Here is a 136,367-nt window from a genome sequence, read left to right as displayed (position 1 = left end):
TAATTTTTTTTAATTTTTTTTTAATAATTTTTAATAATTTTTAATAATTTTTATTTTCTTTCTTTCTACCAACCATCATTAAATCTTCATCAACTTTATCATCTTTATAATTTTCAACATATATTCTCACTATAAAAATCCAAAAAAAAAAAAAAAGACTCTCTTCTTCTTTTTTTAATGTCTTCCGAACCAAAGCTTTCATTATCATCATCATCATCTTCTTCTAAAAGAATGCCTGCACAATCATCATCTGAACAAAAGGTGGTCTCATCTAAACAGTGCTATCGATGCCTAAAAATGGGTCATTTCCAAGCTGATTGTCCCGCACAAACCCTTTGCTATACTTGTGGCCACGCCGGCCATATCGCAGCCCAATGCACTGCTCCAATTAGAACAACTCCATACCAACCATTTAGACCATATCTTGGAGCTCCTTCTTCTTCTTCTTCTTCTTCTTCTTCTTCTTCAGCATCTCCAGCATCTCCAGCACCATTCATTCCATCCTCTTCACCATCATCATCATCTTCATCTTCTTCATCATCATCATCTTCATCCTCATCATCATCATCTTCTACTCTGGCTGAACCTGTATCAGCCCTTACATCACCATCAGTATCATCAGCAGCTCTTTATGATCCATCCATATCACAACACCTTCCTCCATCCCAACAGCAGCTGCTACAACAACAACAACAACAACAAGGCTCTTATGCTCCAGCTTACTTTAATCCATACGGATTCTCGTACCCACAATATATGCTACCCCGTCAAACTCAACAATACTCTTCTCCTTTGTTTGTTCCAGGAGACCCTTCTTACTATGCACCATTTCCTTACTTGGCGGCAACCACCCCACCTGAACATATTTTTTTCCAACAAGGCGACGAGGTTCAAGAAGAAGAAGAAGAAGAAGAAAAAGAAGATGATGATGAAGATAAAGATAAAGAAGAAGATAAAGGAGAAGAAATAGCATCGGAATTGACATCCCCAAGTACTCCTACTGCAACAACTCCAAGACCCTCCACTCAAGTATCTGCAGATGAACCTCTTGGACTGGATTCTAACCAAGAACTGGCTGACCCTGATAAGGACCCTTCAGCCAGCCGTCTATCACCGTCCTCCACCACCTTTCCTGATAAGCAATCACTACCACCACCATCCACCAAACGCATTGTTGTCGTTGAATCTGCCCGTCGTCCCCGTCCTCCAGATGGCGGAACTTCACCTCCTCCAGCTAGTACCGCCGGGTATTATCCTTCATTACCCAATGCATATGGCCCATACTATTACTATTATCCTGGTGGTGGTAATAGTGGTAGTGGTGGTGGCACAGGCGGTACAGGTGGCACAGGTGGCCTTCCTTTCTTTAACCCTCCTCATGGATACATTCCTCAACCCACGCCATCAACATCATCCTCCCGTACCGGGTCACTTGCCGGGTCTCCTGTCCCAACTTCTGCTTCACTCCTAGGCCGTGGACGTCCTTCCGAAAATGTCCCGCGTAAATGTTTTTCTTGTGGCGAACCTGGCCATACGGTAAGTCTACAAAACAACTAATTAACTAATTAACCAACTAACATTGACACTTGACTAAATTTAATAGAACCGAACATGTCCAACAGTCCCCTATGTTCCAGGGAACCACCACTACCAGAACTTTAAGCAGCCTTACCGGTGCACTTATTGTAATCGTCAGGGCCATTTGGTATGTCTTTTATTTTATTTTTTATTTTTTCTTTAAAACTCGCTATTGACACTTTCTAGTACCGATTCTGTTACGAAAGAGCAAAAGATCATGCTAATGGCGGGTACGCACATGCTCCGCTCATGGACTATTACCCGCCGCAACTACAAGCTTCAACCACTCCTCTGGGCCCGGCTGGGTACGCAGTGCCCAGCTTAACACCCGTGACCAGTGATAATGATGAATCGGCGGGACTTGAAAAGAAGGCGTAGAATATGGTATAATTAAAACAAATATAAATATATATACAAAAAAAAAAAAAAAAAAAAAAAAAAAAAAACTAGTTAAAAAATCAATCAGGTTAAAAATCAAATACTCATGTTCGGGACTTGTATAAATAAAGATTGAAATCCGCACTCTTTATACTTATTTTTATTTTATTTTTATTCATTCGTTTATTTATTTTTTTCTATCTTCATTCCAAATGGCTCCTAAAAGAACTACTAATTCTACAAATCCAACTGAATCTCTCGATGGAGACTCTGGTGATGATACCGGAATTGACTTGACAATTGAAATAATTGGAATTGAAGAGCTCCAAAACTATGGAGTCAATGTTGCCGATATTCAAAAGCTCCGAGCAGCTGGCATCCACTCCATCTCGGTAAACTCCTTACAATTTAATTAATTAATTAATTTAATTTAATTTAATTTAATTTAATTTAATTTAATTTAATTTATTTTATTTTATTCTAACCAAATAGACGGTCTTATCTACTACCCGGCGCAATCTCGCCAAAATCAAAGGGTTTAGTGAAATCAAGGTTGAAAAGGTCAAAGAAGCAGCTGCCAAAATCATTTCTGTAGGATTTGTAACAGGCACTGAACAAGCCCAGTTGAGGAAAAAGGTACTTTGGCTCTCGACCGGTTCCAAAGCCCTAGATGGTATGCTTGGCGGCGGAGTCCAAACAATGTCACTCACCGAAGTGTTTGGCGAGTTCCGGTGCGGTAAAACTCAACTTGCACACACTCTCTGCGTCTGTGCTCAATTACCACGATCTATGGGAGGTGCTGAGGGTAAAGCGGCATACATCGATACCGAGGGAACGTTCCGGCCAGACCGGATTGGCAAGATTGCTGAAAGGTTTGGTGTTGATCCAGGTATTTGTCTCGATAACATTTCCTATGCTCGTGCTCTTAATAGCGAGCACCAAATGGAACTTATTGAAGAAATCGGAGCTAACTTTGCCGATGGCTCTTACCGCTTACTTGTTATTGATTCCATCATGGCTCTCTTCCGAGTCGACTACTCGGGTCGTGGTGAACTCAACGAACGTCAACAGAAACTTAACCAAATGTTGGGGAGACTCACACGACTTGCAGAGGAATATAACGTTGCAGTGTTTCTTACAAACCAAGTCCAATCGGATCCTGGAGCTTCCGCACTCTTTGCCTCTGCAGATGGCCGTAAACCTGTTGGCGGTCATGTTTTGGCACACGCTTCAGCTACCCGCATTTTGCTACGCAAGGGCCGTGGCGAGGAGCGAGTTGCAAAGCTCCAGGATTCCCCCGATATGCCAGAAAACGAGTGCACTTATATTATTGGAGACGGCGGTATCACCGACGTAGCTTAAATAATTAATTAAATAATTAAATATAATTAAATAATTAAATAAATAAATATAAATAAAAAAAAAATAATCTCTTCTAGTAAACATCCCGATAAATAGCATCTGAAACACGCGCAACTCCAACCATGGCAGCCACATCGTGTACACGAACAATATCTGCTCCTTGTTCAATGGCAGCACTGACTGTTGCTGCAGTCCCAAACACCCGTGCAGACTCATCGTCGCCCGTCAGCTTTGAAATAAAACGTTTACGGCTAGTGCCCACCAGCCACGGGTACCCGGCTAACACACCTCCACGGGCCTTTCTGAGAGCATCAAATTTGCGCAACAGCAGCACGTTATGGCGCAAAGTTTTGGCAAACCCAATTCCAGGGTCTAGAATAATTTGCCATCTACAAAGTCCACTTTCCAAAGCGCACGCGACTCGGTCTTCCAACTCTTCTGCTACACTCTCCACAACCGCCCGAGCAGTATCCACCTCAACAGCACCAGACTCCGCGTCAACATACTCGTAGCGAGCAAGAGAGGCCATTGTGGCTGGAGTACCTCGGGTATGATTTAAAATAATGGGCACAGAAAGATCGCGTGCAGTTGCAAACATGTCTGGATCCAAACTGCCAGCTCCAATATCGTTAATCATATCTGCGCCAGCCTCAACGGCGGCCCGTGCCACAGCGGCCCGGTACGTATCGATCGAAATAACAACGTCCTGGTACTTTGGAATTCCGGCAAACCGTGCGCGGATGGCTGCAATGGGGCCCACGACACGGGCAATTTCCTCGTCTACAGTGACGTCATCCTCAGAGGTGCCTGGGCGAGTGGACATGCCGCCAATATCCAAAATGGTTGCTCCTGCATCTACAGCTTCGACAGCTGCTTGGACAATCTTGTCGACATTGATTCCATCACTTTCAACAAACCGACCGCCATCAGAAAATGAATCTGGAGTCGTGTTGAGAATCGCCATGACATGGGTGGCCACTCTATGAGTGTCTGGGTCAAAAATAATGCTACGGTCACGTTCAGGAGAATCCTTAAGTGCAGGTAGAGGCACGACTGATCGCAATACAGAAGATGCTTGGACAGTAGTGTCTGGTGCCGTAGCTAGAAGTTGTTCGAGATGGGAATGGTAAGGCTCGGCGGTAAGCGGGTGGACTTGATCGGGCCCGACAAGGTCCTTAAGTGGACGGAGCACAAAGTTGCGCTCCAGCATTCGGAGATGGGGGATAGTGAGGGTAGGTGGAAGATTGATTGCCCAATCGTCGTAGAGTAAAATGTCGAGATCCAAGGAACGTGGGCCATTATCCTGGATTTTCACACGTTTCCCAAAGTCACCGTACTCGAGTTCCTTGAGAGTTTGCAACAGTTTTAAGGGCGCCAGCGAGGTGCGAGCTTTAAAGACGCCATTATAGAACTTTGGTTGGTCCGTGACATACATTGGATCGCTTTCGTAAATGGCTGAAGTTTCCAGTACTGCAATGTCACGGGCCTTGAGTTGATCAATGGCGGCCTTGATAACACTGAGTGAGTTTCCAACATTGGATCCAAATGCAATAAAGACAATGTGTTCGACACCGTCGTCATCATTGACTGAGTCTGGGAACAATGGCTTTTCGGCAGACTCATTTACAGAAACAACGGTAACGGCGCCTTTCTCTTCATCATCAAAGTATTCCTTTGTACGAGTGACTTCAACTCCGGCCGCATCAGCAAAAGTCAATGCGCTGGGTTTTTCTGCACGTACTGTGACCTTGGCCACACCAGCCTGGCAAATGACCTGGGCCACAGACGTGACAAAGGCTTCGACAGTTTTGTAACTAGAGTCTTCAACATGGTCTGTAACCACTTGGACGACCTTACGGAAATCATATGCCTTATCGAAAAGCCCAGGGGCAATTCCAAAGGACTTGTTTGTCTTGTATAGTGTCAGATCCAAAATGACGTTTTGCTTATGCATACGTTCAATTGTATTGACTCCAATGATGGTGACCAGACGTAAATTATGGATCCGCACCGTGTCAATGGACCCGGGCACTTTGACCACATCAAAAGTTTCTGCAGGAGACTTGACAGAGGAAGTCTCATGATCAATCCCCAGAAGGTTCTGACGTGCATCTGAGACCGTCTTGAACTTGGAGGGAGGAATATCGAGCTTTGATTTCTGATCCAAACGCATACGGGTAATGACAATTTCCGAAGCATCAGCACGGAGTAGTGCACGGGGCTTTCGGACCTGGATTTTGGCCCATTGACCACCGACTGAATCTGAAAGAACAGTAGATGCAACACGCTCGGCAATATCTTCGAGCGATTTGAAGCGTGAGGTTTCAACCATTTTGGTGACTTTGCGTGTAATGACTGCATAGTTGAGCGAGTACGTGAGATGGTCTGTAGACCCAGCCTGTGCGACCGAGGTGCGTAGCCACACAGAAATGGTCACAGGCTGAGGTTCCGGCCGGTGCCAGGCATCGACACCGGTCAACGCTTTGACGGAAAGATCCCGCACAAAAACAAGATCTGGGGTCTGCTCAGCTGTCAGAATGGCCACTGAGGGCTGTTGAATGGAGCCAGTAGTTGCCGGGCGAGGAGCTAAAGAAGATGACATCATGCGAATAGGACCAGAGGTTCGAGGTAGTGACAAGGCACGGAGGGAAGAGCGACGGAAAAGAGTAGCGAACGACACTTTTGCGAATGTTGAAACTTTTAGAAGAAGAAGAAGGGTTTTTTATTTTTATTTTTATTTTTATTTTACTTTTTTTTTTTTTTTTTTAGAGGGGAATTTTTTAGGAAGAGAAAGTGTAAAGCCAAAAAAAATTTTTTTTTTTTTTTCTACTTTAAATAAATAGATACATAAATAAATAGAACAAAAACTACATCAGAACCGGTCAGGTAGTAGCACTGGCGCCAGCAATGTCCAAGTATAAAGTGCATAGCAGATCCATGCAGAGACAATCTTGACCCAGGACGAAAAGTATGTTCTACCCACAGGTGCAAAGTCACCCAGATCGTCCTTCTGGACATTTGTGGTCAGTAGGGTGGCAGTCCACTGAGTAGCCAGCAGGAAAATTAAATGGAAAAAAACGTAATTGTACTTGGTGGCTCCACGTTCATCGTCACCATAAGCTCCGCCGGGACCTTCACTTTCACTATCGCTATCTTCGGACCACTGCTCGTCAAGAGCAGATGGTGGGAGCGATCCACTCTCGACAGCTGCACGAATGGCCTGGATCCGCATTTCGCGACGCGAGGGCTGGGTTGTGACCAAGCCGTGCTCTGACTGAATAGGTTCGTAGCCACTATAATTACGACCACCAGGAGATGTGGACGTGGAGGTCTGGTAGGCCGCACGTGTGGTGGTATATGCAATGGCCAAAAAGGTGAATATGGCACCAAGGACAATGCTGGCTGTGCGAGTGCCCTTGGACCTAATAAGAGGGTTGCAAGACTTGTCGTCAGGTTCAGAGGCAACAGCACTCATTGTAAGGTATGTGCAATATACGGCGACCATTGAAGCTTGGGCAAGACCAGCCTGCGGGTTTGCTTCTTGGACTTTGGGGTTGACGGAAAATAGGGAAACAATGATGGCAAAGACCATGTTGATAGAGATTGCAGCCTGGTTCATGGAGCACCCAGAGGAGGCAAAGAAAATGTACATGAGAATGGTCAAGGCCAAAGCACCAATATACATGCTAAGAGTGGATCCGACAAGGACGACTTTCCAAACACGGGACTCTGAATCTTCAATGTGTTCGAGACAAGTTTCAGCCCATGAGTGAGCAAAGTCGACCAGCAGTACAAGACCGATAAAGATAAAGAGCATGGCGCCAAAAGTGGCAAAGTAGTTCCCCCAAATGACGAAAAAGGAATCTGGGATACAAAAGGAAATGACAATAAGGGCCATCCATGCCAGGATCTTAAGCCCCCAGAATCCATTTTGGATTTTTGCACGCGGGTTACGAGTAGAGTGGACGCCAATAAGAAGCAGGGCGAGGATAAGGTGGAAAAGTCCTAGAGCAAAGTTAATACGATGAACAGCAGCAAAGCCATAACACTGGGAGTCTTCGCTGGACCCGCAGCGCAGATGGACATAGTCAAAAGTTAGATGCTCGAGTTTTTTGACGGCCCAGTCAGTGAGCATGACCCATGAGAGAATGGAGTTTATACAAAAGAGAATGGTGTAGCCAACACGCGTGGCGATAGAGGAGGAGCACTTGCCGCACGCGGAACACAAGGCAGAGCATAAGGCTGCACCGCAACACGAGGCAATCCATGAGCCGATGATAGACACCGACGGGAGGGCCATGAATGGAATTGAAAGAACGCCGCCCATTGGGGATGTTTGAAGTTGATTTTGAAGTTGATTTTGAAGTTGATTTTGAAGTTGATTTTGAAGTTGATTTTTTTTGGAAAAAAAAAAAAAAAAAAAAAACAGAGAATTGGCAGGGCAGATGATTTTTTTTTTTTTTTTGTTTATGAGCATATAAATATATTACGTATATATTAGTCATAACTTACTAATTATATCATTAAACGCATGACAGGCCATTTTTTTTATTTTATTTTATTTTATTTTTTTTTTTTTTTCTGCTCAAAATAACCTTTTACACAACCTCACACCTCCACAAACAAACTTCAACCACTTGCAAAACACCCAACAATGAACTTCAACAACATCTCCCTTTGCGTACGCCGCAGGGCCACAGCTCGTAATGCTTACTCTCTTTTCCGCTATTACTCATCTTCTTCTTCTCCAGAACCTTACGATGTTGTCATCATTGGCGGTGGACCTGCTGGATTGACCCTTGCAACCGCACTCAAAAACTCTCCCTATACTCGCCGACTCAAAACCCTTTTGGTGGAAGGTGGGAGTCTTGCACATATCGAGAATTGGGCTCCTGGTCCAGATCACTACGAAAATAGAGTTAGCAGTTTGACACCACGATCTGCCGCTTTCTTGAAGCGTCTCGGGGCTTGGGACGGACACATCACTCAAGACCGTGTCAAGGCATACGACGAAATGAAGGTGTGGGATGGGCTCGATGATTCAGCAAGAATCGAGTTTTCACCTGACATTTTGGGCCAGAATGTGGATATCGCTTATATGATTGAAAACTTTAATTTGCAACATGGTCTGCTGTCGCGATTGGCAGAACTCAATTCCCAGGACGAAAACAAAACAATCATTAAAGACAAGGCTCGCGTCAAATCAATTGTGCGTGGAGCAGAGTGGCCTGTGGTGGAACTCGAATCCGGTGAAACATTTTCTGCTCGACTACTTGTGGGCGCTGATGGAGGCAATTCCCCCGCACGTGCCTTTGCACAGATTGAGGCTCGTGGTTGGGATTATAACCGTCATGGGCTTGTTGCCAGCGTAAAGCTTGAATGGGAAGATTTCCGGTCAGTTGCATTCCAGAGATTTTTGAAAACTGGACCTATTGCTTTATTACCTCTTCCAGATGGATTTGCATCACTTGTATGGTCATGTACACCTAAAATGGCTGCTCAACTCAAATCACTCCCCCCCGCTGCATTCTGCTCAATGGTCAATGCTGGATTCCGCCTGGGCCCTGTCGATATTGAATACATTCTAACCACAGCAGCTGAGCAAGTTGCTGCTGGTAAACCCGATGTTTCTGAATGGGTGCAAGATGAATTGGAATGGCGCTTGGAAAATGTGGAACTTGTAGACGAAGATAACAACCTACCGATCCAGATTGTGGACGTTTTACCCAAGTCACGGGCATCATTCCCTCTTAAAATGAAGCATGCAGATACCTATGTTGCCGAAAGGGTTGCACTTGTAGGAGACGCGGCTCACACAACGCACCCGCTGGCCGGGCAGGGTCTCAACATGGGACAACAAGATGTTGAAAGTCTTGTTGGGGCACTGGAAACTGCAACACGCCGCGGACTCGATATTGGATCTTTGCTTGCGATTGAGCCGTACTGGTCAGAACGGTACTTTGCTAACCACTTGAAGCTTGGGGTTGTGGACAAGTTGCACAAGCTTTACAGCTTTGACGCGGCGCCAATTGTAGCTCTACGATCTTGGGGGCTTTCGTTTGTTAATAGTCTCGACACTATTAAACGGGAGCTGATGCGCCAGGCTTCCAATTAAAAACAGTGGAAAAAGGAAAAGAAGAAAAAAAGAAGAAAAAATAATAATAAATTGTACATAGCATAGCATTAAAACACATTATAAACAAATACGGTAACTGGCATAACGACCGGCTGTAGGACTGAGACGGATAATTTTGACGACCTGGCCACGCTTGAGGCCTAAGTAACGAGCAATGGGGTCTTCACGCTGAACGCGCGGGAGCTGCGACTCCTTGAGCTTATAGCGCGTGAGGAGCTCCTTTTTCTCGTCGGCTGAAAGGACAAGGTGTTTAGGGACCAAGACATGGTGGGTAATATTAACAACCAGGTCATTTTCCTGAAAGGTATCAATGGAGGCCGGTTCGACCGATGAGATTTTGCGGACAGCACCTGGCGACAGTGACGTTTGATAGACAAAGATGGCGGTTTGGAAGTTTTTTTCCAGCACATGCAAGCACAGATTGTCCATGGTACGCACGCCAACTGTGGCCTCATCACAAAACTCGACCCATAATGTGCCCAGGGTCGGAAACTTGGCAAGAGTTTCATCTGTAGGAGTGGCTTGGTACGACATCATTTTGCGCGTCACGTTGCCCATCGAGTCGCAGAACTGTGCTCGAAACTCGTCCAGTGTAATGTCGATTTCTTTCTGTAAAATCAGGTACCCGCGGTCTCGCACCATTTCCTTAGTGGTCCGGTACACGCGCCACAGCCGGGATGCTACGCGTTCAGGGTCTTCCATTGGTAAAGGGATATGCTGAAGAGGTAGGAGTGGAGGTGAAGGTGGGGTTGGGTGTTGTTGTTGTTGTTGTTGTTGTTGAAGATGGTTCAAGAAAAGGTACAAGGGGAAAAATTTTAAAAAAAAAAAAAAAAAAAAAAAAAAAACTTGGTTGTGATGTGAAAAATTTCATGGTATGGAATTTACGCAGTATGGAATTTACGCACTTTGTAGCTGCTGCTGATGCTGCTGCTGTTCCCTCCGACGGTACTTGATAACCATGTCACCGCCGCTTCTCCAAATGCGTGTGCGTACCGTGCCAAGTGTCATTGCCGGTGGAATCACCTGACCTTGACACAGTAGCTCGATCCACGTATCTGCCGGCGCTTCAAGCTCCGTTTCGCGCACAGCCAGCCGCTCCACTTGAAACCGGGTCGCCACGTACTCAGCAATTTTATGTGGCCGGAACATGTGGTATGCATTTAGTTTTTCTGAACCTGTTGGTGGTTGAGTCTGGTTCGGAGCACCGCCTCCATTGACTGCTGTGGTGGGCCGCCCACCATTGGCATAGTAGTAATTGCCGTTTGGTGGGTCTGTGCATGAGACGCGAGGTAGTGGTTCAATTCCAGGTGCAACCTGTTCATCTTGAGAACATGGCACCAGAACTAAACCTACCTTGACTGCAGAGCGGCGCACAATGGTGTTGCGCAGAACCGCGTCGGCAATCCACTTGGGCAGCACGGCCTCAAGCTTGGAAATATCTGCAGCAGTAGATTGGACGCATCCACGGTAAAGATCGACGAGGCCTTCGGATCCTGGCATGAGTTGGGAAATCATAATCTTGGAGGCTCCTGGAATGCGTAGAATGGGTGTTTCCGTAGGTGGAGGTGGGGTAATAAGAGAAGGTGGTGGCGGAGTGGGCTCGACATCCAAAAACGGGTTATTTGATTCAAGCGCTGGAGGGATTTGCTCAAGATACTTTTGATGGATTTCTTCAAGAACGTCCTTAAGTACAATCTCCTCTTCGGGTTCAGCAGGTTGTGGTGGTGGTGCAGAGGCCGATGCAGATGTCACTTGTTGGGCTGATTGAGTTTCTTCTTCCTCATCCTCATCCTTCTTATCCTTTTTATTTTTTCCAAAAGAAGAACGCAGTCTCCCCATGAGCCCTGGGTGCTTGCTGCCTGACTTTGATGAGTTTGTTGCAGTTGTGTAAATGGCACTACTTGAGTTAGTGGTTGTGACTGTGGAGGAGTTTGTTGTGAGCTGTGCAATGGGCACTCCAACATTTGAATTTTTACGCTCGTGCACGTGATCCTGAAGATTTTGGCGGTAGTCTTGATCGGCGGCGATTTCCGCGTCGATTAGAGGTGCCAGTAGGTTGCGCAGGACCACAAGACCGAGGTTAAAGAGGTGATTTGAAGGAAGTTGAGCCAAAGTAGGATTGATTTCAGAGTGCTGGTGAAGGGCTGCATCGCCTCCAAAATCTGGCCAAAGTTCGTCAGCGTAGACTTCTGCGTCAAAACACGAATTCTCGTCGAGGGCTACAAAGAGCTCGCCGGAGCGGGTGGTGACTTGGCACCAGTTAGAAGTAGATGTGGAACCATTGTGGGGAGGGGCATTATTGAGATGGTCTGCGACTGAGTCCAGATCGAGTCCTGTGCCAAAGGACTGGATGCTCATACACCGAAGCAAGTCCCAGAGAACGATTTCACCAGCTGTGTCGATGGTGAGGACTCTTCTACGATCAGAAAGCATTTGGTGTTTAATGAGACCGATTTTGCCCTGCAGGGTTTCAGCTGGGTTAATAAAGACGGGCTCGAGAGAGATGGAGAAATCTGGCGGGGTATCGAGTTTGTTGAAACGGAGGGTGGGCGCTCCATCGGTACTGACAAAATGTGTTATTATAGAAGATGATGAAGAGGTTGAAGAAGATGAAGATTTTGGTGGGTCCTGGAAAAACTTTGAGTTAAAAGCATAGGGGGTTGTATCAAAGTCGTTCCAACGATGGATGCAAGAATTTGAAGTTGCAGCCCAGAGATAGGAACCAGCCTGGACGACTTTTGAGACACCGCTGTGCTCATTTGCAACAATGGTACAGACGGCTTCTTCGTCAATATCTGAGGCGACGTTGCGGACGTCAGTTTTGGCAATAACGCCGGAGCGGTCTGAGGAGTAAAAGACCTGGAGAGAGGGGTGAGTTGAAAAGAGAGACCAAACCGAATCCTGGTGCATATCAAAAGTGTGGAGAACTCGGCCTGCAGTTACAGACCAGAGACGGATGGTAGAGTCTGAAGAAGCGGAAAGGACCCAGTCGCCATAGTCTGAGACGAGTAGGGAGCGGATATTATCGGTATGGCCAGAGAAGGAGGCAAATGGTTGAGAGGAAGAAGAAGAGGCAGTTCTGGCATCCCAAAGACGTACAATGGCATCGGGGCCTCCAGCCGCAATGATGGAGGATTGACTTGCAGCGAGAGAATATACGGATCCCTTATCATTATTACCAACGTTTAAGGAAAAGACTTGTTGGGCCCGATTGAGGTCCCAGCAGGCGATTGTACGGTCGAGGCCTGCGGAGTAGACGGTAGTTGGGTTTGGTATGGATGCTGGGGCGGCAAGACACTTGACGTAATCTCGATGTTGGCCAATGGAGGTTTGTGAGTCTGTGTGTGGTGTCCAAAGCTTGACAGTTAGGTCTGAGGAACATGAAAGAACGGACTGGTTGTTGTTGACAAGTAGAATATCATTGACCCAGTTTGTATGGATTTGTCCTGCTGTTGCGTAGGAAGTAGATGGGGGTTGTGTTGATGAGGGAGAAGAAGAAGAAGAGGAAGTTGTTATTGTTGTTGTTGGTGGTGGTGATTGTGATTGTGGTGGTGGTGGGGAAGGTATGGGAATGGATTTGTTAGCTGCGAGGTAAGCTGCTAGAGAAGGTCTAAGGGCTCTTGAGGAAGGGTCTGAAGAGTCGATAGTGTTTGTGGAGGAGTTTATTGGAAGTAGGGTTGATGAGATTTGAGTATCTGGAGGATCAGAAGAAAGTTTACGGTAGTCAGTCGAATGGAGATCCATATTGTGAAGTTGCCATGCAACGATGGTTCCATCTCTTCCAGCTGAGTAGAGGGTTCCTGAGATTGATGATGGGTCTAAGTCATTGTGGGGGGATATGTAGGAGTTGGAGGGGTGTTGTAAGAGAAGAGAAGATGAAGGAGGAGGATTTGGATCAACTGCAAGGGCATTGACTCCTAAAGAATGTCCTTGAAGAGGTGTTGAATGAGAGGCCAGAGTGTAGACGAGTTTTCTTGAAGATTTTCTGGCCATTTTTATAAGAATTTTTTTTAATTTTTTTTTTGTTTTTTTTTTTGGGAGTTGGTGATGATGAAATTTGACAAAAGTTTGGAGGTTTTGAGTGTGTGTGCGTATGTGTGTGTATGTATGTGTGTGTGTGTGTGTGTGTGTGTGGAGGGGAGGGGAGGGGAAGGTGGAGTTAAAAGAGGTTAGGGTTAATATTAATATTAGGATTAGGGTAAATAAATGTGTAATATATATGTGTAATAATAAATCACGTGAAACTTATAAACAGTAGTGTGCGGCTTTTTTAATAAAAAAGAAATAAAGAAACAAGTATCGAGGAATAGAAATATTAAAATATATGAATAAATATATGAATTTTATATATTATATATGTATATTTTAAAACAAATATATATTTAAAGCCTTAAAAAAATTACTGTTTAGGGGTCTGTGCAAAATGCTTTTGTTTGTCAAAAAAAAAAAAAAAAAACGGTATGAGAGGGGTTCTTGTAATTAAAAAAATCTATTGAGGGAATTGAAATTCTTAAAATCTTTTTTAGAAATCCAATTTTTTTTTTTTTATTTAAATTTTTTTTATTCATTCATTCATTCATTCATTCATTCATTTATTTATTTTTATATATCTGTTTTTATAAATATTTAATTGTTATTTTATAAATATTTAATTTTAATTTTAATTTTTTTTTAATTTTTTTTTAATTTTTATTTTTGTCCAGCCTTTTTTTTTTTTTTTTTTTATTTTTTTCTCCTTTAAAATTTTTTTTTTTTTTTTACCTGCCTGATTTTAAAAAACCTTCAAACCCTTCAAAACCTTCAAACCCATCAAATCCATCAAAATTCATCAAATGGCTTTTTTCTGATAATTCAAACCAATAAAACTTTTTTTTTTAAAAAAAATTACTCTTTCAATAAAAAAAAAATACCCTTTTCATTCAATCTCCTTATTTATCCCATGCCTTCAAATTCAACCCCAGGCCACGTCGTCTTAAAGTACCGGGGCACTGAACACGACCCCCACAACCAAACAACAACAACAAACACGGCCCCTACCACACAGTTCCGCTCTAAACGCAAGCGCAATAGTGCTACAGTCATCATCTCTGCCTCAGTTTCACCTGCTTCTTCTCCACCTCCACCTTCAGAAAGACCCAAGCGTAGACGAAGAACTGCAGAATTGGCTGGTCCGGCTGATGGGTCTTGGACCGAAGACAATGATAACGCTAACACCAAACATTCTGGAAGAATAAGTACAATACAGATTCCTCCTAGTGAGGAAGAAGAAATACAAGAAGAAAGCCAACTTCAAACAGCAGCCCCAACTCCTTCTTCACAAACACCAGAGCCCAGTGGTTCCCAAGCTACAACAATAGTGGTACAAGTCCCACCTACTACTACAGGTAAAAAGGGCCGGCCCACTAAAAAACGCAAGGGCCGCAAGCCTGGATCAAAAAATTCAATTGTGGCAGCCAATGCAACGTCAGGAACAGCAACAGGAACAGCTGCAAACACACCAGTTCCTGAAGAAAATGAAGAACAGAATAGATTAGCATGTGAGGAGGAACCTGATTATGAACGGGTTCGGTATGAGGAGCAATCCAAGAGCGAAGAGTACCAATGGCTGGTCCAGGGTCGGTGGCGCAACAATGCTGGATGGTGGGGGGCTAAATTGAGCAACAAGGGTGAAGAAGAAGATAATGTTGAACAAAAAGAACAAGTAAATGAACAAAAACAAGAACAAGAACAAGAACAAGATGAAAAGACCACTTCAGTGATTGGTCCTGCAGCTGTGGTGGCAGAAGCCATTGAAGAGATGTTTGCTCAGAGTCTGGGTCAAGATAGTACATGGCAATCGCTGAGTTTACAGGCTGCTGGTGCATTGTGGGCGATGCGACGGCGGTGGCATGAGCTTGAGCGGATGCGGAAACAGGCGCAAAAGGAACAACGGCGGCAGCGGCAGCGGCAGCAAGAGAAGGAGAAAGAGGAGAAGGAAATGAAGAAGGAAGAGGATGACATTAAAGAAGAAGTTAAGCATGAGAAGACAGATGAAGGGGTTGTTGTTGTTGTTGTTGAAGAAAGAGGAGCAGAAGAGGAAGAAGGAGATGAAGAAAGAGAAGATGAAGAAGATGAAGAAGATGAGGAAGATGAAGGTGAAGAAGATGAAGGTGAAGAAGAAAAGCCAGTTGAAGATAAGAAGAAGAAGATGGATTTGGAAAAAGTTGATGAGACCAAATCTTGTGAAAGTACTACTAATACTACCCCCAGGAGAGCTCAACAGCAACAACGTCGTCAAAGCGCTAGTGCGGTTGTGGAGCGAGCAGATCCAGTGTCGGTTCCCAAACGGCTACGCAGCAGTAGTCTAAGCGGAGGTCTACTTCTTGGTTTGGGTGCAGAAGCGACCGGTCCTGTTTCGGAAGACGCGGTGGATGAGGCTGGAGGTAGTAGGAGGCTCCGATTACGACGGCGAGGGGGATGAATAGATAGAAAAGAAAAGGGATGATTTGAAAGAGATTTGAAAAAAAAAAAAGATCTTGAAAGAGATTTAAAAAAAAAGATCTTAAAAGAATTGAATCCAAATCAGTTGAATTTCAATAATTTTGAAAAATTTCATGAAAGATGCCAAAAATGGTTGCCTTTTCATCTCGTCACAACCACCAATTTCTTCTTTTGGTCATTGCTGCCAAAATGTTGGCTGCTTTGGGGGTGCCTCCAACCACAAGACGCATCTAACGTGCAGCTATAAAAAGTCCTTCCTCCCTAACCCTTTTTTTTTTCTTATTTTTTTTTTTTTTTAAAACCTCCAAAAAAAAAAAAAACTATCTTCATTACTTACCACCACAACAACAACAATAACAACAACATCTTACAAATAAACATCACAAACAATGCAGTCCAAAGAGGTCCGCATTATTGCCCTACTAACATTAGATACGGCCTTTTTCTTTCTTGAAATTATCATCGGATATGCCGTCCACTCTCTTGCTCTTGTTGCAGATGCATTCCACATGGTATGTCTCTCCTCTCTCTCTTTATCAACTTCATCCTTTTCACTCTTCTAACCTTCCTCCTCTTTCCCTCCCCTCCCCAACAAGCTCAATGACATTTTCTCTCTTTTAGTTGCCCTATGGGCAGTCCGTGTTGCTAAATCACGCGGTGTCGATTCAAAATATACTTATGGCTGGCAGCGTGCTGAAATTCTTGGTGCCCTCATTAACGCCGTCTTTCTTATTGCCCTTTGTATGACCATCTTCCTCGAAGCAATCCAGCGTCTCATTGAGGTCCCCGTAATTACAAACCCCCAGCTCATTCTTATTGTCGGTACAGCCGGTCTTGCTTCAAATATTATTGGCTTGTTTTTATTCCACGAACACGGTCACTCTCATGGTGGCAGCGGTCACTCCCATGGAGGCTCCTTTGACGAAGAAGCAGCTATCGACGAGCACGAACACGAGCACGAACATGAACATGAGCACGAACATTCCCACTCGCATTCTCACTCTCATTCGCACTCTCATTCGCACTCTCATTCGCACTCTCATGCCCACGGTGACATTACAGAAGCTGACGTTCTCGGTTTCAACGCCTCTAAAAAATCCGAAGCTGAAGACTTCCGTAAAGCCCTGGCTGATGACTCGCGCCCAATCTCTGAGGCTCTCCCCTCTTCCATCGTTTCTCGTCTTTCTGAAAACTCTCCCCTCTTGCGTCCATCTCAACAACCTTCAACTTCGTCTTCAGACGAAACTTATGGAGCTACACAACCTGAACATGACCATTCCGACGAAGAAGTCCACATCCATGAACCTCGCCCACGGTCTCTCTCACTCACTCACTCCAACCATTTCCATGCAAAACCAAAAGTCACAACTACAAAGTCTAAATCTCTCAACATGGAAGGTGTCTTTCTTCACGTTCTTGGCGATGCTATGGGCAATATTGGTGTCATGATTACCGCCTTGCTTATTTGGAAAACTGACTACTCATGGAAATACTACATGGACCCAATCATCTCTCTCGTTATCACTGCAATCATTTTCTCCTCTGCAATGCCCCTCTGTCGCAGAACCTCTGCAATCCTTCTTCAAGGTGTTCCTCAAACAGTCAATGCAAATGAAGTCAAGGAAGATATTGTGTCCCTTCCTGGAGTACTTGACATTCACGAGCTCCACATTTGGATTCTTCGCGAAGATCTTAACGTTGCCACACTGCATGTGTCTGTTTCCATTACTCCAGAAGAGTTTATGAAACTGGCCCAGCGTATTCGCACCTGCATGCGCGGACACGGTATTGCGTCCACCACCATTCAACCTGAGTTTATTAGCAAGAGCAAGGCAAACTCCATTTGTAGTTACTCCCATGCCGGCGAGGTATCCACTGGCGGTCTTCACGCATTGTCGGTGACGGCTGCAAACTCGGAGCACCACCACCATACTGGGGCCAATAGCAGCGGTGACACAACGCCGACTTGTGTGCTCCAGGGCAACAAGCCAACGGGTGGATTACAAGCCAACCACAGTAGTACTAGTTTGATTTGAGCCACTCATTCTTGAGTGTTTCTAAATGTATTTTTAATAATAACCCTAATAACAATAATAAATAAATATAATAGTAATAAAATAAATATAAATAAATGTAATTTATACTCTATTTCTCAATATTTAATTTCCTCTAATGAAAACTTTTATCAAATGTCCGCAGACGGTAATATTCCGGCGGATAACTAATTTCAACAAATAGTTGTTTTTTTTAATTGGTTTTTACAATTTAGAAGAAAAAAAAAAAGAGCTCCGACAATCGGAACAAGTATAATGATTTATTTAAAAGACAATCATTGGACGTTTAATTATATCATTTCGAGAGAGCCAGACATTCAAAGAACAAGAAAAAAAAATTTTTTTGCTTGTAAGGAACTTGATTTTATTTCAGAAAAGAAAAATTTTTTTTTAAAAAAAAAAAAAAAAAAAAGCGGGCAAGCAGACAGATATCGTCATAGATAAATTGCTTGAAAAGGCAATAAATATTCGAATCGAGAAAAAAATAAATAAAAATAAAAATAAAAAACCTCCAAGGTTCTCTCGTTCGTTTTAACGGTGAGATATGCGGCTAGTTCTTAACTAGAACCGTCAGGGTTCTTTTTTTTTTTTGGTCAAGAGGACCTTGAAGGATAGTCTAATAGCTATTGTTGAGAGAGAGAGAGAGAGAGAGGGAGAGATATAAAAAAAGAACCTTGGTGGCGATAGTTGAAATATATAGTACTTAATACTTAACTTTTAATATTATAAAGTTTTAAGTTTTAAATTTTAAACGTTAAATACTAAGTATTATTTTACCTTCACATGCAAATTCAAATCTATCACTTCTCTTCCCCCCCCCCCTCCCCTTTTTGTCCCGCCTATTTATTTATTTTTACCCCAGACTTTTATCTTACCAAATCTCCATTCATTAATTTATCATCACCAAACTCATCCCAAATGACCCCACCCTCAACATCCTCGCCTTCAACTATTTCTCTTCTTATCTTTTTCACTTTTCTTTCCACTCTTCTTTCTTACTACCTCGCTCTTACTTCCTTTCTTAGCTCTTTTTACCACCGGTTCTCCTCCCCAAAAACTTTCTCTACTGCAGCTCTCCAACTTGCCCTCAAAAATGCACCCTCCTACGCTCATTGGGAAGCTACCGCTTACGCCCTTGACGCAGCTCTCGGTAATGACCGCTGGAGAAACGCTCCAGAATCTTCTCTCTATGATCATAACCTTATAGCAGCCCGTAAAGCCCATCTTGCAGCAGCCCGTTTGTCTGGTCGGCCCAACGATCTCGCAACAGCCCTCCGTGCTGGTCTTCTCCGCAACATTGGCTCTATCGCTGCTCCCGCACTTTACACCCGTGCACACGCAGGAACTAAACTTCTAATTGAGGCCTATATTGCTGAAGTTATCCGCGGCCTCGAACATCTCAATGCACGGCCTATCCCCAAAGCCCAGGACGTTCCATTGGCTGCAAATTCAATGTTGGCTTCAAGCCAGCTTAAAAGAGACTTTTTCAGAAACACTCGCCAAGCATTTGGAAGAACAGCTCTTGTTCTGCGTGGTGGATCAATCTTTGGACTCGTCCATATAGGTGTCGCCCGATCCTTACTCCTCCATGGCTTGCTTCCTAAAATTGTCGCAGGTGCAGGCGCATCCGCCCTAGCAGCTGCATTTCTCTGCGCAGTCCCAGACGTTGACCTGCTTTCCACAATAGACTCTGTCGCATCTGTTAAATCAAACTATAACTCAGCCTTCCCATACTCTGGACAAATGGTGGCCTTTGCCCATCAAGTCTGCACCATGCTTGGCCAAACTACTTTCGAAGAAGCACACGCCCGTTCAGGAAGAGCCCTTAACATTGCCCTTGCACCTTCGACCCATGCAGTACCAAGGCTTCTAAACTATCTCTCAGCACCAACTGTCACCGTTGCCTCAGCCGTTGCAGCATCTCTCGGACCTTCCGGCCCTCTCGCAACTCCTGACTCCCCACCTCACCTCTACTGCAAAGATCATGCAGGTAATATAACAGAATATGCCGCCCTGTTTCTTCCAAAAGATGCCCCAAAACCCACTTATACCCGTGCATCACTCACCGAGGATGACGACAACGACTCATGGTCCGTACCTTCACGCTCTAGGGACTCACCCTACACTCGCATGACTGAACTTTTCAATGTCAATAACCTGCTTGTATCCATTGCCCCACCCCACTTTACCCTCCCAGGTACCGCAGACCCCCATCGCAGGTCCCGCCCAAGAAACGTGTCGTCATCTTCTACTACTCTTGCCTTCCCTAACAAATATTCCATCGTTCCACCAAGAGTCGTGCGTGCTGCCAGAATTATTTGTCTCCACCGTCTTCGTGCTGTCGCTCGCGTTGCTGGCATGTCGCCTGGTCTCCGCGCTGCATTGTTCCCTGACCCTGCGCCTCCGGACTCGCGTGCCGGAGGATGCACAGGGCTTGCGCTTACGATTGCAGCAGACGCACCAGGTGAGCACGGGTTGGTTGCCGCCGTAATTAATGCATTTGATCCAAGGAAGGAAGAAAAGGCAAAAGAAACAATCAAAGTGGGAGAAAAGGCTGTCTGGCCAGAACTCCAAATCATCTGGGCACGATGTGCAATAGAATTTGTCCTGGATGATTTGTATGCCATGGCCTGCAAAAAGTAAATTTTTTTTTTTTATCTTTTTATCTAATCAAACTTCTCACAGATAGAATATCTTGACCCCGTCGTGTGTCACCAAATATTGGTATGTCCCGGTTGCAACTTTTACTCCGCTGCCACCCCCACGACCAATCGTCACCGTCCCGGTCACATCTGCCGCCCGGCCTGTACCAAGCGCACGCACGCTGACCACAGCCTGTGCCACATGCGCCACTCCAGTAGCTGCACATTTCGCTGCTACTGCGTACCGGTCGTGTCCAGTCTCTGGGCTTATCCCACTTGACAAAGGTGCCCGCATGTGAACGTACACGGTGTGCGCAAGAACCCCGACTTTGCGCACAAACCATAGAAACCGCGCAACATCTGGGCCAGAGTTCTGTGTTACTGCCATCGGGATTAAAAAGTCGGCGTTTCGGAGCACCAAAACAGCCCCCTTAGCGACCGTGCTGATTTCTTTTAATGCACTTGCGTACACGTCTTCCTCACGGTTAGCTCCTAGTAAGACTTGGGAAAGAGAAACCCGAACCACATAAGAAGAAGGTACACCAAGTCGCTGGAGCACACGTGCATCGTGATCAGTACCCGAGCCACAACAGTCTACAATCACAATCCGGGTGTGTGTATTCTGTGCGGCACTGGCTACTAGCGCGTCGAGCCACACGGCCTCAGTGCCATCGCCAGCAGTCACCAACACCAGGGAATGATTGTTTGAAGAGTCTTCTGGTGCTTGTTGCAAAACTAGTCCGTTTCCGCCACCATGCTGTTCAAAAATCCCAAAATCAGGCACGAGTTTGCGCGTCAACATGGTTTCTTGTTTAATCTTGATTTTTTAATTTTGACAAGAAATTCTACATTTTAAAAAAAATTAAAATTAAAATTAAAATCAAAATCAAAATCAAAATCAATCTTGATATTCAGGGTTAGGGGATGATTACACCTTATTTATAATTACTACAAAGTTACCTTAAAAGTAACTTCAATACTTGCCCACATATGCACAATAACCCAGCGCCCATGTCCGCGACATGCCGCCGTCTAGATACGCCGCTGAAAATGTCGAATCGTCATTGAAAACCCCGTATGCTGTTGCATTGTCATACAGCGCCTTGTTTTGGTAGAGAATTCCCTTCCACCCAGACGTCAGGGTCGGCGCAAGTGTGGCCAGTTTGTTGTCCCACTCTTCCTGACAAAACCCAGGTTTACGAATGTACGACGACACCGACGTCACAGGAATCATATGGATCCCGTGCTTGTACTCGACATTGGTCCCAAAGTATGTCGTATAGTCTACCTTGTTTTCAAACAAGATCCCGCTCACCTTATTGCCCACAATTTTTGCTGGCATCACCGTGTTATTGTTTGCATACAACATGTAGCAATTCAGCGACCGCCGCAACACTGAAAGCATAATGTTACCACGCGCTTGCATTGCATCATCTCCAACAACTCGGCCCCATAGCTTCATCCCGTATGCAAAGTGCACATCTTCAGATGACGACTCCTCGTCCTTTCCGTCAGAGCTCAAAAACAAGCCCTTGGCCCATGAGTGACCCACAAACCAGTCAAACGACCTCCACCGCGGATAGTAGGGGTCTGTGCATGACGGATTTGCCACGTCCCGCACCAAGTTATTCACAAAATCTTTATTCTGTGCCACCCATGTATTGATTCCAAGATCCCGGTCCACAAGCCCAATCACAGCCGCCGCATGTATAAAGTATCCATAATGGAAATGATGGTCGTTGTAATAGGTATTGCCAAAATCAGCATCAGGATTCGTCAATCCAGCATTGGAAACAAGTCCCTTCCATGTGGTATCATAAACCAACGGGTTGATCTGCGCGTTATTTGCAAATCGCGCAAACGCAGTCTTCAACAAAGCCAATCCTTGAGCCGCCAATGTCCGGTTATTCACAATATACATGACAGTCATCAGTACATTGGCAAACTTGTCCAATCCCTTACCGCTAAAGTACATGGAATCCAAATTGGTCTGGGCTATAATATCCTCCTGAAGCTCTGCTGTAGCAATTGTCGTCAGCTTGGTCGCCACTGCATCAGAAACATATGGCGAGCTCATGGCCGAGCACTTCCGCAGCATGTAAAACTCATCATCTTCTTGCTGTTTCACATCCACCCCACACTCAACCTCTAACTCACTCTCTGTGTACTTTACTGGACTCGTCAACTGATTATAGGGCAAAAATCCAATCGTTGTGGGAATAGTATCCAAAAACTCCAAAACCGTGCTCACATACCCCTTCATCAACCCCAGCGTCGGAGAGTACATTTCTAGCGGTGTGACCTTCACTCCGCCCATATTGTACAGCATCTGTCGGTGGTGGGGCGCCGCATACACCAGCGGCATCCCTATGGTACTTTTCCCCTCAGCCACGTACTGAATCTTATAGTGGGCTTGGTTCCCAGAAACTGAGCCTGTTAGGTATGCATCTGTTTGATAACGACCCGCACATTTATCATAGTAATTGCCATACCCTACTGTAGCCTCAGTCACTTGAACAACGGCCCCATTGACCGAGCTAGAAGCAATCACCTTGGACTTGTCTGCGGAAAGTGAAAACGACGGAATGGTTCCTGATTCCAATGAAATATACAAATACCATCTTACCCCATTATTCAAGTATAATGCATACTTGCGCATAGTCGACTGTGGGGCTTGGACCTCTTCAATTGATGTAAACCCAACTGCCGAAGAAATCTGCGGCGTCAGGTTCGAATAAACCGCAGTCAAAAACCCCATTCCTTGGACAATTGGAAACCACACCTGTCCCGTGGAATTGTACAGGTATGCTTGAACGCTAAAATCCTTAAAGTTCTGTGCAAACAGTTTCATCGTCGAGCTGCCGTCGGTAAACTCAGTAGCTCCCACCACCAGTGACTTGATCCCCACCGGCGCGAAAAAGTATTGTGCCGTCGACGCATTTGCATCAGGACCATACGTGTATTGTGCTGGCTTAGTTGCATTCACTGCAAACCCAAACTGGTCTGTGCACGACCACCATATGCTGTACGGGTGCACGTACATGGTTTGCGTGCGGTCCCCCAGAAGTAGGTTTGCATAAAACTTATTGGTTGAGATGGGGGATGAAGATACTGACCATCCGTCTGGTGGGGTGAGCGGATGTGTCACACGCTCAAATTTCGAGGGCGGTTCTGTCGTCGCAATAGGAACCGAAAACGGGTCGCTGGCGTCGACAGGAACAGTATAGATGGCAGGGCGGCAGAGCGGTTTGAAGGACATTATTGAAAATGAAAAGTGGTTGGTTGCTTAAAGAAAAGGAAATATCGGGGATATTTATACTTGGGAGGGAAGGGGAGGGGAGGGATGGGCTTGAACCACCACAACAATCTCTTTGCCATATAAATAAAAATAACATACTTTATCAATTTTTTTTTTATCTTTTTATTACTTTTTTCTTTATATATAAAACTTTTTTTTTTCTTCTTCTTCTTTCATCACTGGAACGCCTCATGTAAAGCCTTCTGCGTATCCTGGGGGAACGCTTGGACAAGTGAAATCAGCTGGTCCTGCGGAAGCTTAGCCATAAACGTCTTGAATACATCAATCACACGTTGGCGAGTGCGACTGGCAATTGCATCGTGTTGCAGAGCCAACCCCACGCTCTCAAGCACTTTGGGGATCTGGCCCATCACAGAGTCGTGGCCCTGCTCGACCAAGTCGCACAGAAACATGTAAGCAAAAGGAGCAGCCTCCTCGTCATTGTAAACAGGCAATGTCTTAACCCATTCAACAAGGGCCTGATTCAAATCAGCACCAGTAATCCGCGAGCCACCGTACTTGCGAAGAATTTTGGCAATTGAAGCACATGCATTCTCAGCAGCCTCAACATTTTCTTCAGATCGAGCGTCCGGAGCATTTGCAATGTCAAACAAGCTCTGTAAGTTTTGCAGACACATATCTGCATACGAGTCACCACCGAATTGTGCAGCAACACCAATACCGTAAGCAGCCGCCAGGCGGATTGATGAAGAGCCATTGACAAGTGCATCGGCAAAGTGGTTGACAAAAAGGTCCTTGAGTGCCCATGAGGCAGGACCGGTAAACTCTATAAGATCGTCAACGGCATTCAGGGCCCAATCACGCTGGTCAAGAGTGCCACCCAAAAAGGTTTGAACCAGGGGGGCAATTTCTGTTTGGAAAACCGGCAGGAATGCAACGCCAGAGGACTTAAAGATGGAGTGGAGAGCCTTATTGACTTCACCAATCAATTCATTATCGACTTCCTCGGAATCATCCTCGTCAATGTCTTCAGTGTAAATGTTATCCTCCTCCTGACGTAAAACGGCACGCTCGCTGTACTTAGTCATGGTATCGCGAATCTTGGATCCAAGCATTTCCAGTTGCTTTTCAGTCAAAATGCCAGGGTACATCTTGTCAATGATAATATGAAGGCAAGTATAAGCTGCAACAAGAACCTCCATCAAAGGTTCAACGGAGAGAAGGTCAACAAGCTTTTCAAAAATGGGGTGCCAAATTTCATAAACAGATGCATCACGCTTGGCAACGTCAAGCGAAACATTCTTTCCGCTCATAACAGCCTTTTGGGCGCTGAGAAGCAAACTTGGAATGACAAAGAGAGTGGAGTATCGAACACTGTCATTATAAAAGAAGTGAAGGCCAGGGAGAACAATATCCTTGACAATTTCAGGAACATAGGAGTAAAAATCTTCTCCAAGAACTCCAGCGTAAATATTAATAATGTCAATGGCCTGAGCCTTTTCATCAAGCACAGCAGTGTGAAGACCAATGAACTTTCCCTGGAGAGGTAAAATCTCCCAACCCTCAGTATGCTCGAGTTGTTCCATTTCCTTTTCATCTTCAATGAGCTGGAGATCAGCACGTGCCTTTGCAGTTGCAAGAAGAGGAGGCATGACTCCACCGAGATAGGGCAAAAACTCCTTGCCAAAGACCTGGCAGAGACGGCCCCATGCTTGACCAAGGTATGAGAGACAAGGATCATCGTCGTCAACGCACGAGCTTTGAATTGCGGCAAAGATTTGGACCATTTCTTGAAACTGAGGGTGGGCCTTTTCCTTGCCAACTGCCACGACAATCAAGGTAGAGCACTCAATAGACTTAGCCTTTAAGGTACGAAGCTCGGCGTCGGTGTCAGACTTCATAAATTGGAAGAGCATGGGCATGAGAGTGTCGTAGTACTTCATAAACTTGGTTTGGGCAGCATCGGCAACAATAGAAATAGTGGTGATGACTTGCTCAATGACATATGTCTTAGGGCTTTGGAGCAGAGTAAGGAGGTTTGAAAGAAGCGAGTCAAGGTAATGTTCGAGAATCTCCTTGGTGGCATTTTCAGCAAAGTTAACCATAGCTGCGGCGGCGTGGACCTGGACTCTGGAGACCGAGTTAGGACCCATTTTGGAAATAAGGGCCGGGACGACTCTATCGGCATAGTTGAGCTGCATGTCGTCAGCAAAATCGGTTGACATTTGGCCCAAAGCATTAACAGCTGCCCATTGGACACGGGGGTGTGGGTCATCAATTAGGGGCAAGACCATGTCGAGAATACGGGAGATTTGAGTAATCATGATTTCGGCGCAACCTTCGGCAACGTTAGAAAAGGCCATGAGGGCAGCGTGACGGTCCTTCCAGTTGGAAGATTCAAGGAGTTGTGGGACCCAGAGAGAAAAGCTTGGGAGGATAACTTCACCGCCAAGTTTAAGAGCAAGACGATCCAAGCTGTGTTTGGCAGCAGAGTAAACCTCGTCATTGTTTTCACTTTGGTTGATGTCATTCTCTTCAATCCACTCGCTGGCTTGGTCATCATCATCTTCGCCAACCTCTGTCATGAGTTCAAGACAAAGTTGGACAACTTTTGGGGCAAAGTTAGGTTCGTTTCTGCACATATTGGGTGCCTCATCGGCAAGAGTTGAGAGCAGCTCAAGAGCGGAAAGACGAGCATTGGTATCAATCTCTTTATTTTTAGCAATGGAGATGCAAAATTCAAGAATGGTTTGAAGTGTAGGTTTGAACATTTTCGGGGCAAGCTCAGCAAGCTCTATGATGGACTCAAAAGTGGCAGCGAGCTCATGTTCCTTGGAACCATCCTGGAAATGCGAAAGAAGATTGAGGATGGAAGGCAAAAGATGGTGGAGAGAAGGCCATTGGTTCTTGGAAAGTTGGCGAAAGTAAGCGGTGAAGGCGCGGAGAGCAGCAATTTTGACCTCATCTGAGGGATCAGCAAGAGCTTGTTCAAAGATGGGAGCAATTTGACTTGCAATAGAGTTATCAATGACTTCCGGGACAGAGGCAAAGATACGGAAGCAGCACTCACGGATGGTATTGTCAGACTGATTTGTGCCGTGGATCAGGGCAGGGATAAGTTGGGGCCAAGTGGCAGAGGTAGAAAAGTTTGAAGAAGAGCCTGGTTTTGCCAAACCTGCCACGGCATCTGCAATTTTGTGTCTGACCTCTGGAGTTTGCTGGGAATTTATCAGGCCTTCGAGAAGAAGAGACTTTAGTTTTGTATTAACCTCTGCAGGGATAACGTCAATGGTTCTAAGGGTAACGTCGGTTGTGTTTTCAGGTTGTTTGCTGGCAACACGTCTGAAAATGACTGCAGAAAAGGCTCGAATCTGGGTATTTTATTAGAACATGTAAAAAAAAATAAAATAAAAAGAAGATAAAAAAGAAAACATACAGTTCCGTTATCATCAGAAAGAGAAGCTTCAGCAAGACCAACGAGAAGTTGAGAAAGTTGGTTTTCGCCTCCAGCTATCCAGTGTTCGTTGAGAAGAACCTCGGCTTGTGATCTGACCTCGTTGTCCGGAGACATGAGGTTATTGAGCATAGCAGTAAGGGCCAGCTTAGTTTCTTGTGGTAAAAGAGACATGGTTGTGTAAAAAAAGGTTGTTTAGTTGTTTTTAAAAGGGAAGAAGAAGTAGTTTGGGTTTGAATTTTTGGGGCTGATGGTTCAAATATTAACTAGGAGGTCCTAATAATAATAATAATAATAATAATAATAATAATAATAATAATAAAAAAAAAAAATTTTTGTATACACCGGCCAAAAAAAAAAAAATAAAGTCTAGATCAAAAGAGAACAACAGAACAATGAAAGGATTTGATTAAACCAAACAAACAAACAACAACAACAAAAAAAAAAAGCAGGAAAAAAAAAGGATGAAAAGAATTGGAGAATAAATAGAGTATCAAAAACTAAAGTTTATGATGATAATGAAGATGATTAAAAAGGCACAGAATGAAAAGTGAAGGGAACAAACTGAAAAGACCAAACTGTAAGGCTGACTAAACGGGGAAGGTTTATCAATGATTTTCTTTTTATTTTTTTATTAATTTTTTTTTTCTTTCTTCTTTTCTATTAATAAAAAAAAAAAAGAAGAAGAAGAAATAAAGAAATAAAAAAAAAACGTCTAAGAGTTGATTAACGTGTTGTTTTTTTATAAGGTTATGTGATGGTGGTGGTGGTGGTGGTGGTTGATGATGATGATGATGGTGGTAAATGTGTTGGTGATAAAAATGGTGATGGATGATTTAGAAGAGCTGCTGGCAGTTTGTGGTGGTGGTGGATATTCTTGTGGGTGTTAATTAAAGACTCTCTGGCTGTAAAAAAAAAATAAAATAAATAAATAAAAAAAAATTTTTTTGCTGGAGAAAAAAAAAAAAATAAAATATTTTATTGTAACAAAATGTTGTAATATAATATTATTGTAACAAAAATATATTTAAATATTTATAGATTTATATTTGCTACGGGGGGGAGATCACTAAAAAAAAAAATTAAGAAACTTTTTTTTTTTTTTTTTTGAAAACATTCATTCAAATACAATTCAGTTTTTTTTTTTTTATTTTTTTTTTTATTTGATATACATTTATTATAAAATTTACATTTAACAAATTCCCTTTTTTTTTTTTTTTTCAAGATTGTATTTCCCTCTTCACCCCTTTGTATTTTTTTTTTTTTTTTGAAAAAAGGGGGTGTGTGCTATGGAAAAAAAAAAAGAAGAAGAAGAAGAAGAAGAGACCATTTCAAAATGTAGTCAACAATCAATTATTACCTACTCTCATGGAAACATTCTATCTCCAAACTTGCCAGCTAATTAACTATTTATATTAATTAGTGCACAATTTAATTTATTTTAATTTAATTTAATTTAATTTAATTTATTTTATTTTAATTTATTTTAATTTATTTTATATATATATAGGGATTGTAAATAAAAAAAAGAGTAAAAGCAGCCATGAGGTTAAATATCCCACCATTGAAGAAAAGAAGCAGTCATGGAAGCAGCCAGCCAACTTGTATTTTATTTATTTATATATATATGAAGCTGCTGCGGCTCCACCATATTCAAATATATAATAATAATAAGAATAATAATAATAATAAAAAAATATATATATATATATATATTTTTTCCATGTTACATTTCGGGAATTTTAATTTGTCTTGAAAATGCAAGTACACTTTTCAACATGGTGGGTCAATACATTACATTAGATAAAAAGAAAGAAAGAAAAAAAAAAATAATAATTGAATTGATTAATTAATTATAATAACTTTTTCATGGTTGGTTGTCATAACATTCCAGTTCTTTTCAATCAAGATTTCATTCTCAGTATTAATAACAATTTTAATTTAATTTTAATTTTAATTTTATTTTATTTTAATTTAATTTTTTTTTTTTTATGTTCCAAAGTATTGTGTGCGTTTTGTATACATATATATATATATATATATATATATATATATATATATATAACAGATGAAGACAAAAGAAAAAGACAATATGCCCATTTTCATATAAAAGTCAAAAGTAAGAGAGAAGAAGAAGAAGAAGAAGAATTATACAATAAAAAGTGCCCTCCCCCCAAAAAAAAACAAAAAAAAGATAATAATCAACATTTTTAAAAGCAATATTAAAAAAAAAAATGAAAAAGTAAAGGTTCATGAAAGAAAGAAAGAAAAAGAAAAAAAAATTAAGCCGTGGAAATTGATTCAACCTTGGTTTCAGCCACCAACACTTCAACCTTAGTCTCAGTTACCAAAACTTTATCATTATTAACAGCTTCAACATCAGCTTCATCAGCTTCATCATCTTCATCATCTTTTTCCTTTTCAGACACCAAAACCTTATTTTCAATCTTTTGTTTTGCTAAAACTTTTGCCGCTAAACTCTCTTCATACCGATCATGCTCAATTTTCTCTTGAAGTGTGCTGTAATAACTCAACAGGTTCTGATAAACTTCTTGTTGATGCTGGTTTTGCTGAATCTGAATTTGAAGCTGCTGCAAATGCACTTGAACATGCGGATCATAGTATCCTCCTGGACTCATGGGTGATACTGGAATCGCTGCTGTTGTTGAGCTGGCAGTAGTAACACCAGAAGATGCACCAGTAGATGATGATGTAGCCAGAGATGCAGCTACTGCAGTCGCGGCAGTCGCTGCTGCATGAACTACTGGAGTGCCAATAGGCATCAGCCCGCTATAACCAGCATAGTTGGCGTATTGTGCATTGTAGAAATTGTGATGATAATGTTGTGGCAAGTGCTGATTTGGTTGAGAATGGTACTGATAATGCTGTGGTGAAAATTGTCTAATCCCTTTATTTTTGTAATTTCTGAAGCCCTTATTATTATTATTATTGCCGTTATTATTACCGTTATTATTATTTTTATTATTGTTATTGGGTTTGGAAGAACCATCTCGGTTATTTTGTGAGTTATTTCTCACTTTATAATTAATACTGTTATTATTATTGTTAAACCGCGGCCGTTGTGTTTGGTATTGATTGTTGGTATTTTGATTGTTAGGTTGATGCTTAGTATGCTGATGTTGTTGTTGTTGTTGTTGTTGTTGTTGTTGTTGTTGTGATTTTTGTGAATGTTGAAATTGTTGTGGTTTTTGTGATTGTTGTGGTTGCTGCTTTGGCTGATAATGACCATTGATGCCTAGTGGATAACAGTCCGGCTGCACTGGCGAGCATGGCACAGATTGCAGCAACCAACTCGGGGACTGAGCCAGTGGGTTTTGCAACAAGTGATGTAGAATCACACCTGTGCTATTGATGCTACTGCTCCTGCTCAGATTGTGTGGGGTTGAAGGAATGGATTTACCGCTCCCACTAGCATGAAGTTTAGATCCCTCATTACCACCACCACCATTCTCTCCCAACTCATTAAAAAATTCATTTTTGCGGTCTCGAATGGCTCGGTGATAATGATTGATTGTGTCCTTTGCTCGCTGCTTTGACTCATCATCTCCAAATAATCGAACAAGACCCCTGGAAAGTGTAACTTCATGCTTAAGGTATTGCAACTCCTCTGTCCACCAAAGCTTACTATTATTGCGTAGCTTCTTGTCAGGAGAAAGTCCAGTAGTAGTGCTATCTGCAACACCATCAATAATGCTATCTGCTGCAATGCTTTCTGCCGCAGTGCTATCTGCAGTACTACTACTACGATCCCGTTTTTCCTTGGTACCTTGATGTGATGGTGCTGAAGATATCTTGCTAGAAGAAAATGCTGAGGGACGAGGTTCTGAACCTTCCAAGCCAATGATTTCAATTTCATCTGCATGTTTGGATGGAATTTCTTCTTCACTTATGACAGCTGTTGTTGCTGAAGAAGTAGAAGAAATAGAGCTAGGGAAAAATGCTTCACCTGAAAATGAAAAAGATGATTGTTCCTTTTGAACTTGAGTAGCTTCGTCATCATCATCCTCATCATCTTCGTTATTATCTTCGTCATCGTCATCATCATCATCATCATCATCTTCTTCTTCTTCTTCTTCTACAAGAGTTTGTCTTTGATGATAAGTGGATGAAAAACTTTGTTGGTACTTGGCTCTTTCATTTTCAACGCATGTCTCGTCTTTGGGTGAAATAAGCTCAAGAGAGTCGTTATCATCTTCATGATGATCTGTTTCTTCTTCAAACTTTTTGCCATATAACTGTTTATCATTAAAAGAAGCATCAGTAGGAGAAGAATCTTTTTTGGAAATGGGTTGAATAGAATCACGGTTAAAGCCAGACGATTCGAGAATTCTTTTGCTGTCATTTAAACCTTTGCGGATGTTGACAAAGCGGGACTGCAAAAAACCTTCAAACTCACCAACCTTGTTTTCGAGATTGGTTACCACTTGTTTATAGCTTTGGATTTGCTGAACAATAGAAGGATTGGAAGGGAATTCTAAAGTAGATTCATCCTTTTCTGGTTCGTCTTGGTCAATGGTTGGAGGCCGGAGGAGATTTGCCGTGTGCTTGAGGCCACCAATGCCGAGATTTGTATGGCTGAGAAGAGTATCAAATTGGTAGAGAAGGGTGCTTGATAGTGAAACAAGAAGATCTTGTTGGAATTTACGGAATCTTGCCTCTTCAATATCTGAAGATGATGATTGTGAACAAGTATCTGTTGTCGGGGTAGTTGAGGTGATATTGGATGGTTGATTTTGGATAGATTCTGCTGGCAATGTAGTAGGTTGGTTTGATGAATTGGTTGAAAGAGGAATTTGAGGTGAAGATGATGATTGTGTAGAAGATGATTTTGAAGAATGGACTGGAGGTTCATCTTTGTTATTTTCAGAGAATGCAGTAGGAGTAGAATTAATAGAGGAGGCGGCGTTAGCGGCAGTGGTTGTGTTGTTGTTGGTTTTATTAATATTTTTGCTGTTATTTTTATTATTATTATTATTATTATTATTATTATTATTAGCACCTGTGTTACCACTTCTCCCACTAAGGATTCCAGAAGTGCAGCTGGGGTTAACAGCATCATTGATAAAGCCAACGTCGTATCCAGAAAGCATTACAACGGTGCCACAAGCGAGATTAATGCTGAAGAAAAAAGAGATGAAAAAGCGATGATTTAAAAGGGGATAAAAATAAAAAAAAAAAAAAAATGAAGGATGAAAAATTGAAATCAAAGTTTTTCGCTTTTAATATGTTTATAATGTATGTAAGAGAAAGAATCCACAGGTTTAAAATAGATCGTTCTCCAGGAAGGATCGACTGACCCTTTAAGACATACAAATAAGCGAAACTAGAGAAAAAGGATGATTATGGATACTGGGGAGTTTCCAAGTATTTTCTCAACAAAAAAGATGAATATTAAAACAAAATCTCTTTTTTTTTTTTTTATTTTAAAAAAGAAAAAAAAAATGGTTTAAGGTAAGGAAAGAAGTAAAGGAAAGAAGAAGAAAAAGAAGAAGAAAATAACAACAAATAGTAATAGTAAATAATAATAATAATAATAAAATGGACCGGTTATTTTTCTAAAATAAATAAAGAGAAAAAGGAAAAAAGAAAGAAAGGGAGAGAGGAGGGGATGAAGAAACATAAAAATGGTGCGGACCTAAAAAAAAAAAAAAAAAAAAAAAAAAAAAAAAAAAAGTGACACTACACACACACACACTCACACAAAAAAAAAGACAGCAGAGACAAAGTTCACCAAAAACCTCCTGAACAAACCAAAAAAAAAAAAGTCGGAAACTTCAAGGCAATTGACCGGGTTATGCGGTGATTTTGAATATATTAAGGAGACTTTATTTTATTTTATTTTTTAAAAAAAAAAAAAAATAATGTTTATGGATTTATTTATTATTTGATTTTTTTTTTATTAAAAGGTCTTGTAAAAAAAAAAAAAGTCAAGAAAGTTCAAGAATTTAAAAGTTAAAAGTAGATAATAAGAGGCACATTGAACATTCTGTACTTGCCATTTTTGATCTTACAAAGATCTCAAAGTTTAAGATTATCAGGAATTAACTAAAAAAAAAAAATAAACAAAAAGAAATACCTGCATTTACTCATTCCCTTTATGAATATATAGTTTATATATACAATTAGTCTTTTTATTATTATTATTATTCTTCTTTTTCAAGCACGTTCCAATCCCTTTATTTTCTTTCTTTCTTTCTTTTTTTTTCTATTCCAAAAAAAAAAAAATATATTTTTGAAATATTTATGAATTTCTTTTTGCACGGGATCAACATTTAAATGGAGCCTTTTGAAAATCTATACAACACCAACAATACGCGTTTAAGATGGAGACATCACTTTTTGAATATATATTTATTAAACAATTAAATGAATTTGAAAATGGTTTGATTGGGAATAACTTTTTCTTTATAATAGTGATATTTATTTTTATTTTTTTTTTTTTATCATTACATCACCTATTCCAAAATCTGTATTGTTTTAGTCACGTGAATAAAAACGGATTCATTTTTGATTTTATTTTTATTTTATTTTTATTTTTATTTTGGGTACAAACATAACACCAGCGGTAATAGTAGAAGCAACAGTAGAAGCAACAGTAGAAGCAGCAGTAGAAGCAGCAGTGGAAGCAGCAATGGCAATGATAGTGATTGTGATTGTGGAAGAAGGTAGAGACAACGGGAGTGGCACTTTAAAGAAGTCCAACTACTTCTAAGATTGCCCATTTTTATCTACAGAACATACGTATGACAATGATAATGATGATGACGACAAATTAAAATAAAACCCCGCTAGTTTGGCAGCTGCTGCCAGATATTACGGCTTAACACAAAGCCCTTTTGAATATATATATATATATATATATACATATATATGAAGATAATAACGAGGGTCTTAGTTTTAGTTATTTAGTAAAACGTTGAATTTGAGGAAATTTTTTTTTTTTTTTTAAAAAAATAACAATATACCACTTAACCTTTTTAAAGGTTCCACCGAACAAAACTTACACGCGCTTTTTCAAAAATAAATAAATAAATAAAAGTTTTTTCTGCCAATCACACTCGATTTCTTTTAAAATTTTTTTTAGTCTGCCACCCTGGAAACTAAAAAAAAAAAAAAAAAAAAAAAACAGACAGAAAGACAGACAGACAGACAGACAGACAGGCACGCTTTACTACTCGTAATAACAAACGAAAAAAATAAAAATAAAAATAAAAAAAAGTTTCTATAATTAGATTTGTTGTTGTTGTTGTTATTTTAAATTCTCATGCGTTTTCGTGTTGTATCTCTTTTTGGCTGGTGATTTACCTTAGTTGGGACATAATAGTTACATTTATGTTACATTTATGTTACATTTATATACATAATAAATACGGCTATCAACCATAAATTTTATTTTTTAAAAAACAAAAACAAAAAAATAAAGGCAAGGGTAAGGGTAAGGGTAAGGGGTATTTTATTTATAATATTATAATATTATGTAGAACTGACACATTGAATAGCAATAATATTGGATGTTAATGGTCTTTAGATCATGGAATGTAACTAATTATATAATTATTAGCTCCCATCCTCCATTCCCCTCCATGGAGTCTATTTTTATAAAAACCCTAACCCTATACGCGGCCCTGACGCGCACAAACTTCGTTTTTTTTTTTCTAACATCTTCCCCATACAGACAAATACACGTGCCGTAAAGCTTGGTTTTGTTAAAAAAAACCACGTGACTATACTATTTTGTTTCTTTGTTTCTTTGTTTCTTTTATTTTTTTTTTATTTTTTTTTTTTTTATATTCAAGGGTTATTATTATGGTTAATAATAAACAAAAAGAATGAAATAAGAATCAAAATCAAAATCAAAATCAAACTGTCATCTAATTTTGGTGACTTGCAGTCTTATTAATTTATTTATTTATGGGCAAAATCTCTGGCAAAATAAGGGTTTAAGAAATATACAGGAGTCCGTGAAGATAAATGGGAAGATAAGTCTTGTAGATTTGTTTGAGACCAACAAACTGGGGGTTTCTCTGTTTCTTTTATATTAAAATTATAATTATAATTATAATTATAATAATAAAAAACTGGTATTAGGGTCTTTATTCCCGGCTACCGGAGACGTACAGATCGAAACTTCCCGCATTAAAAAAAAAAAATTGTAAATAAACAAATAATTTTTTTGTTTTTGTCATTGCATTTCATAGTATTCTTCACAACTACAATCACAACCACCAAAAAAAAATACTATCTTCAACCAACACAACCTGCATTGTTTTCTTATCATCATTTATACAGCAACAACCAATGGATCTAGTTAAAAATTTTCAGTTTTCTAGAATTCTGTCCAACAGTATGTCCTTTATACTTTTATTCTTTCTCTTTTTCTCTTTTTTTTCTTTTTCTCTTTTTTTTCTTTTTTTCTTTTTTTCTTTTTTTCTTTTTTTTCTCTCTCTCTCTCCCTTAATTTTACAAGGACTTTCCATGGACATTTAATCCTCTAATTCTTGCTTCAAATCACTCTTCCAACAGGTACCGATTCAAAAAAAATCTACCTATTAGGTACTATCGATTCCCAAAATGCTATAGTGGCAATTGAAAAAGTAGCTTTCGATTTGGACCCCAAGTCTCTTTCAGATTATAAATCCCTTGGAATTGACCAGCTCCGTCTGCTCGACATTAATGACGTCTATTCTTGGAATATGGCTACCCTCATTCAAAACATTGATTCCAATCCAGCTGCAAAAGTTAACGTTATCTACCCGGCCTCTGATACCCATATTAAAAAATACCAAGAATCAAAACCTCGCTACATTGTCGAGACCCCTGAATTGTACCAGAAATATGTTGCCCCATATGTTGAGTCTATGCGGGGGGATCGAATCAAGTGGGTCCATCAGATTCTGTTTAAAGGCACAGAGGCCGAGCGTGTTTTAACTAGAGTAGATGAAGATCCCTCAGGCCGCAATGGTACTTTTGTTCTTTTACCTGACCTTAAGTGGGACCGCAAAACTTTAGAAACACTTTATCTTATTGCAATCTCTATAAAGGATATTGCTTCCATTCGAGATCTCACTGAGGCTCATATACCCATGTTGGAATCTATTCGTGACAAAATATATGCTACAGTTTATGAAAAATATGGTCTTGAGCCATCTCAATTGAAGATTTACGTTCATTGTAAGTTTATTTTTTTTATTTTTTTATTTTTTTTAAACTTTGAAAATTAATTATTTTAGATCAACCTTCTTATTATCACTTCCATATCCATGTCACTCATGTCCAACTACAGCAAAATGATTTTGGTCGCTCTATTTTCTTGGATTCTGTAATTGAACAACTACGTCATCTAGGACCAGAAGGCTTTTCTAAAGCTACGCTAACGTATCTCTTGAGCGACACCCATGATCTTTGGACCAATGGATTTTCCAAAGAATTACGTTAATATTTTATTTTATCTTTATTGTATATTAGTACGGTGTATCATCATGATAATAATAATGGGTGATATTAAAAATAAAAATAAATCATTTTAGTTATTATCCATTATACCCATTTATTTATTTTTATTTTTAATATAATAGATGAATAGCCTAGTTTTTTATTTATTTATTTTGTTTTATTTTATTTTTTGTCAAAATAACGATTTTTAATTTTTTTTTATTAATTATTCATATAAATATAAATAAATAAAAAAGAAGCAAACAACATTGCAGATTGCTGCCTTCCAGAAGCTTTTAGAGAGACCAAAAAAAGATGGTGGTGTTATATATATATATATTTATTATATGGTAAAAAAAAAAAAAAAAAGATTTGGTGGTGGAAAAAAAAAGAAAAAAGTAAAAAAAAAAAAAATTATCAATCTTGGCTTTTTTTTTTTTTTTTTTTTTCTTCACACAAATTATTCTTCTTACCCATTTACCCCAAAAAAAAAAAAAAAAATCCTCCATTTCAAATCCATTTTAATTCCTCTTCTCCCCCCCCTCCAATTTATTCTTCGCTCAAATGAAATTCGCTCTGTAAGTAATTTTATATAAATATCATATAACAAAATTAAAAAAAAAAACTAATATATTTCAAAAAAAAATTTTTTTCTTCTTCTTCTTTTTCCTTTAGTCTACTGAGTGAAAGTCTGGTATGACCATTTTTCTACTCTCCCCTCATCCTCTTACATTCTTTTATTGTCACACGTGAAATTCGAATACCTTTTTCAAAAACAACAAAAAAAAAAAAAAAACCAAATCTCATCAATAAATAAACACCCAAGATCTTGATCAATAAAAATCTCAAAAAATAAATTTTTTATCAATTATTTTAAACTAATAATATATATTTCTCAAAATTAGGTCCCTGAATGGCGAGCCCAGTACCTCGATTACAAGGTATGTATATAAACTTTGTACTAAACAAAGACTAGAAATAATGGGTTTAAAAAATCAAAAATGCAAAAATGCAAAAATGCAAAAAATTTTAACAAAATCAATCCCCCTCCTTTAGGCTGGAAAAAAACGTCTCAAGAAAATTGGGAAAAATATTTCAAATCCTCCTCTTGTTCAAGAATCTTCCTCTTTGCAAAGCTTCTCAGCTGGTGCCAGAGAACAAGCTGATGTTATTTCAAGACCTACCCCAGCTAAGGTACCTGCTCCAGCCGCAGAGCATTCTAGCGATGACAATGCTCCTCCACCCACCACAGCTCCAAATGTCGACCATAAAGCTGTCTTAGAAGGCTTCTCTTTAGGACCCCCAGCTGCTACTTCCTCTTCTTCAGAGCTCCCTCAACAGGAAATCTCCACTCAAGATGCTACGACTTCTTTCCATACACCCGCTACTCCGTTTTCTTCGCTAAACAAACCGAATACTCAGTATGGAACCATTGCAGAAACAGATCCTCTGACTCCCTTAGTCCCACCAGCAGGCATGTCAAAGCTTCCTACTCAAGATACCAACATTGTCACAGATCAATCGCCTTTGCTTGATCCTTCACACAATAGATACAATCCACGACCAGTCCAACAAGTAGGCCCTGAACCAGGAATTACTTCTACAATTAAAAAAAACGTGACTTTTAAAAATCTTGTTGACAAGATACCTGCACAAATCAAGGCCTTAGGTAATGGATCCCAACAATCCTCAATGGCTATTCGTTTTGATGAAATGTATACTTTGGAAGAACAAGACTTTATGGATTGGCTTGACAGCGAATTTTTAAAAATCCAAACATTTTACAAAAAAAAGGAAGATGAAGGCGTTGAACGGTATTTAATTCTTCAAGACCAACTTTTTAATTTGCGTGAGCAACGTTATAATCAAAAGGCAAAGCAAGAAAAGAAAACTGCTCGGTTAGTTTCTTCAAATTATCCTACTCTTGCGTCATCTCAAAAAATTTCAAAGGAAATTAAACATAAAATCACGCGCAAGTTTGATCTCCCATCTCTTCCAACTTCTCTCCATAATCTTTTCTTTACCCCAATACAAGACCACGATGAAGAGGAATTGCGAGAAGACTTTTATCGCTCTACCAAAAACAGAATTGATAAAGAAAGTCTCACAAATACCCCCGATAGATTGGAAGCTGCTTCCCGTAGAGCTTCTATACGACCCACTTCTAGCTATGGATCAGTTCACACCACAGGTGCAGAGGGTAACCAAGCTGCAAATGCTCGTCAACGCAGACACATTATTTCCCATGAAAATGATGATGAACAAGAAGAAGTGATAAACCCTATGACTGGTCACACTAGAGATTATACACGTCGTGTTCGTGATCAGAAAATTTCCTACTCTGTGGCTCGTCGTCAACTTAAAATGGCCGTTGTTGAACTCTACCGTGAACTTGAAATGCTCAAGTCTTACCGCTCACTTAATCTCACAGGTATGCGCAAGATTTTGAAAAAGTTTGACAAAACCAGCGGTCATCACTCGCTTCCAGGGTACATGGCAAAAGTCACCCAGAGCTACTTAAACAAGACTGAAATTTTGGACGATTTGATTGCGAAAACTGAGGATATGTTTGCCATCTACTTTGAAAATGGTAATCACAAAATGGCTGTTGAAAAACTCCGTGCAAATGCAGTTCATGAAGAACATTATACGGAAACCTTTCTTACTGGTCTTTTCATTGGTCTTTCAATTCCATTCATCATTCGTGCCACTTGGATGGGTCTTAAGAGTCTTCATGAAGGAGATCCCGACGCTTTATTTCTTTTCCAAATCTGGGGCGGGTTTTTCCTCATCATTATGATGCTTTGTCTTTTCGCTGTAAATTGCATTGTCTGGACTTTTTACAAAATTAATTACCCGTTTGTGTTTGAATTTAATCCATTGCATCATCTAAGTTCTAATCAAATTGGTTCTGTGCCGTCATTTTTGCTCTTCATCATGAGCATCCTTGGTTGGCTTTGTTTTGAAGATTTCTGGGAAAAGGATTTTCGCCAAATTTATTTCCCTCCAATTTTTTTGGTTTTCTCCGTTGTCATTTTACTTTGGCCCTTTGGAGTTTTCCACCTTAATGCTCGTAAGTGGCTTTCAATTGCATTTTGGCGTGTTTTCTTTTCGGGCTTTTACCCAGTTGAATTCCGAGATCTCATTGTTGGAGATATTTGCTGCTCTCTCACTTACTCTATCAGTAACGCTGCCTTTTTTTTCTGTCTCTATGCTACCCACTGGAGCGGCTTGGTTTCTGGGAATACCTCTGGTTCCTTGTGCGGCTCAAGCCATTCCCGTTGGATGGGCTTTTTGTCTGCCCTACCGGGTATTTGGCGTTTCCTACAATGCGGCAGGCGATACCTTGACTCTGGAGATGCTTTCCCGCACTTGGCAAACATGGGCAAGTACACTTTACTCATTTGTACCAATGCCTTTTTAAGCGCCTACCGTATCCGCCTAAACTCCAGTTCTCTTCGCACGTCTTACATAGTGTTTGCTAGTTTAAACACTCTAATGAGCTCCTTTTGGGACTTGTTTATGGATTGGTCTTTGATGCAAATTGGTTCCGCAAACTTTTTGCTACGAGATGAATTGGCCTTTAAGTCAACTTTGCCTTACTATTTGGCCATGGTTGTAGACCCTATTTTGCGATGCAATTGGATTTTTTACATCATCTATGCTAATCAAGTCCAACAATCTGCCAAAGTATCATTTTTTGTTGCTCTTTCAGAAGCTTTAAGAAGATTCATTTGGGTTTTTTTCCGTGTGGAAAATGAACATTGCTCCAACGTTACGCGCTTTAGAGCTTCAAGAGACATTACTTTGCCATACACCATTGTCAAACGCAAAGAGTCACCACTCATTAAAGGCCAACCTGGCACCAAACAAGAGCAAGAATCATTGCTTGGCGGTGTTCGTCCTGATGACGAGGAAAGTATGGTTGGCACCAGTGCCGATGCTGGGGCTGGGGCTGGTGATGGTGCTGGTGCTGGTGCTGGTGCTGGTTCTTCCGTTTCTGGTGCTGCCCAAACAACACCTGACCAGCAACAGTCCCAGCAACACGAACAGGCACCAACGCAACAAGAGCTTACAGAAGCACTACAACGCAAGGCAACGTTTGGTCAGCGGTTGTATCGTTTCATGGAGCCATTGCTTGAGACGATTGGTAAAACACTACAAACTGCGCACGTGCGAGACTTTGAACGCCGCAAAGATAAACCCAAAAATGGTGAAGAAGGATCTGGAAGCCCCGGAGATACGGATGACGAAGAAGAGGAAGACGAGGATATTGAGTTTGCAGAAGAACAATATTTGGAAGAACTTATTGATAGTGATGGTGGTTTAGCTTCACAATCAGATGCTCACGGGACTAGTCGTCTCCAGTCGCCGAGGTTAGCGGCTCGTCGGCGCCAGCGCCGTCACGCTGGTAGTATAGGCAGTACAGGCAGTGCAGGCAGTGGTGGTGGTGGGTCGAGCCACCACAATAGTCAACACAATAGTGTTTCTAGTCTTCGGAACCAATCTCAAATGGAGTCCGAATCAGCTCGTGATTGGCGTGACAAGTTTTTGTAAAATGGTGAAATTTTTTTTTTTTTTTTTTTCTTGACAGAAAGAGAAAGAATTGAAAGAAAGAAAAAAAGAAAAAAAGAAAAAAAAATTTCAAAAGAAATCCTTTTGCATTATATTGTCTATTATTATTATTTATATTATTATTATTATTATTATTATTATTATTATTATTAATGTTTTATTTGCTTAGTTTTTTTATTTATTTAAATTAATAAATAAAAGAGAAAAGAAAAGAAACAAATTCCAGGCAATGTTGTAGACTTTGTCGTTTAGAAATGTCAAAGTTAAAATGAGCATTCATATTTTTTGTTTAATTATGTATTTAAATATTTAAATTGATAAACTATCATCATTATGACTGATGAAAGAAAGGATATTCGTCATTATCAGTAGTAATAGTAATAGTAATATTAATAGTAGTAGCTCAATGTGCTCCGGTTAGATTACCCGAATATCTATCCATCTATCTATATATATATATATATGTTTATGTCCCGGATGGTCAAAATGGGACATTATGGCAACTTTTGAAACCAAAAAAAAAAAAAAAAAAAAACAAATTTGTAAAAAAATTTGTAAAAAAATGAAAGGGATGTCACAGGACCAATGTTCCGCGGTAATCATTGAGATTATTTCATTAACATTATTTCTTTCTTTCTTTTCTTTCTTTCTTTCTTTCTTTCTTTCTTTCTTTCTTTTTAGAATATATATACTAGGAACAACCAATCGGGCCGTTAATTTTATTATTTTATTATTTAAATGAAAATTATAAAATATAAAATATAAAATTTATATGAAAAATTATAAAATTTTATAAAAATTATTAAAAATTATAAAAATTTTGTATAAATTATAGTGACATCAAAAAGTTTCCAAATTTGTCCAAAAGAGCCAAAATGGGATGGGTTTATTTGGAAAGAAAAAAAAAAAAAAAAAAAAAATTGTATGGATTATGTAACACTGCGGTAGCGGCAGTTTGTGACCAGTAGTAGAAATAATTAATGGGATGAGTGGATGAGTGGATGGATGGAGGCATTGAGGGGGAGGGGAAAAGAGATGAAAATGAAGATGAAAATGATGAAGAAAAATGAAGATGAAGATGAAAATGAGGATGGACGAGTGGGCGGCTGGGACAACATAGGCGATTTAAGTTTCCTAAAATGGCAAACCTGGAGAAAAAAAAAAAAAAAAGACTCACATTTAGTATTAAAAAAAAAAAAAAAAATTCCTTTTTCCTATATATGTGAACCGTTTTCTGTTATTAAAATAATAGATTAAATAAAAAAACTTTTTTTTTTTTTTCGTGAAACATATATATATATATATTTTTTATTCTTTTTTTTTTTTTTTTTTAAAAAAAGAAAAAAAAAATGAAATTTGAACGGTATGATATATATAAATATTAATTATCATAAAATTCTTTATTTCTCATCTCATCAAGTTCTAACTTTTTAAAACTAGCCTGTTAAATGACAGTTTAGTATGTCACTTTGGTCCCATCGTCATCATCATCATCATCATCATACCTAATACTGACCCACTTTTTTTTTTTTTTTTTTTTTTTTTTCTAGATCCCAGAATGGAAAACCCAATATCTGGATTACAAGGTACGTTTCAAAATTATATTCATAATTAAAATAAAATATAAAATAATAAAAAAACTAACCATTTGATATATATATATATAGACTGGCAAGCGGTTCATTCGCAAAATTAGAACAGACGAAGATGGAAATAGTCCAACAAGTCCAATCTCAACCATCCACAAAGACTCCACTACCTCTGCAATTTACTCTCTTGGCGACAATGTCAATGATGAACTTCCAAACTTCACTTACCAGTCTTCCATAGCATCAAACAGCATATACGAACCTTCTCTTCAATCATCGACTTTAAATCCTCAGCCACTTTCTCAAATTACTATTCCACGTAAACCTTCTTCCACTACAACACATGACCCCTTTTTCCCGGCTTCTTCTTCTCTTCCAACACGACCTTCTTCTTCTTCCCTATCTTCACTGGCTTACATTCGAAATTCCTCTGACCAGAACCAAAACCAACACCCGTCATATGGAACTGTTGACTTCCAACGTAATAATAATGATCATATTATAATTACGCCCCCATTCATTCCACGAGAAGAAACTTATACCCATGCTGAGCAAGACTTTATGGATTGGTTAGATGCAGAAGTCGCACGTGTTGAAGATTTTTACAAGACTAAAAAGTCCGAATGCATTGAACGATACTTACTTTTACAAGATCAGCTCTTTAATTTACGTGAGCAACATGGTACAACTGCCTTGATAAAACAAAAGCATAGAAATTCCTTACGTACCGATTCCTTAAGACCTAAAAGTAGCCATCATCATAATGATCACCACCCACTCCCTCTCCACCTTTCCCACAATGTTATTTTCACACCTCTTGGACGACGTCACAAACGTGGGAAAAGTACCGAGCATACAGAAACAGAAACAGTCACAGAAACAAATGCTCCTGCAACTTCCTCTTCCTCACGTGCCACTGAAAGAAGTACATCTCGAAGCAAAAGCCGAGATTATGTGCGCAAGGTTCGCGACGACCGTATTTCCTATTCAACTGCACGCCAACAACTCAAACTTGCAGTTGTGGAATTGTACCGGGAATTGGAAATGCTAAAATCTTTCCGCTTGCTTAATCTAACTGCTGTCCGCAAGATTGTCAAAAAGTTTGACAAGGCTTCTGGCCATACATCCTTGCCCGGGTATATGGCCAAAATGAGCAATAACTACCTTAGCAAGACTGACACTCTTGATACGCTTATTGCCAAAGCTGGAGACATGTTCACCGTTTACTTTGAAAATGGTAACAGAAAATTGGCTTTTGAAAAGCTCCACGCAAGCCCAGAAAATGAAGAACACTACTTGGAAAACTTTGCCACTGGTGTTTTCTTGGGTCTTTCTGTGCCATTCATGGCTCGAGCTATTTGGATGGGTCTCCAGCATCTTGACCGTGGTGATCCTGACACCCTTTTCCTTTTCCAAATCTGGGGTGGGTTCTTTCTTGTCATTATGTTCTTTTGCCTCTTTGCACTCAGTTGCATTGTTTGGACGAAAAACAAAATTAACTACTCTTTTGTATTTGAGTTTGATCCACTTTCTCACCTCAACCCAAAGCAAATCGGTACTCTGCCTGCCTTTTTGCTACTTGTTATGAGTGTGCTTAGTTGGTGCTGCTTTGAAGATTTTTGGGCTGGCACTTTTAGAAAAATTTATTACCCACCAATTTTCCTTGCCTTTTCTTTGATTGTTTTATTTTTGCCATTTGATATCCTTCAATTAAGCGCTAGAAAATGGCTCTGCATTGCATTTTGGCGACTCTTGTTTTCAGGAATCTATCCAGTTGAATTCCGTGATCTTGTTTTGGGTAATATTTGCTGCTCAATGACTTACTCTATTAGTAACGCTGCCTTCTTCTTTTGTTTGTACTCCACACACTGGAGTGGCTTACTTCCAGGAGACCCATCGGGCTCTTATTGTGGATCAAACCATTCCCGATGGATGGGGTTCATTTCCACAGTTCCTTGTATTTGGCGTTTTCTGCAGTGTGGCCGCAGATATCTCGACACTGGCGATATTTTCCCACACTTGGCCAACATGTGCAAATATTCTTTGCTCATTTGTACTAATGCATTTTTAAGCGCTTACCGCATCAAACTTGATTCTCATACTCTGCGTACCTGGTACATTGTTTTTGCATCGCTCAACACAGTTGTGAGCACTTTTTGGGATATCTTTATGGACTGGTCGTTGATGCAGGTTGGCTCGCACAACTTTTTGTTGAGAGACGAGCTAGCCTTTAAGTTTACTTCACCTTACTATGCGGCAATGGTGCTGGACACTGTACTGCGTTGCAACTGGTTTTTTTACATCATTTATGAAAACCAGCTTCAGCAATCAGCCAAAATCTCCTTTTTCATTGCTCTTTCCGAAGCCCTCCGTCGTGTTGTTTGGGTCTTTTTCCGTGTAGAAAACGAACACTGCTGTAACGTCACTCGCTCAAAGGCTTCTAGAGACATTACCTTGCCTTATGCAACTATCACACGAAAGAAATCAACAATTGTCAGTTCCTCTGCTGCAAATGCTGATCGCCAGTGGTTGCTTTCTCCTACCACTCATCCCAATGACGAAGAAGCTACCGGAGGTACCACTCCTCTTCTTTTGCGCAAACCTTCAGGCTCACTTCCTTTTGGAAAACGTTTATTCCGCTTTATGGAACCTGTTCTTGAAACTGTCGGTAAAACCCTGCGGTCCGCACACGCACGCGATTTCGAGCGTCGTCGCAAGGACGATGTTGATGTCGATGATGATGATCACGAAGAGGCTGGACCTCACCTTCAGGGGAGACAGTTTATGGATGAGTCTGTGATGGACACTGATTCCTTGTGGGATTCTAGTCATGCTGGTACCAGAAACACTTCACCTGTACTGACTGAAGATCCGACTATAAGTCGGAGATAGAAATTTTAAAAAAAGATTGTATATTAAAAATATATATCAAATATATCAAAAAAAGAAAAAAAGAAAAAAAGAAAATTCTCTAGAATATGTCGAGGCCTTTGAAATAACTGCAAGCAAGTTTATTTGTTTGTTTGTTTGTTTGTCGTTTGTCGTTTGTAAAGTCCGAAAGATGGAGTAATCCGTCAAAAATGGACTTAAGGCCATGCATTTTCTGGAACATACATTTAGAACACAGTGTGGTGGGGCTAACACAAAGCAGCAAAGTGTACATAAAAAGACTCTTTGCTGCTGCTGCTGCTCCTTCTTTCTTTCTTTCTTTCTTTCTTTCTTTCTTTCTTTCTTTCTTTCTTTCCTTTTTTTTTTTTAAACACTTCAGTATTATTTAAATACTTATATATATTTTTTACTTTACTACCACCAAAAAAAAAAAAACAAATATATCCAAAATGCCTTGGCTTCTTAAACTTCTTAGCCCTATTTTGGGAACACCAGAAAAGGAACGCCAACGTGCTCTTGACAGAATTAGTCGCTCAACTCCAGTTGAAGAAGGAGGGTTCAAGTTTTACTCGCTTCCTAACGAAGAAGCAGAGGAACATCATCTATTCCAACGCCCAGAAGCTCTTCAATTCTTCTACAATGGGAAACTTTACAAAGTTACTGGTGAACGTGCCTCTGGTGTTTTTGAACTCTTCCTCGACCTTTTGTATGTCGCCATGATTGCTCTCTTTTCTTCAGATGTTGCAGAACACCCTGACTGGCCCCATCTTTTAAAATATCTTGTTATTTTTTTCCACTCATACCAAATTTGGCAAGATTTACGTGAAACTTTTGACAATTATTACACAGATGATATTTTACAGCGTGGCATTGTCTTGTCTGTTATGATTGGTATGGCTATTTTTGCAAATAATGCTGCTTACATTGGTTTTGGACACAAGAGAAGTGAAGTAGCATACCTTTCCGCCGTCATCAGTTTCCAGGTTGTTCATTTTATTCTAATTGCAAATTGGTTTTTTTATTCCCTTTTTATTCCAGAACACTTGGTCCGTATGCGTGTCATGGGCTGTATCAATATTTTTACATTCCTTTTACGTTCATTACTCCTTATCCCTCATACTTCTTGGACTTTTCGCATTATTATTGCACTTCTTGCTTTAGCAATTGAACGCGGATTTTGGGTCTATATTTATTCTCCATGGTTCCAAACAAAGGAATACACTGAGTTTTCTACTGCAGTCAATATTGAGCACGAGTCAGATCGTATGACTGCCCTTTATATCATCGTCTTGGGTGAATTTTTAAACAGTTTGATTTCAGATGCTTCTATTATCTTGGGTCTTGACATTGCGGCCGGCCGTGCTGTCATGGTTTTGATTATTGCCTTTTCGCTCAATTGGCTCTATGTACATAATGATGGCTCTGTCAAAAATACCCACGCTTTACGAAGATCTGCTTTAACTGCCATTGGATGGTTTATCATTCACGAACCTCTTTGTGCTGCTCTTGTGTTGTCTGGTGACATTGCCGCCGAGTTTGTCAAGTACGACATCTTGGAAAACTATAACCTTGAATGGTTTTTTTGTTATGGTCTTGCCATTGGTACGTTTTCTCTTTGGATCATGGCTCAATGCACCTTAGCTCGCGATGAATTGGTCTGGCCTAAACAGATTCGTCTCTTATTCAGACTTATTGATGTAATCATCTTTGCTCTGCTACCATTTGCTAAACTCGACACTTCAAATACTTTACTCGTTGCGTCAGTATTAATGGTTATTACTGTAGTATGGGAGAACTATGGTAGTCTGCCAAAGGACCACAATATTTTCACAGATCTTTGCTACGAACCAAACCAATCTTCAGCTCCATTATTATCTAGCGAACCACATGATCATTCAGCAGTTGAACAAGAAGTCGAAGCTCTTCTTCACGCAAACGAGACCATTGACCCTGGTACTGCAGAACAAACTGCAAACAAATATGGTTCTGTTGGACATTAGCTTTTTTTCTATACATTTACGTTTAATAAAATATATATTTTCTCAAACTAAAGACTATGCTTTTTTTTTTTTTCATTTTCATTTTTATTGTAACTTTCCTACAGTACTCAGTTGACTGAAAAATTGATTGCGAAACTTGCGAGTTTGAATAGACCCCTCACTCTGCCGGCTAAATTCCGGTTTAACTGCAACATTGGGTTCTGGATGTTGCCCATTTTGGGTTTTACGACGGTTCGGAGGAATGTAAAGGGATGGTTTGGGTTCATTTTTCTCGTTAGTTGTTTTGGGCTGTCGAAAAACACTAATACTATTAACAGGCTTAACAGCCTTCAGCATACGATTATGTCTCAACCAATATTCTTCAATCCCGTGCTTAAATTCTTCAGAATCTTTAGGTGGCCACACATTTAATACTGCTCTTTTAAATGCAGCCTCCGAAAAATTGTTCATTTTTTTCAAATACTCTACCTCTGGCACTCTTTGCCCTAAAACATAACGTGGTACTAAGCTGGCTGGTATTGCTAAATTTCTTTTAACAAAAAGTTTAGGATTAACACTTATAAAACTAAACCTTTTTTCACCACCTTTCAAACCACCATATTTGTTATCTTGAACTGTAATAACTTTGCCTGGCTGTGCGGCAGAGTTTCCCATAGTTTTTTCACGATAAGCTAAACCATCACTTGCAACACCAATGTTTTTTGCTCCATTCTTAGGATTTTTTTCAAAAAATCTAGATTTCCTTTGACTATTTTCTTTGAAACTTTTCCAAATGCTATTAGTGTCAAAACCAAATTTAAAATGAGCTGTAATATCAACTATTTCAGTATCTGGTGCATCCATAGCCATCTTGTCAACTTCACAATCACTCTCAGAGTCCAATCTATTTTCTAATCCACCATCGAGAATCTTTCTCTTGTTTTCAGACATTTCCAAAAACTTAGAACCAGAGTTAAAGAATGCATACTCGGCTGAATTTCTTGGATCTATGATATCTCTGTTATTGGAACTATTATTTTTCATTTCCTCGTATTCTTGTTCAACCATGTATTCCTTTTCAATAAAAAAGTCGTCGACATTCCAAAACCTGTTAAAGTTGCAAATATCTTGATTATTAAAAGGCATTTTAGCAAAAAGTTTTAGCTCATCATATGAATTAGGTGTTTTTGGACGACGATAAGAACTTTTTCTAAGATGATACCCTGGCTTCATCCACATTTTATTAAATATAACTTTTTTTGATTCGACCTTTTGATCCAATTTATGGAATATCAATTCATTGGTTTTGATATGTTCTTCAAGAAGTTTACTGGACCTTTCTGTTAAATTTCCCAAAGGCTCCCATTTTTCTTTAGCTGAAGGTCTAAACGATACATTTTGAGCTATTTCATGAGGATTTTCATAATCATCAAATGCTATAGCAGATTTTACAACTGCCTGTGAAGTTTTATGGCTGATAGGATTGGTAGATTGATAATTTTTTGAAAGAATTAAAGGCTGAGAAAATTTAGCCATCTCCGCATTTATCTTATCTTGAATATTAGCTGCAATCACATTTTCCGGTGCTTGTTTCACCTTTGAAAAATTTGAAATTTCTTCAGACAAAAAGCGTGGAGTATCATTAAATGGAGTTTCAAAGCGTTTAAACTGCGGAGTTTTAGGATATTTTGGACTTTCAAAATTTTCCTTGGAAAAGGCCTTTAACAAGGATTTAGGTGCAATAGGTACATTCACGTTTCCTTGCATAGGGGATTGGATAGGGGATCTCTTTGGTTCGTCACTCAAATTCAGTTTTAATGGTTCGTTTAATAATTTTTTGGTATTCTGTTTGAAGTTTTTAATTTCTTTGGGTAAATTAAGATTACTGGATTCAATTTTCGGTAATCCTTCATTGATATCCTCCTTAAATATAGCCAAAGAAGAAGACAAACTACTAGAGATCTTTTCATTCTCATTTGGAACCGATTTTTCATTTACTGAAAATTCAACCTTAAGTGCTTTAACTGTGGATGATTTAATCATTGCCTCTTCTTTCTTGACTCCATTTGTTATTTTCTTCTTGACTTCATTTTTTGCTTCCCCCTGGATTGACTTAATTTTTTCATCTTTAAATATTTTAACCCTTTCCACCTCTTTTTTAACTTCTTCAACATTCATTGTATTTGCAGAATCTTGAAAACTCTGCTTTGAGGATGGCCGGGTATTTTTGTTACTTTTGGTTAAAGGTGTATCAAAAGCCGAACTAATTGAAAATTTCTTCTTTTCTTTCTTCTTCTTTTTATTGATATTAGGTATATTTTTAGTTTGATTTTCAGTTACGATATTCTGATTATCACTAAAGGATTTGGTATCACGATTTCCTTTTAACTGAAAAGATTTAACAAAATTATTATCTGTTTCCTTAGCATTTTGTTTTTGATGATTATTTTTAATTTTGGAAACATTAGTTATCCCACCATTCAGAGATTTCTTTGATTCAATTATCTCTTTAATATCTTTGCTCCCCATTACCATATTATTTGTTTCTTTGGATTTTTGTTTTTTATCATCATGTTTAGCTTTGTGAACATTGACTTTTCTGTAATTCAAAGTTTCCTTTGATTCAACCCACCTTTCAGCGTCTTTATTCGTCGTATCCAAATTAGCAAATGATTCAATTGCATTCCCCTTTTTAGATTTTTTCTTATTTTTCTTTTTTAAAAATTCCTTTTCCGCATCCATTAACTCCAGCATTTGTATTTTTTGGTTCACTTCCGCAACGCTTGCACCCAAACGAATATAATCATCCACTAATTCAACCCTTTCTTCAACTTTATCAGGTGAAATTGACCAAGACAAATACTCAATAATGAGTTCATTATCCCAGTTTGAAACGGTTTTTTTCATTTGTTCATATCTCATACTTTTGTAAATCTCCTTACTCTCAGAACAAAATTCAAAAGTGCTCACCAAGTACGATCCACTACAGACATTAAAAATACTTCTAAGATCCCATGAATAGTGATTTCTTGAGGTCTTATTTTCTGGGTTATCCAAATATTTTACAATAGGTTTGATGCTTTCAAACACCCCAGATCTCCCATCTTCATCAATTCCTTCAAGAGAACACCAAACGAAAATCATGATACAGAATAACTGTTTTAGGCGGAAAACGTTAGACATAATCAAGTGAATTGTTTGATAAGGAAGCCCTGTTCCTAAAAGTATATGACCAGTCATCTCTTGGCAAAGACTAACCAAATTTTTGTCATTGTTTTTTTCGTGCATCTTTGCTTTAATTAACGTATCATTCATTTCTTGAAACAGTTGGCATAAATCAGCATTTAAACTACTGTACCCAAGCGAAAAACGTCGATGACGAATTAAACTAGCTCCATACTTGTCCAACCTACGATAGTCATCAGTCTTTTCAAACTTATCAAAACGCTCATTGACTTTGGAAATAAATTTAGAAAACCAGCCACCAATAAACTTTTCCCATTTACAGTTCTTATCAAGAACCAAATCCAACAAAAATAGTGATTTTTTCCAGTTCAATCCATTAATCCATGAAAGTGTAATATCAAAAATATTTTGGCAATGGTAGTCAAATTTGTGAAGAGCTAAGTCAGTGTAGTTTAAAAGATTTTTTTTATTGCGCGGTTGCGCCCATGGCAAATCCCTTGTTGGTCGAGATTTAAAACTTCCATCAGGTTCAAATTCCATGCCAAAAACATAAACATTTGCTCCACATATACACTCTTCAAAATTGCTGATGCTGCATTCACAAAGATGAAAGTCAGAGTCGTTAATGCTTTTGGGGTAGCATTTGCAATCAGTGTATGAAAAAAATTCGCAAGAGCAAATGAAAAATATTTGGTATTTGCATGTACACAGGCCAAACTTGCACAAACAAATCAAAATGTAGCGAAATTTCTTGCCATTGGAATCCGTGTAATCTTTTATCCCAAGAAATCTTTCATCATGATAAGGATAATTAGGATTATAAGCAAAATATTTCCGATTTAGTGGAACCACGACTTCCTTGTCCATATGTAGGGAAAATAAAGCTGCTCTCGATCTTTCTACATAGGCAGGTTTCTGCTCAAAAATATTAACATGAGGGCGGTTATTAAACTCTTCAGCTGACTCAATACCAATAAAAGCATTTTTTAGTCTTCTCAATGTATTCCAGGCCATGATTTCATCATTTTCAGCAGTCCGAAATTCTTCGACATCTGCATATCTGAGCAAGTTCCAAGCAATTAAATCATTTGCCAACCATTTTTCAGGATTCATTGTAACGTCATTTTTCATATCTCTATCTTTAAAAAGCATGGCTTTATTTATGGAGTAAAGAATTCTTCCAAAAGCATTGCAAGGTTTTTCTAAATCAAAATGGTCTTTGGCTGTTGTAAAAACATTTTTGCACATTTTATTAAAAATTCGGATAAACAGATTCATTGCAGATGGATTCAAATTTAAAACATAGAGCAAGTCCACATCTTTAGGGACCCATAAATGAATGTTAACTAATCGGAGAATATAGGCGGCAACATGAATAAGTAAAAAAACACCAACATTTCTACTATGCTCCGAATTGTCGTTTGTAGAAACAGAATGGAATAAATCTTTTTTCATTTCATTTAAAACGCCAGCTACCCCAGCATATAGGTAAACAACATTTATCAAAGGTTTTTTCAGTCCTTTCATGCGCATTTCCGAGCATAGCTCCATTTTGGGATCATGTGTAGCTTTAATTCTTTGAAATGTGTTTTCAAACTCTTTGTAAAACCTTTCCAAGTCTTTAAACGAGATAAAGAATTGGGGCATATCAATTATGGGAAGTACAACACAAGGACCAGAGGTAAACTTAGGAAACAAGCGAACATCCGACCCTCTTTTCAACCGTGCCTTTGCAGCTTCAGGATTTGACAATAGCTTTAATAGATTAAAGGGAATTTCAAACAATTTCTCAGTCTCTAATTCTTTTTGAGTAATCATGAGTGTATCAAAAGCAACACCAAGTTCAAAAAATCTTTTTAAATTTGGAGAATCTTTTAAAATAGAAGCCGTCCACAATGATTTGCTTTCCTTTGCTCTCCATAACTCATCTTCTGCTATTAGCAATTGGTACTTTTTAGGAACGTTCAAAAAGTAACGATCAAAACAGGTTTTAATATAGACGGCACATTCCCGTAATTTCTTTTCCGTCGGTAATTCTCTTCCATAAGAATTCCAATTATTTTGAATATAGCTTAAATTGAAATTGTTGGTGGAAAATGTCTTTAGGTGAATATCTGTTATATTGTCTAAATCTTGCTCGCTGCTGTAGTACTTTGTTGCCATATCGTAAATAAAATCATCTGTCTTTTTTTCGTTTCCATAATGATGTAAAGACCGTAAATCAGAAAATGACTGAGTTCGACGTAATTCTGGTCTTTTTAAATTTTTTGGTACCCTAAGCTTTCTCAGTCGGTTAAGAAAGTTGATTCTTTTTGTTTCCATCCTTTCCCTTTCATCAAATCTCTTTACAAGCCAAGAAACGGATTTCATATAATGAAAAAAACTCCATTTAAACGGCACAATGCGATAACTTCCCAGTTGACTTAAAATATGCTCTAGCTTAAAATCTCCATAAAAATTTGGATCATTGGAATCATTATAAGGTATATGCAATTCAGTCACTTGTGCAATTACAAAACTGTAAAACTCTTCTTCATTTTGAATATCAATAAAACATTGTGTGAGAAAAGAATCTCGAAGACTGCTTTCGGAGATGGTATAGCCAGCTTCGACTTTCAATGGCATAGAGGCTTCTAGAGGTCCAAATGGATATGGAGTATCAGGAAGAATCATACTAAGATTCCCATGAAGAAGCAGGCCATTTTTACAATAATCACATGGACACTTTAAATAAGCTGATAAAATGGATGTTTCATTATTTTTTAAATCATTAGTCATTTCGGAGAACCTTTTGGCAAGAAATTTCCCATCTCTAATTTTGGTATAATAATGTTGAATCTTGACACCATTTGTTTCCTCTTCCATTTTACCCACATACTCTCTTGATGCTTTGTCTATAGTTTTAAATAACCCGTCTAGGTCATCCTTATTAATGGTACCATTGATATTACCGTCATGATTTTTAAAAGTGTCGTATAATCTTTCGGCAACTAAATCCCATCGTCCCATGAATGCCTGGTGAAATCCTTGAGCGTCGAAAAACGCAGCGTTTGCAAAATCCTGATTTTTTTCTTTTAAGTACAAATAGGGCTTTTTTTTTGTACTGGTGATATTGTCTTTTTTAAGTTTTTTAGTAGTTGATAATGTGACAAACTCATATGGAACTTCATGAATTTTAGATAACATGTCATTCATATGTTTAATTTCTTCTGGACCCGAAATTATTCGATCTAAATATACTTTGTTGAACCCATTTTGGTCATCAGAATCTGGTGAATTATAATTAAAAGAAACTGATTTTGATTTTGAGTCATAAAACATTGAAAATCTGGTAATTTCCGTGACATTTTGAGCAAGAATCAAAAACTCTGCAAATGAAATTTCAGGGCATTCCGTACTCTCACATATGCGATAACTGGATGAAACTAGATTAACCATTTTTTCATAGCTGCTTTTATTTTGAATCAGATATCCAATAAACCAGTTAGGGTCGCTATTTAAATCAATAACAGACATGTCTAGTTCAATTGTTCCTGTTTGCTTTTCAGACTTTTTGGGTCTATCGGCAATCTCTTCCTTTAAAAAAGGGACACCTATTACAGCCCCAGCATATAATTTGGCATATTTATCTGGGAAAGGAGGGCGATAATGTCTGGTGACAAGGTTTTCAATTCGGGGAGGAATAATTAATCTTTTTGCACGTTCGCAAATTTCATTATCGACGCTAAAGAAGTTTTCACTTGGGGGATCGTCATTGTCGTTATTGTCGTCATTGTTGACATCAATTATTGGTTTTATTAAGTTCATAGCAAGGTAATTTTATTAGCACAAAAAAGCAAAAATAATAGATTTGTCGTTTTTTTTCCTGCAAAAAAAAAAAAAAATAGCAAGCAGTAATTTTGAAAAAGAAGAAAAAATTGGTGAGAATAAAGGAGATCTTTTAAATGAAAAACAAAATTAAGAATAAAAGAAACTAACATGAACTGTGTTTGGTTAGTAAAAAGTGAAACAAAAAGGTAATGGACGACACCGGAGTTGAACCGGGGACCTTTCGCATGCTAAGCGAACGTGATAGCCAACTACACCAGACGCCCAAGTAATTTAAAAGTTTAAAATTATTTTTAATTAAAAGATGAATGATCAAAAACAGTAAAAAAAATAAAAGTGTATACAAGTTGCTGATGTTATATAATTCTATAACCCTTGAATAAATACAAACAAACAAGTGTATACAAGTTTTTTTTGTTGATTTAATGTATGAAATTTTTTAAAAAAATTTGTTTTTCAATATATTAATTTAAAAAAAGGATACAATTCTTAAATTTTCAAATATTCCCAAAACAGAAAAACATGTCCAAAAATAGAACAGTGTTCTAAAAACAAACAAAGATCAAAATAACAAAGTTTTATAAAGCAACTTAAAAAAGAGCAACTTTAAAAAAAGAAAAAAAAATCATCATTATTATCGTTACAAAAATACACATAGTTCTATTAATCAACACAAACTTTTAATCATCATGATCATCATCATTTTCCGTTATTCCAGCCTTTGAAATATAATCCTTGATTAGAAAAGGTATCCTTGTATTCTCGACTATAGGGCCCGGGACCCTGTAAAAATGTGTTGATTTCATTCAGGTTATTTTCATTGATTTCTTGGGTTGTTGTTTGGTTAACTCCATAGATATTTTGGTTATTTAAATTCATTGAGGGTATTATAGATGTGCTCACCATTCCTTGTGGTGTATTTGTACTACTTCTTTCAGGAGTCAACATCTGTGCCGAAGCTGGTATTGGTGGTTGTGAAGGGTAAGAGGTTTGGATAAAATTTCCATTATAATCATAATTGCCATTATAAGATTGCTGATGTCGTGACCACATTGAATCTTGATTAACAGGATGTACTTGTTGATTTACTAGTAATTGAGGATTAATACTTGCTGGTCCTAAGGAAGGTGTCAAAATATTATTCACCACATAATTTTGCATTGGTGAAACTGGAGCAGCTGGTACAGTAGTAGTAGTAGTGGTGGTGGTGATGCCAGATTGAGTCATGTTGTTTCTACTTGTTATAATATTTGTGCTTGGCATTGATGGTTGGTTTGGATTGCTTTGAGAATCAGGTCGCCTATTAGCAGAATTGTTTCTGTCATTAGGATAAGGTGTAAACGTTGAATAAAGAGCATTTCCATATTGCATCTGCATGGGAGGTAAAACATCTGGAACAAGGCATGGAGGATCAAATGGTTGTTGAAGTAATAGTTGGCCTGATTGTATTGGCTGCTGCGATAAACCTTGTTCAGGTAGTTGAGACTGTGCTTGTTGAAGCTGCAGCGATTGGGGTTGATGAAACGGGTATCGTTGCTGTGAAGGTTCTTGGATCGGCCGATTTGGAAATTGATGTGATGTTTGGTAATTCTGGGTAACTGAAGGCGTGTTATCAGCAATTAATTCTCTGTCATCTAAAAACTGCGAAAACACCGGAGGAGGGTTTGGTGAGTTTAAATTGTTTAAACGCTGATGATAAGAAGAGTAAGTGTTGTAAGGATACAGATGGGCATCTTGAAACTGAGAATTTGAATGAAGCATAGTTGCATATGGGTTTTGTGGGATTGCAGAAGTAAATCCTAAATATTGACCAGAAGAAACTAAGGGCATTTGAGAAGAAGCAGTAGAAGGTTGGCTATGATATTGCTGAGATGTCGAAATTATAGAAGAAGAAGAAGAAGAAGAAGAAGAAGAAGAAGAAGAAGAAGAAGAAGAAGGAGGAATTGCAGCAGCAGCAGCCGTAGATGGCATACTAATAGTAAAATTTGACTGTTGCTGCTGATAAATAGATAAACTCTCTTGGCTAGTTAATGTGGCATTGTTCAAGGCTTGTTGTTGTTGTTGTTGTTGTTCTTCAAATTGATTAGTTTCAGGCTCCAAAACAGGATTAGGCTGACCACCATTTTGAGCAAGTCCACAGTTAAAATTATAATTATTTAATGTCACGGCAGCGACATGCACAGGAGGCAGACGTATATTAAACGCGTGTGACACTGCGGTTGGCGTTTCATTAGAGTTAGACTCGAACCACTTCAAGACTGGTTCCAAAGGAGGATTCACCGGTTTTGGGTTTTTATTAAGAAAGCCCAAAAAGGAAGAAGATCTCTGCTGTTGCTGTTGCGTCTGCTGCTGCTGCTCGGTTGCTGGATTGCAATTCTTAATTGTGGAGAAATATTCCCACGCATAGCGTTTCTTGGCTAGATGCCGTTGTGATGGTGGTGGTAGTGGTGGGTTATAATAATTATTAAAAACCTCAAGGGGTTGCTGTTGTTGTTGTTGATCTGCTGTAGATTTTTTAAAATCTGCTAGTCTCGAAATGTTTTGTGGGGGTGTCACCGAAAGTACCCGCTCAGCAGCACCAAAATAATCTCGAGTACGTGGTAAAACTGCATCACAAAGAGAATGATAGTTAAAGGATTCTGGGAGTTCTGAAAGATCAACAAGAGACTCTTCTGAAGACTGGCTAGCTGGTCTTTCATTTACTTCTTCAACTTTATCTTTCTCTTTCTCTTTTTTCTTTTGGGGTTCTTGTTCCTCCTCATCCCCACCTTGTTTAAGCTTATCGCCACCTGCCTGTTTCGGCCCATTTTCCGAAACACAACAATCAATTTCGCTCTGAAACACCAAAACGTTTTTATTAAAACTTTCCATCCAGTTTTTGTTTTGGTAAATTTGAAGTGCTAAGTCTTTATCAGAAACAATACTGTCAGTTATGCCCAAAAAACGTTTTAGCAACATGGCATCATTGATCACAGAAAAGGCCTTGGAAAGGTCACAAGCATTGTCTTCAAAAGTCCCTGGCACCCCTAAAATATCAAAAACTTTTTTAAATAACTCCTTTTTTTTTGTTGTCATAGAAGAAAATGCTAGTGACTTTAAAACTGTTTCATTAGGCATATCTTTTTTATTCAAAGTAGAAACCTTTCCCTTAACCTCTTTCAATTTTTCACCATAACTATCTGCAATCACTTGTAACTTCTCAGCATCTAAAAACTGTTGTACGTTAGATACATTGTCAAAGGAAATGCCTTCATCTTCATTTTTTATGACTTTTGATTCATTTTCCAAGCAATCCAAAACATCCTCTATTGGCTTGGATCCAAAAAGTTTGCACGCCAGCGGATTATTAATAGACCATTCACAATTCTGTTCTTCATCTGTTGATAAAAGCTCCGGTGTCAATTGATCCAATAAATGTGGTGATTTTAATTTTTCTAAAGGTACTTCAAAAGACTTAGAAACTGGTGAAAATAAAGGGAAATGTTTATTTTTGTTTAAATCTGCACTTTCCACACTGCTTTCTTCATCATCAGAACTGCCAAAAGATAAAACTGGAGCTTGAACAGGTTCATCACAATTAATCACACCTCCCCAAGGAATTGTGACCCATGAATTTTTCCTTGACTTTTTCTTAGAACTAGTCGGTTTACTAGTACAATTATCAACACTTTCCTTTGTTGTACTTTCCACAATATTGTCTGCTTCTGGCTCAGGTTTTCTGTCAATTGAGGACGGCTGGCCGTCTAAAGTTGGTGGTTCTTTGTCAATCATCAAACTTAAGTTTTCTTCTAGCCTTAAATTTTTTTCAAAAGAATTTTGAGAATCAATCAAAACTAGTTTTTGTGGAACAAAACTAGTTTCTGAAACTAAAGCTTCTTCCACCAAACTGGACTTGATTTCGGTACTGTGACCTTCATTGGAAAAGACCAACATGTCAGTTGGTACTGAACTTTTGTCTTTTGGTACCAAATCTTCATTAAAATGCACAGGATCCGCTTTTGTTTCAAGTTGTGCAAAATTAAAACTAGTTTTTCCTTTTTGCTCATAACTTTCTTTTGCAACTTTTAGCTTCTTTTTCAGCTCCAGTATATTTTGGGCTGAGGTTGGCTCATCTGTCTGTACTGAAACTGCATTCACAACACTTGGCTCTTCTTCCTGTTTTAATTCCACTTGCTCCAAACTAAGCTTTTCTTTTAGATTTGGATCTTCATCCAAAGAATCCAGTTTGTTTTTAGGCTCAGGTTTTGTATTCGCAAAAACAGGCTTCATCTTCAAATCCAGTTCTGCATCTACTAAAACATTCTCGTCTCCTTCAATAATATCTTCTTCAATGAAACTTAGACTATCTTCTGAATCAAGACAAATATCTTCCAAAAATGACCTTTTTTCTTCTTCTGGTGGAGGCACTAAATCTTTTTTGGCAACCATTGGATTCACTATTTTAACCAACGGGAAACTAATTGTCTCTTTGGGTTTGGCTTTGTTTCCAGTTTTAATAGTGGGTTTAGTAGTTACTGATTTATCTTTTTGGAGTACTTTTCTCTCCTTGATTTCCTTTTCCTTTTCCTTTTCCTTTTCTTTATCTTTTCCCTCATTTTTTGTTCTCTTAATTTTCTTTTCTGATTTCTTCTCCTTTACTGTTTTATCTTCCTTTGATGATCCAGTCACTAATCTCTCATCAACCTTGGTCTCGACTTTTGACTCATCAGTATCAATTTGAGTCTCTTCTACACCACCATTTTCCTTCTTTTCCAAATTACTTTCCACTTCCTCCTCTTCATTATCATCATCATCATAAGCGACATACTTGTTGATTCGCTTTCTCTTCTTTTTATTTTTTTTAGAAGCTGATTTCCCATTATTCCAAGTCTTGGTCTTATCTTTGAAATGTTTCTTGCCATCATCTTTATCTCCATCATTGTTAATATCGCCCTCATCTCGCAATGCCAATCCCAATGGTATCAATTTATAATACTCTTCTTGAGTTTTAGCGCAAAATGTTTTAGAAATAGAGTCGTAGCTACTAATCTGGGCTTCATTGTTTAGCTCCATTATTCTTTCAGTCCACTTCATAAAATCGGTAACCTTTTCTCTTACATTTGTAATACAAAGTCGCATGCTATCTCGAACTTCTTTTGGGTTTGTTCCATTACATAGTGAAAATAAAGCAATGGCACAAAACTGCGTCAAGGTCATAATTGCAGGACGCATAAATTTTAGCTTCATGATTCCAGGTATAGCAATTTCTAAAAACTTGTACCCCCAATAAGAATAAAATATCCGCGGATCACTTTTAATACTCTTGGTTTCCATTGCCTTTTTCAAATTCCAAATCTCACGGAAAACTGCCATGCGCGTGGGCTTGTACCGCAGGTAGAAATGTGGGTGGTCAATTAGTGTGCTCGACGGTTGGTTTTGGCGTTTGGCAAAAATGCGGGGTAGTTTGCGCTCAATGAAGCGAATCCATTTTGAGTTTTGGTTATAAATACAGTTGAAAATCTCGAAAAAGTAATCACTAAGATTTTCTTCACTTGTCCACAATGTATTGTAAAAATGATAAGTATCAAGCATTTTTTGGATATCCTTAAGCACCACAGAAATATTTGGAAAATGAGTCCAAACCCCTTGCTTTAATGGCTTGAATGGTTTTTCTGCAAATGCCAAACCATAGGCGTGAATTGTGGCGCCGCATTTACATTCATCAAAGTTGCGTGCGCCACATTTACATAAATTGAAATCCGGACTGGTGATGCTTCGTGGATAACAATTACAAGTGGCTCTTGAATATTCTTTGCAAGTACAAGTGTAAAACACTTTGCGCTTGCAGTTACAGAGACCAAACCTGCAACAGCATAGTAAAATATGACGATGGGTTTGAAGCCAGTTAGATTTGTAATCTAAAGAACAAATAGATTTATCTGGGGCCAGAAAAAACTTCAAAGGTATATCATTCATAAACTGTAACCGACTTCTATCTGGGTCATAAACGTGACCCTGTACCGATATTGTAGTCAAATCTCTGTAAAAGAGATCTTCTAATTCAAACTTCATATGCCCTATTGTGTATAAATCTTGTAAAAATGTATTAAAATTGATTTTATCTTTAAACCCAGTTTTGTAATCAATTATTGAATTTTTTGGCTTCAAAAGATGGTTTGAAAGCCCACCCATGGCCAAATACTTAAAAGTGATGTAAACTTCAGGACCTCTATCAAAGCTTGTAAGTTTAGGAGAAAAAAAATAAATAAAACTGCAAAAGACATCCATAAGATTTGAGAAAAAAAACATATAATTGTCTTCGCTTAGCTTCATGACGTAGTCAAAATCTGCAAATTTCGGTCCACGAACATGCACCCCCATGATATCCAATAAGATTACAAAACCTTGAATTATCAAATAAATATTGATATTTCTTCTATTGGGGTTGGTAATCATTTTGATAAAGTCAGCACTGTGGATTGTAAGAAAAGCTTGAAAGTTAGTAATGACTCGAAGTAGTTGGCAAATGCAGACAGTTTTTAAGCGTTCATCCCAAAAATCTCTTTTAGTAAATGCTGAATTTAAATCAGTTAGAAACTCTTCAAACTCTTGTTTAGATATAAAGGAACGAGGTTTGGGGATTTTAAAAGAAATTGTTTTATTTTTAGGCTTGAATAAACGGGTTTTCTTTTTTGTTTCAGAGTTTTTGGCAACTTTTTCAAGGTTTGTATAAAGCCTTGTTAGACTTTTCATACGATATTTTCCTTTGCTTAGTACATTTCCAGATGACATGAACAAGTCCATCCATGTGCCTAGATCCCAAAAATGTGTCAAGTTATTTGTTTTGAGTACAAGGTTAGCAGTCCACAAGGTAAATTGCCCAGAGGGGTTTGTTTTCCACATATTTAAATCTGAAATAATCACTAGTTTTTGGTTGAATGCTGACTTGTCTAAATTATATTTTGCAAAACAATTTATTACCAAATCTGCTGCTTTCCGTAGTTTTATTTCAGTGTTAAACCTAACTTCATCGTTTTTGTATTTCCGTTTTTGGTTTCGTGGTTCTGGGTTATCTTCATCCTGATATGTTAATGATTTAAAAGAATAAAAGAAATTTTGGTCAGAATAAGAATTAGTCAAATTTTTCAAGCTTTTCAAATCTGAAAATGAATGACTTTTTTGAAGAGACCGCTGTTGAAGAGAATTTGTTGCGCGTATTTTTTTTAAATTTGATAATAAAATTTGCATTTTCATTTCCTTTTTTATTGTTTTCAATTGGAAAATATCAATTTCTGCCATCAATTTTTCAAAATCTTTCTGGTTCCATGCAAATTTAACCATGTATTCCTTGTCTAAAAGAGATAATGCATTTTCCATGTTATCACTATATACCCCCACAATATTAGCTATGGTGCGAACTTCATATAGACTTGTTTCAAGATTGAGCTTAGCCTTGCGGAAAAATTTTAAAAACACATCGTCCAGACATAACAAAACTTGGACCTTACCAATAGCACCATAAAACTGAAAGCCACGGCGGCATTTGCTACAGGGGCAACTTAAATTTATAGACACTTGAGTTCTACGGCCTTCAGCTTTAATAAGAGATTGGAATTGTGATGCTACGACTTGGGAGCAGTATAGTATATCTATTGCGCGGAGTGAATCTCCATTGGAAAGCAAATGGTGAGTGTTTTGGAGTACCTGAAAATAATCATTTTGTTTTCCGGCCCATGCTTTTGTGGTATTACAACGCCAGTCAGTTGGGTTTCCTGAATTTAAGTATTCTTTAATTATAATATCGTTATGTTGTTTAAAGGAAAGTGTGTGTGATCCACGGCGTAAAAACATTTTAATAAATTTATGTTGTCTTGTTTCGCTGGGTTTTGATTTAACTGGTTTAACTTCGGCAACAGCATTTTCAGTTAGTTGGAATTGGGTTTTAGAAAGCTTAAAGGAGTAACGATCTTTTATGAGATCCTCGACCAAAGGTGTTTCATGCAAATGAAAAGTGTTTAAGCTAAGCATTTTAAGCAAATAATAAAGCTGTTTTAATTTAAGCAATGATTATTGAAAAAAAATATAATAAAAAAAATAAAAAAAGCTGGTATAATGATGATGTTAAAAATTAATCAAGTGGGGTGGTTATTAATGGAGGTTTATTCAAAGATTTTCTTTTTTTTTTTTTACTTCATAACACCAAGAGTGTTGTCGAAAAGAAATTTGAGCCGCACAATGATATTTTACAAATTCAGAACTTTTTCTAGGATTTTTCTTTTTTTTTCTTTTTTTTTTTCTTTACCCTTCAAATAAATAAATCAAATAACCCGATCAAAAAAAAAAAAAGATAAATTTTTAAGATTCCTATTTTGGATGAAATGTGCGCGGGAATTTCTACAGTTTTACGCTTATAATATTTAATATTTTATTTTAAGTTACCAAAGAATGTTTACATTCAAAAATTATTATTGGGTTAATTATTATTATTATTATTATTATTATTATGATTAGTGTCAGTGTTATGATTTAGCCATGACTCAGTATATTATTTTGTTTAAAAAGAAAAAAAAAATTCCCTTATGATCGCGGTGTTTTTGGAGAAAATGGGTCATCAGCTCCCAAGCGCTCCAAATCTATATCTGTATTAGGTGAGCTTGAACCGGCAGCAGAAGTGTTTAAGGCAGGTTCATCTGGATGATCCAAGTTAAGAGAAGATTTGATGACAAAGTCATGGTTATCTGCCGCATTATCACTGTCATCTTCATCTTCATCGTCACTAATTTGGTATGGACTAGCAAGCAAGCCTGCATCCGAGGCAATCGAGGATGACCCGGCATTGTGCCGCCGGCTTCCACTTGAAGTCTTTGCGAGGGCGAGGGCACTGCCGTCACCGTTAAGAGGCGAGTATGTGGAAGAACGAGACGAAAAGCCCGTCCAGAAGGACTCGAAGGGAGTAAGAAGGATGCACTGGAGACGAGCGCGTGCCGATTTTTTAGGCGTTCCATTGTACTTGCGAAGGTTTTCCTGACGCACAAGTTTACGAGCGTAGGCAATGATGATGAAGGTTGCGTAGATGCGCATAAGCAAGATGACTACTGTGAGAATGATTGTGACAACAGATTCACGAGCGACTGAAGTTGATTGGTTAGCGGTGTTGTCTGTGGATGATGCAGATGCCGCTACAGCGGGTTCTGCAAGAGCTGCAGCTTCGGCCAAGGCTTCGGTCATGCGCTTGAATAATGGTGGTGGTTGTGGTGGAGCGGTGGCTATAGAGAATCCTGCATTTTGTGCTATTGTTGTAGTTGCTGTTGTTGCTGCTGCTTCTGTTAACGATGCGATTTGAGTAGGGATAGAAGATGAGTTTGATGAAGAAGCAGAAGCTTCATTAGCAGCAGCTCCTACTGCAGAAACAACACTATCGATGGCGTCTTTAGAAGCGTGGCGAGCTTCTGCAAACCATTTGATGCAAAAGACAATTGTGAAACCAATGTCGATGCCAGTGTCTATGAGATAAAGATATGCAAAAAGAAGAATGTAAAGGGCGTTGCGGTTTTTGAGGGCGATAAAGGCGTAGAGGTAAATGGGGAGAGAAACGAGGGACATGATGTGGAGGATCCATGATACAACGCTCAAGGGGTGACCTGTCAGTAGAGACAGCAGGCCATAGAAGCCGCTGGCTTTATTAAGAATACCGGCACATATGACGATATCAGCGCCAAGAGATAATGGCAGAAAGAAAAGAAAGCTCTAGGTAGATTGTTAGGTTTAAGAATGGAGAGTTTTGATTTTTGATTTTTTTTTTTTTGGGAAATGTGGGAATATATAGATTTAAAGATTTATTAAAAAAAAAAAAAGCATACCTTCGGGACGATAGAAAACATGTTTACAATCTGTTCCGGAATGTGAGAATAAACGGCACCAACCAAAGGGAAGGACGCCTGGTTAAGTGGTGAGTTTTTTTAAAAAAAAAAAAGGGAGGGGAGTCAAAGTTGGTTAGGCTGAAGAGTTGATGTTGTTGTTGTTGTTGATCTTTGAAAGAGAGTTAGTTGATCTAAGTTATTGATTCCAAAAGATGTAGATTGAGATTTTTATGATGATTTTAATGGTGGTAGTGATGGTGAATGTAAAAGGTTTTGTTTTTGTATACAAAAAAAAAAAAAAAGAATTTTTTATTTTTTTTTTGTACTGTAAATAAATAAACACCCTTTAAAGGTACCTGTTGTTGGCCAGATTGTAACAAATATTGTAACACGTGGGATCTGCTGCCACCAAGAAAAAAAAAAATTCGCCGCACCAACGTTTGTTTATGTTGTGATTGTTAAGGTCACGTGTGCTGAGTCAGCTAATATTTTGTTTTTGTGAAGAAACGTCAAAAAAAAAAAAATTAATTAATTCATTAATTAATTAGTTAGAAATTTTATTAAAAAAATTCACCCAAATTTTACCCAAATAGGAAATTAACTTTAACTTCCAAAGCCGCCTGTTTTTTTTTTTTACCATTGATTTCCAATATCAACAACATTAACCCAACCAACCATCACCCCCCCCCCAAAAAAAAAAAAAAAGTTTCAACATTATCTTATCTTACAATAATTATATAAATAAACAATTAATAAATAAAAAAAAATAAAACTATTATCACAAAATGTCCATACCTTACAATAGACATTCAGCCTACCATTCAAGCTCAAGCCTCGAATCTTTATCAACATTAGGGTTCTCATTACCAGATTCACTTGCTGCAACAGCAACAGCAACAACAACTGAAAATGATAGCAACAATGAAAATCATTCTTCGGCCCCACTATCACTAGCCAGCATCCGGCATTCACTCGATACACTACATGAAATAATACCAAACTCAGATACTGACGTGGATATGGAGGTAATGCCCATGATGATGGCAGATCCAGGTGTCCCTGAAATTGATATGGAGGACGCGCCTCCGCCATCATTAACAGGTCTTCGGAACCGGGCCCAAACACAAGAAGAACCATTGGTAGAAGAGTACCAGTTACGAAGGTCTAAACAACCTGTAATGGTGGCGCGGGAACAAAACCAAGAAACTCAGGTCCCGGATCATTCGAGTACCGCACAAAGCACGGCCTCTTTACTATTTTCACCAACCCTTGCCGGGGCTCATCTGGCACTTTACCAACATCCTCCAGAACCAAGTTTATCACCAGCCCTTGACAATCTTAGCATTAATGAGACATTTACAAGTACAAGTACATTTGATCAAAAACATCATCAACAACAACCACAACAAAATCAACAAAATCAACATCAACACGCCGTTGCTTACCCCCCACAAGACCAGTCACCTGCTTTGCCTACCCCAACACCCGCATGGATCGCAGCAATGGCTGCGCACTTGGACCGTCATCACGCATTACAACGGGCAGCTCTAACTCCGTATGTGGTTTCGTCGTATTTACAACTCTTTGCCAACGCCGCCATTGTTGTGTTTGCAGGTATTGCATTAGCTGGTGCCGGTCGTGCTTTGCGTCGTGACGTGCTATCCAAAATGGCTTCCAAACGAGCTGCACTGTTGTCGGCTGCCCAACGCTGTGCTGTCGAGTATGTGCGCAACGAATGTCGCCCAGATGTCCGTGTGCCTGCGCTTGACGACGCGTGCAGAGCTTGGGAGCATTGTATGGATCAAGCACTACCATTTTTGGGTACTTCTCAGGAGACACCTTCTGAGGTTTCTGGGATACTTTTGAACAATGGGAAGTTAATGATGATAGAAGAAGAAAATGCAGGTGATATGGCTTACTTCCCTGCGCTGGCAGAAACCCTGGCAGATATTGCAAACGCGTTTTTCGAACCTGTGACACTGAAAAGTCTGGCTGCAATTATTCTGATGGTGATAGCAACGGTGTATGTAATTAACTTTGGGTTCGGATACCTACGTGCAGTAACGTTTTACGAGCGGGACTCGAGACGAGGAAGAAGATCATCTGCATCTGGGGTCGATCCCCAAGGAGCTGCAGCCATTGCGGCCGCATACTACGAGCTTCAACAAAAGCAAATTAAAAATTAAAAATTAAATGTTTAAAAGAATAGTAGATATAGTTTTTTTTTTTTTTTTTTTTTTTTTTGGTTGTTTTGTTTTTTATACATTATTTACAAAGAGATTGGGTTTGTACAATATTTTTTTTTCTTGTTTTTAATTTTAATATTCAAATAAAACTTTTCCATTCTTGTGCGACATATTAGACTTGTAAGAAGTCATGGACTCCTTAAAACGAGCATTGACAATTTGCCAGTCAATTGTATTCCAAAGATTTTCAAGATAAGTACGCTTACCAAAGACACCATAGTCGTGGAGGTAAGCTCGTTGGGAGCTATTAATGCAAAGCAGGGGGACAACCTGGGTGACGACATTACCTGGAAGCTTTGTACCACCATAGGGAGAAGATGGAGAAGATGGAGAAGACAGAGAAGAAGAAGAAGGAGGAGGAGGAGGAGAAGAGAAAGAGGCAATGTGAGGGGTGCCGGCACCATATGTGTTAAGAATGTTAAGAGTATTGCGAGAAGGTGATCGAACAAGCCATGTGTAACCGTCGCCAAACATGGCTTCAGCATGCGCCAGAAAGTTTTCCTTAAATGCGAGAACTGAACCAAACGAATGGATGACGACACGCTGGAGGTTATTCATAGAGTTTGCGGTTCCGTAAAGATTGGCATAGGAGGAAGTGATTAAGGAACCATCAGGTGCAGTTTTTTTAGAGTCTTCTTCAAACAATGGGATAGGGTTTGTTTCAACTGAAGACGAGATATCAATGTGGTTGTAAAGATCGGACCGTTTAGCACGAACAATGGAGGTATCAGCAGCAGTAGTAGCATCACTTTCAGTAGTAGCAACTACAGATTGAGAGCGTAAACTACGGAAAAAAAACTCATTATTGTATATGAGTCCAGCATAGTATGATACAGCCTTATCCATATCGGGTGTGTTTTTAGAAAGTGTCACCAAATCATCCAAAGATTGTTCGGCAAGAATTTCAGCCTGTTGTTGAAGTTCTGGATTCCCAGAACTGCGGTCTACCACACCAGCAAGTCGGGTCTTGAGTTGATCTGCAGCATGTTTTTGGGTTTGTGTCCATGCCACGTCAAGCTGCTCTGCACTGTAGAGTCCGGGGATTCCATGCGAGATGTCAATGTTTGAAAGAGTAGGAACCGCGTAGTATGTGCGTCGGGCAGATGATGCAGCTTGGAGTCTGGAAGCAGCGGCCGAAGTTGTCCGCAGAACCGAGTGTGTACGAATCATTGGTGATGATGGTAAAGACCAATTTGGTTGGTTGATTGATTGGTTGGTTGGTAGGTTAGAATAGGTGGTGGTGGTGGTGATGTTTTTTTTTTTTTTTTGATGTTTTTTTGATTTTTTTCAGATGGTTGATAGTGCGAAAAATTTTTCAGGGCAGTGGGTGGTTGGCGGATGGGCAAAGCTGTGTGATAGAAATAAAACCCTTTGCCCTTTAGTCATGTGTATATCATGTGATTTTATTAATCATGTGATATATTTGTTACTTATTATGTTACAACATTTTTTTTCATTTTTATTTTATTTTTTGTTGCTCCTTGAAGGCTGCTGTTATTATTGTTGTTACTGCACTTTTTTTTTTTTAGTTAGCAGGCAACAACAACAACAATAACCCCTTGTTACTAAATGCCTCCTTTCATACCTCAGCAAATACGCTCATGCCGGAAATACAAAAAAAAAAAAATAAATAAATAAATAAATAAATAAATAAAAGGACGGTTCTAAAATGAAGTTTAAAATAAATTATAAAAGCCCGCACGCCCCTTGTTATTGTTGTAATTGATATTATTGTATTTGGTATTTCCTTTGGACTTCAATCTTTATTTCTTTATTTCTTTATTTCTTTCTTTTGTCTGTTTTGTTGGTTTGTTTGTTTGTTTGTGTTGAAAACCCCGCAATTACGCTTTACTTTACTTTACTTTTTTTATTTCCATCTTGTTAAAGATCGGCGATTTCAAGTAACATTGTATAAGACTTGTAGTAAGACTTTTATTATAAATAATTGTAAAATTGAATGATAATAATAATAATAAAATCATATAAAATAAAATAAAATAAAATAAATAATATAAAAAGACTCAGACATAAATGATTGATCATGTACCAGTGTTATTATTAAATAAAAATATAAAATCATTAAAATAAATAAATAAAAAAAATTCCATGCAATAATCATCATCATATTATTATTCTTCTTCTTCATTCATAATGATGATGATGATGATCAATGGGTATTGTTTTTTTTTCTTTATATCAATTCTCAAAAAAAAAAAAAAAAAATTAAAAGTCCAGTCTAAATATATTAAAAATAAATCATAAAAAAAAAATAAAATCCCTAAAAATCTTTCTCTCATTCCAATATTCTTCAAATTCCTTAAAATTCCTTGTTCTTTATTTTTTTTTTTGTTTGTTTGTTTGTTTGTTCTTGTATGGTGGGTTTTATAAGTTCGTTGGAGACTCCTACTCCAACTACTAAACTTACTCAAAATCTCAAATCTCTCCACTTTTTTGTTTTTTTAAAAAAAAAAAAAAAAGAAAGAAAGAACCCCCTCTTTTCAATCTTTAACCGGAACGGCGACCAGGAGTCTTCAAACTGCGAACTCTGCGAAGTAAACCATTACCCTTATGAGCATCACTAGTTCCAGTTTGGTGAGGAGGAGATGTAGAAGAAGAAGGTCCAGCAGGAGATGGACTGCCTCCATTACTATTAGTACGTGTATGGTGGTGGTGGTGATCCCAGCTCACCACGTCGGGTGATGACACCTTGATGCTTGCCATACCCTTTTCAATATCTTGAGTAGGACCGTCATCTCCATCAACCCCTGCATGACCATTATTACCACTGGACACAAAAGTGTTGCCATTGCCAGAGGTATACGTAACAATGCCTGACTCTGATGACGTGTGGTGGTGCCCTGAAGAATCAAAGCTAGCACGAGGAGGTCTAGGAGGGGCAGGGCTACTAGATGCTGTGCCTCGAATCTTTTGAACAAGAGACTTTTTGCGAGAAAGACCAGAAGAAGAAGAAGCTGCTGCTGCTGCAGAATCCACAGCAGCTCGGGGAGCAGGAGCACCCTCCAAAAAAGTAGAAGACCCAAGACCCATGGTGGTATTGCCATGGACTTGTGAAGCCTTAAGGGTTGGGTCAAAAGTAACAGAGGTTTCGCTCTTATTAGCACCAGGACGTAAGAGTGGAATGTTTGAAGTGCCAGCGCTACTATAATCCTGATATGCGGGATTGTCACCTTGCATCAAAATATTATTTTCTGTAGAAAAGCGATCACGGTTGGGATCAAGAGCAAGAGAGTTGTTTGCGCCATTAATAGGGAAAGCAGCAACTGGAGCCTTCTTGTTATTTTTATTGCGGTGAGGAGTGCAAGCATCAAAGGGTCCATCGTGATGAAACGATCCGGGTCCGAAAAAGCCAGTCACATCCATACGGTCAATAGTATCCAAGGGAGGGCCCTTGCGAGAAGGTTTTTTATCCTTTGATGAACGGTGGCGAGAAGATGAAGATTCTTTACTCTTGGGGTTTTTAGAGGAAGAAGAAGAAGAGGATTCCTTATACTTGGAACGATGTTCACGATCACGAGATGAACGTCCTTCTTCGGATGGCTTGTAGTCATCACTTTCACGACGACGAGAAGATGAAGAGGTCGATGAGTACTCGTGGGGTCTAGACGAGCGTGAAGAAGACCCAGAGTGAGGGGGTTGTTGACGAAATTGAGCAGGTTCCATTAAAGAAGAGTCTGAGTTTGAGCGAAGGTGGCGAGGGCGACTAAAGGCTGGTTTTGGTTGTCCAAAGTCAAGAAGAAGAGATTTACGAGCGTTTTCTTGATAAGCCAATGGTGGAGGAAGAGGAGGAGGTTGTTTTTTAAGAGGTGGAAGTGTAGAAGAAGTAGAAGAAGAAAAGGATGATGATGATTGATTTGTTGTTGTAGATGTATTGTTGTTGCTGTTGTTGTTGTTGTTGGTAGTAGTAGTAGTATTAATATTAGAAGAGGAAGGAACAGGTGGTTGGGAAGAAGAAGAAGAAGTTTTTGTGGTGGTTGTGGATGGATTTGTAGTGGTGGTGGTGGTGGTGGTAGGGGCAGCAGCAACAACAACAACAGAGGGGGTGATTTTGTTAGTGTTAGTGTTAGTGTTAGTAGTTGTGTTATTTGTAGTAGTAGTAGTAGTAGTAGTAGTAATAGCAGAGACAGGGGCAGGTAAAGGGCGCTTCATTGTAGGTGGCTGCTGTTTTGGGTGTTGTTGTTGCTTATTTAGGGTAGAAGGTGGTAGTGGTGGGTGGAAGGAGGCAAAAATGGAGTCGTTAGAGTTTGTTCTGCGCAGCACCCTTGAACCAGGTCCTGGAGATCCATGACTTGGACCATCAAACGGGATATAAGGAGGAGGATTTCTATTGCCTCCTCCGAATTTAGAAGAAGAAGAAGAAGAATTTGGAGGTCCCATTGGAGATAAGTTTGCTGCTGTACCATAAAAATTAGACCGACGAGGGTTATGAGGATAATGACCACCAGGGCCACCACCTCCTCCATAACCACTGTTTCTGTCATGGCCACTATGATTAGACCCAGAATCATCTTCATATCCACCAATAATACTATCATAATCATCATAATCACTCTCAAAAAACATAGTCACAGGACGGCTACGGGAACGAGGGGGAACTGAAGAAGATGTACTATTTGGTCTTGCAAATGCCGGTGGTCCATGCTTACGAGTAAAAGCTGGGGGGATTCCATTTGAGGGACTTGCAGAAGAAGCAGCTGCACGCGGTGTAACAGAAGGTACTCCAGAAGGTTTAGAAGATGAAGATGAAGATGAAGATGAAGATGAAGGCTTTGAAGGTTCTTCATTATCTTCAGAATCCAAAAAGGGATTTGTTACTTGACGTCTAAGGGTTCATTAGTTAGTATTAAATTTTTTTAAAGTTTTTAAAGTTTTTTTTTTTTTTTTTTTGATTTTCCAAACAGTGCAAAACTTTCTTTTCCCGGAAAGTTAAAGTTTTGAACCTGTTTTTTAAAAAAAAAAATAAAAAAAATGAAAAAAAATAAATAAAAAATAAACATACTTTGGAATAACTGTTGCAGCATCGGAAGGGGTACGCGAACGAGATTGATTATTGCTTGATTCACTGGTGCGACGAAGAGGGTATTTAGTAGGAAGCTCCAAACGTGAGTCGTATCTTGGAGGAGGATGTCCAGGAAATGCAGCACTAGGGTGATGATGAGGACCAGAATCATAACGTGGATCATATCTTGGATCATAACGTGGATCATAACGCTGGTCATAACGATGCTCATATCTTGGGTCATATCGTGGGTCGTATCTTGGATCATAGCGAGGATCGTAGCGAGGATTATAACGTGTATCATAACGAGGGTCATATCTTGGGTCGTACCGAGAATCGTACCGTGGGTCGTACCGTGGATCATATTGGTGGTATCTTGGGCCATGGTAATAATCATCGTAAGAGCCACTCCCATTGGAAGTAGCAGCAGCAGCAGCAGCAGCAGCAGCTGATGATGACGAACCACCACCATTAATTGATGGGTCAGAAGGAGATTTTGGGTCCACAAGATCATAACCAGAGTCTCGGTAAGCACCTCCATGAATTGCAGGATGAATTCCAAGAGGTCCAGTCAATAATTCTGGGCCATCATAATGAGAGCGGAAAAGAGATTGGTCTGAGGTTGAAAAACGGGGGTTGCCGTAAACAGAAGAAACCGGGCGTCTTCCAGTGAAATTGTTATTATTATTATGAGGGGGGATGGAAGACAAAGGTACAAGACCGTCTGGGTTGCTACTGACACTACCCTTGCGAGAAGTGGGGAAAGATTTTGATGAGCTTGAAGAAGCTTGACGTTGGGAATAATTTGGTGGGCTTTGGCGTGGAACGTTATCTTCAAAATCAAAAGAGTCGTTAATTCCTGATGTAGAAGCTGGTCTTTGAGGAGCAGTTATAGGGAGAGTTTTAGGGTATGAGGGTCTTCTTGGGGTAACTGCTGGAGGAATAGCAGAAGTTGAAGTTGTGCCTGAGGGAATTCTAGCGTAATGGGTAGCAGGGATAGGGCCTTCAATTGGTGGGCTATGACGATTTGATGATGATGAAATACCAGAAGAATAGTTTGCGATATTTCCTTGAAAGTTTCCAGGATTTGTAGGATTAGAAGATGATTGACCTGCTAGAGGTGAAGAGCCACGGCGGAATGGGTTATTTGAAGAAAAGGCTTGTGAGCCTGGAGTGGTGGCAGTTTGTGGAGCCGAATAGAATTGCTCCGTCATGGACATTGTTATTTTTTAATTATTTTAATTTTATATATATGAAAAAAAAAAATATTCAATATATTTGAATTTATTTATCTAAAATAAAAAAAAAAATATAAGAAGAAAGAAAAGAAAGAAAAAAAAAAAAAAAGGATTTTATTTATAAAAAAAATTATAAAAAAATAAAAAAAAAAAAGGGGGTTGGTTGGTTGGTTGGTTGGTAAGGAAAAAAAAAAAGGAAAGAAAAGGGTTTATTATTTTTATATGTGGTGGTGATAATTTTTTTAAAAAAAGGGGGGAGGAGGGGTGTGAAAATAGTAGTAGTAATAGTAGTAATAATAGTGCTATAAAATAATATAATTTAATAATAATAAATAGTGTGAGCCAGTATTTATAAAAATGCCATTTTTATTAATTTTTATTAATATTTATTAATTTTTATTAAATAAATAAAATTGATATTTTAAAATTGATATTTTAAAAAGTCGTTAAAAGGCTCAAACATTTTTTTTTTGTTTTTTTTTTCGCGCTTTAATAGGCGATAACCTCAAATTAACTCTTAGTACTTATATAGTTGTATATATATATATATATTTGTAGTTCAATTTGTAGTTGAAGTTGAAGTAGTAGGGGGGGGTAACAAACTTTTCAATTACAAGTCTTACTAGGTAACTTAAAAACATTGAATTTTGAAAGTCTTATCTCAACATTGTATTTCAATTAAATAAAAAAAAAAAATAAAAACTCAATGAAAAACATCCTTTTAATATTCAATTTTTCTCCTTTTTTTTTTCATAGTACATAAAGATTTTAGACTGGTATATATGCATTTAAAAAAAAAAAAAAAAATATGGTTATTACACACTTACAAACTATTATTATATATATATGCTTATATTTTTTTGGCCCTGCATTTGGCATTAAACGTCGACGCGTAACACGCGGGGGTTTCGTGTTTTTAACGTGATGTGCATCTATTATTTTATTTTATATTTTATTTTATTTTATTTCATATAAAATATATTTTATTATAAAAAATTTAAAAAAAATTTAAAAAAAATTTAAAAAAAATTTAAAAAGTAAATCTTTTGGTAGCTTCCCGCCGTTATTTCTATAATTTAATTTAAAAAAAAAAAAAAAAAAATTTTTTTCAAATATTTCTTCTTTTTTTTTTTTTTTTTTTTTTTATATTTTAATTTTTTGTATATAATAATTAGTTCTCAAATAAGCCCACTAATTTATATTTCTATTTCAAGTATTCCCTCATATCATTGTTTGTATTATTTTTTTTGTCATGTCTCCCGTCATAAATCAATTAATCAAACGGATACTTTGCCGCTGTCATTACTGTTTTTGGTACACTTCAATGAAATATATATATATATATATATATATATATATATATATATCAAAAAAAATTAAAATTAAAATTTTAAATTTTAAATTTTAAAAATAAAAAATAAACATGAGATAGATAGACAGTCAAATCCTCCTACTCTGGCCAATTACTGCTTGTCTGCCTGCCAACTTTGTCTTAATCTGCAAGAAGACCTGCTGCATGTTTGTTATCCAAATCGTAGTAATGCTGGTACGTACCTTCTGCTATTTTTTTTACTGTTGCTGCTACTGTTGTTGCTACTGTTGTTGCTGCTACCACCGCCGCTGTTTGCCAGGCGTGTGTATATCTTTTGCCATACAAATCATTTCAATAAAATCACAAAAATATCGCCTTACTCAGCATTATTTATAACTTTACCTAATAATAACAACCAAAAAGAAAAAAAAAAAAAAAGTATAAAACTAAAAATAATATCTTCAAATCACATGAATATCACATGACTTTCACATGACTTTTACATGACAATCTTTTCATTAACTTACTTTGTTTTGTTAATTAAAACCTCCAAAAATTAACATCGCGATGCCCCACCAAAAGGCCACCCACCCCTCCCAAAATGCCACCTCAACTGAAAAAACTAAACACTTAAACCCAAACTCAACCACCACCACCACCACCTATCATCATATCCACTCCACTCTACTTCACACCCATCCAATGCCATGATCTTCAGCTTTATCCTCAATACTGCCCCCTTTTCCCTTTCAGCCCTTGTTGTTCTGGCTCTAGCCCACCGTATCCTTCCACCCTTCAAAAGCCTCACTCTCGTCGACCCCCCACACCATACTGTCCCACAAGATGACCCCTACGCAAAACACCCCATCATCGCCTTCCTCGACTCTATATCCCTCCCTGCTTTCTCTTCACTTTCCTTTGCCCAAAAACTTGCACTCTACCAATTCCTTCTAAATGCAACCATCTATACTACCCTCACATCAGCTGTCCTCACCGCTGAACTTGTCCTATGCGAAATTATAAACTGGCCGGCCCCAGATGCTCGTGTCATTGTTTGGAAATTAACAACTACCATTCTTATTGCAATGCTTGTAGGAGCAATCCCCCTCCTCGAACTCTTTGCTCTCCTTTACTCCTCTCCTATCCCTATTCTTCGTCGTCTCAAGTACCCCCTCACCCTCCTTCTATATATCCTCTGGCTTCTCATCTTCCAAGCTGTCGGGAACCTAATACCCCTCGTCTCACATCAAACACAACCTTCACTCTCAGATTCTACCCAATCCCTTGCTTCTTACTATTACTCCTACTATGCTGCAAATACCCGTACCCTCTATGAAGAAACCCTCTCCCGTATAGTCATCATTGGCGTCTGCGCAATGGCCATGCTCTCAGGCTTTGCTGCAGTTTCTACCCCATACACCCTCGTCTTTGCACCTACCCCACGCCAAATCACTGATAATGACATCAATAGAATGAAAAATTCCCTTGAAACTACTACCCGTCTACTTACTACCAAAACTCGCCTCTACAAGGCTTCCCCAGAAGGTCATGCTGCCGCTGCTGCCGCTGCTGATGCTGCTGACACCGCTGCCTCTAAATCTTCTACCTCTTCAATCATTCTCCCTAAAAATATATCATCAGCAAGTCTCAAAGAACTCATCAAATCCTTACGTGCAGCCGCAACAGGTTCTACCCATAACTTATCTTCATCTGCATCTTCTTCTCCCTCATCTGCCTTGGAACGTGAAATTGAAGCTCTTTCACGTGCCCGTAGAGCCCTGCGGCACGACCTTCGCATTCTAACAACAACCCAAGCCGAACAAGTTTATGAAAAAACACCATTCGGCAAAGTTATTAAACGATCTTACAATATCTTTGCCATCTACTGTGTCTACAGATTAGTTTCTGTCCTCTTTCTTCGAAACCCAATTGCCCGCGCTCGCGTCCTCTTGGAATACTTCTCCGGAGGATCTCCCTCTACCCCGGCATCCCAACAAGACGCCCTCGCAACAACAATTGCCCATATTGTTCTGCGGCTAGCCCCAAAATCATCCCTAGATGCTGACGCTTGGACACGTCAAGTCAGCTTCATTTTGTCTGGCTTTCTCTTTGCAGGTTCTATCTCTGCTGCAATCACTACATTTCATTCTCTTACTTCCACTTTCCCCCTACTCAGACTAGAGCCCCACCTACTTTTCACTGATGAAGAGCCTGAAAATGAAGATACTTACCCAAGCCCAACCCCCTCCGTTTCTGGAGTCTCCTCAGGTATCCGCCACAGATCAAACTCTATCCATAGAAGTAACCTTTTCCCCAAACAATCCTCTCCTGCCTCCCATGCTACTTCTTCTCGCTCTCTCCCTCGCGTCCAATCCCTTCGCAACCCTTCACCTCTTGCCGCTTACTTTGACTACCCAAGTTTCGCCTTGCTCGTCATTTCTCAAGTCCTAGGAGTCTACATCATCTCTTCATCCTTGCTCCTTCGCTCAAACTTGCCTCAAGAACTGTCATCTACCATTACAAGAGCTCTCGGCGCTCCCCTCGATACAATTTTTGTCGAATATCTATTTGAATTCATCTTTGCCGTCATTGTCCTGATGACCATTGGTGGTATCATCATTTTGGAACGCTATGGAGCAGGATTAACCACTGCACACACTGATTATTCGCCCTATGACGAAGAAAGTCTTTTGGAAACACTAAATTCTTCAGAAACCAATGTTTCTAGTATAAATTGAAAAAAAAAAAAAAAAAAAAAAAAAAACTGTTATTTTCTTTTGTTTGCTTCGTCTTGTTCTTCTTCCATAGACCTTTTTATACTATTACTAAATGAAAAAATATATATACTTCTTACATTTAAACCCCCAGCCGTTGCTCCAAATGTGTAGCTGCTGAAATCAGTTCCTGCATCTGGGCCCGTTTCTCTGCTGTAGTACGCGCATTTTGTTGTGGTCTGGGAATCTGGACCGGTGGAACCAGCAGCTCTGTGACCCCATAAGATCCCTCGGTACTCTTCATAGTCCATCCCTTGGCCTCATCCCCAAGCTCTCGTTTCAAAGCTGCAAGTACAGCCTCCCCACTCTCATCACCAACATCTCTCAACCCCAAATATGTCACCACCGTGGCCGGGCGTATCGTCCCAAAACTTGAAACTATTCGCCCATGAACTGTTCGTCGAAACTTGGCAAGAGCTTCATCAACCAGCTTACCTACAGTCACCGCTCCATTTCCATTGGCATTAGTATCCTCTGTCTTATCTTCCTTGATATCTTCATCCCAAGCGTAGGCCTCGCGCAGCGCATAAATCTTGGAATAATCCCATAAAGCAGCCACACGTTTCGTCTCATCAAACTTGGCCTTTATGTCCGCCTTTTTGTCATCTAATAAAGTTGTTTCCAGATTGCGATGCTCCTTTTGCTGTGCCAGAGTGTGTGCATATGTTTGTGGATCAAACAACCGAGCTGCTCGAGCAGAGGCCACCACTAACGGTGACGCCACAAACAGCGGCGCATCCAGCCCGTACCGTTTCACAATAGAAACCGCATTCAGATACTCCCCTAGGGCTAAATACACCCAAATGTAGAGTGCAAAATAAAGATCTAGCTCCGGGTGGCGTGGTGGTGTCCGTACTGGTGCGGGGAACTTGGCTAGCAACTCATCAAGAGTTGAAACACCACCGTTTGGTAATTTGGACGACGTTGCAGCCTTGCCTTCTTCTAGTTTTTTTTTATTCTTCTGATCAGCTTCCTCTAACGTGTCCGGCACGCTGTCCATGTCAACATCCTCCATTCGTTTTGTGTAGCTGGTCTCAGAAATAGTCTTTCCCTTGCTACTACTACTACTACTACTACCGCTGCTGCTGCCGCTGCCGCTGCCGCTGCTGCTTCCTCTACTGTTGTTACTGCTTCCTATGTAATTATTGCCATTAGACTCCGGGTATAGCGCAATTGCAGCCCGAGGCTCGCATAGCCTCAATTCCTTCAGGAGGCCTGGGTAATCATCTTTAAACTCTGCCAGTAGTGACAGCGCCTCGAGGTAATCTGGTCCCAGGAAATCCATAGTTGATTTTTGATTTTTGGTTTTTGGTTGTTGATTATTGATTAGACTGATTAAAACTGAATTGTGTATTGCGTATGCTCTGTTTACGTTGTGCAGTGGCTGTTTTTATAACTTCTCTTCAACCCTAACCCTGAACTTTTCTTGCCACATATCCACTCCTACACCTGAGCCCTTTTATATATATAAAAAAAAAATATCATCCATTCGTATCCTAAAATCATCCACAACCACCATCTCCACCATCATCATCACCACCCCCTCCTCCCCTCCTCCCCTTAAATCATGAGTGGAACCTCCAGCAAACAAACCAAGCCTGCTCCGGTAGACCCAATTGAGGCCGACACAGTCCACCTGAGCTCCCGCACTGTCGAAAACATTCGACTGCTGCTCAAGGTCGTCATCTTCATTGCAATTGCTGGCGCTGCCATCTCGTCGCGACTCTTCTCCGTCATCCGTTTCGAGTCCATCATCCACGAGTTCGACCCTTGGTTCAATTTCCGCGCTACAAAGTATCTCGTCAGCCATGGCTTCTACTCTTTCCTCAATTGGTTCGACGACAGAACTTGGTACCCCCTCGGCCGCGTTACAGGTGGCACCCTCTACCCAGGCCTCATGGTCACATCCGGTGTCATTCATAAGATCCTTGAGCTTCTCGCCCTCCCCGTCGACATCCGCAACATTTGCGTTCTTCTCGCTCCTGCCTTTTCCGCCCTTACCGCTTTGGTCACATACCTTTTTACCACTGAAATGAAGAATGAAACCGCAGGTCTGTTGGCCGCCGCGTTTATGGGTATTGCTCCCGGCTATATTTCTCGTTCCGTCGCTGGCTCGTACGACAACGAAGCAATCGCCATCTTCCTTCTCATGTTTACCTTCTACCTTTGGATCAAGGCTGTCAAGCTTGGCTCCATGTTCTGGGGTGCCCTTACCGCCGTCTTTTACTTCTACATGGTCTCTGCTTGGGGTGGTTATGTCTTCATCACCAATCTCATCCCTCTCCATGTTTTTGTCCTTCTTCTCATGGGCCGCTACACTAATAGACTTTACGTCGCTTACTCCTCCTGGTACACTCTCGGAACTCTTGCCTCTATGCAGATTCCCTTTGTCGGGTTCTTGCCTATCCGTTCCAGTGAGCACATGGCCGCCCTGGGTGTTTTCGGTCTGCTCCAGCTCGTGGCTTTTGGCGAGCACATTCGTGCCCAGCTCCCCTCCAAGCACTTTAAGCGTCTCGTCATCATCTCTTCCATTGTCATTGTACTTGCTGCCCTTGTTGTTTTGGTTGGCTTGACCTTGTCCGGTGTCATTGCTCCTTGGACTGGTCGCTTTTACTCTCTTTGGGATACTGGCTATGCCAAAATCCACATCCCCATCATTGCATCTGTTTCTGAGCACCAGCCTACTGCTTGGCCCTCCTTTTTCTTCGACACTTATTTCCTGATTTGGCTTTTCCCCGCAGGTCTTTACTTTGCCATTAAGGACCTGCGCGATGAGCACGTCTTCATCATCATTTACGGTATTCTTGGCTCCTATTTCGCTGGTGTCATGGTCCGTCTTATGCTTACCCTCACCCCAGTTATTTGCGTTTCTGCTGCCCTTGCTGTTTCCACAATCCTTGACGTTTATGGCGACTTTACTGACATTGTCAAAATCACAAAGACCCAGGATCCTAGCAGTGAAGAGGAATCTGATGTCAATTCTTCTGCTCCTGAGAAAGCCAATGTCACTATCACTGCCAAACAAGGCTTGACTGACGAGCCCATTTTTTCATTTATTTACACCCACTTTGGTCTTGTTAAGCCTTTCTTTGCCAAAGCTGTTGTTCTTCTCTCATTCCTCGGATACCTCGTTTTGTTTGTTTTCCACTGCACTTGGGTCACCTCAAACGCTTACTCTTCTCCATCCGTCGTGCTTGCTTCGCGTCAGGCTGATGGCTCCATGTACCTGATTGACGATTTCCGTGAGGCCTACTACTGGCTCCGTATGAACACTGCTGACGACGCCAAGATCATGTCGTGGTGGGATTACGGTTACCAGATTGGTGGCATGGCCGACCGCACCACTCTTGTTGATAACAATACGTGGAACAATACTCACATTGCCACTGTCGGTCGCGCCATGGCATCGTCAGAGGAAAAGGCATACCCCATCCTGCGCCAACACGATGTGGACTACATTCTCGTTATTTTCGGCGGTGTCATTGGATACTCGGGTGACGACATCAACAAGTTCTTGTGGATGATTCGTATTGCCGAGGGTATCTGGCCTGAGGAAATCCGTGAACGCAATTATTTCACGTCAAAGGGTGAATATCGCGTGGACTCTGGAGCCACGCAGACCATGAAGGACTCGCTTATGTACAAGATGTCCTTCTACCGCTTCAGCGACATCCAGGGTCACGGCGCAACTGTCGACCGTGTGCGTGGACAGAACATTGAAGAGCCTGTGCGTCTTGACACTCTCGAAGAGGTCTTCACCTCGGAGAATTGGCTAGTGCGCCTGTACAAGGTCAAGGACCTGGACAATCTCGGTCGTGATCTGACAACCGTTGATGGGTCCAAGGGTACGACCCGGGGTCTTTCCCGTCGCAGAAAGCCACAAGGCCTGAATTTGAGACTGTAGATATAGTATATAAAGATATATAAAAAAAAAGTTGATAAATAAAATGAATTTTTAAAGAAATGAAATTATTTTGTTTGAAGACTTAATTATTTTACTTACAATTTTTTGATTTTTTGATTTTTTGATTTTTTGATTTTTGGTTTTTTGGTTTTTTGGTTTTTTTGATCCGCCAATATCAAAGACCTGGTCATGTGACATTTACCCTGACTTGATTGGCCATAGGAGGTTTTTTTTTTTTTGTAGTAGTAAAAAAAATTTCACCACCACAAAATTTTTCAGGTTCTCTCCCTTTTCTCACATACCACCCAACACCTCCACCACCACCTTCATCATCAATCCTAAGAAATGTCTGGCGTCAACCATAGAGCCCTCAAGATCTTTGGCAACCACTTTGGTGGTCGATTTCGCCATCCCGCGTTTTTGCGTCGCCACGGCTTTGGTCCCGATGTGTTTTTGTTCCGCAACCTTGAATCGGGCCAAGTGATGTACACTCAGCTTCCCTTCCCTCAAGCTTACAACATCAAGACGCAGTTCCAGAATCCCAACTGGCAAAACCGACTGCCCGACATCCGCCGCGATATCTGGCGACCCATGGCCATGGCACAACTGCCCTCTTATCCCTTGGCTGTCGAGCTTTACGAGTCGCTTGTGACGCTGCGGCATTACCGTGACAAGCTCTTTAAGAAAGAGGCCAACGGCTGGCGGAAACGTAACGACGATGGTAACATATGGTACTCAGGCCAGTACAGACCCACGTACTCTCAGGAGGCTGTTGCCGACTTGGCCTCGGTTCTCAATGCCTTTGATGTCGAGACTAAGGTCCTCTGGGATGGTGTCTGGAGAAAGGGCCAGGACGAATTCTGGAAAACTTCAATCACTCACGAAGAACTGCCAGCATTTAACCCCAGAGACAGCTATTCTGCTCTCAGACAGCTTGGCTACGACCACTACCTGGAGTTCCAGCAGACCGAGAAAGAGGCTTACGAGGCCAAGAAGGCTGCTGCTGGTACTGGTGCTGAGAAGCCTGCCGAGGCTGCTTCCACTGCCGCTGCTCCTGCCAACTAAATTCTCAATTTCGCATAGAAGGCCTTTGGAGGGCGGTGGAGATGATGGCTTGTAACGACTTTTTTTTTCTTCCTCTTTCTTCATTTTTTTTTTTTGTTTGTTTATTTGTATAAAAAATTCCCCTTTGATTTCACACAATCTCTTATTTCTCTCTCTGTATATAATGCCCAAAACATTTCTTACAATCAAAATGTGACAATTCTTCTTTAAACATTTTTTAAGCAGAAACTGCAACCCCCCACTATTTTTTTTTTTTGGTAATTATACTCAAAAGTTGGGACAACAACAACAACAACAACAAACCAACCAACACCCCCTTAAAAAACATCAAAAATTAATCATCAATATGGATGGGCTTGAAAAAAGCTTTGATAGTATGAGCATTGATAGCATCAATGGATCATCACGACCGGGTTCAAAAAGCATGACATTTGCTCAGCGTCTTGAGCGTAACAGGCAAAGCTCAAGGTCTGTAGATTCCGCAGGTTCTCAGCCCTCAGTAACCATGGATAGTCCTCCTCCCAAGATTAGTTCTGGTCAATTATTTGAAAATAATACTTTTGCTACGCCTGCTTCTAATGCTCGTTTTTCAACTTCCCAAAACAACACTAATGGATCTACGCTTTTTGGTAGCCAGCGTGCTACTTCTGAAGATTCAAAATCTTTCTTGGGTACCCCGGCAGCTGCAAGCACCCCATTTACGACCCAGAAAGGTTCATCTTCTGGGTTTTCAGATAATGCCAAAGGAGAAAATGGCAAGCTTCGTCAGTTTATGAAGGTTGAAGAAGACTCTTTTATGCGGTCAAAGGCTTTGAATGTATCATCGCCTACTTTTACTTTTCAAACTGCTGGCCAAGTAAAAACTGAACCAAGCAATCTCCCAAAGTTTGCTTCATCTTCATCTTCATTTGTTGGTTTTGGACAAAATTCTGCTAACCTTTTTTCAGGAAAAAATCCCATGTTTAGTAAGAATGATGACACTGAAGATTCCGTATCTGATGATTTTTCAAAAAAGTCACTATTTGGTACTCCTACTGAAGCTACCCGAACTCCTTTTGGGGAACAAAAGTCTACGTTTGGGTCCTCAACAAGTTCATTCGCCCAACCAAAGTTTAAAGGCAATTCCAACCTTTTTTCCGGAAGTACCCCTATTTTTAGTAAGACTGAGGATTCCAATGAATCTAAATCTGATTTCTCAGAGAAAAAGTTCAGTGTTGGGTTCTCAGATGATTCCCAAAACACACCTTCGCCTTTCCCAGTATCAAAACCAAACGTTAAGGATTTCAAGGAATCATGGCCCCAGTTTACTACCACCAATCAATCGAATATGTTCTCAAGTAGTAGATTTGCATCCGATAACACTGATACCCCAGTTGGTTTTAATCCTAATTTAGAAAAAAAGCCATTGTTTGAAAATACTGATGTAACAACAGCTTTTGGAGATGCATCAAAGTCTTCAACAAGTCAATTTTCTCAATCAAAGTCTACCAATTCCTTCAAACTTTTTTCTGGCAACAACCCTATGTTTAGCAAGACTGAGGATTCTAATGAATCTAAATCTGATTTCTCAGAGAAAAAGTTCAGTGTTGGGTTCTCAGATGATTCCCAAAACACACATTCGCCTTTCCCAGTATCAAAACCAAACTTTAAGGATTTCAAGGAATCATGGCCCCAGTTTACTACCACCAATCAATCGAATATGTTCTCAAGTAGTAGATTTGCATCCGATAACACTGATACCCCAGTTGGTTTTAATCCTAATTTAGAAAAAAAGCCATTGTTTGGAAATATCGATGTAACAAATCCTTTTCAAGCGACACCAAAGTCTTTATTTGGGTCATCCTCCACCCCATTTTCTCAATCTAAGCCAGATAATCAATCTACCCCATTTTCAGACAGAAAGCCTGCATTTGGCCCAGCTAAGTTTTCAGATGGTTTCAATCCTATTTCAAAAGACAAGCCGTTGTTTGGTGGATCAGCTTCAGCCTCTTTTGCAGGATCACAGCCTGTGTTTGGTTTTCATGATTCAGAAAAATCCAATACTAATAATAGTTTATTTAAATCATCTTCTGATTCCAGTACGCCTAAAGGATTTAGTGATGGCACAAGCTATAGAACTGGTCTTTTTAATGAAGAGTTGTCTTTCCAGTCTTTTTCTCCATCTATTAAAGGGGAAAGTGATAGAAACGATGTTAGTTATACTGAGGTAGGCAAAGAAGAGTATGAGTATGAGGAAGAGGAAGAGGAGGAGGAAGAAGAGGAGGAAGAAGAGGAGGAAGAGGAAGAGGAAGAGGAAGAGGAGGAAGAGGAAGAGGAAGAAGAAGAAGAAACACCACGCCGGCGGTTATCATTTGGTATGTCTTCGCCATTTGATTTGACTGATGGTGATGGTTCATTAAAAAAGAAATCATCTTTGGAGTCTTTGGAAAAAGCTACTGGGTTTTTTGCTAAAAAGAAAGAGGAATATTCCAATGATTTTATTTTTAAGAAAGAAGACCCTGAGTTGAAACCAAAATTCCTTGCAAATCAACCTGAGAGGTTTCAGAAGCTTCAGCCTAATAAAGGCCTGCCCAAATTCTTGTTGAAATCGAAAAACGTTAGCATGAAATCCACGGTTACTAAAAATGAAACAGTAAAACAAGCAGAGCCCTTGTTAAAGCAGGAAAACAATACCTCTGCTGAAATGTTTGCAATAAATCCCAAGGACTGGAAGTCGGCAGGACCCGTGGATGTGGCTGCATTTAAAAACATGACATGGACTGATCCTGCTTTAGCACAAGAATCTAGAGCTGAAGCTAGGCAAGTATCTGATGGTTTGGGAACTGCACCTACATCAGCAGACGTGACCAAATCTGTAAAAAGTCTATTCGATTCGCTGAACGTGGTGGAAGATGACGGCAAAGGGGAGCCAGACGAAATTGCCCTGACAGTGAAGAATTGTAACGTGGAAGGACTTAAGGTTCCGCTCAAAGCACATCAAGTTGACGGCGTCAAGTTTCTTTGGCGCAGAGAACGGCCTGATGTGGAAGACAAGGGTGGATTGCTCTGCGATGATATGGGTCTGGGCAAAACAGTACAGATGCTGTCGTTGATTTTGACTCGACAAATAAATGATGAATTGAAAGCAAAGGAGTCAGCAGATGACGGTTCTCTCCCACAAATCAAAACCACCCTGGTGGTTGCTCCATTGGCACTGTTGCAACAATGGGCGGCAGAGGTGCGCGACAAGGCACCTTCACTGACTTGCTACGTCCATCACGGACCCGGCCGAACAAAAAAAGCATCAGAGCTTGCGAATTACGATATTGTGGTAACGACTTATAGCATTGTTGCATCAGAGTTTGCGGACGGCCAAAGATCGGGCCCGTTGTTTAAAGTTGGGTTTTGGCGAATTGTGCTTGACGAAGCACACAACATCAAGAACCGGCGGACGAAAAGCGCAATTGCAGCGTATGCCTTGGAAGCACCCAGACGGTGGGCCATGACGGGGACACCGCTGCAAAATGGAGTGGACGAAGTGCAGTCGCTGCTTGCGTTTGCTCATCTCCCGCCTTATGACAACTACAATGTGTGGGGGGAGCAGATTGGAACTGTGATGAAGTCAAGACCAGAAACAGCGCTGTTGCGCCTGCAAATGGTGCTGCGTGGGTGCATGTTGCGACGGAAAAAGGAGCTGGTGGAAGGGCTACGGGATGAGCTGCCAGCACGACGAGTGCACCAGGTGGCGCTTGATTTTTCTGAGCAGGAGCGCAAAGTATACCGGAAATTTGAAGAGTCGGCTAAGAAAAAGTTGCAACAGTGGGGCGAGGAAGAACAAAATGTCGGGTACATGCGGGCAATGGTATTACTGCTACGGTTGCGACAGATTTGTTGCCACGCATGGCTTGCCACCAAGGCTCTGGAGGAAATAGACTTGGACGAAGAATTGAGCAGAATGTCTGGGGAAGAGACTTTTGATGACTCGGATGATGTATCACGGGTGCTGGAGCAGCTTACTCTTGAGGGCCGGCCACGGACAACGCAGGAAGAGGATGAAGGCAAAGGCGGGACGTTGCGTGGGGATTCGAGTAGCAAGATGCTTGAGCTTTTCAGGATTTTAGGGAGTGACAGAGAGCGCAAGACAATTGTGTTTAGCCAGTTTACTTCGTTTCTTGATTTGGTTGGGCCCGCGCTTCGTCGGCGCGGAATTGCCTATGTACGGTACGACGGTGCAATGAGTCCGAGAGAGCGAGAGCGAGCGTTGAGCGATTTGCGCGGAGAAAATGGTGGGCCTGAGGTGAGTGTATTGTTATGTTCGCTCAAGGCCGGAGCTGTTGGGCTAAACTTGACGTGTGCTTCTCAGGTGGTTTTGCTGGACCCGTGGTGGAACCCAATGATTATGGAGCAGGCCATTGATCGTGTGCATCGGATCGGGCAGCAACGGGATGTGGACGTGTACGAGCTGGTGATGGGCAAAAGCGTGGAAGACCGGATTCTGGCACTGCAAGAAAAGAAACGACAGCTGGCTAATGCTGTGGTTGAAGGAAGCAGTCGTAAAGCTGCGGCAGCTCAAATGGCTGGCAATAAGTTGAGTCTTGGAGAGCTTTTACAGCTTTTTGAAGCTTGAAATGGCAAAAAAAAAAAAAAAAAAAAAAATTTAATTTAAAGAAAGACTATTAAGCAAGATATATTTAAAATTAAAAAAATAAAAAACTTTTTTTTTAATGACGAAGAGAATTGAGACGAGCAGATAATTCACTAACAGTGGGTAAGGCCGAGGAAAGCGCAGTGGGTACGGGAGCAGCAATGGTGGAGGTTGAAGAAGATGCCGAGTGGTTGTGATGGCCAGTATAAGACGATGAAGCGGAGCTACTATTGCTTCCAGCGCCTCCTCTATTAGCTGCGACTGGGATAGCAATGGGGACACTTCCTGGGGCAGATCCCGGGCCAGCCAAAAAGGTAGTTGCTGTTGAGATTTGGCGGTTTTGAATGTGGTTATGGTTGTGGTGTTGTTGGTGTTGGTGGTGTTGGTGATGGTGGTGAAGAGGAGTGACATGGCTTGCAGCTGCTGAATAGACTGGCGGAACAACTTCGACAGTTGTTGTAGGCATGACCGAGTATTGTCGGGATCTTCCAGAGAGGGGGGGAGCAATGGACGGCCGTCGGTTCCGTTCAAGCATGGTTTCCTTGGGTACCCGATAAAACCAGTCCGTCTTGTCGTCATACTCATAAGCCTCCCATGATACACCATAGGGTTTGGGCTCAAGACAATAAAGTGTGTGGAGTGGCACATCCAAGTCGCCAATCGAGTCCTGGCTAAGATTCATAAAGTAAGCAAGCAAAATGCGGCACACGACGCGATGCGCAATGATGAGCGCATTGTCCGTCATACGCTCAACCTCCACAATGACAGGGCGTAGACGGTTAATCACGTCAAGGTATGACTCGCCACCAGGGCCAGGGTACCTATAGCTAATCTTGTTGGCCATGCGGGCCTGGTACTCCTGAGGATAAGTCTGCTTAATTTCCGGGTATGTCATGCCGTCGCAAATACCAGCGCCGAGTTCATTAAGCATGCGCATTTCCTTAACATCATACACATCTTCGTCAAAGTACCCTGCGGTATCGATTGCGCGTTTAAGCATAGAGGTCCATACACAAAAGTTTGGTTCTTCCGGGACTTTGGGTCGCGGGAGAGGTGGCGTTGTAGTTTCCAAAAAGTGGTCCGTGTTTTCAAACTGCTTGAGCTGATTTTTGCGGAATTGCGACTTTTGATAGTCCATAAACCGTGCAAGGGCCTTGGCAAACTTTTGGCCGCGCGGCGTCAGAGGCGAATCACCACCAATGCGGCCGGCAGCATTGTCGAGTGACTCGCCGTGACGGGTGATCCAAATCTGGCGCTCTGCGAGGTTAAAGTTGAGTAGGAAGAAAACCACTTGGCCAGCCAAAAAGCCCTTAATGTTATAGCAGACAACCTTTTTACCCACGTCAATCATTTTAATGTACTGAAAGTCGTCACCAGAATTGTCCTCGTCTTCAGTGATTGGCTGGTAAACCTTTTCATAGTTGCGCATACGGTCAACAAAATCCTTGAGGGCCACTTCAGTATCGCAATCCTTATAATCAGGGCCCGAAAGTTTGAGTCTGATATTGCGCTCAATGATGGAGTAGTCGGAGCAAATTGACTCGAGATACAAGACCTTTAGTTGGCCATTTGAGCGCTCCTTGATGCGGTTCAAGACCTTATGACGGCGAGCAATGGTAGTATTTGTAGCATCCAAGATTCCCACTGAACCAGGGCCCTCGACAACATAGTCCAGCAAGTCGTCAAGAGTGTCCATTGCCCATTTTTCACGGAGCGCAAAGGATTCTGGATTATCTGCAGAAAAAAAGTCTGCGGTTTGTTCCGTATTGTGTTTCTTTGTCGTGTCCGAATCAGGTCCGGATTTTAAAGAAGAATCTGGGCTAGAAGTGGGGGGGTTAGCAGGCGGTTGGTTACCATGGTTACTATCAGTAGGGCCAGTAGAGACAGCAGCAGCACCAGCAGCAGTAGTAGTAGCAGTAGTAGCAGTAGTAGCAGCACCAGCAATAGTGTCGTCATCACCACTACTATTAACTATAGTTGTGCTTCCCTCAACCACGCCATTGCCATTTCCATTATTGTACAGCTCCTGTTTAAGTTCATATTCATGTTTGGCTGCTTCATTCTTGTAACCTCCGGGGCCCCTGAGCAGCACAAGATTTGCAGCCGTGGCCTCGTTTTCGCTCAAATGGTGGTTACTGGGAGGTTGGGACCAGACTTTTGTATGGGGCCCACTATCTGGGAGGGGGACAGATGCAGGGCCTGCCGCTTTATTTGCTTTACGGCGAGTATTGCCGACATTGAAGATGCGGGTATTATGTTGTTGCCAATTGAGATAACGGCAAAGCTTATTTGTGACGTAGGATTTGCCACGGGCTGGAAGACCAACCATTACAATTACAAGCTTGGATCCCACATCGCGTTGAGAAATGTAGCCATTAGGGGAAACGCGGGAGCGGGTGAGACCGGGCACATCGAGGGTTGTTGCTCTACGATGGGGGACAGTTGAAGTAGGAAATTGTTGTTGTTGTTGTTGTTGTTGATTGTTTTGAGCTTGTTGGGAAGTTGCTACTACTGGTGCTACTTTAGTTGTTGTTTTCGTTGTTGTTGTTGTTGTAGTTGTAGTGGATTTTGGAACAGTACCAAAATCAGAAGCAACTTCTTCTTCAATGGTTGGAACTTTGGAAGTAGAAGTTTCACTACTAGGAATTGTAGAAGGAGAGGGGGCTGCAGAGACTGCGGAAAGAACAGGAGTACCAGCAGGCGATACCGCTGAAGTCATGGGAGAAAGACTTGCAAGGGTGCTACGGTGGTGCGGGGGGCACGCAAGGTTAGTTGCTGAACGAGTGGGGAAGCCATGCAGATCGGACGACAGAGGTCCTTGAGAAGGCGTGGAATTGGGAGAAGATGAAGAAGATGAAGAAGAAGAAGCAGCAGCAGCAGTAGGTGAGTAGATTGAGCCAATGGCTAGGTGAGGTACTGAAGAAAGACATGAGGTTCCAGTAACAGAACCACCTGGAGGGGTTGTATTCAGGGATTCAGACCCGGATCCTCCAAAAGAGTAGTAGTTTTGGCCAGCGAGACTAAAGTCGCGAGGAGACGATACATGGGAGCCTTCTGGAGTGTCTGAGGCTGGCCATCTGTTAAATACTGGTGATAAGGATTGTCCAGGGGCTGTAGCATGTAGATCTGGAGAGTCTGTAGATGAAGTTGATGAGAGGGAAGATAAAGAAGATGATGAAGAAGAAGAAGAATTGATTTGATCCGAGAGAAATGTTTGTTTTTGAGAAATGTTTGAAGATTGTTGTTGGTTTGATGGCATTTTTGAATTTGGTGATGAAGATAAAGAAGACGTGTCTGTTAGAGAGGAGGAGGAAGAAGAAGAGGAAGAAGAGAAGATATTTTGATTGAGAGAAGAAATGCTTGTATTACTGCAAGTTTTTTTATCTGAAGAAGAAGAAGAAGAAGAAGGCTTTTCAGTAGACATTTTTTTATGATATCAATATATATAAATATAAAAATATATTGAATTCAATTGAATTGAAGATGGTTGGGAAAAAAAAAAATAAAAAAGAAAGAAAAAAAAAAAATTTTAGAAAGGATAATCGAGGAATTTAAAAGGGTTTTTATATGTAAAGACAAATTGTTTGATAAGGATCTTCTTTTTAAATAATTTTTTATTATAATAATGATAAATTCTTATCTTGTGAAATATTTAAATTTTTTGTTGGGCATTTTCTTTATATTTATATTTTAAAAAATACATTAAAAGGACTATATATATTATGTTTATTTTTAAAAAAAAACATAAACTACGCATGGATTAAATCAATTTTTAAAGACTACAATCGCACTAAAAAAACAATCCCAAAGTTAGTATAAATAAAATATTAAAAAAACAATTAGCATTATTACTATTCTCTCAAATATTTTTAGCATTAAATCTTTTAACTCCAAGACAATTTTTTTTTATTTCTTGTCAGCCAAAGATTTTAAGGTAGCGTGGTTTTTTCCACATCAACAGCACAAGCCCACAAGAACGTGGACAAGGCCGTATCGAGCCAAATGCACTCTAGTCATCATTTAAAAATAAAAATTTCTTTAAAAAAAAATAAAAAGGTATTATAGAGTCTCGGAGAGAATGAATTAACATTCCGAAAAAAAAATGCCAATACTTGAGAGATTGATAATAATAATAAAATAAAATAATTTTAAAATAAAAAAAACTTACCTTTGTTTTGTGTGTAAAAATGTGTTTATTTCTCAGTATTTAACCATTTCTGGTAACTACTGAGAAAAAAAAAGATCTCGAAGATAATTCTGATTTTATTTTGAAACATTTGAAAAAAAAAAAAATTTAAAAGAAGACCTAATTGAAAAAGGGGCGTCTTTTTATATAAAGATGGAGGGGAGGGGAGAGAGGAAAAAAAAATTATTTATATTTAAAAGTAGGGTAATTATTCGCCCTAACCAATCAAATTGTCACGTGTGTAGGGCTAATCACCTAACCCTTAATAAATCTTTATAGATCTTTATTTAAAAAGAAATCTTAATATACACGCTAAATAACATCTTAATTACTATAGTTCAAGTCAAAAATATCTTTGAGTTTTTTTTTTTTTTTTTTTTTTTGATCCATACAAATAAATATAAATAAATGAAATTATCCATAAGAAAAAAAATATATATATATATATAAAATTAGTATGCAAATAATTTTAAATAAAAAAATATATCCTTATAATATCTCCAAAATAAAATAAAATAAAATAAAATAAAAACCCAATAATAACGTCGTCAATGGCTCACAAAACAATCGTCTTTCAAAAAAGAAAAAAAAAAGGTCTAAAGAGTAAACATTAATGATTAAAAGCAGTCACTGGAATAATAATATTAATAAATATCATTCGTGCAGCTTCTTTCATCTTCTCTTTTTTTTTTTAATGATGCAACTTGTTCTGGTGCTCATTTACTGATAATAGACTGACGTTTTTTTTTTTTTTAGAAAAAAATAAAAAAACAAAAAGCAATCATGCTCAAATCGTAATGGTATTTAATGGATACTAACCTTTACAGGGGTTTTCCCGGGCGCAAAAAAAAAAATAAAAAATAAAAAGAAAGAAAAAGAGTTAGTTATCATGCAATTAACTATTCCCTCATTTTCCTCTCCTTTTTTTTGTTGTTGTTGTTGTTGTTTTTTTTTTTTTTTCCTGTCAACATTCTCCGGGAATCCCAGTTAAAGCATCCACAAATACCGAATCATCAAAGTCATCATCATCATCATCATCACTGCTTAAAGAATCACTCGATTTGTTACCACCCGTCATATGAAGCTGTAATTTATATGCGGCTGATACATCTGGCGCGGCTGGCTTTTTATTACCATTACCATTACCAGCACCCATAGACCCTAAAACATAGTAATCCAAAGCTCCATTATATTCATCTCCATCTTCTTCTTCACCACCAGCACACAAACCTGCTGATCCACAAACATTATTAAGTCCTCCTTTCCAACTCTTACGCAGCTCATCAATCTCATCTTCCTCTTTAATGGAATCAAACTCAAACATCGACAATGAAGACATCCGTGTCCCAACACTCGCTCCATTCCCCCCAGCCAATTTTTCACCACGACCCCCATCTCGTATGCTGCTACCACAACTACTACTACCACTGCCACTACCACTACTTCCACATCCAGTCAAGTTGCGCAGTTTAGGAACTCCTGAATTACCTCGGTAATAGCTACTACCATACATCGACTGCCGCCCAGCTTCTAACTGTAACATTGATGGGCTTCGAAACATTTGCTGAGGATATTGTTGGGAACAACTATACTGCTGCTGCTGCTGGAAATTTTGTTGCCGCTGCTGAATTACCATCCGTGCCCGGCTTTGCATCGCAATCTGCCGGTTCACTTGCTGTTGTCTTTCCCGTTCTCGCCGCAACGCATCCATCCGGTCCGCATACATAGTCCCCATTGTTACCATTTTAGGAGAACCTCCACCATCGGAATCTTTGCCGCCTGCTCTCAGTCCCAATGCTCCATTGGCTTGTTTCCGTTTGCTCAAGCTACTAGCTCGACGAAGACCACCACTTCCCCCTGATCCAAGAGATGACGCTCCTGTGCTTCCAGATGACGACGCACTGAAAAGCGTGCTTAGACTACTGCTGCTGTTCCCACTGCGAGAACTACGCGCACTTCCTAAGCTCTTGGAACTCCCACCACTGATACTACTTTCTGCACTCAGAGAGCTTGGTGTAGGTGATGGTGGAGTTGTGGCACCAGTGTTTTGTTGTTTTTTATTTGAAAAAAAATTGAGAGGTGAAGATTTCGTGACTGTCAGTGGAATGGACATTGCAGACTTGAGTGATGATAAAGAAGATGTTTTATGCACAGATCGCGAGTTGCCTCCATTGTTGTGGCTGTTTGATGAAGATGATGATAATAGACGCGACAGTAATCCCAAATTACGTCGAGGTTTTTTCTTTGGTTCAGATGACATTGCTTTTGAAGGTGTGGTATTGTTGATGATGGTAGAGTTGTTAATTGTAGGTGAAATATTTGTCAAAGTAGCTGTTGCAGGTGTTGTTGAGATTTTTGTCTGCACAGATGAGGCGGATGGACAATCCGTCACAGATGGTGTTTGATTAACTTGAGACTTGACGGTTGGCGCAGGTTTCTGTAAAATTAAAAAAGATTCTGTCTTTTGTTGTTGTTGTTGTTTTTGTTGTTGATGTTGTTTATGTTGACATTCTTGTTGCTGCTGGTCTTGTTGCTGGGACACATTCAACGGAACTAGTAGTGACTCCGGGCTCTGAGCGCTAACTATCTTTGGCAGTGTCTCCACAGCCAGTTTTGCTAGCGTGGTTTGCTGGGTGGTGGACTGTTGAGGAATTTCTTCATTCCAAAGAATCTTAGCATTCTTGGATTCTTCAACAAGGTCCTCATTATTATTATTATTATGCTCATCAACAAACTCTGGAACAGATTCTGGAACCGACTCTGGAACCGACCCTCGAACTGACTCTGGTACTGAATCTGAAACAGGTTCTGGCGCAAAGATCTGCGCAGAGGTTTCTTCCCGTAACTTTAATGGAGCCGCAGTTGTTTCTTCTACAACTGTTGCACCTTCTCCTTTTTTTTTTTTTCTTTCTTTTTCTCTACTTGCGGTCCAACCTAGTTTTGGTAGTAGTAGACTAGTTTCGAGTTCTGATTTTGTCGCATCGCTTGTTTTTCTCTTTCCTTCTTCCTCTTTATCCATTTCAAACCCAATAGAAAATGGACTCATTTGTGGCATTGACAATCTCTTGAAAAAATTTGTTGTAGGTAAAGAGGATGAAACTGTTGAAATATCAGTGTCTCGCTTCTTGCGCTGTTTCGGAGACCCTCGATCAATGCTACTAAGAGAATTGTCATTATTATTACCTCCTGAAATGTGACTTGTTGTAGTGTTCACTAAAGCGTTGCTCACCGAGCTACTGGTACTACTCACAGGAGAAGTCTCGAGAGAATTAGCTATCAAGATTCCACTTAGAGAGCCGGTACTATCAGATAATGTTAAGGGGCTTCTTGGAGAATCCAGAACTACTGCTTTAGCTGGTGATGCTGGCATAACCAGTTTTTGTTGTGATTCAATTTGGTTATTTCCCTTTATTTTTTCTTCTTCTTCTTCTTCTTCTTCTTCCTCAGAGACAAATGTCTTTTCATTTTCAGCATCGGCAGAAGCAGAAGTACTTTGCTTGTATTCTTTTTCTTCCTCGCTTAGGTGTAAGGTTTCCTCACGGACAGGACTTGTATCAGGTCGCATATGTGCTTGTTGGGGCCGAGTAATGGGACTAACAGAGTCATTGAATGGACTTTTTGTTGGTTTTAGAGTCAGTATCTGCTGTTGTAAGAGTAAATCTTTATTTTTTGTATGATTTAGTTTAAGTCGTCGATCTCGCAAACAGTCTTGACTGGTATAGATGGCGGGACCGTTGGGAGAGGCCGAGGGGAAAGGTTTGGCAAGATGGCTTGGGGTAGTTGTAAAATGGAAAAGTCGGCGATACAAAGGTTGCAAAGAAGAGGAAGATGGAGGATTTACATTTTTGTTTTGGTGAGGAAGGAAGTTATCCTGAACACCTCCACTACTTGCAAACATTTGAAAGAGTGATGGTGATTATGATGGGAATGATGGTTATTATATTAATCTTTTCTTGGGATATTTAGTAATTTTATTTAAAGAGAGCAAAAAAAAAAAAAAAAAAAAAAAAAAAAAAAAAAAAGAAAACGAGTGAATAAATGAAGAGAATAGAAGAAAGATTTATATTATAAGAATAGATTTATATTTGAAAGAAAAAAAAATATATATATAGAAGGAAAGAAGAAAAATATATGAAAACAATTTAAAACTTGAAGGTTTTATAAAATCTATATAGAAAGGAGGTTCTTTTTTTTTATTTTTCAAGTAATAAATACAAGTAATTTTTTTTTTAAAAAAATAAAAATAAAATATAAAATATAAAATATAAAATATAAAATATAAAATATAAAAAAATTATATAGAATCAATCAATAGTCTAAAAAAAAATTTTTAATTTCTTGTTAATTTCCTATTCAAGAAGTCTGCGGCAGTATTTTTTTTCCCCCCCACAAAGACTACGTGGATAAGGTGCGCACGCGGTTTGACAACAGGACAGACCGGTAAATGTAAATGTAAATGTTTAAATATATAAATTTGTTAATTAAGGGATTCTATTTTTTTTTTTTTTGTCACAGATTAATGGGGGGTGTAAATATATATATATATATATATATATTTTTATAGAAAAAGATTGTTTTAAAAAAAAAATAATCCCATTTTAATCTTCAATATTTAGATATTTAGATATAAACACTTTGAAACAATATTAAGGTAAAAAAAAAAATTGTCGTTTCTGAAAAAAAAAAAAAAAAAAAAGACCTGCAGTGCATGGCGTTGCACTGTCCTACGACTGACAACGACGACGACAACGACGACAACGACGACGACGACGACGATGACTGACGAAAACATTTGCTGGTAACGTTTAGGATTATGACGAAAATTCCCATTAAAGCCACCTCAACTATTTTTTTCATTTCATTTTTTACTTGAAAAAAAAAAAAAAAAATTTAGAGTTAGAATCATCTATCTATATATCACTATATAAAAAAAAAAAAAAAAGAAAACTTTTTCCCCTGGGCTCATCGGTTTTTATATAAAAAATAAAAAAAATAAAAAACTGCCTTCATTCCAATCCCTTCCTATCAAATTTATCATTTATTATCATTATTATCATTTATTATCATTTATTATCATTTATTATCATTTATTATCATTATTATCATTATTATCATTATTATCATTATTATCATTATTATCATTATTATCATTATTATCATTATTATCATTATTATCATTATTATCATTATTATCATTATTATCATTGTCATTATCATTGTCATCTTCTTCTTTATTATTATCATCATCATCATCAGCCTTAATACCCTTAAGACCCTTTTTTATACTCCTTCTTGTCCATCTCCTAGATTACTTACCAACGCCTGGCTGTCACTACTATTATTCAGACTTTACAAAGGAGGTGATATGTGCACACGCGTAAAAATAAAATAAAATAAAATAAAATGCTTTATTTTTTATTTTTTAAAAGTCCATCATCACAAACTTTCATTGCGTTTTAAACTATATATATATTTAAAAGAGATACCTCCTGTCATAAAGCCTTCAAATCCTTCTTTATCACCTATATAATCTATCTTGGAATCACCAAAAAATAAAAAAATAAAAAAATAAAAAAATAAAAAAATAAAAAAATAAAAAAATAAAAAAATAAAAAAATAAAAAAAAAAATAAAACCCTTCCAACGCGTACCTTGCTTCTATTTCCACTTCCATTATTAACATATTCCTCTCCTTCTCACTTCTATATTATACTTAATCTTTATTATTATTATTATTAAAAATACTCCTTCATTTATATATTAAATCACCTCTACTCATCCCGACGGTAATTGATCTTGTCAACTTTCACCTCTCCGTCAATGTACCGGTAAATGTAAACAATACAAACTGTCCCTTGAATGTCCAACAAGCAAAAAGATGGAATCGGGTCCTTGGGTTCCACAACCTTAACACTTTGTTTCTCCTCTCCATCCTTTGATTTCTTCTCATCATTGCTCTTACCTTCCTCTTCTCCCTCCTTAGCCTTATCATCATCTTCCTTGCCCTCATCTTTTTCTTCTTTTTCTTCTTCTTTATTGTCCTCTTCTTCTCTTTCTCCTTCTCTTTCTCCTTCTTCATCCTCTTCCTCATCATCTTCTTCCTCAGGATCAGGCCATCCAGTGTAAAATGCACCCGTCGCACTACCAGGGTTCACAAAAAACTTGCCCTCTAGCTTGTACGCCTCCACCCGGTGCGTTCCACCCCAAATGAAAATGTCCACGTCCAGCTGTCGCGCCGCAATAAGCAACGCGTCTGGATCACTGTTAGGAACAATCGTGTGGCCACTATTAAACCCAATCCGTAACTCTCCCAAAGTTACCACCCGAGACAACGGTAAAGAAACACTCATCACCGTCGTTTTTGCAGTTGTCGCTGGTTTCTGAACTACCTTAACAGCCAACCCATCATTGCTGCCACCACTAGATACACTCGCATATGTGTTGAGACTGGCTCCATCTGGAGCATTCGACATGTAAGCAGCTGAAGACTTGGGAACTCCGCCAGGAACCCCATTGCTGTTGGCCCCAGATACTGCTGCAAACCCGCCGCCTATACTTGTACTGCCGCTCAAACTTCCAACCCCAATATCCTGCAGAGATTGTTGCTGCTGTTGTCGGAATCCATTCGAGTCCTCAGTCTTGACGTGTTGGTAAATTACAGGGTCATCAAACTCTCCCTTCACTGCTAGAAATTCACGCGACAGGCTTTGCAAATAATGTAAGGTTTCGCGGTCAGTAATGTTTCCTAAACATAGTACCTTTTCTATTTTCCCAGGCACAAGCAGCTTGCGAAACTATTGTAATTTGGCATTTGTTAGATAATATCTCCAAGCTATAAGTCTATATGTTCTTATCGCTCTTACCTTAGCTGGAATTTCCTATTAAACTTGTTAGTTTTTTTTTTTTTTTTTTTTTTTGCTTGTTTGTATGTATGTATGTATGTACTTATATTATATTAAGTAAAATCTTCAATTTCCCACTTACAATTGCTCGGTCTGGAATGTGTAAATCGCCAATAACTAGTACCAACATAGTAACTGTTTCTTTAGTTTGTTCAAATATAAATATATCCTCTGTTCTTGCAGAGAGAAATAATAAAAAGAGTGTGTGCAGAGTGTAGGTTGGATATTCTTGGTGAAAATCTAAGGTGGCTTTGCGCTGTCGTATTAACCACAACCAAAACACCTCTCCACCATTTCAAAACCCCTAACCCTATATTCACTTTTCCTCTTTTCACCCTAATAATTCGGTGCGGCTCACTCCCAATCCTCCCCCATTTTTTGCTCGTCCGTTTCCTTTGCCATGTTGTTGCATCCACAGTTAAGCAGATCTCAACTTCTCAAATTTGTCTTTCTTATTCAATCTTCAACCTTACATCGCTTTTTTTATTTTTTTTTTTCCTTATCTCATTTCCCCTTTCAAAATATGCCCGCAACTGCTCTCCTCTGTAACGCAGTCATGTGTGCATGCAACACTCTAGCAACAACCGCATGTAACAAAGCTTCCGGGCTCAAAAAGCTCAAGGAAGCAAAGTTTGGCGATGCTGGCGGATCCAGCAAAGTTGTCCCGCTTTCGGACGACAATACAAGGGTAGTATACTTTGTTCGTGATACATACAACCCTAAAAATATCATCAATGTTCTGGATGAAAACAAGTCTCGAGTGTACTCATTTGAACGCAATGGTAAGGGCAAGTTTTGTGGCATCAAGGGCGAAAAGTTTGTGCCCTGGGATATGATCACAGCAAATCATAGACAAGTCATTGGAGCAGTTGGATTCAAAAAGGGTAAAGCTTGGGTCGAGTTTTGCAACAAGGGTGACCTCCAGTTTAGACTAATCAAATCCTTGGGTAGTTGTAAGAAAAAGTTTGAACAGTTCAAGTACCGCAGCGACGAAAAAGCCCGGTTCAGATGGTACCAACGCACTATGACTCTTGATAAAGTATCTCCATCTTTAAGTTCCAATTCTTGTCGCATGTACCGCCAGAGGGTTGCCATTGCACGCAAGTTAAGTTTTTTGCAATGCAAGTCTCCCATAAAGAAATGCTTGCAAAAGTGTCAGTCCTTTACCATTGTTGACTACGAGGTAGTTTACGATGCATGTCTGATTGACCGCGAGCTTCTTGTGGCAACAGCCTTTGTGTCGATAATGACCCAATGGGCCAAGATGAAAAAATCAGTCAGTGTTGGGTCCGGTAAAGGTGGCAAGGGCGGGTGCTGTGTTTCAGCAAAAAAGGCCAAAATCAAAATGGCCAAATATAAGGCCATGGTCAAGGCAAAACGCATCCTTAACAAGGGCTGCCAAACAACAGATATGAAGACATCCATGGGACTCGAAAAGGTAGCATGTGCAAAAAGTATGGCCTATAAGTTTATGGGAGGGAAGGTTGCCCCGACCTCTGAAAACCCATCTGGGGACCCGACTTTTAAAACAAAAAAGTGTAAAAAACCAACTAAGCCCGCTCTAGTCTGTGCCAAAAAAATATGTGAAAAACCTCTCGCTTGTATGCCCAACTGTGTCCCTTCATGTCTCCCAATCCCTCGACCATCAGCATGCCCAAACACTGGTCCTTCGTGCTCGCGGCCTATAACTGCTGCCTCCTCATGTGGTGTCCCTAAATGCCCCGCGCCACCTATCCCGCAATCTTATCGTGGTAGCGCATGTACCGCACCCCAAGTGTGTACTGTCCCCCCAGGAGCTTTCCCTGTGCAGCAACAACAACAGCAAACCTATTACTATAACCCCATGGTTCAACTTCCTCAAATGGTTACACAACCTGTGGCTCCTCAGGCTCAATGTTCCATCAACATCCAACCCCAGCCGTCGTACTGTCCCATGCCAACGTACCCGCAACAGTTCCAGCCTCCAGCTTCCGCTCCTCTTCCAATGGCTAGCAATAACAATTTCTACGCATACTATGATCAACATCAGCATCAGCAGCAACAACAACAACAACAACAACAACAACAACTCACAACAGCATCCTGTGGACTCGCCCGTCCAGGGTCTACATGCTCCACTTTCTGTCCGCCCCGACCTCCAACGCCGTATAGCGAATGTGCACAATCACCTGGCATGTGTCGGCCATCGTCAAGGTCGTCGTCGTCGTCATTGCGAAGTAATTGCTGTTCTCCAGGTCCCACTGCGTGTCGGAAAAAAAAGCGGCCGTCGTGCAAGAGTGGGTGTAAAATGTCTTCAGAGTCATATTGCGGGAATGAAATGAAACGAGGGTTTTATCAGTAAATGAAAAAAAATAAAATCATAAATTTATAAAGGAAATCTAGAGTCATCTCTATTTAAAAAAAATTTTTAATTAAAAAAAAATTATTAAAGAAATTTTGAAAATAATATTCATGCTTAGAGTTGCGAATAACGGCATCCACAGAAGATACAAATGTCAAAAGTATTTTCTCCTAAAAGAACTTGGAGTAATGGCGAGTCTTTATCTTCTACATAGTTCGATAACACAGCGTATTGACGACCGCATCCTCCACATACTTTGGAGTTAAAGAATGTTAATGGCATCAGAGAAATTGCACATCGTTCTAAATTAAAAAAAAAAAGTTAGTATCTCTATAACCATGATTTCTTTTTTTTTTTTTTTTTTTTTTTCATTTTTACTCACTCCATGGATACCCTCTCTTCGAAAAGATATGAAACCTATTCCTGGCATCAGCGAAATAAAAGTCTTCGGTAAATCCGTCGCCAGGCACCGACACCATCTTATCATCTCGCCGATTTCGTTTCACAAGCATTTCACACCCAAGAACCGTGTAACTTGCATCATCGTAATTGAATCGATTATTTTCCGTCTCAAGACTGTCCAACCCATCCTTCCTCTGTTTTTCCAAATCCTCATTCAGTTGCCCCAGATAGCTCTCAACAATCACACGCTCCATTTTTTTAAGTTCAGAATTTCTTTTGGTGCAATAGTATAGTACCACAAAACATAATTCGTTCATAATCGCCTGGGTGTGCTTCTCAACGTCGGATTCAAACCGCGAAATGTCTTCTCCAAATATGTGTTCCTCCCATTCTTCGTCGCGGCTCGAGCCCGCCGTGTAGGAATTCTCGGCAATGTTGGCAAGCTCCTTTTCGTGCATTTGGATATGCGCCTGTTGCATTAGCAGTGCTAGACTCTTGAGGTGAATCAGTAGTCGCAACACATTATAAAATTTGGAAAGGAAAAAAGTTCTTGTGATATCCGCATGTAAAGCTTTTGCAAATGATTCCACACCCATATTACTTGGAAAAAGTTTAACATGTTTGGGATTGAAGAGTGCTTCCCTGTGGTGATCAGAGGCATAATTCTCAAGCTCCTCAATCATATTTTTGATGTAAATCGGCCGCTGTTTGGGGGATTTGACACTATTGGACAATGCCTTAACTTTCCACCAAATACTTTCTGCAGATCCCTGAGTAGCATCAGGTAAAGTATCCACAAAAAGTGCTGGTTCCGGGGGTCCCATACGTTGCTTCCCCTTGCTTCCGTATTCCTCAATGCACATTGGTTGGAACGAGATTTGGAACCGAGTTGAAGAAGTTAGAACGTATCGCAGCTGGGTTTCGGTCACAAGTGTATTTAGGAATGCAAAGTACCCACCGCCATGAGGGTGCGGAACCACACCATAGAACCGAAACTGGAACGTCGACGTGGCCTCGCCAATAGTTCCAATATGATTCCCTGCATCATTCATGGCATTGATACGTCTCTCGAAAAAGGCATCAAGAGGGTTGCTTACGGGCGAATCACTGGGGAAGCCTTGCTCAATGGATTTTTTAGGAGATGCAAGGTCGATAGTGCCTATAAACGAATCTATCCAGTCGGCAAATCCAATGACCCAAACACGGGATTTATCGCGAGCCATCAATGAAACCATAGTTATTGGCTGTTTTCCACTGGGGGTTTTGTAAAACAGGTGTTGTGGGATTAAGGGCTTGTCAATGTCTTTGAAGGTGTAGACTGAAATGCCCACCGTTTGGGTTACAGCGAGAAGAAACTGGTTTGTTTCTTTGTGGAAATGGATCCAAAGAGAAGTAACAAGAAATCTAGAGGGAGTTTGGATGGTAGAAAAGAAAGCAGAGATGTCGAGAGATTTAGTTTCCGAATCATAGGTGATGAGTTTGGCTAAAATTTGGTTTGACGAGTCGACGCCAATTAATAGAGAATAGTCTAGGGTTGTTAGTTTTTATTGGGTTTTATTGGTTTTTTTTTTTTTTTTGAAAACACTCGACTTACATTTATTCAAAGGTCCTTTCACCCAAGATGTCCATTTGAGCTTGATTAATGATGTATATTTGCCGTCTGATTCATTGTTAAAGTCAACTACATGAATGCCATCCATAATGGTATCATATTTTCTAGTTTGTTGGTTGTAAGAGTGTACTGGTATAAAAATGACGATTTTGCCAGACTTTGTTCCTGCAGCAAAAAACACCGACCCCCATTTATCGTCCTCAATTACATTTGAAGGGAATCTGGGGGACCAGGCCATAGAATTGAAGATATAATCTTTTGTTTTTTCAGCTGGAACCACATAGTCTGGGTCATTTTCCAAGGTTTTTTTGAGACAAGTTATGCAAGATACTATAGGGACCCATGTGGAAGAAATGGCCTTGACTTTGTAGTCGTAAATAACAATGTTGCCTTGGTTGGTTAGAACGCTAAGAAGACATGTTCGCGAGGAACTTGTTCCTGAGGGAGACCAAGCAATGTCGACGGAATATTCGTCGGAGCAGTATGTTTCAATATTGAAGGAGGTTACGGGAGCCTCACCCAGAGGTCTCCAAGAGTCGAGAGGTTGAGAGGCTTGAATTTCGTATTTTTCATCGAGTTTGGTATTAGACGAAGAAGTCCCTGCTGTAGTAGTAGCAGCTTCAACGGTATGATTTTGTGGTTTCTAATAAAAGAAAAAAAAAAAAAAAAAAAAAAAGGAAGAAGAAGAAAACGCGTATTAGAATAGAATGAACTTTGACGCGTCAACATGATTAAAAACATACAATTATTATAACATTTTCAGTATTTGTAATGGCAAAAAGACCATCTTCGGACCATGCAAATGAGCTATGAAGTGAAGAGATGCTGAGACGCTCCACCTTAACGTCACGAATCATTTTCCATGCTGGGTACAGGCGAGGGGGCTTTTAAAAAAAAATAAAAAAATAAAATAAAATTGGTGGGTACGTTGGTGAAAGAAAAAAAAAATTTCAAAGATTTTGGAAAAAAATTTAGTCAACACAAATTTATGTTATATAATAAGACGGTATCAAGTCCAATCTATACTACAAAAACATCAACACTCGGTTGACAAGACGAAAACAAAAGTCAAGTCTTTCGACCAAACTTTTTCAATTTTTTTTTATTTTTTTTGTAAATTCATGATATGTATAAGTACATGACAATTTTTTGTATTTTTTTTCCGTGCTTGTCGTAGAGGTAGGGGGTCGTAGTCTTGAATTTTTTTGTTGTATAGAAAAAGCAAGAACATTTAAGATCTGGGCTTCTCCTTCTTCTCCTTCCAGAGAGCAATGAGGGAGACACCGGAGACCTTGACAACCTTGAAACGGACACCGGGAATATCACCCTTAGCCTTACCCTTGCGGCCAAAACCAGCAATGAGGACTTCGTCGTTCTCGTCAACGAAGTTCAAGCAACCATCATTGGGGACGAAAGCAGTGACTCTCTTACCGTTCTTGATGAGCTGGACACGGACACACTTTCTGATGGCAGAGTTGGGCTGCTTGGCCTCGACACCAATCTTTTCCAAAACAATACCCTTAGCGTGGGAAGAACCACCGAAGGGAGAGAACTTGAAGGCAGTACCAAGAAGTCTCTTCTTGTAAGAGGCGTCAGCCCATCGGCTATGAAAAAAAAGACATGTTAGTATGGTTGATAATATACATGATATATTGAAAAAGAGAATAGAAGATATGGCAGTGGTATTATTATTCAAAACTTTGATTGAAAATTTTTAAAAGGGTATCTTTGTGAATAACAAACTTCATGTCCAGCAGCACACGACTCCATCACAACCAGTTCTTCCTTCTCTTTCTCAAATTGTTTTGCGCATCATCGTGAAAGAACATACTTGTCTCTGCGAGAGATGCGGAGCTTTCTAGCAGCGTTGAGTCCTCTTGGCTTTCCGTTACCCATTTTGGCGATGTAGTTGGTAGTTCTTGAGTCTGACGAGGGAGGGGAGGGGGAAAAAAAAAATTATAAAAGAGAAAAAGAGAAATTTTCTGAGTGTGTGAGAGCCCACCAGCGTATGTGTGTGTGTGTGTGTGTGTGTGTGCGTGCGTGCCCACAGTCACCTAGACGTTATGGTCTTCTTTTGGCCTTGAAATCTTTCCCTCTTTTGGGCAGTAATGAGCCGCACTTCGATACACACCTGAGTAGGAGAAAGATTAGCAAGATGTTACAATATTTACCCTAGCCCTGATTGTAATGAAAAATATTGTGTTAATTATATGGCATTTTTAGAATATGAATTTGTAACAAGTGTATACTTTGGAATGACATATATTTCAGAATACATTTCCTTTTTGGGATATAAAGGTCACAGTTGTTACAAAAAAAATTAATTCCCACTAAAAAAAATAAAAATAAAACATTGCCACAAGTTTGAGAAAATCTGAAAAAAAACAAAAATAAAAAGAATTTGGTCCGAACCAAAATAAAAACGAAATGAAAAAAAAAAAAAAAAAAATGTGGGGGGCAGGATCTTCGAGAGACGGTGAGAGAAGAGATTTTAATCACCAATGAGAAAAAAAATGGAGAATGAATTCATAGCAGTTGAAACTTAATTGAAATTTCATTTTATATTCAACTTTTGAATAATAATTAGTATAAACAAGCTTTTTCAATAATGAAAAAAACTATCTACAGATTATATTTTTCAATGGTTTAAAACAATTGTAATATTTCTTTTTCTATATCTACAAATCTCCATTATCTCTGCTATGTCAATATAATATGTTTTTTGCTAAACCTATAAATACACTTTTATTTATTTTTTTATTTTTTTTTTGACCTGGTTGCCTAACGGTGAAATGCGAAAATCGTACTATTGTTTGCGTACCTAACTCCTGAATAGATTTTACCATGAAAAGAAAAAAGACTCAATAAAATTTTTTTCTAAAATCCCAGATTAGTGGCTTATATTTTTTGTTTCGGATTAATTTCAAATAGATTTGTGGTAGTAGTGATGGGATCTCGGACTTTATTATTAATAAGCTATATATACTCATTCTCATTGTTAACAATATCATTAAAAAGACTCTCCGGTAACAATCTTAACGTTAGCCATCCGGCTGCTCCTTTGCGGGGACTGAGGGGGATTGTGGCTAGGAAATGAGGGGCCAAAGCTCTATGAGAAGGAGGTTGTTTTCATATGATTGCTGTTTACTCCGCATATATATATATATTAACACCCGTACATAACCATCATATACACAAACATTCAGCAACCAATCTTTACCTTAAGCTGTGTACTTCTATGACGATTTATTACATTAATAATTATTACCAGATAAGAAATGTAGCCTCTATCAAATATCCAAAATTAATGAAAATTTAGTGATGTCAGTTAAGTATGATCGCGCAGAGTGGTTTAAAAAAAAAAAAATACAAAAATGTTTTTTTTTATTACCTTGTGACAGGAGTTGGCGGGGTAATATTAACGATGGTGAGATAGTCGCTTTAACGTTGTAAGAAGCCTTTATATTTTAGAAGCAGCAACCTTCGGGGTTCACATAAACCCGGTCTTTTATGACATTTCTTTCAAGGTATACGAGTGGAAGAATTTGATTATTTATTTATTTTTTTTATTTTTTTTATTTTTTTTAAAAGATTGAAGAAATTTCATTTGCCAGGTTCGGATGAGGGTAATTATAATAAAAAAAATATCCCTTAGAGTTTATACGAGTAAGTTTTATTTTACGTGATAAGTGGGGAGCAATTTCTCTCATAGGTTTGTGATCCCGTAATCCCAATTTTAATTTTAATTTTTTTTTTCAAAAAAAAAAAAAAAATAGAATGAATGAGCCGAGTGTAACCGAAAGTTTTTCCTGAAATATTTGTATCTGATGAAGTAAACAAGCTACTTTTGATGGGATAGTGTGTTCAGACTAAGCTTAACTTGTCGACTTTAGTATGGTATGAACTAAATGATTCGTTTCAGAATATACTTCAATGGATAATTATCATCTACATATAATTAATTAAACTAAAATGGTCCTTTTTGTCTATTGGAAACAACCGTTAGATAGAGTTATTAAAGGATTTTTTTCAAAAAAAAAAATTATTTCCCAGTAAGAATTTTAGTCTTCACGATGGAATTTTATTTTTATTTTTTTATTGAAATTTATTGAATTATTATTATTTTCCATCATGATGATCATATCCATCCAAATTTCCATTAAGGACCACTTATAAGTATGAAGTTTTCACCCCCAAAATAAAGCCGAGGCTTGTGGGATTGTCAGGGCAGCAGCGTTTTGTATGCATGTATGTAAGTGTGCACACATGTGTGTAATAAAAATGTAACATATGCCCCACATTTGAGGGGAGCATCCAAATTTAGTGTAGTGATATAAAAAGAAATGAAAGGCCCACTGAAGGTAATAAAAAAAAAACATATAAAATCAACAATAATCCTCAGTTTTCCTAAATAGCAATTGTTTTTTTTTTTTTTTTTTTATTATTGTTATTTTTATTATATTCATTGATACGATATTCCCATTTTTAAATTAGAGTTTCCCTTTTTTTTTTTTTTTTATATATATATATATATATATTTAATCTTCTCTTTTAAAACCATAACATTCATCTTTCAATTCCTATAATAAGCATTCCAATAACAACCCTCAACAATGGTTCTTGAAGGCACAACCTTTTCTCCTGAAGTCCAGCAGCGCATCAAAAAGTATGCAATCACCACAGACCCTCAGATTAACCCAAAATCAAACCCCTTTGTCGAGAAAATCGCAACCATCAAGCTCGGAAAAAACAGAGTCCAGGCCGCCCCAATTCCTGGATCCCAAGAGTCCGGGTACTCAGCTATCTACCGTAACATCCACACCCCAGATAGACTCATTTCTTCATCACATCCTAAAGTCGCAACTGTAATCGATCTTTTTGAAGCTTCAGTCGCACACGGCCCTAACCAACCTTGCATGGGCCAGCGATCTTTCAATCAAGAATCAAAGTCATGGGGTCCTTTCACTTACGAAACATATGCCCAAGTCAAGCAGCGTGCCATTGACACTGCATCTGGCATAATTAATATCGTCGAAAAGGCCAATTCAATAGAGCCAAACAAAAAACAATACGTGGTTGGTCTCTATGGCCCAAACACCCGCAATTGGGTTGTTGCTGACTTGGCATGTGCTTACACCGCCTTGACCAGCGTCCCTCTTTATGACACCCTGGGCCCGGAGTCCACTCAATACATTATAAACCTCACCGAGATGCCCATCATTTTTGCTTCGTTAGCTCACATTCCATATCTACTCTCAATTAAGGATAAACTCCCCCTGCTCAAGACTCTTGTTTCATTGAACGAATTTGAGTCTCCAGAGTTTTATGAACAACCTGGCTATGGTAAACGCGATCTAGTCACCAAATGGGCAGCCTCAGTTGGTGTCACTGTTTATTCCATGTCTGAAGTCGAAGCTATTGGACAAAAGTCCCCCCGCAAACTCAGAAAATTAGTTCCTGAGGATATTCAATCTCTCTGCTTCACTTCTGGCACAACTGGCTTACCAAAGGGTGTTATTATTTCCGCTTCTGCCGTCGTTGCTGGAGTCTGTGTCTCCAAGTACCAGGAAGCATTTGAGACTGCCGTTGGCCAAGTGACGTACCTTTCTTTCCTCCCCCTTGCCCATATTTACGAGCGGGTCGATATATACTCGCTGCTGGCAAACAACTCCAAGGTGGGCTTTTTCCACGGAGAAGTCACTGAGCTCTTTGATGACATTCAGGTGCTACAGCCTACCCTGCTTGCAGGTGTACCGCGTGTTTGGAATAGAATGGCTGCAGCTATTAAAGCTTCCACAATCGAAGCAGATGGCTTTGCAGGTGTGCTTTCTCGTAAGGCATTCAACACCAAGGTGACTCGTCTCCGTGAGACTGGTGTCTACACACACGCTCTCTGGGACCGTCTTTGGTCTAACAAGATTAGAACAAAGTTGGGCCTGGGCTCTACAAAGGCCTTTATTTCTGGCTCTGCCCCACTGGCAGGAGAAAACATTGAGCTTCTTAAGGCTGCTCTTGCTATCGATTTGCTTCAGGGCTACGGTCTTACTGAGAGTTTAAGTGGTGTTTCCGTCTGCATGATGGGCGATATTGGTGCTGGTTCAGTTGGCCCTGTGGCGCCTACTACTGAGATTCGCCTCAGAGAGCTCCCAGATATGAACTACCTCAGCACAGACAAGCCTTATCCCCGCGGCGAGATTTTACTGAGAGGCCCACAAATGTTTTGGGGATACTTTAAAAATGAGGAGGAAACCAAAAAGGCAATTGACGAGGACGGTTGGTTCCACACAGGCGATGTGGGCATGATTGATGATCTCGGCAGAATCTACATTATTGACCGTGTCAAGAATATGTTCAAGCTGGCCCAAGGCGAATACGTTGGTCCCGAGCGTATTGAATCCATTTACCAGTCAAGCTCGTCGCTGATTGCTCAAATCTTTGTCGAGGGTAACTCGCTTGAGGTCTTTCTCATTGCCATTGTGGGTGTTTTGCCTGAAGCTTATGTGGCCTTTTTGAAGCACCACTTTGGGCTCCACATTGATCCCACAGACACTGCTGCCATGACTGAAACATTTAAGCGGCTGGACATCCGTAGGGCCATTAATGAGGAAATTAATAAGGATGCTAAGCGTGCTGGCCTTAAGGGCTTTGAGTTGGTTAAGAACTTGGCCTTATTCCTTGAGCCCATGAATGCAGATAACGGCACTCTGACACCTACTCTCAAGGTCAAGCGTAAAGAAGCTGCTGTTTTATATAAGGATACGATTGATGGTCTTTATAAAGAAGGTCAAATTGTCGAGAGCTCGACTAAGGCTAAGTTGTAAATTAGTTGTAATTTTTTTTTTTAAAAATAAATTGTTTGATTTCTTAAAGAGATGAGTTACCACCTGAGATCTTTTATATTTATATTTTTATTTTTATTTTTATTTTTATTTTTATTTTTATTTTATTTTATTTTATTTTATTTTTTATTTTATTTTTTTTTTCTTCACCACCACCAAGTGAACCACCACTATTTACGGTAATAAGCGAGGGGCTTTGCAAGAAAATATAAATCGCCATGGAAGAGTTGTTCAAGGACGTGGCCAAGTGGCCTGAAATCACTCAAGAGTTTACAGAAGCTGCCAAGTCACTGGAAGTTGGTGAGTTGGTCACAACTCCTGGCTTTAACCTTTTTTCAGGCGTCCAATCTCTAGAAGTATGTTTTGATCTAAACAGATGTAAAATCAGTTCCAACTTATATATTAACATAAATTAGATGACCCATGATCGCATGGATACTGGCCGATTCTATACTCCTCTTGCAGATGAAGTTTCTAAGATGCCACCAATTTCCAGCGCAAGCGACTTGAACGAGGTTATCGACTTGTACGTGGCTAGAGAGGCTGCATGGCACACTGGAAGCCACCCGATCCAAACCTTTTTAAGCTGTCTTTATGTTGAAGATATGCTTACCTCTATTTGTTGCATGTCGCGAGATCCCCAAGGCTCACTCTTTGCTGCTGCTCTGAAACAAGAACTTCTTTCTCGTGCCATCACTGCCTCAACGACAACCAATACTACTACCCCTAGCACATTGTTACCCGAAGAAAAACAAACCAATGTTTTACCAAAGATAGTCGCACCCATCTCCCAGTTTGTCAACACACCAGAACGTATTCCTAATTACAAGAACGAGCTTGAATCGTTTTTTGGAACTGCTTCTACATACTATCTTTTAGCTCTTGCATATTTCCTGGGTGCCATCAAAACTGCAGACTTGTGTTTGGACCAGTATTCGCGAGCAGCTACATTTGTTTACGGAGAAGAAGACATTGGACTCACCATTTTTGATTTAACCCTGTTTCATAATACCGAACCCGCCGAGGTCATGGGTGTGCTTGCAGCTGCACAAACTCTTTTGGCAAACGAACAGAAAATTGCTTTGGAAAAGGAAGAATTTGAACTTATTAACAGTGACGTTACTCCTGTAAAAAAACAAGCTCCTAAACCCAAATCTAAGGGTAAAGGTGGTAAGGGTAGCAAGGGAAATAAGCAGCAGCAGCAGCCGCAACAACAATCCCAGACCAAGTCAACCAAGATTAATTTCTCGACAACTTCTACAGACATTAAAAACACATCTTCCCGGTTTACTCTTTGTGCAACCTTTTTGCAGATTCTCACGTATCTCCCCCAACTTGAATCTGAAGCTACATTCACGCAGGGTCTCTCTACGGTTGACGAAATATTGTTGAGCTTGCCGTCCAGCAAAAAGAAGAGCAAGTTTGAAAAGATTTTTTCCAAGGGTATGCAAAGCCGATGCAACAACTTTAACCCTGTGCGTGAGCTCAGCTCTCTTTCTGTACAGGACGGATATACAACTTTTAAATCGATTTTAAAAACCATCAGCTCATTTCGGCCACTTCTTGATATGGCACGAGGGGCCCCGAATGCCGCCCCGAAAACATCGGGAAGCTTGCGTTCGTTTTTTGTGGCATTTGGAAGCAGCAAGCCGACATTGCCAATTTCAAGCGGTGTAGATGCCGGGAAACCAACACAGTCGTTGCCAATTGCCCGTGCTGCACTACACAACTTGACTCTGGATCTGGACAAGAGCGAGATTCTTGGAGAGCCCGTGCTGGAATGGGTACTGAGAGACATGAAGGAAATTAGCTGTGCACCTTACATGCGTGTTTTACTTAACAATAGCATAATGCGCAGCAGTGATAGCCCAATTGAGATTGGCGGTCTAGATGCACTGGACGAACTGCGCCCAAATATTGACTTGTTTTTGGAAAATGCACAGTACTGCTATGTGCAATTGCTATATGCATTTGTGTGCAACCGTGCTAGACAACGACAGATGTTGTCACACGCCATCATTCTGTGGGACTCATTGGAGGTTGCTGGACAAGAGTTGGAGAATGCAGTGACACCTATGCTTGTTGATATTGGAGAACCTTTGGAGCAGTACACTGTGCAAAATGGTGAAACAAATGAATCGGGCATGTCTACCCAGCGGGCGTTCCCGTTAATTTTTTGGGCCGGCATTCGGCGGATGCTGATTATAGAGTGGGTAATTTTGATGGGCTTTGAACTTGATATTTATCGACCATGGGAGTACGCATTTATGTACGACTACGCAGAAGAGGTGACTCTGGCTTTGCTTGGGTACTTGAATGAATCCGTTTCCTACGTTTCAGATGCCAAAGAGTTCCGTAAATTGGCAGTACTGGGATCTCAAAACTCAAGAAAGCCGTTGTACAAGGGTGACCCTGCGTCGTTCTACGCGGACGCAGATGGAGCATTGGCATATATTCAAGGGCTAATTTATGAACAAGAGATTATCAAAGAGCTATGCGCGTCACAACGGCGGCTGGTGGAAGCTGGCGTGCTTTTGGGGTACGTACCATTACCTGTGAGCTCCAAGTTTACGACACTACAGCTACAATATGGGCTGCGGATGAAGCCATTTTCGTCGATTGGGTATCCTGCACCACCAGACCTTGATTTCAGTCGAGCAGCGACCGAGCCATTCCGGGCGGCTCCTGATGAGCAAATTCCAGGAAAGGACATGCCAGCAACACCAACGAGGGTTAACAAGCGGCTAATGTATGCGAAGCTTAAGGGCTCGCAATTGCAGCGGACGCTGGGAGAAATGTTGCGGCCATTGTTGCAGCAACAGCAGCAACAGCAGCACAAACACTCGTCATCGTCGTCGCAATCTGGACTGGCATCTTCAGCAGTTGCAGACCTAAGCAACCTGCGCAATTCGGCAGGCAAGATAGCTGCTGGAGCTGAGCAATTGGAAAAGCATTTGAAGAGTTCTGGAGGGTTTTCTGGGCGCAAGAAGTACAATGTGAGTGTGAGCTTTGAAGATTGCAATCCATGGTTCCCTGGGCTTGTATTTGAACGGGTGTAATAGTAGAAATGTGTTAAAGATTTCTTGTGATGTACATAGTCAATATTTAATTGTTACAAACAAACAAACGAAAAAAAAAACAAAAAACTGGCAAATAGAGTTGGCGACTATAATAATACGCGCTAAAGCATAAAAAAGGAGAGAGAAGGGGAAAAAAAAAATTTCAAAACATGGGACGTTATTGGTCAGCTTCAATAGACCAAAATATTTCAGGAGAAAACAACAAAACTGGCGATTGAACCATGCCTTGATGAATCAAATGAACTTTTAATATATATTGATATGATATATATATTTATGAATTAAGGATTATTAGGTAGCAGTAACGGGGAGAAAAAAAAAAGAAAGGCAATTTGTAAATATTTTTTGAACCTTTTTTTTCTTTTAAATTTTTTTAAAATATAACTTTTTTCATTTTTTTCAATTTTTTTTTTAAAGCAACAAGTTCTTTATATGGACATGAGAAGGAGAACAGAGAGAGAGAGACAAGATGAAGTGATTTAGAGACAATGGATTGAGGAATGAATGGGTAATGTAGGTGGCTTAGAAAAGCTCGTCGAGGTAAGGCAGGCTGTGAACCTTGCCAACAGCACCCAGAGCAATGGGGCCCTTAAGGAGAGTAGCGGCAGCCTCAGCGACAGCTTCAGCCGTGACAGCAGAAGCGTCCAAGACGGAAACGGGGAGAGAGCCCTCAGAGGCCAGAGCCTGGGCAAACTTGGTCTGGGCAACAGCCTTGGGGACAGCCTCGGCAGCGGTGCCAGCGGCGACGGCCTTAAGGTCGGCAGCAACAAGCTTAGCAGCCTCAGCAACGGCAGCGGCGTCGTCGGCAGCAATGGTGATGGCGAGGACAGAAGCGTCGGAGTAAGGGGTGTAAGAGGCCTTGACGGAAGCGCCGGACTTGGTCGAGGCGACGCCAAGGAGTGAAGAGCCGGTGGACCACTTGATAGTGGAAACACCGCCGAGCAGAGAGGCGAGGACGGCGGAAGCGGCGGAGGTAGATGTGGAGGGGAAAACGAGGGTCAAGGCAGAGGAGCCGGCGGCCTTGACACGGGACTCACCACCAAAGACCTTGGAGGGAGCAGTGGCAATGGCTTCGCCAACAGAGAGACCGGCAAAGTGCTCCTCGACAAGAGCCTTGAGGTCGGCCTCAACAACGTTGGTGGCAGCGATAGAGATGTTGGCCTTGGTGTAAGCCTCCTTGGCATAATCAGCGACCTGCTCAATGGAGACAGGGGAGTAAGGCTCGACGTAGATGGACTCACCGAGGCCAGATCGGAAAGCAATCTCATAAGCAGCTTGCTCGGAGGCCAAGGCCGGGCTGGAGGCAGCCTTAGCAGCCTCAGCAAAGGCAATGGGGGCGACGTCCTCAATGAGCTCGTACTTCTTGAAGAGGCCGTTTTGGGTGGTGTCAGCAAGAGCCTCGACAAAGTAGGGGAGGTCTTCTCTGAGGAAGGAGGATGTCAGAACAATGTTCTCACGGGAAATGGAGGAGGAAAGCTCGCCGCCGAGGAGTTCAGACTCGCGAACAAGACGGAGGGCAGAGCGGTTGGCGGTGTTCTTGAAGGCGAACTTTTCAAGAAGGTGAGCAACACCAGGGGTGGAGCCATAACGAGAGCCGGCCTTGACGACAACGGAGACCTTAGAAACGGGACGCAGGTCTTCACGGACAGCGACGGAGACGCCAGAGACCTCTGAAGTGGAGAAAGCTCTGCGGGCAGCAGCCGATCGGGCAACAGCAGCGGTTCGGGAAGAAGCAAAAGACCGGGAGAGCATTGTGATTAGCTGGAGGTTGTGGGTGTGGTGATGGTGTGGGGAGGGTGAGTGGTGGTGGTGGTGGTGGTGGTGGTGATGATGTGGTGATGTGGTGATGTGGTGATGATGGGAGAGAAGGTTCTTTTTTTTTTTTTTTTTTTGCCTAGTAGGTGGTGGTGGTGGCTAGATTTTGCTTGGATTTAATATGGTGGTGCGCTGACTGGAGGGGAGCAGGGATTTGCTGGTCATTTTTTTAATGAGAGGGTTAGGGTATTTAATGAGGGTCTTTGCAAAAGTGCAGCTGTGAGTGGCCGGTAGTTAAAGTGAACGGCTGTATGTTATTACATTACAGTTTGAACATGTAACAAAATGTGCGGCTCAAAGGGTTTGCAACGGAGGTGCTTTCATTGGCTAGGAAGGTCTACACGGGGGGTTGCAATGTAGGTGATTGGTCAGGAAAAAAAAAAAAATAAGGTCATTAAAAAAAAATAAACTAGAAATATCATGTGATTATCATGTGAAATTCAGGTGATAATTTTAAGATAACATGATAATCATGTGATACATGGTTTAGGGTTGATTACATAATTTTTATTTTTATTTTTATTTTTTATTTTTTTTTAGTTTTTTTTTTTAATTTTTTTGTCATTTTTGGCAAAAATTTTTCAACCTCCAAAAGGGCACAAAAACAAACCAGCAAAACCAGCCTTTATAGGGAGGGTTTCAAAGCATCACCATCAAAGAAAGGCCTTTCACATATTAATATATATATAGATAAATATATATATATATATATATATATATACCACAACATAAATACCCTCAATGGCGTCACAATATACATCAGATCTTTCCAGAACCATCTTAAAAGACATTTACGGCGACCTAGCCGAAAAGGTCGTCGGCTGTCTGCTCGACTATGGTCGTCTCACTGCATCCCAACTCTCAAAATATACAAATATCCCTACCCCTGCCATCCGCAGAGCTCTTGTCCCACTAATTCAAAACAAATTTGTCCTCTATTGGATTCACCCAGACTCTCCGAAAATATGCCACTATTATGCAAACCCAGCAGAAGTTATACGTCTTCTCGCAATACCCCAAATCCTTGCTGTGGTGGCTGACAAGTACCCAGATAAACCCAACTCTGTGACTTCAAAAGCTCCAGAAATTCTTAAAAACATCTTTGCATACGGCCACATTCGAGCCTCAGACTATATTGAAGGCTCTGCTTCTCAACTGGCTGCAGAGCTCGAGCTACAAGAAGGAGGCTCAGTGCAAACTGCGGCTGACCACGAATACCATCTCGACCGGGCGCGCACAGAAATCAATAAAACAATGACGGACCTGCTCACAAAAAAATTCCTTTCTCCACTTTTTGCCTTTGACTTCCATCCACGAGATGATATGTACGACCTCATGTACAAAACTCATTACGGCAAACTCCCCCGCTCTCAGTCAGAAACCTCCCGCAAGGTCGCAGCCACAGATGCTGCCAACGCTGAAATGAACGAACTTCTGGCCCAACGAGACGCTGCCAACGCAGGCCTTATTACAGAAGAAACTCTGCGTGCTAAAACTTCCAATGGCTCTTCTGCTGGAACTTCCTCGGGTGCTGCAGCTGCAGCTGCTGCCGCCGCCGCTTCTCGTCGTGTACGTCGCAACGTGGCTGCTGCAAACACACTTTCTGGTCCTCGTCTCGTAGTCAATCCAGAAACAGTCCTTGCAGTTAATTACGACAAGTTCCTTCTCATGTTCCGTAATGACGAACTCGCAGCAATTGCGTCGCGAACTATTGGCAAAATCTCCGGCCAGGTCTACCGCAGTTTGCTTCGCTGCTACGAAACAAAGCTTCTTCGCTGCTCTCAAAAAGTCATTTCTGAAGGCTCATTCTACATCACCACTACCACCGTCATCAATGCATTAGACCCAAACATTGATCTCGTAAACTCAATCGTTAACCCAACCGTAAATAGAAACGGACTGAAACGGCCTCAAGATGAACTTGAAAATGAAGATGAAGACGAATACGGAAACACCTCGAAACGACCCCGCTCAGAATCGGTCCCCTTCATCACTGACGACGAGCCTCAAGATTTTGAGGATGATGCTGCTCAAAGCACAGATTTCCCAAATGGTTCAAATTCACACACTGGCAATGGCTACGGTTCCACCAAAAAGTTCACTGCCATGGATGTCAACAAGCATCTCGAGCTTCTCGCAGCTTCTCCCCTCAGCCTTCTTGTCAAGGCTGGAAATCGTGGTGGTGGTGAATGGTTTGTGCCCTTTGACGAATTGCGCACCACTATGAAACGTCTGCGCTACGACGAAATCATCCGCAACAAGTTTGGTACATCGGCAATCCGCATTCTCCGCATCATTCGCGAAAAGGGAATGGCAAATGACGAGCTTTTGGCCCGCGTCGCTCTTCTTCGCGCCGACACAATCTCCAAACTGTGCACCCAACTTCACGAATTTGGTGCCCTTGATCTTCAGGAAGTCCCTCGATCTGCAGACCGTGCTCCTTCAAAAACAATCTTCATGTGGTGTCATACCCCCTCCAGAGCTTATGGCCTGGTCGCTGAATATATTCTAAAAACACTCACTCGTCTCATGGAACGCATCCAAGCAGAACGCCAAAACCATCCTGTGCTTCTTGCTAAACTCCGCCGTGAAGACGTTAAACAAAATGAAGATTTATATCTCACAGCACAGGAAAAACAAGAAATTGCACAACTCAGACAAGCGGAAGAGCGATTGCTTATCCAAATTAACCGTGTCCATGCACTTTCTCGTGTTTTCACGGAATATTAAAAAGTGTTTCTAAATTTCCACCTTCAAGCATCCCTTTAGAGTAATTAAAAAAAAGTTTTTGTTCTTATTGTTAAATTTTTTTCTTTTTCTATAATATATATTGGTTTTTTTTTTTTTTTTTTTTTTCTTCTTCCTTGTTTAAAATGAAATTTTGTGGTTGGACCAGAAAGCTGGTGGCAGCTTGAGATCCATGAGCGGCCGCTCAACAACAACCATTTCCTTAGACCCAAATGTTCCTGCATATAAAATGGGCCGGTACTTGTATGTGATCCAAAATGCCCGACGACCCAAAACACTCACGGCATCATCAATCTCTGGCTGCTTTTTCTTATTCTTGTCACTGTCCATGTTCACATCTCCATCGGCATCCGTAGTAGCAGCAACAGACCCCCGGATCTCGTCATCATCCTCGTCTGCAACAAGCCCCAGCGCCTCGTGTCTCTTTCCCCCACCGTTTGCCAGTCGTTTTGGTACTCGCTTAACAGGAATATCTACGCTAGTGTCAAGGAATGCAAGCCATGTACCAGCCCACAGCCACAGGCGTTGTGCCTTTTCTGGGTCGTAAAATACGCCACGGCACTTGTCACGAGCATCAGAAAGTTCTTGTGGCAACAGCTCCGAGTTGGCGCGCGACCATGCTGTCAGAGCAGGCTCTTCCCCGCGCTGAATGCTGTACTCAAATACACGCACTTCTGCTGTCACAATAACAAGTGTTGCGCGTGTTGTAAACGAAAGTGCAGTTGGAAGACCAGGGAAACGCCCAAGAACAGAGCCTTCAACAACAACGGCGTCTTCATCTTCATTCTTAAGAACCAAAGGCTCATCAAATGCCTTGGAGATATCAAATAAATCGACAATACCAGAGTATCGCGACAGAGCAACCCAATGGCCATCTGGAGACACCTCGACATGCGAAACACTGTCACTATAATTCAGAGCGTTTACAGCCTTTTTGGTCTGAGGGTGAGTCACATTGAGTTCAATGGGATCAGAATCAAGATCAACACCCTTGGTAGCATCAACGTCGTACAAAATCACATCTGATTCAGGGGAAACAACAAGGAGCTTGAGAGCTCCATTGCGCTCCACAACCCGCAAAAACTGTGCACCCTGATCTTCCAAATCATGGGCAGCCAGCTTGTGCACTTTGTAAGCAGTTGGAATTCCAGTCACACTGTCGACGCCAACCTTTGACAAGGCAAACAACTTTGTCTCAACAATGGTCGAAACAGCAAGAAGTGAGCCATCTGCTGAAATTGCAGCATCTGTAATGTTTTCGTCACTTGTAAGAGTCATTCGGCACACAAGCTTCTTACCCTGTACAGGAACAGCAACTGAAGTTGTGGTTGTAGAATCGTCGCTTCCACCATCGCCTACATGAGCAAGCTCGCCCACATACCACAGCTTGACAGTTTGCGCGTTCCACATAACAAGTAAACGGGCACGGGGGACCGCAGCAACGCATGTTCGTTGCGGCGTAATAGGAAGTTTGCGACAGCTGCCAAACATAAAGTCATTAAGATCATTGATGACAAGGGTGCGCTCCACACCACCAGAAACCAGGAAATTGGCTGTTGCTGCCTCGTGTAAAGCCAAGGCACGAACATCGTGACCATGAACCATGGAGCTGCCCATGGCCGACCAGCGACCGGAATTTCTATTAACCACTTGATAGCACATAATCTTGCGATCCACACCTGCAGAGTAAACTGTGCGGCCAGAAGTATCAACCGCCAAACACAACACGTCGGCAGCGTGTTGCGCAGAAAAAGACTGCAGCAGAGTAAACTTTTGTGCATCCCAGAACTTGACTGAACCAGTAGAGTCACCTGAAACCATAACGCGCTCATTTACCATTTTGATGGACCACACAAGCGTTGACTCGCGCTGCTTAGACTTGTCTACCTTAACAGTAGCCAATATGCGTCCGTTGGTTTCACGCTTTGTGGACCACACACTGATACGTGCATCAGCAAGACCTCCCACAAGCTTGTCATTACCATTCCAAGCCAGACACAGTATGCGTGAGCTCTGGCGCTGCAAAATGCGTTCTTGCTCAATAACTCCAGGTCCGCCAGACACGTCTAACAGAATAACGGATCCGTCTTCGCACCCAACTGCCAGCTTCTTATTGTCCGGACTCGCAGCCAATGACCAAATTACACCGGCATTCGCTTGATAATTGCTTATAGGTAAGCATGTCTTGAGATCCCATTCAGTTACACTAGTCGAGCCACCAATGGAAAAAAGGCGGGGCGGCTCGTCGTCAGACACGATCCAGGCCACACCTTCAACAGACCGCTCTCTACCACCTTGCAGAGTCTATGACAATGTTAGTAATTTACTTGAAACTCCAGCTAGCAAAAAAATTAACATACCAACTCGTGAATCCAACCATATCGAGGATTCCATATTTCAATGCTGCCGTTAGATCTGCCCACAGCTAGTCGCACAGCTGCAGAGGTGCTCTTAGTTGAAATGCAGCTCGTAAATGCCAGAGCTGTAATGGCATGAGGCTTGTAGTCTACAAACCGACACCGGTGAATATCTAAAGCCATATTTCGGGTATATCTATATGCTGAATCTGCTCGGTATGCAGAAATGTTTTTTTTTTTCTTTTTGGGTTTCTAATTTCCTCAAGAGCTTGTAAAACTGTTCTCTTGGTTATCGGAGAATTTTCATCAAATTTACCATCATCAAAAAAAAAAAAAAAAATTTCATTTTGAAAAAAAAAAAAAAATAAAATACCCTAACCCGTTACTCTTTAAGGCAAGGGATAATCATGTGATTTAATACTTTCAAAAGTAAACATCAGCCGCACGTTTACACACACAAAAATAAAAATTAGAAACGCGAAAATGACAGCCCCACCAAAAAAAAAAAGTAATCCAATCTTTTTGAATATTCAAATCCAGATAGATATAAGCAAAATGGAAGAACCATCAGAGGAAAACCTCAGACAGCTGAGGAATCTTATGGCTCAAGAGTTTATGAATGCCCAAAATTCAGCCGCAGGTCACCGTAAGATTACAGCATCACTTATAAACATTCAGGAACAAGCTGCTGCTCATGGCATGGAAGATAATTTTAATAAGACATACGCATTGCTCATGAATCGTGCTCTTGTCGTCAAAAAGAATGAAACTTCGGCCGATTTATTAGTTAGGCTTACACAGTCTTTTTCCAGCAAGGTTCAAGCGAGGTGTATGTAACCAATACTGTTTGTTACTTATTCTAACTCCATCTAGATGCAGAGGAAGAAGACGAAGACGGTACCAATATTGGTGTTCGATTTATTGAATTCATCATCCGACACTTTTTAAAAGGTATTGATGCTAAAAACAGCGTGGTCCGGTACCGGTGCTGTCAGTTTATTTATAGTATCACAAATGTTTTGACCGACATGTCTGAAGAACTTTGTGAAGAACTCAAACACAAGATGGATCTGCAGCTTTATGATCAACAACCCTACGTGCGTATGTGTGCAGCTCTTACTATGGTTAGATTACAGGATGACCCAAAAGAAGTTGCTGATGATACATTTTCAGTTACAAGTCACTTGATCCAAGTTCTTCGCCATGATCCAAGCGCTGAAGTTCGTCGTGCTGTTTTGGTGAATCTTGATCCAACTAGTTTTACGATGCCTAAAATGTTAGAGCGTGCACTGGACACTAATCTTGTGAATCGACGTGTCGTTTATTCTCGCGTTATGAATGCTATTGGCGATTTCCGGTTTATTAGGATTAAGCATCGTGAGAAACTGCTCAAATGGGGTCTCAAGGATCGCGATGTTAGTGTGCGCAAGGCTGCAACAAAGATGCTCTTAGAGCAGTGGCTTACCAATGTTGACAACAATGTTCTTGAAATTTTAGAACGTATCGATATCATAAACAGCGTTGAAGTTGGCGAAACCACCATTAATGTCATCCTGGCGAACAAGCCTGAAATTGCAAACTCCATAAAGCTGACAGAGGAACAGTGGTATAATCTTACGCCAGAGCTTGCATTTTTACTTCGCACAGCAAATGCGTTTTTCATTAAAGAAAAAAGAACTGCCAATATTGACAAGCTACTACCAGAACTTTCTGGGTTGTGCACAGCATTAGAGCATTACATTAACCTACTGTTCAAACTTGACTATGAAGAATCTAATACCGACGAGGAAAATGACGAACATTTTAAGAAAAAATTGGACATGGAGTTCATTGTGGAACAACTTTTTATTGTGATTGAAACCTATGACTTTGGTGATGAAATTGGTCGTCGTAATATCCTGGCAGTGATTCGTGAATCCATTACAAATCTCAAGTTTAGCTCGCCACAACTCTTTTCACGATCAGTTGTTATTATTCGCAAGCTCTCTGTGAAAGAAAGTGATTTTTCACAGGTTATTGTGGAACTGCTTTCTGATATGAATGATAGGCTAGAGGAAAATCTTGAGGCCGTGGAGGATGAAGAAAAGAAGATTATCTTGACACTTGGCTGCCATACACGGTGCTTGTGCTTGCTTCAGAGTACCCTTGAGTTTATAAACTTACCACTAGAGCGAAACAACTATCTTAGTTCAGTACTAACTTCCACAGTCATTCCCGCTGTCCACAGCATGTACCCAGAACTTCGATTAGGTGGATTAAAGTGCCTGGCACTCTATTGTTTAATTAGCAGGAAACTTGCTGCTGAAAAGCTTGAGTTATTTGGAAAAGCTTTTCTTATAGGTGACTACGATAACAAGGGCATTGTCATTAAGGCACTAACAGATATACTAATGGTACATGGCAAAACTTTGGTGGATGATGAAGAGTGTAATGTCGACATGCGCAGTTTATACAAACTTTACTACAAGGCCTTTGGATCACTTGATGACAAAAACGAAGATGAGGAAGATTCTGAAGAAGATCGAGAATTGCAAGCAATTGCTTGTTTTGCTCTGTGTAAACTTATGGTCAATGGCATTTTCGATGACCCGCTAATTTTGCAGCTGGCTGTTCTCATGTACTTTAGCAACCAGACATCAGTGAGCGAACAACAGTGTCAGCAACTGAGTTACTGTTTACCTGTATTTTGCTTTTCATCTGCAGATCACCAGCAATTAATGGCAGACATTACGGTAGACTCACTGAAAAGGCTTGTACGGTCTTATAACAATATGCCAGTAAATGTTCCTGGCATGCTTAATCCCACTCAGATTGCTGCGCAATTTATTGACTGGACCAACCCAGCCAAGGTGGTTGTGAAATCTAAGGAAACTGGTGAACTTGTTAACAATGGTGGCCACCCCAATATACATTTGGGACTGGCTAAATCAATGCTGGAGCGATTGATGGATGGCGGGTTCCGATCCAAGGAGGAATGCAAGGCATTGTGTCTAAGTTTCGGAAAACTCAATATTCCAGTTTCTGTGGACTTGAAATTATTGGAAGAAACATACAGTCTGGTCAGCAATATTGTTAAAGAAAAGTTAGTGAAGGAGGCTTTTCTGAAAAATGCGCTAGTGAAATTTGAAAAGGAACTTGATACACGGATTGGAAAGATTTACGAAAAGAGTGGTGAGAGAAGGCGGAGTAACCACAACGGTAACAGCAATAGCAGAGAGTCTTCGGTAGCAGCCAAGGAAAAAACTGACGCATCTGATGCAGAAGAAGCTGAAGTAAGTGAAGAAACGACTAGCAAGGAGCCAGTCACAGCGGCAGAAGCTGCACCTGCGGAAGATTCCGATGTGGAGATGGAGGACGATTTGGAGGCAATTCCTGTGATTGCAAAAGCCACAACAAAACCGTTGAAGAAGAAGTCAATATTAGTTGCCGATACTGCTCCAGTCGCTATTGATGATGAGAGTGAGCTTAGTGAGCTCAGTGAGCTCAGTGAGTTATCTACGAGTAGTGAGGACGAAGGCGAAGATGAGATCAAGAAAGTCAAAGATGTTAGCGACGACAACGACGACGAAGAAGAAGAAGATGATGATGATGAGGAGGAGTAGGAGGATGACGAATTATCTAACCGCTAATCTAATTCATATATATATATATATATATAGAATGGAAACATACACAAGTTAGGAATAGAAAATGCTCCATTAGTAACTGATAAGCCAGAAGGTTTTTTAAAAAAAGAAAGAAAAAAAACGTAGCCCTAAAAAGGCCTTTGCTGGGCCTTTCGGTAATCACAAGGTCACGTGCTTGAAATTCTTTCGTATTTCTCGTATTGGTCTACTAAACGATCGTTTCCACGTTTTGACGAAAAGCCGTCCCCGGGGAATTTTTCAGTGCTTATGTAACCAGGGCCCTTTTGAAAGATGCCAAATCAGTCGGTCGGACCACCATGGTACACGCATTTAAAAGCATAGCACACTGCCCCCTTTTTTTCAAATTTCTTCTATTTTCAGACCAAATCTTTTCTTTCTTTCTCTTCTTATCAATTCAACAATTAACTATTCATTAAACAATTAAATCATACAATGGCTTCAATCAAGCTCGCTCCTAAAGACTTTAAGGCTGACGCCGATTTTGCTAAGGCTCTCCATGGAACTGATACCACTTCTGCTGGTTACACCGCTCTTCTGAAAAAGAACAAGGATGCTCAGGAGGCCGCTGTTGACGGTTACTTCAAGCACTGGGATAATAAGACTTCAGAGACACAGACTGCTGAAGATCAGCAAGCCCGTCTTGAAGACTACTCTGCCCTCACCAAGCACTACTACAACCTTGTCACTGACTTTTACGAGTACGGCTGGGGTTCTTCATTCCACTTTTCCCGCTATTACAAGGGCGAGGCCTTCCGACAGGCTACTGCCCGTCACGAGCACTACCTTGCCTACAAGATGGGCATCAAGGAAGGCATGAAGGTCCTTGATGTTGGCTGCGGTGTTGGCGGTCCTGCTCGCGAGATTGCTCGTTTCACCGGTGCCAACATTATTGGTATCAACAACAATGACTATCAGATCCAACGTGCTAACCACTACGCCAAGGTCAATAAACTCGATAAACAACTTAACTTTGTCAAGGGTGACTTTATGCAGATGGACTTTGAGGATGAGACCTTTGATGCTGTTTACGCCATTGAGGCCACTGTCCATGCTCCTGTCCTTGCTGGTGTTTACAGTGAGATTTACAGAGTTCTTAAGCCTGGCGGTGTCTTTGGTGTTTACGAGTGGGTTCTTACTGATAAGTATGACGAGTCTAACCCCCGTCACCGCGAGATTGCTTACGGCATTGAAATTGGTGACGGTATCCCCAAGATGTTTACCAACAAGGTCGCTGAGGAGGCCCTCAAGAGCGTTGGCTTTGAGATTGAATCTTCCAAGGACCTTGCCGACGTTGGTGATGAGATCCCCTGGTGGTACCCCCTTTCTGGCGAATGGCGCTTTGTCCAGACCGTGGGTGACATTTTTACATTTCTCCGCACCTCTAACATTGGCCGCACCATTACTATGAATGCCACTGGTCTCCTGGAAAAGCTTAAGATTGCTCCAGCCGGCTCTAAGAAGGTCACAATTGCTCTTGAAGAGGCCGCTGTCAACCTTGTTGAAGGTGCTAAGCTTGGTATCTTTACTCCCATGATGCTTTACGTCTGCAAGAAGCCTGAATCCCAGTAAATATTTATACTTCATGCGGCTTAAGAAAGCATAACTTTTTTTTTTCAGCAACAGGTTTGTCAAAGAAAAAACTCCCAATTTTTAATGATCCTTTCCCCCCTTCCACCTCTTGTGTATTGTATTAATAGTAATGTTTATTAATTATAATTCTTAAATAAAATAGACTAAAATAAATATTTTCTGAACCCTTAATTATTACTTGGTTTCGGTCTCTCCTAAAATTGCCAACTTGGCCCTGTCTGAGGTCTTGGAAGGCTGAGTTCCTTCCAAAATATGCATAATGCCATATCTCTTAACTTCATTGCGGTAAATCTGTGCAATGCGTTGTTGATCACTGTCAATAATGGTCTGTAATGCATTCATGCCATATACTCTGGCCATGGCTACAATACCACCAAATACTCGTCTTTCCACCGAAGTTAAAGAATGATATGGTAAAGCCAGTACTGCAGCAAGTCCAACTTCTTCAATCGCGGCACAAATGCCAGCGCGCAAAAGCTCCTCCTGCTCGTCAACAATAACTCTTTGGAGAGAAACAAAATCGCCATTAGACATGAGGTAAAACCGACCACTGCCAGTTTTTTTGAACACGTGAACTTGTGAAAACTTGTCCTTTAAAAAGGAAAAGAGGCGGTCTTCGTGAGATTTGGTTTTCAAAAGAGGAGCCTCAGCCATATTTTTGGACTTGGGAATAGCAAAAACTCCAAGTAAACCACCTTTTTTCTGACTCTTTTTTGCAGAAGTAGACTTTTTCATAATTGCTTGCTTGATTGCAAGACTAAACGCTTCATCAAGCTCTTCACGAAGCTCACGTTCTTTTTCTAATCTCGCGTATACAGTTTCCATATCGTAGGACATATCACCTAGTCCCTTAGTCGACTTATCGGTCAAATCTCCAAGCTTGAAGTAGTCGCCTACACTAGCATTTTTGTGTGCGTGTGTGCCCATCCATTTAAGACCCTTGCTACTAATCTCTTCGTTCATCCCAGCACGAAACACGTATTGAGATTTGAGTTGCAAAACTTTGCAAGAATATGCAGACAAATTGTTGAGTTTGTTTTGGGGTGCCGCTCTTTTGGGAGGGGGAGGGAATTTAAATCCTGAGCAAGCCTTTGTAGGTTCAGGTGCTGAGGTTTTAGATTTGGTTAGAATATTGGTTGTTTTTTGAAAAGAGCAAACATAGCCATTAAGTGCCATGCGAGTTCCTTGTTGAGATTTACCAATTCCTGCAAAAGTACGACTATTGCTTACTGGATACTGATCGTGTGCAACAGCACTGGCAATGCGCGAAGCAATTGACTGAGGATCGGCTGCTCCACGATACCGAGTAAGTTTAATTTCTTCACATTTTTGTTTATTAGGGATCCCATTACCCAATTTTTTGTTAAAAGAAGAATCAGTAGACTCAGTGTAATTGCTAATAGTTGACATAGTCAATAAAGTTGAGTTGTTGAACGAGTTTGTGTCAATACTATCACTATCACTAGCATTTGACCACTCATCTTTATTGCGGACTCCAATTTTGCTCACTTCTAGTTGAAGACAAGCATCAGTGACTTGACGACCTTTGCCGTCAAAAATAGGATAAATGGGAATTTTCTCAGCCTCAACTCTTTTGGCTTGAGAGCCAGGTCTGGAAAGTTCAGGATAAAGATCAGCAATAGTCATTTTATTGAATCAATAATTAAATGAAAAAATCTTGAAAAGAACAGTTACTTTTATAAAGCTGATACTATAATAGTTTTGAATTGAATTGTGAATGAGGAAAAAAAGAAAACCAAAAAAGTTACTTTGACATGGATTTTTGCTTTTCTTATACTCCTTCTCAAAAAAAAATGTTGTCTTTGGGCATTATTTCTCTTTTTCTGGTTTAAAAAAATTTATCAGTCAACTATTTGTAGGTAAATTTTGTAAAAACTTGAAGTATTTCCAGTCATTATGGACTTCAAAAAGATATAATCAATGCTGAAAATTTTTAAATTAATGCAACTTTACAAAAAAAAAAAGCATTTAACTAGAAACTTTAGTTTTTTTTAAGGATCCAATTATACCAAATGCCAGCATCAAATTGGATTTTTTCATTAAAATAATGGGCTCTTAACAATTCAATAATTAATTATTGTGTACAAGAAATATTTAGAAAAATAAATTAACAACGTATAAATAAAAAAAATATCAATAATTCAATGCAAAAATAAAAAAATTCCAATTTTATGTTATCTTAGTTCTGGTCAAACACAAGAAGCTGGTCTTCAATAGACTTCTTAACCATTCTAATGGCTTCTTCTGTACTAGCATCACTTTCTGGAGTATCAAGCTTTTCCTGGACAGTAGCAGCCTGTTTTGGTGAAAGGAGGCTATTACCAAATAAATTATTTCCAAAGAGACCGTTTCCAAAAAGGCCACGGAATGGACCAAACAATCTTGCAAAAGGATTAGCTTGAGTATTTTGAACTGGTTGAGTAGTGTCTAGTTTGGTGGCAGCAACGACTTGTGAACGAGGAATAACAGAGGTAGTAATGGGATCAAACTGTGGGACACTCGTGTGGTTAAAGTTTGCAAGAGCAATTCCCAGTTGCGGGTTACTTAAGTCATATACAATGTAAAAGTTACGCAAAAAGACATCACCAAGAATGACTTGACCTTGAGTTTGAGAAGCAGGTGAAAACCCAAGAATAGATAGGCCTGCAGGAAATGGGTCACCAAGTTTTTCAGAGTCAATAAACAAATCGCTGGCTTTAATATTAAACTTGACACCTGAAATGCTAAATGTTACTGGAGTGTCACCTCTAAATGAATTTCGACGAGCATAGTAAATGCCATTGTTGGAATAGTCCTGTTGTAGCCCAAGTGAGCTCACAAGCCCACTAATTACACTATCAGGAAGAGAACCAAGTGTGGTGCCAGAATCAAGAGTGGCGCTAGAAGTACTGCCAACAGAATTGCCATTGACTTGAATGTCGTCAATGTTGATGTTAAAACGGCTATTGTGGACTCGTGGAACAGAGTACATCTTTCCCTTATATTTGGAATGATCAATGGCTCCAAACAACACTGTTCCAGCCTTTGCATCAATAGTATCCAAGTAAAGAGAGTATGTAGGGGTTCCAATATGACCTTGTTCAAATAAGCTTAGCGGAACATTAGAGTAGGTGTGGCGCGGCTGGAAAAAGTTGAAGTTGTTATTTGTGCTTTCCAATGCTGGAAGGCCTGTGCCAATGAGGCCAGGGATACCCGTTAATCCATTACCTGATGTAACAATGGCAAAGCTTTGCCCTTTAATTTTAGAACCAGAAATGCTAACTTCGTCGGTTCCCCATGTACCCTGTGCACTACCGCTAACATAAGAGATAGTAAACTGAGTATAGTTGTTGTGCCATGTGTTTGATCTTTGAGGAGAAAATGTAGCAGCATTACCGGCCCCGACATAATTGGAAAAAAACCACATATCACTGGAACCAGTATCTAGAAGGGCTTGAAGCTTTTGAGGGGGATTCCCCACCTCTAATTCAATTTGGTAATAGGAGACTTGGTTATAAAGAGGTGTGTTGATCTGTCCACGACGGAAAAGTTGTGAAACCGATGGGTCCTTGAATTCACGTTTGGTAAGTTGAGCCTTAACAAACCCTGGATTCTCATCATTAAATGGTGCAGCAGAAGCAATAGAAGCGAATGTGGTGATAGCAAGTAATGAGAATTTCATGATTGAAAGATAAACGAATGTATGTATTTGAAATACGTATCTAAAGATATACTGATAAGCGAACGAATTGAAAAAAGCGATATACAAAAAAAGACATATTTGAGATCTTGGAGAGTTTATATATTAAGAAATAAACCCCAAATAAAGCTTATGTATCAATGAAAAGAAATAATTAGAAAACTTGTGATTTAATTTACTACAATTAGCCAAGCCATGTTTTCAAATCTGTTTGTCCATCAAGGAAATTGCGTTAGGATTAATTTTAAAAAGAAAGTTTAAATGTTTTTATGTCCTTTTTTATCTTTAGTATATCATACTATTAATTGAATGTTATATATGGCGTCTTACCTTTGCTTTTAAAAAAGAAGAAAAAAAAGAGGGGGTATGAGCTTTGAATATCATTCTTCGCCAAACTCGGAAAACAATTAGAAAAAATATGATTAAAAAAAGGGCTGACTTCATTTCAAATTTAGTGAAAACCTAATAGACTTTACTTATGAAATTATATTTCATAGAAACTAATTTATAAATTCTTTTGACCTACACTGTTCATGCAAACTTTGTCTAACTGTTCATTTTTAAAAGACCAACTAGTTTATCTTAATCAATATATAGTAGAATTAAATGAAAAAATAAACCAATAAACAATTGGGTATCATATAAAGACATAACCTGATTTTTAGTAAAGTTGGCAGGAATATTGCAGGATGAGAAAGAGAAAGAAGTTTGCTGGCATACTTTTGATATTCAAACACACTAATGTTTTATTAATTGGTCTCATTATTTAGAATTCAGGTAATTAAACTGCAACAAGAACGTTACATAAATTTTGATTAATTCCAAAGTATAAGGACAATGACCTTTTTTTTTATCCAAGAAGAAAAGAATAAAGGAAGACAAGCAAAGCCTATAGTTAAAAAATTTACAAATTTGGAAAAACTATTTTCTCACAGAATCGCACTAATTTTCATCTGATAACCCAAAACAAGTCATTTCATATTGAAGTTGGTAACTGAAAAGTCAGTATATATTTCCCCAAGTTCCCTCAATCACTTTACTTGATTTTTTCCTAAATAACCCAAAAATAATAAAAGCAAAAAAAAAAATTAATAATAATAATAGATACACAATAGGTTTGATTGCACGAAGCCGGAAAAAATAAAGTGGAATTTTTAAAAATAAATAAAATATAAAATTTCCCCTTTTATTGAAATAAAAATAATGCTAACCCTAAATGACATTGGTTTACACACCCAAGTCGATCGTTCCAGTTACATTTCAATAGAAGATTTAGAAAATGTTCCCCAAAGCCCAAAATCACATTCCTCCAATATTGTTTCTTCAAAGAAGGATATTAAAACAAAATTAGAAAATCATGATCAGCCCGTTAATAATGTGATTCTAAATTATGATAGCACGGGTAATACTAACCTTGAAGCAAGGGCAAACCCCAGCAAACTAAACACCGATCCAAGACAGTCACATTCTAGAAGACCAAGTTTCTACTCAGTTACACATCTCGATACACATCTCGATACACATTCCGCAAATGAACGAGATCTCATATCTTCTATGCTACCATCATATGGGACATCTCAAGAAATTATTCGAACTCCCCAGTTAAATAGTCCTAGAGAAAGGTTACCGGATAGTTTTAAAACAACAAAAAGAAAACAAAAGAACGATGAGAGAGACAATGAGGGTGTATTGATTGGTATCATTTATATACTTTTGGGAATCATTCTCTCGCTGAAAGCAATGACACCATCATTAACTCGGTCGGAGGAATACCAAGAGTTTGATGAGGACAACAGAGACCTAGAAGAAGGGAACTTGATTCAATAACTGCAGCTTAAATCTTATAGTAGAATATTCCAAATAATAGATGTAATAGTTTAAGAATTTTTAGTCAAACTTCAGAAAAAAAAGTTTTGTTTAAGTTAAGTAAACCATACCAAATATCGGCAAAAAGTGTTGTCTATTTTTTTTTCTTAGAGCTCAATTTACAAAATTTTAAGCCTGTTGAGCTTAGTTCCTTTGATAAGGCATGTTCTGTTGACTAGGTGTAGGATCAAAAAGTTATATATATAAGTTATGATAAATAATAAAAATAAATACTGTAAATTACTTTAACAAAAAAAAACTTCAATGCATTGAAGTATCTCATATGAGATAAATTGGGAAATTAAAGGAATTTTCCTAGTTGAAACTTATTACAGCCATACACCTTACGTCTATCGTACTATATAGTTTTTTTCTTTTAAACTGTGGGCCGGTTAATTTTGTTCACCTTCATAGAGGGGCGGATCCACCACAAAATATCACCATGCACAATACAATAACTCCAAAAGTCGTTGAAAACAGAACAAAAAACCATCAAAAAGCATCAACTTTAAAATCATTTCACAAAATTAAAAAAAAATATTGACCTCCGATACGGGGAATCGAACCCCGAACTGCTCGGTGAAAGCGAACCGTGCTAGCCGTTACACTATATCGGATTACTTGTTGTAATGTAGTGGAGTTATTGTATAAGAGTAAATTTGATCTTTAAGACATTTATAATTATTTGTCTTGGTTGTTGCTTATTTGGCATCATAAAATCTTGAAAGGAGAAATCCACAAGTTGGAAGTAATGCAGAACATGGCTTTAAGAAGAATTGTTGGTGCTTATCGCACAACTCCTATTGCGGTATTACAAAAGGAAGCTGGTATAATGCCATATAGTATTAGGCTAAAATTTATGGTGGCACGAAAAGCTATTCGTTTACACCTAAATATTAGCAAAACTAATCCTATTAATGGTCATTTGTTAACATTGATTGAGAAATCTCCAATTGCAAAGCTAACCACGCTTTACATGTTGGCGAAAGATGATAGAGACTATATGATTAAAAAGGATGAAAAACGAAAATGCAAGAGGGTTGAACCTCTTACACTGAAACAACAACAAAATCAGACGATTGGAATTTTGAAGAAACAAGCAATGGAAGAATGGCAAGAAATGTATTGGAACAGCAGTAAGGATCTGTGGTATCATAATATCACAGTGGAGTCGAAATGTACTGATAATCTTTCCAAAATGGTTACGGGAGTGATCATGAAGAAAGATAGTCGAAGGATCTTGAGTAATATTACTCAATTTCGCACAGGCCATGGAAACTTTGGCGCATGGTTTAAAAAGTTTGGAATTGAAAAGGATAGTTACAACTGCAAATGTGGAGAGCTGGAAACAGTTCATCACATTTTAGTTGAGTGTCCTTTGCTTGAAGAGGAAAGAAAAGGACTGAAACGGATATCTCCAGAGATGGACATGTCGACTCTCTTAAACAGTTTAACTGGCTTACAAGAGATTGTAAGCTTTATCTCTGCTTGGAGGGATTAAGAAATACAATTACAGCGTTGATGAAGACAAGTGGAGATAGGTTGGGAAGGTTTGGTTATTTTAACCCCCTGTTCCTCGTAAGCTGGCATCAGGACTTATTTTCGGGCTGTTGGAGATGCAATGTTGAAGCCAAAATTAAAAGTTTATTATTAAAATGAAAAAATATATAGTATGGACAAGAAGGATAGCGCAGATGCTGATGTTATATAATTCTATAACCCTTGAATAAAAACAAACAAACAAACAATTGGTTGTTGCTTGTAGGGGAAAGGGCTGGATGGTGTAAAGGGTAACACGTTCGCTCGAAAGCGGAAGATACTGGGTTCGATTCCCAGAATACCCCCTTTTCCTGAGGATGTGTACGGGAGTATACACCTAGACTGAAAACCATAGGCTACCCTGGTTACAGGAATGCCGACTCTTCCGTACAGTCTAAATAGCCTGCAGGTGATTGCGGGCCATATCTCTGACGGAAGAGATTAAGAAATACATGGGCGTCCGTGAAGATAAGTGGAAATGGGTTGGGAAGGTTTTGGGACCGACAGACTGGTTCTCCCTGTTCCTCGTAAGCTGGCATCAGGGCCCATCTTCCGGGCTACCGGAGACGCACAGAACAGAAACCACCCGTACTAAAAAGGTACAAATGAAAACCGGCAAGTCACATAGTCAGACAATAAAAGGATAGCGCAGATGCTGATGTTATATAATTCTATAACCCTTGAATAAAAACAAACAAACAAACAAACAAGTTGTTGCTTGTGGTATCATAATATCACAGTGGAGTCAAAATGTACTGATAATCTTTCCAAAATGGTTACGGGAGTGATCATGAAGAAAGATAGTCGAAGGATCTTGAGTAATATTACTCAGTTTCGCACAGGCCATGGCAACTTTGGCGCATGGTTTAAAAAGTTTGGAATTGAAAAGGATAGTTACAACTGCAAATGTGGAGAGCTGGAAACAGTTCATCACATTTTAGTTGAGTGTCCTTTGCTTGAAGAGGAAAGAAAAGGACTGAAACGGATATCTCCAGAGATGGACATGTCGACTCTCTTAAACAGTTTAACTGGCTTACAAGAGATTGTAAGCTTTATCTCTGCTTGGAGGGATTAAGAAATACAATTACAGCGTTGATGAAGACAAGTGGAGATAGGTTGGGAAGGTTTGGTTATTTTTAACCCCCTGTTCCTCGTAAGCTGGCATCAGGACTTATTTTCGGGCTGTTGGAGATGCAATGTTGAAGCCAAAATTAAAAGTTTATTATTAAAATGAAAAGATATATAGTATGGACAAGAAGGATAGCGCAGATGCTGATGTTATATAATTCTATAACCCTTGAATAAAAACAAACAAACAAACATTCTGTTGTTTAAATCTTTACTAGACTTTTGCACCTTTATAAATAATATATAACTAGTACTTCAATTAAGTTTAGTTAACCTGGAAGTAATTTTTTTCTGTATACCTAGGAGAGGATATTAAAAAATACACAAGTATCTTTTAAGATGACTGGGAATGGGTCGGGTAGGTTTGGGACCGGCAAACTGGCTCTCTGAGTTTCTCATAAAATAGAATCAAAGTTCATTTTTTGCTTACCAGAGACATACAGATTGAAAAAAATCCAGACTTAAAAGATACATTGATAAGACGGTAGATCACTAAAATTAGGCAATTAAAAGGGTGGTATTGATGCTGATATTATGTACTTCTATTCCTAGCAAAAAAAAATCTTTTTTTAAGTGTCAATTCATTGAAATCAACTTGTAACTTTTTCAGCAATACTTTTGACTATATCATTGTTTCCATTAACATTGATATTTGTATCTAAATTATGTTGCAACTCAATTTTAAAGTTATTGTGTTAGGTTTATATGCTTGTTATGTACAGTGTGTTTAATGGGTTTGTTTATTGATATTGAAAATCTATACTAATACTACATTAATGAAAAAATTACAAAATTAAAAATTATATGTTCGGTTTGTCGTTCTATTTTTTTGTTTGTTTGTTTGAAAATAAGTCGAAGAGCTAAAGATACATGTGCTTGTTGTTGGTATTATTTTTGTAGTAAGGTATAAGGGGAAAGAAGATAAATAAAAATGATTAAAGAAGGAGGGCACCACCAACAGCAGCAAGAGCGGCAGCAAAAACAGAGCCTTGAGCAGAACCAGCACCATTGACCTGGGCAACAGTGGTATTAGAAGCTATAGTAGAGACCTCTGCGGGAGCACTCTGAGTGACAGAGGCAACAACCGAAGATGATTCTGAAGAGGAAGAAGAGCTGGCACCAGTAACAGCAGATGTAATGAGAAGAGAAATGCTGTAACTTGTTTTGTCAGTTGTAACGCTGCCAGAAAAGATGGAATAGTAAGTGCCTTCAGAAACAGCAGTGAAAGAGGAGCTGCCATCAACAGCAAGTAATCTGTCTCCATCAAAGGAAAAAATCTTGCTGGGTGTGGTTGAAGCAATAAGAGTCTTATCTGAACTAACACCGAGGTAGAGTTTGGTGCCTTCAATAGCGATTGAACCATCACCAACATTGACAGCAGTTAGGTATCCGTTGGGATCGGAAAGAGAGGCAAGAACAATCTCGTCTTTGGAATTAATGGAGGCAGAAATCAAGTGGACGGGAGAAGCAGAGTGGATTGAAATAAGACCAAATGTGGTGCCAACAGGGACGGTAGCCTCAACAAGAGCAGCAATGGCAGCAATGGCAATAGCAGAGAATTTCATTTTCAGAATTTGAATTATGAGTTTGTTATATGGGTATTGATTTTAAACGAGTGGAAAAAAAGTTGGAGTTTAAAGGTATATAAAAGATTAATATTTAGCAGAGTGTTAAAAGTATTTTGTGGGGTATTTATAATTGAATTGAAACTTGAGCAAAGATAAAAAAAGAAAAAAAAAAAAAAAGGCTTTGTTTTCAAAAAAAAAAAAAAAAAAAAAAAAAAAGAAAAAATTGGACCATTGAAGGGCCCTCCATATTGTCGGCATTTAAAAGGCATATCTCGTATTATTATGTGAAAAAAAAAAAAATTTATGAATTTTAAAAATAAACTCTACCACTAACCCCATGAGGCTAAAAAGTTGTTTGATATTAACTATAGTTATATTTAGAAACGGATGAAAAAATGGAGTGGGTACTTTTATCAACAGTGATACCATATATATATATCACTCATATGAGATAAGTCCATGTAAAGTATCATTTTAAAAAATAATTGCATCATCTATAAATATTGTTAATTTAACCTTTGTTTAAGAGTTAATATAAAGTTAATGTAAAGTTAATTTTACAATAAGTCTTTGTAAAAAAAAAAATTGGATTTGTATCTTTCAACACACTAATAAAATTCACGTTTAATTTTTTTTTTTTTTGCTTCTTGTAAAGAATGAGATTTCATTATTATAATGAATAATTATTTAGTAAAAGTTTTCTCAAAGAGTTGAAGCTTTCAATACGCTATTTCCAATGTTTGAAAATTTACTACAAAATCAATTTCTTCCTTAAGTGTCTGCTCTACCACAAATATTAAATTTACAAAAATGTTTAGTTTTTTTTGTAGTTTCCTTCGTCAAATGTAAAAGTCTGCAAATATAAGTACTGGCACAAGGTTGACCAGTAGGAGGAATGATTGGACATTTTGGAGTGTCGGATTAGGTATGCGATTCGGGATACAAGGTTGTTCCTCATTGTCGGCAGGTGTTTGGACCGTCCTCCATGCAGATCTTGCTTGTTAGGTTGTAGCTCTGTATGGCTTGGGTGTCAAGCATCATCTCTTAGCTTTCATATCTTAGACAGAAACGAGTTTGGGTTGCTTTTGCTTAGGAGTTTTATTTCTAACTTGACTCCAGGTGGTGCCATTTTCGTAACAATTGATGATTTTTTTTTTCTTAAGGATATCCTTGTCTTTATTACTGAAGGTAAGTATGAACAACTGGCAGGGGCGAGTAAGATCGTGTGATATGAGAATGGGATCTCTTAGCAAGATCAGGTCAGGGTTTCTTCTTTGGATCTCATTTCTAAGGGACTTAGAAAGTACGTTTCCTTTACTGTCAATGACTTTGTCAGTGGGAATATCTCTAGCAACTATATTGAGCCAGCCTGGGGCATCGAGGATTTCCCAGCCTTCAGGGAGGTCGGTGATTTCGTCAACGCTCGCGTTTTTCCCAATTATCATTTTGAGATTTCCCTTGCCAGTGATGTAACCGTATTCAATTATATTCCGATTGGTGCTCCCTTGTTGGATGATACGTGCTGCTTTGATTACAAGTAGGCGAAATGTGTCAAAGTTTTCCATTCCGATTTTTTGTGCTGTTAGTTTGTCAAGGCCTTCGGGAATAGGCTTGGGGATCAAGGAAATGAACTCAGGGTCTGGTCTGATTATGACCGTGTGGCTTTTGTTTTCGGTCATGGTGGTCATTATGGTCTTGGTGAGTTTGTTACGTTTGAATTGAAGAGTGGTTGTTGTTGATATAGAAGCGCAGAAGGTGTAGTTGTCAAACTTAATGGTGGGCTGCTTAATGGGTGTGTCTGCAAAAATTTTCAGCCTTTTCATTGACACATGAGAATTTGTTGTGTGTATGTCAGTAATTAATTGTTTTTTTTTTTCTCTAAGGCCTATTCTGGAATATTCACTTTGCTGGTGCTTTCGATCGATTCTTTGATAGCGCCATGGACAGCTTTGAATTCAAGGACATACTTAGTGAAACCCCTAAGTTCATTTCTAGCTATTTGAATGGTTTGTTTGCATGCCGCCAGCCAGCCATCTGATTGTCCATGTATTTTTTTTATCTAGTTTGTAGGCTACAAGTCCCATAGTACAATCCGTCGCATTGTGGAATAAAGATAGTTGATTCATATGGAATGACAAAGTTGCAGACACCCTCGACACTCCTTTCAGCTATCTCTAGGTGGAGCAA

At 39.8% G+C, this 136,367-nt stretch overlaps 46 protein-coding genes across 46 annotated transcripts; 22 read left to right on the top strand and 24 right to left on the bottom strand.

Moving 5' to 3' along the window:
• Window positions 1-231: 231 nt before the first annotated feature.
• Window positions 232-1,956, top strand: SAPINGB_P001563 (uncharacterized protein; the record flags this gene model as incomplete). The annotated part of the gene is made up of 3 exons (XM_031996284.1): window positions 232-1,536; window positions 1,604-1,705; window positions 1,765-1,956. 3 exons carry the CDS (start codon window positions 232-234, stop codon window positions 1,954-1,956), a joined length of 1,599 nt encoding a protein of 532 aa, XP_031852175.1.
• A 212-nt stretch (window positions 1,957-2,168) lies between these two features.
• SAPINGB_P001562 (uncharacterized protein) lies at window positions 2,169-3,318 on the top strand (the record flags this gene model as incomplete). Its single annotated transcript, XM_031996283.1, has 2 exons — window positions 2,169-2,348; window positions 2,449-3,318. The coding sequence occupies 2 exons, from the start codon at window positions 2,169-2,171 to the stop codon at window positions 3,316-3,318; spliced, it is 1,050 nt and encodes a 349-aa protein (XP_031852174.1).
• A 73-nt stretch (window positions 3,319-3,391) lies between these two features.
• Window positions 3,392-5,923, bottom strand: SAPINGB_P001561 (uncharacterized protein; the record flags this gene model as incomplete). Its single annotated transcript, XM_031996282.1, has 1 exon — window positions 3,392-5,923. The coding sequence occupies one exon, from the start codon at window positions 5,921-5,923 to the stop codon at window positions 3,392-3,394; it is 2,532 nt and encodes an 843-aa protein (XP_031852173.1).
• A 267-nt stretch (window positions 5,924-6,190) lies between these two features.
• Window positions 6,191-7,645, bottom strand: SAPINGB_P001560 (uncharacterized protein; the record flags this gene model as incomplete). Its single annotated transcript, XM_031996281.1, has 1 exon — window positions 6,191-7,645. One exon carries the CDS (start codon window positions 7,643-7,645, stop codon window positions 6,191-6,193), a length of 1,455 nt encoding a protein of 484 aa, XP_031852172.1.
• Window positions 7,646-7,972: 327 nt separating this feature from the next.
• Window positions 7,973-9,433, top strand: SAPINGB_P001559 (uncharacterized protein; the record flags this gene model as incomplete). The annotated part of the gene is made up of 1 exon (XM_031996280.1): window positions 7,973-9,433. The coding sequence occupies one exon, from the start codon at window positions 7,973-7,975 to the stop codon at window positions 9,431-9,433; it is 1,461 nt and encodes a 486-aa protein (XP_031852171.1).
• Window positions 9,434-9,511: 78 nt separating this feature from the next.
• On the bottom strand, window positions 9,512-10,156 carry SAPINGB_P001558 (uncharacterized protein; the record flags this gene model as incomplete). The annotated part of the gene is made up of 1 exon (XM_031996279.1): window positions 9,512-10,156. One exon carries the CDS (start codon window positions 10,154-10,156, stop codon window positions 9,512-9,514), a length of 645 nt encoding a protein of 214 aa, XP_031852170.1.
• A 195-nt stretch (window positions 10,157-10,351) lies between these two features.
• On the bottom strand, window positions 10,352-13,447 carry SAPINGB_P001557 (uncharacterized protein; the record flags this gene model as incomplete). The annotated part of the gene is made up of 1 exon (XM_031996278.1): window positions 10,352-13,447. One exon carries the CDS (start codon window positions 13,445-13,447, stop codon window positions 10,352-10,354), a length of 3,096 nt encoding a protein of 1,031 aa, XP_031852169.1.
• Window positions 13,448-14,393: 946 nt separating this feature from the next.
• SAPINGB_P001556 (uncharacterized protein) lies at window positions 14,394-15,914 on the top strand (the record flags this gene model as incomplete). Its single annotated transcript, XM_031996277.1, has 1 exon — window positions 14,394-15,914. The coding sequence occupies one exon, from the start codon at window positions 14,394-14,396 to the stop codon at window positions 15,912-15,914; it is 1,521 nt and encodes a 506-aa protein (XP_031852168.1).
• Window positions 15,915-16,323: 409 nt separating this feature from the next.
• SAPINGB_P001555 (uncharacterized protein) lies at window positions 16,324-17,970 on the top strand (the record flags this gene model as incomplete). The annotated part of the gene is made up of 2 exons (XM_031996276.1): window positions 16,324-16,446; window positions 16,531-17,970. The coding sequence occupies 2 exons, from the start codon at window positions 16,324-16,326 to the stop codon at window positions 17,968-17,970; spliced, it is 1,563 nt and encodes a 520-aa protein (XP_031852167.1).
• Window positions 17,971-18,906: 936 nt separating this feature from the next.
• Window positions 18,907-20,631, top strand: SAPINGB_P001554 (uncharacterized protein; the record flags this gene model as incomplete). Its single annotated transcript, XM_031996275.1, has 1 exon — window positions 18,907-20,631. One exon carries the CDS (start codon window positions 18,907-18,909, stop codon window positions 20,629-20,631), a length of 1,725 nt encoding a protein of 574 aa, XP_031852166.1.
• Window positions 20,632-20,667: 36 nt separating this feature from the next.
• Window positions 20,668-21,432, bottom strand: SAPINGB_P001553 (uncharacterized protein; the record flags this gene model as incomplete). Its single annotated transcript, XM_031996274.1, has 1 exon — window positions 20,668-21,432. The coding sequence occupies one exon, from the start codon at window positions 21,430-21,432 to the stop codon at window positions 20,668-20,670; it is 765 nt and encodes a 254-aa protein (XP_031852165.1).
• Window positions 21,433-21,603: 171 nt separating this feature from the next.
• SAPINGB_P001552 (uncharacterized protein) lies at window positions 21,604-23,889 on the bottom strand (the record flags this gene model as incomplete). Its single annotated transcript, XM_031996273.1, has 1 exon — window positions 21,604-23,889. The coding sequence occupies one exon, from the start codon at window positions 23,887-23,889 to the stop codon at window positions 21,604-21,606; it is 2,286 nt and encodes a 761-aa protein (XP_031852164.1).
• A 215-nt stretch (window positions 23,890-24,104) lies between these two features.
• Window positions 24,105-27,517, bottom strand: SAPINGB_P001551 (uncharacterized protein; the record flags this gene model as incomplete). The annotated part of the gene is made up of 2 exons (XM_031996272.1): window positions 24,105-27,260; window positions 27,326-27,517. The coding sequence occupies 2 exons, from the start codon at window positions 27,515-27,517 to the stop codon at window positions 24,105-24,107; spliced, it is 3,348 nt and encodes a 1,115-aa protein (XP_031852163.1).
• A 2,108-nt stretch (window positions 27,518-29,625) lies between these two features.
• On the bottom strand, window positions 29,626-32,454 carry SAPINGB_P001550 (uncharacterized protein; the record flags this gene model as incomplete). The annotated part of the gene is made up of 1 exon (XM_031996271.1): window positions 29,626-32,454. The coding sequence occupies one exon, from the start codon at window positions 32,452-32,454 to the stop codon at window positions 29,626-29,628; it is 2,829 nt and encodes a 942-aa protein (XP_031852162.1).
• Window positions 32,455-35,662: 3,208 nt separating this feature from the next.
• SAPINGB_P001549 (uncharacterized protein) lies at window positions 35,663-36,800 on the top strand (the record flags this gene model as incomplete). Its single annotated transcript, XM_031996270.1, has 3 exons — window positions 35,663-35,708; window positions 35,888-36,535; window positions 36,595-36,800. The coding sequence occupies 3 exons, from the start codon at window positions 35,663-35,665 to the stop codon at window positions 36,798-36,800; spliced, it is 900 nt and encodes a 299-aa protein (XP_031852161.1).
• Window positions 36,801-37,360: 560 nt separating this feature from the next.
• Window positions 37,361-41,353, top strand: SAPINGB_P001548 (uncharacterized protein; the record flags this gene model as incomplete). The annotated part of the gene is made up of 4 exons (XM_031996269.1): window positions 37,361-37,374; window positions 37,472-37,490; window positions 37,702-37,737; window positions 37,853-41,353. The coding sequence occupies 4 exons, from the start codon at window positions 37,361-37,363 to the stop codon at window positions 41,351-41,353; spliced, it is 3,570 nt and encodes a 1,189-aa protein (XP_031852160.1).
• Window positions 41,354-42,720: 1,367 nt separating this feature from the next.
• SAPINGB_P001547 (uncharacterized protein) lies at window positions 42,721-45,852 on the top strand (the record flags this gene model as incomplete). The annotated part of the gene is made up of 4 exons (XM_031996268.1): window positions 42,721-42,734; window positions 42,812-42,830; window positions 42,922-42,957; window positions 43,039-45,852. The coding sequence occupies 4 exons, from the start codon at window positions 42,721-42,723 to the stop codon at window positions 45,850-45,852; spliced, it is 2,883 nt and encodes a 960-aa protein (XP_031852159.1).
• Window positions 45,853-46,298: 446 nt separating this feature from the next.
• Window positions 46,299-47,849, top strand: SAPINGB_P001546 (uncharacterized protein; the record flags this gene model as incomplete). The annotated part of the gene is made up of 1 exon (XM_031996267.1): window positions 46,299-47,849. One exon carries the CDS (start codon window positions 46,299-46,301, stop codon window positions 47,847-47,849), a length of 1,551 nt encoding a protein of 516 aa, XP_031852158.1.
• An 84-nt stretch (window positions 47,850-47,933) lies between these two features.
• On the bottom strand, window positions 47,934-54,821 carry SAPINGB_P001545 (uncharacterized protein; the record flags this gene model as incomplete). Its single annotated transcript, XM_031996266.1, has 1 exon — window positions 47,934-54,821. The coding sequence occupies one exon, from the start codon at window positions 54,819-54,821 to the stop codon at window positions 47,934-47,936; it is 6,888 nt and encodes a 2,295-aa protein (XP_031852157.1).
• A 720-nt stretch (window positions 54,822-55,541) lies between these two features.
• Window positions 55,542-62,849, bottom strand: SAPINGB_P001544 (uncharacterized protein; the record flags this gene model as incomplete). The annotated part of the gene is made up of 2 exons (XM_031996265.1): window positions 55,542-61,901; window positions 62,160-62,849. The coding sequence occupies 2 exons, from the start codon at window positions 62,847-62,849 to the stop codon at window positions 55,542-55,544; spliced, it is 7,050 nt and encodes a 2,349-aa protein (XP_031852156.1).
• A 549-nt stretch (window positions 62,850-63,398) lies between these two features.
• Window positions 63,399-64,702, bottom strand: SAPINGB_P001543 (uncharacterized protein; the record flags this gene model as incomplete). Its single annotated transcript, XM_031996264.1, has 2 exons — window positions 63,399-64,568; window positions 64,682-64,702. The coding sequence occupies 2 exons, from the start codon at window positions 64,700-64,702 to the stop codon at window positions 63,399-63,401; spliced, it is 1,191 nt and encodes a 396-aa protein (XP_031852155.1).
• Window positions 64,703-65,466: 764 nt separating this feature from the next.
• On the top strand, window positions 65,467-66,867 carry SAPINGB_P001542 (uncharacterized protein; the record flags this gene model as incomplete). Its single annotated transcript, XM_031996263.1, has 1 exon — window positions 65,467-66,867. One exon carries the CDS (start codon window positions 65,467-65,469, stop codon window positions 66,865-66,867), a length of 1,401 nt encoding a protein of 466 aa, XP_031852154.1.
• A 132-nt stretch (window positions 66,868-66,999) lies between these two features.
• On the bottom strand, window positions 67,000-68,097 carry SAPINGB_P001541 (mitochondrial 37S ribosomal protein mS42; the record flags this gene model as incomplete). The annotated part of the gene is made up of 1 exon (XM_031996262.1): window positions 67,000-68,097. The coding sequence occupies one exon, from the start codon at window positions 68,095-68,097 to the stop codon at window positions 67,000-67,002; it is 1,098 nt and encodes a 365-aa protein (XP_031852153.1).
• Window positions 68,098-69,432: 1,335 nt separating this feature from the next.
• SAPINGB_P001540 (uncharacterized protein) lies at window positions 69,433-73,164 on the bottom strand (the record flags this gene model as incomplete). The annotated part of the gene is made up of 2 exons (XM_031996261.1): window positions 69,433-71,767; window positions 71,945-73,164. The coding sequence occupies 2 exons, from the start codon at window positions 73,162-73,164 to the stop codon at window positions 69,433-69,435; spliced, it is 3,555 nt and encodes a 1,184-aa protein (XP_031852152.1).
• A 2,037-nt stretch (window positions 73,165-75,201) lies between these two features.
• SAPINGB_P001539 (uncharacterized protein) lies at window positions 75,202-77,232 on the top strand (the record flags this gene model as incomplete). The annotated part of the gene is made up of 1 exon (XM_031996260.1): window positions 75,202-77,232. The coding sequence occupies one exon, from the start codon at window positions 75,202-75,204 to the stop codon at window positions 77,230-77,232; it is 2,031 nt and encodes a 676-aa protein (XP_031852151.1).
• A 118-nt stretch (window positions 77,233-77,350) lies between these two features.
• Window positions 77,351-78,553, bottom strand: SAPINGB_P001538 (uncharacterized protein; the record flags this gene model as incomplete). Its single annotated transcript, XM_031996259.1, has 1 exon — window positions 77,351-78,553. The coding sequence occupies one exon, from the start codon at window positions 78,551-78,553 to the stop codon at window positions 77,351-77,353; it is 1,203 nt and encodes a 400-aa protein (XP_031852150.1).
• A 282-nt stretch (window positions 78,554-78,835) lies between these two features.
• On the top strand, window positions 78,836-81,172 carry SAPINGB_P001537 (uncharacterized protein; the record flags this gene model as incomplete). The annotated part of the gene is made up of 1 exon (XM_031996258.1): window positions 78,836-81,172. One exon carries the CDS (start codon window positions 78,836-78,838, stop codon window positions 81,170-81,172), a length of 2,337 nt encoding a protein of 778 aa, XP_031852149.1.
• A 345-nt stretch (window positions 81,173-81,517) lies between these two features.
• Window positions 81,518-82,237, top strand: SAPINGB_P001536 (mitochondrial 54S ribosomal protein mL67; the record flags this gene model as incomplete). The annotated part of the gene is made up of 1 exon (XM_031996257.1): window positions 81,518-82,237. One exon carries the CDS (start codon window positions 81,518-81,520, stop codon window positions 82,235-82,237), a length of 720 nt encoding a protein of 239 aa, XP_031852148.1.
• Window positions 82,238-82,583: 346 nt separating this feature from the next.
• SAPINGB_P001535 (uncharacterized protein) lies at window positions 82,584-86,843 on the top strand (the record flags this gene model as incomplete). Its single annotated transcript, XM_031996256.1, has 1 exon — window positions 82,584-86,843. The coding sequence occupies one exon, from the start codon at window positions 82,584-82,586 to the stop codon at window positions 86,841-86,843; it is 4,260 nt and encodes a 1,419-aa protein (XP_031852147.1).
• A 94-nt stretch (window positions 86,844-86,937) lies between these two features.
• On the bottom strand, window positions 86,938-90,120 carry SAPINGB_P001534 (uncharacterized protein; the record flags this gene model as incomplete). Its single annotated transcript, XM_031996255.1, has 1 exon — window positions 86,938-90,120. The coding sequence occupies one exon, from the start codon at window positions 90,118-90,120 to the stop codon at window positions 86,938-86,940; it is 3,183 nt and encodes a 1,060-aa protein (XP_031852146.1).
• Window positions 90,121-92,011: 1,891 nt separating this feature from the next.
• On the bottom strand, window positions 92,012-94,945 carry SAPINGB_P001533 (uncharacterized protein; the record flags this gene model as incomplete). Its single annotated transcript, XM_031996254.1, has 1 exon — window positions 92,012-94,945. One exon carries the CDS (start codon window positions 94,943-94,945, stop codon window positions 92,012-92,014), a length of 2,934 nt encoding a protein of 977 aa, XP_031852145.1.
• Window positions 94,946-96,817: 1,872 nt separating this feature from the next.
• Window positions 96,818-98,078, bottom strand: SAPINGB_P001532 (uncharacterized protein; the record flags this gene model as incomplete). Its single annotated transcript, XM_031996253.1, has 3 exons — window positions 96,818-97,840; window positions 97,910-97,924; window positions 98,031-98,078. The coding sequence occupies 3 exons, from the start codon at window positions 98,076-98,078 to the stop codon at window positions 96,818-96,820; spliced, it is 1,086 nt and encodes a 361-aa protein (XP_031852144.1).
• Window positions 98,079-98,471: 393 nt separating this feature from the next.
• Window positions 98,472-100,289, top strand: SAPINGB_P001531 (uncharacterized protein; the record flags this gene model as incomplete). The annotated part of the gene is made up of 1 exon (XM_031996252.1): window positions 98,472-100,289. The coding sequence occupies one exon, from the start codon at window positions 98,472-98,474 to the stop codon at window positions 100,287-100,289; it is 1,818 nt and encodes a 605-aa protein (XP_031852143.1).
• Window positions 100,290-100,403: 114 nt separating this feature from the next.
• SAPINGB_P001530 (40S ribosomal uS12 domain-containing protein) lies at window positions 100,404-104,199 on the bottom strand (the record flags this gene model as incomplete). Its single annotated transcript, XM_031996251.1, has 6 exons — window positions 100,404-100,591; window positions 100,672-102,219; window positions 102,286-102,946; window positions 103,047-103,187; window positions 103,586-103,907; window positions 104,135-104,199. The coding sequence occupies 6 exons, from the start codon at window positions 104,197-104,199 to the stop codon at window positions 100,404-100,406; spliced, it is 2,925 nt and encodes a 974-aa protein (XP_031852142.1).
• A 2,717-nt stretch (window positions 104,200-106,916) lies between these two features.
• On the top strand, window positions 106,917-109,124 carry SAPINGB_P001529 (uncharacterized protein; the record flags this gene model as incomplete). The annotated part of the gene is made up of 1 exon (XM_031996250.1): window positions 106,917-109,124. The coding sequence occupies one exon, from the start codon at window positions 106,917-106,919 to the stop codon at window positions 109,122-109,124; it is 2,208 nt and encodes a 735-aa protein (XP_031852141.1).
• A 236-nt stretch (window positions 109,125-109,360) lies between these two features.
• Window positions 109,361-112,201, top strand: SAPINGB_P001528 (uncharacterized protein; the record flags this gene model as incomplete). The annotated part of the gene is made up of 2 exons (XM_031996249.1): window positions 109,361-109,498; window positions 109,559-112,201. 2 exons carry the CDS (start codon window positions 109,361-109,363, stop codon window positions 112,199-112,201), a joined length of 2,781 nt encoding a protein of 926 aa, XP_031852140.1.
• Window positions 112,202-112,744: 543 nt separating this feature from the next.
• Window positions 112,745-113,974, bottom strand: SAPINGB_P001527 (uncharacterized protein; the record flags this gene model as incomplete). The annotated part of the gene is made up of 1 exon (XM_031996248.1): window positions 112,745-113,974. One exon carries the CDS (start codon window positions 113,972-113,974, stop codon window positions 112,745-112,747), a length of 1,230 nt encoding a protein of 409 aa, XP_031852139.1.
• Window positions 113,975-114,778: 804 nt separating this feature from the next.
• Window positions 114,779-116,767, top strand: SAPINGB_P001526 (uncharacterized protein; the record flags this gene model as incomplete). The annotated part of the gene is made up of 1 exon (XM_031996247.1): window positions 114,779-116,767. One exon carries the CDS (start codon window positions 114,779-114,781, stop codon window positions 116,765-116,767), a length of 1,989 nt encoding a protein of 662 aa, XP_031852138.1.
• A 138-nt stretch (window positions 116,768-116,905) lies between these two features.
• SAPINGB_P001525 (uncharacterized protein) lies at window positions 116,906-119,325 on the bottom strand (the record flags this gene model as incomplete). Its single annotated transcript, XM_031996246.1, has 2 exons — window positions 116,906-119,089; window positions 119,146-119,325. The coding sequence occupies 2 exons, from the start codon at window positions 119,323-119,325 to the stop codon at window positions 116,906-116,908; spliced, it is 2,364 nt and encodes a 787-aa protein (XP_031852137.1).
• Window positions 119,326-119,697: 372 nt separating this feature from the next.
• Window positions 119,698-122,744, top strand: SAPINGB_P001524 (uncharacterized protein; the record flags this gene model as incomplete). Its single annotated transcript, XM_031996245.1, has 2 exons — window positions 119,698-119,971; window positions 120,016-122,744. 2 exons carry the CDS (start codon window positions 119,698-119,700, stop codon window positions 122,742-122,744), a joined length of 3,003 nt encoding a protein of 1,000 aa, XP_031852136.1.
• A 477-nt stretch (window positions 122,745-123,221) lies between these two features.
• SAPINGB_P001523 (uncharacterized protein) lies at window positions 123,222-124,358 on the top strand (the record flags this gene model as incomplete). The annotated part of the gene is made up of 1 exon (XM_031996244.1): window positions 123,222-124,358. One exon carries the CDS (start codon window positions 123,222-123,224, stop codon window positions 124,356-124,358), a length of 1,137 nt encoding a protein of 378 aa, XP_031852135.1.
• A 195-nt stretch (window positions 124,359-124,553) lies between these two features.
• Window positions 124,554-126,026, bottom strand: SAPINGB_P001522 (uncharacterized protein; the record flags this gene model as incomplete). The annotated part of the gene is made up of 1 exon (XM_031996243.1): window positions 124,554-126,026. One exon carries the CDS (start codon window positions 126,024-126,026, stop codon window positions 124,554-124,556), a length of 1,473 nt encoding a protein of 490 aa, XP_031852134.1.
• Window positions 126,027-126,579: 553 nt separating this feature from the next.
• SAPINGB_P001521 (uncharacterized protein) lies at window positions 126,580-128,061 on the bottom strand (the record flags this gene model as incomplete). Its single annotated transcript, XM_031996242.1, has 1 exon — window positions 126,580-128,061. One exon carries the CDS (start codon window positions 128,059-128,061, stop codon window positions 126,580-126,582), a length of 1,482 nt encoding a protein of 493 aa, XP_031852133.1.
• Window positions 128,062-130,696: 2,635 nt separating this feature from the next.
• Window positions 130,697-131,446, top strand: SAPINGB_P001520 (uncharacterized protein; the record flags this gene model as incomplete). The annotated part of the gene is made up of 1 exon (XM_031996241.1): window positions 130,697-131,446. The coding sequence occupies one exon, from the start codon at window positions 130,697-130,699 to the stop codon at window positions 131,444-131,446; it is 750 nt and encodes a 249-aa protein (XP_031852132.1).
• A 2,101-nt stretch (window positions 131,447-133,547) lies between these two features.
• Window positions 133,548-134,177, bottom strand: SAPINGB_P001519 (uncharacterized protein; the record flags this gene model as incomplete). Its single annotated transcript, XM_031996240.1, has 1 exon — window positions 133,548-134,177. One exon carries the CDS (start codon window positions 134,175-134,177, stop codon window positions 133,548-133,550), a length of 630 nt encoding a protein of 209 aa, XP_031852131.1.
• Window positions 134,178-135,238: 1,061 nt separating this feature from the next.
• SAPINGB_P001518 (uncharacterized protein) lies at window positions 135,239-135,868 on the bottom strand (the record flags this gene model as incomplete). The annotated part of the gene is made up of 1 exon (XM_031996239.1): window positions 135,239-135,868. One exon carries the CDS (start codon window positions 135,866-135,868, stop codon window positions 135,239-135,241), a length of 630 nt encoding a protein of 209 aa, XP_031852130.1.
• Window positions 135,869-136,367: the final 499 nt, after the last annotated feature.

Source organism: Magnusiomyces paraingens, assembly GCF_902498895.1.
Source record: "Magnusiomyces paraingens strain CBS 517.90 genome assembly, contig: contig1, whole genome shotgun sequence".
NCBI lineage: Eukaryota > Fungi > Ascomycota > Dipodascomycetes > Dipodascales > Dipodascaceae > Magnusiomyces > Magnusiomyces paraingens.
The sequence above is the reverse complement of the archived record's forward strand: the minus strand, read 5'-3'. Positions and strand labels throughout refer to the sequence as shown.